The sequence below is a fragment of the Mustela lutreola genome, chromosome 11 (assembly GCF_030435805.1).
Source record: "Mustela lutreola isolate mMusLut2 chromosome 11, mMusLut2.pri, whole genome shotgun sequence".
NCBI classification, from domain to species: domain Eukaryota; kingdom Metazoa; phylum Chordata; class Mammalia; order Carnivora; family Mustelidae; genus Mustela; species Mustela lutreola.
In genome coordinates, this window is record NC_081300.1 from 33,562,324 (window position 1) to 33,706,502 (window position 144,179).

Sequence of the window (144,179 nt, forward strand, 5' to 3'; positions counted from 1 at the left end):
AATTTCAAGGTATACTAGATACTGAAACCCCTGTGCAAATGTTTCTTTGGGGCTCATCCATTCAGATATTTTTCAAGTGTACATGAAAATTAATTGTACATTTGACTGTGTTTTCTCACTGTTTTATGTCAATTTTGACTTCAGTTGCTTCAATTACTTAGTACTTCAATTAATTACTTCCAAAATGCAAAATATTCAGTGCTCATCTATAAGATTGTTACTATAGTGAAAGTCCGGCAAACACATATGCTTTTACTTTAATTGCTCATGCACTTATGAAAGAACAGTTTTTCTACCTAGGATAATTCTGACATGTAACTAATATATGTGTAGCTCACTTCATTTTACTCCCTTTTTTAGTAGACACGATGCCATGTATATTAGATTATGATCTTGCAAAAAGATCCAGAGAGGGCATAAGTTTAAGAGAAACAAACCTGCTCCTTGTTTCGTTTTTACTTCTAACAAACAGCAAAAGAAGTCATCCCTTTCCAGGCTGAAGCTGTTAGAGTTGTGCTCTGAAAATTGCACTTTAGCGTCAGCCTATTGCCACTATTGAAAAGTTCATTATTGTTTTTTTTCATGTGCCAAGAGCAATGTATTTGGCAAACCAATCATGAGTCTGACTGCAAGCGAATGGTAAAGGTACATAGGACTATAGGAGAGGCAGCCAGGAAGCAGTGGTATGGATGGAAAACCAGACAATTTGGCTAGGATTGCATTTTCAACACACTCACATTCACTGTGGTAAACTCAGGATTTTATCAGTTACTTGGAACTACCATGGGCAGGCTGTTGGGCAGGTAACATCTCTGAAGTTATAAGTGTCCAAAAATAGAATGTTTCTCCAAAGACCCAGCAGGATTTTACTCCCAATTAGGCTGCCTATCTGCAGTGATGCCTTCATGGGTCTAAGGGGATGGTGGGAGGTATGGCTGATACTCCTTTAGCTAATTTTATGCAGTTATGGTCTTGAATCACTCTATATCTCTTGTCTGCATATACTGGTATCTTTCTGTCTTGGATCATTGTCACCATAGTGATAGCCATGCAATGGCAACAGTGAAAAGAAATTTAAACTTTGCTAACTTCACAGGGAAGGAAGATGGAGAAAGAAAAGTAAACATGATGATTTGGGCATTTCCTGGTGCATTGAGGACTAATGCCCAAAGCTCGGAAGAAAAGACTGTCAAGCAGACAAAGGGCAATCTAGCTAAAATGAACTGTAAAGCACAAGATAGAAATATCTGAATGCATACTTACATAGCAATATTTTTTTCCTCCCTACACCTATACGCAAAGACTAGATAAAACTGGACCTGAAAGTTGGAGAAAAGTGATACAGTAGAAAAAGGACAAGTTTGGATGAGAATCATGGAAATGGTTGCTCTTTTTTTTTTTTTTTTTTGAGATTTATTTATTTTAGAAAGAGAGAACATGTGCAAGAGGGAAGTGGCAGAGAGAGAGAGAAGAAGAGAGAATCTCTTAAGCAGATTCAACACTGAGTGTAGAGCCCCACAGGGGGCTGATCCCTTGACCCCAGGATCATGAACTGAGCTGAAATCAAGAGTCAGCTGTTTAACCAACTTCATGATCCAGGCAGTCTGAGATGGTTGCTCTTAAAGAAGAATGACATGTTTAAAGTGTAAAAAAATTCACCTGGTTCACCATTTTCCCTCTCAGATACCAGGGAGACTCCAAAGCACCCGCCTTACAAAATGGGGGCCATTTTGTTTATTTTGTGAATGTATGCCTAGGCAACAGAGTTGAGAGCTGTCCCTGCACCGAAATGAGCAGAGGAGACAACTGGAAAGAAATGGCAGAACCAAGAGAGTGAGCAGGCTTCTTTGCAAGAATGAAAAATTTCACCAAGGCAAGGTTATACTTGAAAAGGTATCCAGGATTGAGCCATACCCCCACCTCAGCAACAGAACAGGCTGAGGGCTATCAGAGCGATACCATACATTTGTCTCCTCTACTCTTTGAATCTAGATCCCCAGCTCAAGATTGTACTGGAGGGAGGGGAACATATGGAATGTAAACTGAGTTTAAGATTAAAGTTTTGATGAAGTGGGATCTATTCCTATTTTGCAATGGTGGTACAATATTTGCAAATCAATCAGCATGTCACATTACATTTTTAAAAGAAAGGGTAAGAATCATATGATCATTTCAATAGATGCAGAAAAAGCATTTGACAAAGTACAACATCCACTCATGATAAAAACCCTCAACAGGGTTGTTGGGGGAGGGGGGTTGGGAGAAGAAGGGTGGGGTTATGGACATTGGGGAGGGTATGTGCTATGGTGAGTGCTGTGAAGTGTGTAAACCTGGCGATTCACAGACCAGTACCTGGGGGATAAAAATATATTATATGATTGTAAAAAATAAAAAAATTTTAAAAAAAACCCTCAAAATAGTAGGCTTTGAGGGCACATATATAGGCCATATATGAAAATCCACAGCTAATATAATCCTAAATGAGGAAACATTGAGAGTTTTTCCTCTATGGTCAGTAGCAAGAAGACAGGGATGTCCATTTTCATCACTTTTATTCAACATAGTACTTTAAGTGCCAGCCACAGAAACCAGAAAACAAATAGAAATAAAAGGTATCCAAATTGGTAAGAAAGAAATAAAACTTTCACTATTCACAGACAACATGATGCTATACACAGAGAACCTAAGATTCTACCAAAAAGCTGCTAGAATTGCTAGAATTTAGTAGTCACAGGGTACAAAATTAACATACAGAAATGTTTTGCATTTCTACACAACAATAAGGAACCAGCAGAAAGAGAAATTAAGGAATCTCTTCCATTTGCAATTGCACTAAAAACAATGAGTTACCTAGGAATAAGCCTAATCAAAGAGATGAAAGAGCTGTACTTTGAAAACTGTAAGACACTGATGAAAGAGATGGAAGACAATGCAAAGAAATTGAAAGACATTCCAGGTTCACAGACTGTAGGAATAACTGTTTAAATATCTATACTACTCAAAGCAATTCACACATTTAATGCAATCCCTATCAAAATACAAACAGCATTTTTCACAGAGCTAGAACACAAAATCTTAAAATTTATATGCAACCATTAAAGGCCCCCAATAGCCAAAGCATTCTTGACAAAGAAAAATAAAGCCGGAGGTATCACAATTCCAGACTTCAAAGCTGTAGTGATCAACACGGTATGGTACTGGCACAAAAATAGACACACAGATCAGTAGAACAGAACAGAAAATCCAGAAATGAGGGCGCCCAGGTGGCTCAGTGGGTTAAGCCTCTGTCTTTTGCTCGGGTCATGATCTCAGGGTCCTGATCGAGACCCACATCAAGCTCTCTGCTTGGCAGGGAGCCTGCTTCCTCCTCTCTCTCTCTGTCTGCCTCTCTTCCTACTTGTGATCTCTCTCTGTCAAATAAATAAATAAAATCTAAAAAAAAAAAAGAAAAAAAAGAAAAATCTAGAAATGAGCCCATAATTTTATGGTGAATTAATCTTCGACAAAGCAGGAAAGACTACCCAATGGAAAAAAGCATGTCTCTTCAACAAATGGTTTTGGGAAAACTGGACATCAACAGACAACAGAATGAAACTGAACCACTTTATTACACCACACATAAAAATAAATTCAAAATGGATTAACGATCTAAATGTTAGACATGAAGACATTAAAAACCTAGAAGAGTGACATCTCGGTGGCACAGTCAGTTAAGCGCCAGACTTCTGGTTTCAGCTCAAGTTATGACCTCAAGATGGTGAGATCCAGCCCCACATGAGGCTCTGCACTCAGCACAGTCTGCTTGGGATTCTCTCCCTCTACCCCTCCCACTTGTGCTCTCTCTCTCTGCTTCTCTCTCTCAAATAAATAAATAAATCTTAAAAAAAAAATTCACAAAGAGAACACGGGCAGTTAGTTAACTGCTTTCACATTGGCTGTAGAAATTTTTCCAGACAGGTCTCCTGAGGCAAGTGAAACAGAATTTAAAAAATAATAAACTATTGGGACTACATTAAAAAGAAAGAAAAAAAGAAAAACCTTTTGCACAGCGATGGAAACAATCAACAAAACTAAAAGGCAACCTATGGGATGGGAGAAGATACTTGCAAATGTCATATCTGACCAAGGGTTAGTATCTAAAATACATAAAGAACTTATAAAACTCAACAGCCAAAACCCAAATAATCCAATTAAAAATGGGCAGAAGATATGAAGAGACATTTCTCCAAAGAAGACCTGCAGAGTCAACAGAGATATGAAAAGATGCTTATCACTCATCATCATGGAAATGAAAATCAAACTATAGTAAGATATAACCTCATACCTGTCCGAATGGCTAAAATCAATAACACAAGAAAAACAGGTGTTGGCAAGGATGTGGAGAAAAGGGAACTCTCTTACACTGTTGGTGGGAATGTAAAGTGGTACAGCCATTTTAGAAAACAGTATGGAGGTTCCTCAAAAAGTTAAAAACAGAACTACCCTTTGATCTGGCAGTTACACTACTAGGAATACAAAAATATAAATTCAAAGGGATACATTCACCCTGATGTTTACAGCAGCATTATTTATAATTGCCAAATTATGGAAACTGCCCAAATGTCCATCAATTGATAAATGGATAAAGAAGTTATGGGAGATATCTGTATCTATATCTATATCAAACCTATATCTATATCTAAGTATCTAGCTAATGGAATTCTACCTAGCCATACAAAAGAATGAAATCTTGCCATTTGCAATGAAATGGATGGAGCTACAGTGTATTATACAAAGTAAAATGTCAGAGAAAAATAAATACCATATGATTTCACTCATATGTGGAATTCAAGAAACAAAACAAAAAGCAAAGGGAAAAAGAGAGAGAGAGGAAGGAGAGAGAGAAGCAAACCATGAAACTTAACTACAAAGGACAAACTTCTGGTTACCACAAACTTCTGGTTACCACAGGGGACGTGGGTCAGGGAACAGGTGAAATAGGGGATGGCGATTAAGAAGGGGAGAAGGGGGTGGGATTATGGACATTGGGGAGGGTATGTGATTTGGTGAGTGCTGTGAAGTGTGTAAACCTGGTGATTCACAGACCTGGGGATAAAAATATATGTATATAAAAAATATATGTTTATAAAAAATAAAAAATTAAAAAAAAATAAATAAAAAAAATAAAATAAAATAAAACAAAAAAAAAATTAAAAAAAAAAAAAAAAGAAGGGCACTTGTAGTGAGCACTGGGTGATGTACAGAAGTGCTGAATCACGATACTGTACACCTGAAATTAATATTACACTGTATCTTAACTGAAATTTAAATAAAACTTAAAAACATAGATTAAAGTTTTTAAATCACTTAAGTTTTTATAGCTAGATCAACTAGAAAGTTGTGGTTTCTGCCCCAAATGTCATTATAGGGAAGGAAAGAGAAATTTAGCAGAGCAGCATTGAAACCAGTGGTTGGGGAAAAGATTCATATTTGAGATCTTACTGTATGATTTAGAATCACCAATAAACTGGTAAATCTAACATGTATAATTATGTAACAAAAATAATGATAAATCATCTAGTTTTTTGGGTGTTGTTTATTTTTTCTCTCCTTCCACTTGATTATAAGTTCCATTAAAATTCCAGCAAAAATAAGTGAATTTATAGTATGCCACATTAAATCAGGTTAACAATTGTAAAATATAAAAAGCAAGTTTTCCCAATCCTTCAATGTTTATTATTAAGACATCTTAATTTCCAAGAATCTGAGTCCTCTGCTGTTCTAAGACTCAATAATTCAATTATTCATTTCCCCATTTATTCACTCAATAAATATATATTCAACTTCACACACATTACAGTATGGTGGGACTTCAAACATACTTTAGAAACAGTTTTTCCAAAGAACATAAAATCAGAGCTGGGGAGGTAAAAGAGAATTCAACAAATTAGCTGAGAAGAAGGTGTAAAACAGAGAATGAAGTTGTATTTACACACGGTGGTAGCTTTTCAGAAGACAGTGGGTTGATCATGTACGTGGTTATCAGGAAAGCAGTCACAGAGGCATAGAATGTGAGGAGGCTATAGGGAATTGACTGGTTTGGTTGGAGGAAGTATGTAGAAGAAGAAAACAGGGCCAATAATGAAATCTAAGGGTATATGAAAGAAAATCATTAGAAATGGAGAGCAGTTTTTCTCCCCATGGTATAATCCAGGAAATGTATTAATAAAAGATTATTACATTTGATGTAAACAGTAGGGGCCAGAATTTGTGAAGCTAGCTACTTGTATGGTCTGGTGGCTCAGCCACTGGAACATCCACTATGTGAACAAACTGAATTTAAGTTATCTTTAGGTTGCTTTCACCCTTAAGAAAAGCCCTATAACTACTGATCAATATGCTGTGCAGAGCTTCTCCTTGAAACTGCTGGGTAATTTTTACTGCAGTTATAATTATAACATTTACTCATTTTTTGGTGTAATTACTGATGCTCACAGTAGCTCAACTTGAATATTTCAAAATCATTTGAATATTAATTTAAAATACATTTCTTCTGTTTATTCTTCTTTTATTTTTAGCTGCTACAGTTGCTGACTTTCTAAGAGGAGCCAAAAGGAATGCCACTTCCCTGAAGACTGCCCTGACCTTTGCCACCAAATAATGAAGTTAGAGCCCATGTATTCTGTACTCTTCATTTGTCATTAGTTATGGAGTGACATGTGCAAATAACATTCTCTTTAATTTGTTCATTAGTTTTTAACTCTGTGTATGCTTTTGAATTCAGCTAAGTTTTAAATTCCTTGAGAGAAAGGGCGGTAGATCATAAATTGCTGTAGTCATAAAGCAAGGTTGTTATTTCTTTTTAATAACTATTATGTCTAAATGCAACGAAATATGATCACATTCCATTCAATCATTTTCATTTGCCTTTTAGAGCTAGATATGGGCTGAAAATTTGTTTTGTAACTCAAATGCTCTCACACAGTCTGAGTTGTCAGTGCCCTCTCTATACATTTCCCATAGAATTTCATTCACCTATTGGTATCTTCCTGAATGCCTTCTCAGACCCTTTCACATTCTTGCACCTTTTACTCTGCCTGAAAACAGAGAAACTAATTTCTGTAATACATGAAATAAGTTGACGTCCTTTTTAAGTAATACAGTGCCTTAGCCACTCAATCAGAGAATTAATGGTAGGAATTTTAGATATTTTGTTTCTAACTGGGACATTTTTTGTTACAACAGAAATCCAATTGCACAGGGAGCTGTCTACCCAAGGACCTGGGCAGCCTAAACTTTTGGTGATCCTAGGAAACCTTTATTTAGAGTGTTAATTCAAAGTTCTTTGGGCTAGTGTTGAGCTCTTTTCGAGATAACTTCATTTTCCTTGCACCGATTCACCTTCTGATGAATAAAGAAGAGCACACAGCTGTAAAGAGATCCACAGTTAAAAAAAAAAAAATTCTAGGGAGTTAGGTCTTGAAGAAGCAAGTATGATTGTAGCTTACATTAAAATGTTTCATTCAAAGTAGATCCATCTAGCATGAAACAACAGTCTCTGAATATTATGATAGAAGAAAATGACACTACACAATTTATAAGGAAGCGATTTCCTTTCTTACAGCTCTAATGATCTTATTTATACCAAAGCACAGGCCAGCCATTTACACCATACCTGCTCCTTCTGTGATATATTCTGCTGGAATACGAAACAGGTTTATATGAAGGCTCACCTTACACTGCACTAAACAGTACCTGGTGATTAGTAAAAACTCTGCTGATCTCTTTTTTTTTTTTTTTTAAGATTTTATTTATTTATTTGGCAGACAGAGATCACAAGCAGGCAGAGAGGCAGGCAGAGTGGCGGGATGAGGAAAGCAGGCTCCCCGCTGAGTGGAGAGCCTGATGTGGGGCTCAATCCCAGGATGCTGGGATCATGACCCGAGCTGAAGGCAGAGGCTTTAACCCACTGAGCCACCCAGGCACCCCTCTGCCTGATCTCTTTTAAAGCACATTTTCCATTCTGGAACAACTCGTGTTTATTTTTCAAACAGTGATCCAAACTAGATGCTTCAGGAAGAATTGCTGAATTTCAAAATGCAACACCTTATAACATTAAAAGAGCTTTCTAATTTGAAATGGTATATAATTAATATCTGAAAATTTTCTGAAAAGTTCTTCCAGGTTTCCTGTGATATCCAAGGGTCTTTTTCAACCACAGACCAAATCTATGTAGGCCTAGAATAACTTGGTATTTTGACAATCAATTAAAACCTTGTGTTGTAGCCAAGATAGTTGTTCAACCTTGTCTATGGTTTTAAAAGCAAACTTATCTTCATTCCACATAAATTGCTGAATTTTTTTTTTAAAGATTTTATTTAATTATTTGACAGAGAAAGATCACAAGTAGGCAGAGAGGCAGGCAGAGGGAGAGGAGGAAGCAGGCTCCCCGCAGAGCAGAGAGCCCGATGCGGGACTCGATCCCAGGACCCTGAGATCATGACCCGAGACGAAGGCAGAGCCTTTAACCCACTGAGCCACCCAGGCGCCCCAATTGCTGAAATTTTTAATAAGACAGTTATAAAGAACACTTTCAGGTTCACAGGAAAACCGAACAGAAGATAGACATTTTCTATATATCCCCAGCCTCACACATGTAAAACTTCCTCATTATCAACATTCCCCACCAGAGTGCTATCTTTATTACAAATGACGAACCTGCATTGACACATCGCAGTCACCCAAAGTCCATAGTTTACATTATGGTTCACTCTCAGTGTCGTACATTCTATGGGTATGGACAAATGTATGACAAGCACCAGCATTATACTTCCATACAGAGTATTTTCAAGCTCTAAAAGTCCTCCATGTTCTATGTGTCCATCACTACCCAACTGGCAAACATTGGTAACCAATTACCTTTTTACTGTCTCCAAAGTTTGCATTTTCCAGAATATCAAATAGTTGAATAATATAGTATGTAACATTTTCAGATTGGCTTTTTTCACTTAGTAACAATCACTTAAAGTTCCTCATGTCTTTTCATGGTTCAACAGCTCATTTCTTTTTAGTACTGAATAATATTTCCTTCTCTGGATGTACCATAGCTTATTTTTCCACTAGTCTATTGAAAAACATCTTGGTTGCTTCCAAGTTTGGCAATTATGAATAAAGCTGTGATAAACATCCATGTGCAGGTTTTTCTGTAGATACAAATTTTCAACTCCCTTGTGTAATTACCAAGGAGTGCAGGTACTAGCTTGTATAATAGGTATATGTTTAGTTTTATAACAAAATGTCACATCATCTTTCAAAGTGGCTGTACCTTTCTGCATTCCTACCCGCAAATGCTCACATTTGGTGTTATCAATGTTCCAGATATTGATCATTTTATTAGATGTGCAGTGTTATTGCATTGTTTAATTTTCATTTTCCTGATGACACATGATGTGCGGCATTAGTGCACATGTATCTTTGTCATCTGTAAATCTTCTTCGGTCAGGTGTTTGTTAAGATATTTGGACATTTTTTTTAACTGGCTTATTTGTGTTATTATTGTTGTGTGTTTTTAATCTCCCTGTATTGGGCAGTTTTCCATTTATCTCTCTGTTACTGAATTTTAGCTTAATCCTATTGAAGTCTGAGAACAGATATTGTTTGATTTCTATTCTTTTAAAATTTGTGAAGTTATGCTATGACCCAGCAATCGCACTACTGGGTATTTACCCTAAAGATACAAATGTAGTGATCCGAAGGGGCACATACACCCAAATGTTTAGAGCAGCAATGTCTATAATAGCCAAACTATGGAAAGAACCTAGATGTCCATCAACAGATGAATGGATAAAGAAGATGTGATATATATACACAATGGAATACTATGCAGCCATCAAAAGAAATGAAACCTTACCATTTGTGATGATGTGGATGGAACTAGAGGGTATCATGCTTAGTGAAATAAGTCAATCAGAGAAAGACAACTTTCATTATGTTCTTCCTGATATGAGGAAGTGCAGATGCAACATAGGGAGTTTGGGAGGTAGGAAAAGAATAAATGAAACAAGATGGGATCAGGAGGGAGACAAACCATAAGTGACTCTTAATCTCACAAAACAAACTGAGGGTTGCCAGGCGGAGGGGGGTCGGGAGAGGCAGGTGGGGTTATGGACATTGGGGAGGGTATGTGCTATGGTGAGTGCTGTGAAGTGTGTAAACCTGGCGATTCACAGACCTGTACCCCTGGGGATAAAAATACATTTAATGTTTATAAAAAAATAAAAAAAACAAAAAATTAAAATAAAGAAAAACAAAACAAATTTTAAAAAATTTGTTAAGGTATGTTTTATTTTTGATCCATTCTCACAATCTTAGCCTTTTTATGAGTGTATTTAGATCACTGATGTTCAAATTGATATAGTTGGGTTAGTATCTACAATATTGGTTATTGTTTTCTATTTGTTGTCCTGGCTATTTAGTACTGTTTTTTCCTTCCCTTTCCTGCCTTTTGTGGATTTAGCTGAACATTTTTTATGATTCCTTTTTCTATCCATTCTTAGCGTATCATTTGCCCTTCTTTTTAAACATTTCTTAGTTGTTTCTCTAGAGTTTACCATATACACTTACAGCTAATCCAAATTCACTTTCAAATAATACTATACTATTTCACAGGTAGTATAAATAGCTTATTATAACAAAATTACTAAAAAATTATCCTAATTTCTCCCTCATATCCCCTGTATCATTGCTGTTATGCATTTCACTTACATAACCATAAGATCTAAGATACTGTTGGCCTTATTATTTTGAACTATTATGAGACAGATCAATTAAGAATAAGAAAAATAAGTTTTTCCTTAACTTTCACTTCCTCTTTTTTTCCCATGCTCTTCCTTAGATTCTTGTTTCTAACCTTTATAATTTTCCTTCCTTCTAAAGATTGTTCCACATTTCTTGTGAGGAAGGTACACTGGCAACAAATTCTGTCAATTCTTTTGTCTGAGAAAGTGTATTTCTCTTTTATTTTTGAAGGATAATTTCACAAAGTTCAGGATTCTAGATTGGTGTTTACTTCCTTTCAACACTTCAAATATTCCACTCTAATCTCTTCTTGCTCACATGGTTTCTGAGAAGTCAGATATAATTTTTATCTTTTTCCTCTATAGCTAAGGTGTTTTCCCTTCTGGTTTCTTCCAGGATTTTTTTCTTTTTCCTCAAGTGTCTGTAGTTTGAAGATGATATGCTAGTTACAGAGTTTTTGTTTGTCTGCATTTGTTTGTTTGTTTCTTTGTTTTGCTTTTATCTGCTTAGTGTTCTCTGAGTTCCTGCATCTGTGGTTTGGAGTGTCACATTAATTGAGGGAAACTGTCATTCTTGTTTCAAATATTTTTTGTCCATTCTCTTTTCTTCCCCTCTCATTTCCCATTTACACATATGTCCACCTTTTGCAGTTGTCCCACAGTCCTTGGATATTGTTCTGTAATTTTCAGTCTTTGTTCTCTTTGATTTTCAGTTTTCAAGATTCTACTGATATATGCTCTATTCCAGAGATTACTTCTTCAGCCACGTTCTTGCTAATAAGCCCATTAAAATCATACTTCATTTCTGTTACAGTTTTTGTTTTTTAAATCTCTAGCATTTCTTTTTTGTTTTTTCTTAGGATTTCCATATCTGTGCTTACACTTTATACTGCCCATCTGTTCTTGCATGCTGTCTACTTTATCCATTAGAACCCTTAGCATATTCATCATAGTACTTTAAATTACCTGTCTGATAACTCTAATATCCCTGAATGTCTGGTTCTGGTATTTGTTCTGTCTCTTCTAATTGCATTTTGTGTCTTTTGGCATGACTTGTAATTTTTTCTGTTAGCTGGACATACTGTCCCTGATAAAAATAACTGTTGAAAATAGTCCTTTACTAATGTGGTGGTTATACGGGGGAGGAGAGGAGGCATTCTAGAGTCTGCAGTTGGGTCTCGGTCTTTTAGTGAGCCTATGCCCCTGGACTGTACTGCTTCTCAGGTTATTTTTTTTCCTCCCCCCATGTGGAATGGGATGGCTGGAACAGGCTCTAATTCAGCATTTCTCTCCTTCTCTGTGGGAGGCTAGAGCTGGGTGGAGTTGGGTATTTCCCTTCCCCCTGTGTCAGTTAGGTTCTGATAACACCCAGGCAAGACAGGCTCTCACTAACTAGTATTCTCTGAATGTAGGCCTTATTGTTGTTTTTTTAAAGGTTTTACTTATCTATTTGACAGAGAGAGAGAGAGAGAGAGAGAGAGAGAGAGAGAATGAGCAACCATGGGGCGAGGTGGGGGGTTAGAGCAAAAAGTAAACTCTCCGCTGAGCAGAAAGCCTGATGTGGGACTCAACGTAAGCCTTGATATAGTGCTCGATCCCAGGACCCTGGGATCATGACTTGAATTGAAGGCAGGTGCTTAATCTACTGAGCCACCAAGACGTCCCTGAAAGCAGGCCTTGTTAAGAAGAACACAATGCTCTGGAGTATTTAAAAATGGATCTTTTCCCCCTCCCCCTGCCAAAAGCATCAGGGGACTTTTCTCCAATATTTACTGTGGGGAACTGGTTGAGATTCTGGAGGCAAATCTCACAATATTGCTGGGATCTCCCTATGACTGGGTCTTCCTGCTGTTTTTAAATCTTAGTTGTGTCCACACTGAGCCTCCAGGGATTCATCAGTTATATTTTAGGTTTTCCTACTCTGGCACTGGTTCCTGTGGCAGTTTCAACCCTGAATCTCTGCTCTGGTAAGCTACGAGGTGTTTTCCTGTCTGTATCTCCAAGCTCTGGAGTAGCAGTTTGTCCTATGTCCTCTCTTTATGGATCCAAGAAGAGTGGTTGATTTTTCCATCTGTTCAGCTTTTTATTTGTTTTTAGGTCAGAATGATGACATTCAAGCTCCTTACATGCAGAACCAGAAACTGGAAGTCTCTCAAAATTGTTTTGAATCTTTCAACCACAGAGATGTAAATTATAAAACACATGTTAAGGAGGTATATGAGAGTTCAGTATACCTTATTATATAAAAGTTGGTCACTAAAGACTATATCTGCATTAAATGGTTCATGTAATTTACTTGTGTAAAATTGCCAAGTCTTATTATTTTAGACATTAAAATAAGCAAAGCAGATTGAGTGTTTAAGTACTTGGTGACTAATTTGATCAACACAGTGCTGTTGTCTTTAACGGTACAACTTGTGAAGAATGTGTGTAGGAAGAAAGGTGGGAATGAATGTTGTTGATGATCCCTGATTTATCTGCAATAATCCCAGAAACATAGGAGTTTGCTGTTATTACTTGATAATACATACGAGGGAATTTGATGCTTAGGCAGTTCTGTAGTTAGTTGTACACTATTCAATGATGAACCACTAAATTGCCTATTTGCTGATGAATGTGATACTTATTGATAGATCATAAAGGCCTCAAACTTTGTTAACCATTTATACATGTATCACCTTATTTACTTCTCCAAGTAGACTTTAAGTTTGGTGTCTTATTTTCATGTTATATTTGATGTAACAAAGTTTTAGAAATATTCTGAAAATTAATCAGAAATTTGATCAAAATAGTAAATGGTGGGTTGTATTTGAAGTCAAAACTATCCGAATTCACTGGTACACTATGTCACACTATATGCTACACACAAATGAATGAGAAGGAAATACTATTTCTTAAATTTTTGAGTAGTGGGACTGATGTTTTAGGTTCATAATGTTAGGTGCAGCTCCCTGACCAAGCAAATAAAAAAAAAAAAATGATCTTTAAAAATAAGTTGTGATTTCAGATTTCCAAAAGAGATTATGTGAGAATACAGAAATACTCATATACTCTTTTAGGGTTTATAGATCTTTTGTAGATAAGTTATCTTGTACTGTTTGTCCTATGTTATTATATATGATGAATAAATATTTATTAACTTTCATTTTATTCCTTATAAAATATAAGTCACCAGTGGAGCAGTAAGAATACATAGTTAATTTAGGAATGTGTTTCTGCTCAGTTTTATAGTTCTTCTGGATCAAGGGCTTTTTCTACCAAGAAGGTACCAAAGCAATTAAAGACTTGATAAAAAAACACGACTGTTTCATTGACTTTCATGTCAAAGGGAGAAGTCTGTTTCACTAGCAACTCAAATACAGATACATTCAAATATGTGTACACCTGTATGTTTTAAGTTTTCTATACTATGTATATATCTTTCTCTCTGCCACGTTTTGCATAAGTTTCAAAAGCTGGGAACTAACTTGGTAAAATGGCACCCCATTTATTTATATTGAAAGTTCCTCAATCAAACTTCAAGTCCTCACAGGATAGAAATAGCCTTCTTTCTCTTCACTTATATGTATTTCCTGCAATTCTGTTGCCTATTTTGAAATAAAGTCCTATTTTTGCGTACTAAGTTCTATTACCCTCTATTTTTCCGTTCCTCCATCACAAATAGGGTGCCACTGTGCTTTCTTTGAAACTTCCTTGCATTTGTCATTTCATTGATGTAAACGTACTATTAGTCAATTCAACATTCAAGGTGAGTTCATAACGCTGACTTACAGAAGAGCATTACAGTATTTTCTGTATCATTCTCAATCATATCCTCATTTTTTTCCAGCATTGTACACTGAAATACTCACAATGATGCATAGATCCTTTTCCTGAGAGGTTACAATGCAGAGTGAAATAAGAATACTTTCTGGTAATATATTACTTGTCACACAGTGATTTCAAAGCACTTTGTTAACAAAGAAAGATTATTACCATCAATTTAATGGGAACTGAAACACATAAGTTAAATTACTTTTTCAAAGTTGAACAGAAAGTAAGTTACTACATTATGAACATAATTCATGTTCCTGTCATTACAGTGTTTAATTCTATCTAGTGGAACACACTTCCTTTCAGGCTGTCTTCTACATAACAATTTACTGCCCACTTGGCAGAGCAGAGGCTCAAATTCATGGATATTAGAATCTACTATATCTAGGCAGAATCTGGGTTTACCTAGTCACACAGTGTCATGACTTTGGTTAGGTGGAGCCAGAGTGGAACCGCTTCACTACACATGGAACGGCTCACTCCTTCTCATGTCCATAGTTTTCAGAAAACAAACTCCATACAGGGCCATTAGAGATATCTCAGGAGAAGAGTCAAAAATTAAACAAGAAACAGGTAAAGAGCAAGCACTCATTCCATTGCCTAAAAATCAACACTAAACTAATACTGCTATTACTTTCTTCCATTATGTATATAAGCATATGATGTGTATTTTAAACATTAGGATTATAACCTAGTCACAATATGTGTCTTTATTTTCACTTGATATTGTTTTTGAACATTTAAATATTAATGAGCCCTTTCACAATGCACTTTTAAAAGGTTCTTAATTTTCCTATGTAGGTATTCGTGTGCATATGTATACATGCAAATATATACATAATTTACTTTGGCATTCACCTATTATTGGTCATTATTAAAAACCTTTAAAAATTGTCATATATATGTCAAATTTTCAATCTCTTCCTATTTGGGGGCACCTGGGTGGCTCAGTCAGTTAAGCGTCTGCCGTGGGCTCAGGTCATGATCCCAGAGTCCTGGGATCCACCCCTGTGTCAGGCTTCCCACTTGGCAGGGAGCCTGCTTCTCCCCCTACATCTGCCTACCACTCCTCCTGCTTGTGCCCTCTCTATCTCTCTTCTCTGTCAAATAAATACATAAAATCTTTTTAAAAATTTTTAAAAAGCTATTTTGAGATAACTGAGACATTTTCCCAAATTTTCTCCTAAAAAAAAAAAAAAATAGCGAGTGAGAGAGAAATACAAATTTGTATTTTTAAAGTGAAATAATTTATTTTATTTGGACTTTATTTTTATTGATGTATAGTTACATCAACCCAAACCTCTAGCACAGGAAGCCAGGTATTAACATTTTTTATGTATTTTTTTAAATTTAATTTTATTTTTTCAGTGTTCTAAGATTCATTGTTTATGTACCACACTTAGTGATCCATGCAATACATGCCCTCCTTAACACCTACCATCGGGCTGACCTTTTTTTTTTTTTTTAAATTTATTTTTTATTTATTCTCAGCATAACAGTATTCAGTATTTTTGCACCACACCCAGTGCTCCATGCATTCCGTGCCCTCTCTAATACCCACCACCTGGTTTCCCCAACCTCCCACCCCCCACCACTTCAAACCCCTCAGATTGTTTTTCAGAGTCCATAGTCTCACATGGTTCACCTCCCCTTCCAATTTCCCCCAACTCCCTTCTTCTCTCTAACTCCCCATGTCCTCCATGCTATTTGTTATGCTCCACAAATAAGTGAAACCATATGATAATTGACTCTCTCTGCTTGACTTATTTCACTCAGCATAGTATCTTCCAGTCCCGTCCACATTACTACAAAAGTTGGGTATTCATCCTTTCTGATGGAGGCATAATACTCCATTGTGTATATGGGCCACATCTTCCTTATCCATCCATCTGTTGAAGGGCATCTTGGTTCTTTCCACAGTTTGGCGACTGTGGCCATTGCTGCTATAAACATTGGGGTACAGATGGCCCTTCTTTTCACTATATCTGTATATTTGGGGTAAATACCCAGGTGTGCAATGGCAGGGTCATAGGGAAGTTCTATTTTTAATTTCTTGAGGAAACGCCACAGTTTTCTCCAAAGAGGCTGCACCAACTTGCATTCCCACCAACAGTGGAAGAGGGTTCCCCTTTCTCCACATCCCCTCCAACACATGTTGTTTCCCGTCTTGCTAATTTTGGCCATTCTAACTGGTGTAAGGTGATATCTCAATGTGGTTTTAATTTGAATCTCCCTGATGGCTAGTGATGATGAACATTTTTTCATGTGTCTGATAGCCATTTGTATGTCTTCATTGGAGAAGTGTCTGTTCATGTCTTCTGCCCATTTTTTGATATGATTATCTGTTTTGTGTGTGTTGAGTTTGAGGAGCTCTTTATAGATCCTGGATATCAACCTTTTGTCTGTACTGTCATTTGCAAATATCATCTCCCATTCCGTGGGTTGCCTCTTTGTTTTTTTTTGACTGTTTCCTTTGCTGTGCAGAAGCTTTTGATTTTGATGAAGTCCCAAAAGTTTATTTTCGATTTTGTTTCCTTTGCCTTTGGAGACATCTCTTGAAAGAAGCTGCTGTGGCTGATATCGAAGAGATTACTGCCTACGTTCTCCTCTAGGATTCTGATGGATTCCTGTCTCACGTTGTGGTCTTTTGTCCATTTTGAGTTTATCTTTGTGTACGGCGTAAGAGAACGGTCAAGTTTCATTCTTCTACATATAGCTGCCCAGTTTTCCCAGCACCATTTATTGAAGAGACTTTTTTCCACTATATATTTTTTCCTGTTTTGTCAAAGATTATTTGCCCATAGAGTTGAGGGTCCATATCTGGGCTCTCTACTCTGTTCCACTGGTCTATGTGTCTGTTTTTATGCCAGTACCATGCTGTCTTGGTGATCACAGCTTTTTAGTAAAGCTTGAAATCAGGTAACGTGATGCCCCCAGTTTTATTTTTGTTTTTCAACATTTCCTTAGCGATTCGGGGTCTCTTCTGATTCCATACAAATTTTAGGATTATTTGCTCCAGCTCTTTGAAGAATACCAGTGGAATTCTGATTGGTATGGCATTAAAAGTACAGATTGCTCTAGGCAGTATAGACATTTTAACAATGTTTATTTTTCTGATCCAAGAGCATGGAATGGTCTTCCATCTTTTTGTGTCTTCTTCAATTTCTTTCATGAGTGTTCTGTAGTTCCTCGAGTACAGATCCTTTACTTCTTTGGTTAGGTTTATTCTCAGATATCTTATGGTTCTTGGTGCTATAGTAAATGGAATCGATTCTCTAACCTCCCTTTCTGTATTTTCATTGTTAGTGTATAAGAAAGCCACTGATTTCTGTACATTGACTTCGTATCCTGCCACGTTACTGAATTGCTGTATGAGTTCTAATAGTTTGGGGTGGAGTCTTTTGGGTTTTCCATATAAAGAATCATGTCATCGGCAAAGAGAGAGAGTTTGACTTCTTCATTGCCAATTTGGATACCTTTTATTTCTCTTTGTTGTCTGATTGCTGTTGCTAGGACTTCTAATACTATGTTGAACAAGAGTTGTGAGAGTGGGCATCCTTGTCATGTCTTTTCAGGTATTAACCTTTTTAAAAACTTTCTGAGTTGATTCTAGTATGCAAACAATATTGAGCACAAATACTTTATTTAACCATAAAATATAGTTACATATACACAAAAAAGTAATTGTGTAATTTATTTTCCTTTCTAAAACATTACTGATATTAATATATAAATTTTCCTCTGTTGTCTATTTTTTTGAGCTATACCCTGTAAATTATTATGTGTAGTGATTTCAGTATTGTTGTCATTTAAACAGGTATTCTTTTTTGGTTTTTATATCCCCATTGGCATTAGTGTTGTTTAAGAGAAGGCTCCTTTCTTCCTGGTAGATTTTTGTAACTGATTTCTGATTGTGTAATTGATTTTTTTTAATTGCATTAAAGCTGGAATCAATTGACTTTATCTTTTTAACATTTTAAATTTATTATTTACTTTACAACTTAATATTTGGTCAATATTGCAGAATGTTCCTTTATCACTTGAAGCAATGCCATGTTCTCTGACAATGATCAGTGTTTAAATACACAGTAACCAAATATATCTCATTTATTATATTGTTTAAGTCTTTTATATCTTTAATTATGTTTTGTCTCCTGGATGTGTTTGCATTGAAAAAAAAAAGATCTTGTTTTTTTGTTTTGTTTTGTTTTGTTTTTCTTTCCTTTGAGAAAGTTGATTCTAGGCTATTCTCTACATACTTCTTCAATGTGATAAACTTGAAATTATACCCGTCCTCATCTGATTTTATGTATTTTTGTCTGTATTTTACCCTGTTTCACTTTAAGAACATAATTCCTTCTTTATTTTCTTTACATTTACCTGACAGAAATTTTGTCATGTCTATCCTTTAATATACAATTAAAATTTTTTTATTTCATTTTACTTTATTTTAATTCCAGTTAGTAGACATACAGTGTTAATATTAGTTTCAGCATACAATATAGTGATTCAGCACTTCTGTACATCACCCAGTGCTCATCACTAGTGTGCTCCTTAATCACCATCACCTATTTCACCCATCCCCCACCTACCTCAACCTCCCCTCTGGTAACCATCTGTTTGCTCACTACAGTTAAGAGTCTGTATCTTGGTTTGTCTCTCTCTCTCTTTAACTTTTTAACATATGAATGAAATTATATAGTATTTATCTTTCTCTGACTTATTTCACTTAGTATTATATTCTCTAGCTCTATCTATGCCCTTGCAAATAGGAAGATTTCATTTCTTTTTATAGCTGAATAATATTCCATTGTGTATATATACCGCATTTTCTTTATCCATTCATCTATCAATGGACACTTGGGCTGCTTCCATAATTTGGTTATTGCAAGTAATGCTGCTATAAAATATGGGTGCATGTATCCCTTTGAATTAGTGTTTTTGTATTTTTGGGGTAAATACCTAGTAATGTGATTACTGGATCAAAGAGTAGTACTGTTAAATTGTCTATATTACATAAAGAAATCTATACATTTAATGCAATCCCTATTAAAATCCTAACAGTATTTTTCAAAGGAGTAGAACAACAACAACAAAAAGTCTTAAAATTTATATGAAACCACAAAATACTGTGAATAGCCAAAGCCATTTTTTTCTTTTTTTAAATTAATTATTTTTATTAACATATAATGTATTATTTGTTCCAGGAGTACAGCTCTATGAATCATCAAGCTTATACACTTCACAGCACTCACCATATCACATACCCTCCCCAGTGTCCATAACCCAATCACCCTCTCTATACCTCCCCTCCCCTCAGCAACCCTCCATTTGTTTTGTGAGATTAAGAGTCTCTTATGGTTTGTCTCCCTCCAGATCCCATCTTGTTTCATTTTGAAAAAGAAAGGCAAAGCTGGAGGTATTATTATTCAGACTTCAAGTTAGATAGTCAAAAGAGTATGGTACTGATACAAAAATGGACACATAGATCAATGGAACAGAAGAGAAAACCTAGAAGTAAACCACAATTACACGGTAAATTAATAATTGACAAAGCAGGAAAGAATATTCAATGGGAAAAAGAAAGTCTCTTCAACAAATAGTGTTGGGAAACTGTACAGCTACATGCAAGAGAATGAAACTGGATCACTTTCTTACACCATACAAAAAAATAAATTCAAAATGCATTAAAGACCTAAATATGTGAGACCTGAAACCATAAAATTCCTAGAAGAGAGCACGGCAGTAATTTCTCTGACATTGGCTGTAGCAACATTTTTTTTTCCCCTACATATGTCTGCTGAGGCAAAGAAAATAAAAGCAAAAATAGACTACTAGGACTATATCAAAATAAAGACAGCAGAGGAAACAATCAACAAAGCTAAAAGGCAATCTATTGAATGGGAGAAGATATTTACAAATGACATATCCGATACAAGGTTAGTATCCAAAATACATAAAGAACTTATAAAACTTAAAACCCCAAAACCAAATAATCCAATCAAAAATAGGCAAAAGAAGTGAACAGACATTTCTCCAAAGAAGACATACAAATGGCCAACAGATAAGAAAAGATGTTCAACATTACTCATCATCGGGGGTATGCAAATCAAAACTACAATGAGATATCACCTCATACCTGTTGTAATGGCTAAAATCAACAACACATGAAACCACATGTGTTGGCGAGGATGTGGAGAAAAAGGAACCTTCTTGTACTGCTGGGGGGAATGCAAATTGGTGTGGCCACTGTGGAAAACAGGATAGAGGTTACTCAAAAAGTTAAAAATAGAACTATGCTTTCATATTCTTAATTATTATGTTTATTGTCTTTAAAATTTAATTTAGGAATGCCTCTTATTCCACAATACAAACTGGCAATTTGCTTAGGGATCCAATAGAAAAATCTTTGTAAGAGATGAGGTATAAGAAAAGAAAGAGATAAGGGTATATCTATTTTCATGTTCTGATAAGACAAAAGCGTTGATTTTTCCTCTCACATTTGTTGTTTGTGAATACATTTAACTCTGTCATTGTGAGTCTCCCCACTCCTATCCGTTATTTTGAAATTTAGAGATATTTGTCTAATGGTGACTTTAATATAATCCCTTAGCTTTTTCTTTCTTTAGAGAGTACCCTTTGGTTTCTTAAAATAAATAATGTAAAATGGGCTTTATTCTCTTCTTCACACTCCCATTCTCTCCTTCCCAACTCAATCTTAGTAAATAAAATCATTTTTCTCAGTCTTTAACTCTGTATTTTTAAATATGCTTCAGAATCTACTACTTAATTTATTAGCTTTCAGTGCTATCTTTGACTTTCAGCTATTATTAATGAGGCAATGGAAAATCTTAATTCTGCTTTCCATCTTTCTAACTAACCCCTTCCCCATATTGTTAGCTGTGTCATTTCTAAACATCTGCAGATCATTACATTTACATTCTATTCTGTCACCCCTCTTCCCATCTAAGTTTTTGTTTTGATCTGCCAGTTCTTTCGTTTTCAACTTCTATGAATTTCTAAGACTTCATTTAAGCAATATTCCGCCAGGCCTTTCAGGTTCAAAACTATTTTTAGTTTTTATGTTGAAAAAGGAGTTTATCAGAATACAAAAATTTGGGCCTCCATTTTGCCCCGCAGGAGTACCTGATAGGCACTCTTTGTCACCTTCCGCATTGACTATCACTATAGAGAATTGCAATCCTGACTATTTTCCTGGGAGGTCCTTAATCTTTGTTTTCTGTGTAGTTGCACACAAGACGTGTTCTTTATCTAATATTTTAAAAATAAATAACACAAGATGTGTTCTTTATCTAATATTTTTAAAATATTATTAATATGTTCATATGAACTACTCTGAACAAAATTTCCCTACATTATGATATCAACATTCAACTTTTAAAATCTCCTTTCATTTCAGGAAAGATTTCTTAAATTACACATTTAAGGCTTTCATTTTGTTTTATTATTTTGGATTCACATATTCCTCTTATCCCCACACTGAATGTTGTTTCCTGTTTTAAATACCTCACATTTTTCCTTACTGTCTTTACCTTCTTCCTTTACTTTTGTTTTAGTATGTTTACCTTTCTCATGTGTAGTCTATATAGTTTATAATGTGTTATATATAGTCTATAAATATAACCACATAACGGCTATATTTTCTAATTTCCCCCAATTTTCTATCTTAATATGTATCATCTGATGGTTGTTTTATTTACTCATTTTTTGTAATGCTTACATTTCAATGAAATGAGTTTTTTTTCCCCCCACAACTAAAAGATGTCCCTATGAAAAGGACAAGGAATCAGAGAAGTAGCCAAGATTTCTCCATTCAAGGTTGTTCTCCCATGTAAATACAGGGATGGCCGTTTCTTTGAATTATGGTTCCTATAACTAACATCAACCCCTTTGTCCCAGGATCTAAACTGACTCAGAATACACTCTACCACTAACATTTGGGTCCTTCCTTTCTTTCACTGGCTGCTTGTGCCAAGGGACAATGCCTTCTTTTTTTTTGTCTGTCCTTGGACTGTGCATTTCTTCTAATTCCAAATCCTTCCTGAATTCACCTCCTATTGAATCCCAGTCACCCAGCTGAGGTTAAGAACTTTATTGAGATGTCTGGGTGGCTCAGTTGGTTAGGCTTCTGATTTTTGATTTCAGCTTGGGTTTTGATTTCAGGCTCATGAATTTGAGTCCCACACTGGGTGTGGAGCCTACTTAAAAAAAAAAAAAAAAGCCAACCCCTCCCAATGCCCCTGACCCCCTGCTCAAACAAAACAAAACAAAACAAAACAAAACAAAAAACAAAAAACCTTATCTTTGAGTTGTAAATATTGGCTCTGTTTCTCACATGCACCACCCCAATCAAACACTTCCTTGTTTCTTCCCTCCTTGCTTCCTTATAGATGTAACTTTCTGCCTACATTCAGCTATCTTGAGTTATTTTTTACCCCATATACATACAGTTAATAGATATGTTTGGTTTTCTTGTTTCTACCTTCTGTCATTTAGATTTAAACCTAAGTTAAAAGACCAAATTGGGACATTTAGCACATTGTCTTGTATTAGCACAAATTATTTCTTCACTAATTTAAATATACTGGCAACAGGTACAGAATGAAAGTAATATGCTGAAATTTCTCACACAATGAGTGTCTTTATTGTTGTTTTGTTTTCAAAAGTAGGATGAGATCTATTTGGCGTAAGATATTAAGACCTCAATATATGGGAAGTGGTAGAATTTTTCAAAATGTTTCTCTATTTTGACACAAAAGAGAATAGTTCTAAAGGGAAATTAGTTATCTTCTCTCAAAGATTATTTAGGACAAATTAAACATATAAAACTAAAATAGGACAATAAAATGTACTTAGTAACATCACTAAAATTGATTGGTACATTATATATGAAGGAGAGACTCACTTCTGGAATAACTGTGATATAGTGACCTTAAAATGTTTGTTACATAGTCAGGCCACTTTGATAATACTATGTGTTTTTTTTTTTTAAGATTTTATTTACTTATTTGACAGTCAGAGATCACAAGTAGGCAGAAAGGCAGGCAGAGAGAGATAGAGGAGAAAGTAGGCTCCCTGCTGAGCAGAGAGCCTGATGTGGGGCTCAATCCCAGGACCCTGGGATCATGACCAGAGCCGAAGGCAGAGGCTTTAACCCACTGAGCCACCCAGGCACCCCTGATAATATTATTAATAGGATATTGGACAATATAGTTCAGAACAGAATCAAGTATGTACAGGCAACTATTTGTGAGCTAGCAGAAGGCAGTGATTATGGGAGATCTCTCCATCCTGCTTGGAGAGAGTAACGTTAAGAATGTTTACATCTTGCTTTACTTTTGTTTGGTATATACATTTTGGAAAATCAAGGAAAAGCCATAGTAAGGAAAAAATCTGATACATATGTCAGGAGAAAAAATGTTATGTATTTAGATTTGTTTTCATGTTATCATGAAACACATCAACAAGATGAGTTGATATTGACACATAAAGCTGAAAGCTATAGCAGAAATACACACACACACTCATACAGAAAGGATGGCTCCTGCAGAATTTTTTGCCAGCCTCACATTTCTGATATGGGAAAAATATAATGAGTTGCTAGCTTTCTCTAAAATCAACCTTGAAAGTGCATAGAAGAAAGCTGATTTTGAGATATGAGAAAGAAAATATGAAATCTCTGTGTAGGGTTAAGGTGGTTGCTTGTCACTGAGAGATGGAAGAAAAGGAGGTGACAAATGTGAAATCTATCAACAAGAACTTTTAGTCAGAGATTAAGTAAAGGATGAGCTTTACAGCTATGCTCATGTCTTACCCCCGAATGTCTTGCCCCCGAGTTGCTGTTAGTGTGTCATCACTTGCCCCAATATCCTAGAAAGAGCAGTAGCAACTTAGATCAGGTCAGGGATGTCCTCCCAGATTGGCTGGATTGGGGTACAGATGTCTACAGATTCAGAAAAATATTCTACTTGTTGAGTTATCTTGTCCCTAGAAAATATACCCTGTGATGCAAGGAATTGTTGGTTCTTTTGGTACAGGAATTTTTGCTTATTTTTACTGTTATTATTTTTTGAAAAATGAGTATTCTTAACATCTTAAAGGTGAGCATTATGTGGTATGTGTTGGAGAAGGTGGCTGGAGTGGGTTGCTAGATGTGTAGTGGTAAAATTCACTCCCGAGAACTTGAGGGACATACTTCCAGTGACTGGAGTTGATACTTTCAGGGAAATTGTAAGACAGCAGAAAGGTGCAATTATTGGGTATTAATAACATCAACCTGAGTAACTATACCATATAAAGCACAATTAATGGAATGAATAAACAAAAATTTGAATAGTCATTATCTATAGGAAGACAGAAAAGGATATGAAAATAATAAATTAAGCCAAGAAGCTAGGCAGAAATAAAAATCAACTGGAGATACTGGATACCCATAAAATTAAAAGAAACAAACGAACAACTGAAGTAAACTCACAGAAGCTTTGAATATTGAGCATTTACTCTCAAGAAATGAACTTGTTCGACAAAGCAGAAAAAAATATCCAGTGGAAAAAAGATAATCTCTTCAATAAATGGTGCTGGGAAAATTGGACAACTATGTATAGAAGAATGAAACTCGACCATTCTCTTACGCCATACACAAAGATAAACTCAAAATGGATAAAAGACCTCAATGTGAAGCAGCAATCTATCAAAATCCTAGAGGAGAACATAGGCAGTAACCTCTTTGACATCAGCTACAGCAATCTCTTTCAAGACATGTCTCCAAAGGCAAAGGAAACAAAAGTGAAAATGAACTTTTGGGACTTCATCAAGAGCAAAAACTTCTGCACAGCAAGGAAACAGTCAACAAAACAAAACAAAGAGTCCTTTTTCCCATGGAATGGGAAAAGATATTCGCAAATGACATACAGACAAAGGGCTGATATCCAAGATCTATAAAGAACACTTCAAACTCGACATTCAAAAAACAGAAAATCACATAAAAAAATGGGCAGAAGCCATGAACAGACACATCTCCAAAGACATACAAATGGCTAACAGACACATGAAACAATGTTCATCACCATTAGCTATCAGGAGATTCAAATCAAAACCACATTGAGATACCATCTTACACCAGTTAGAATGGCCAAAATTAACAAGACAGTAAACCATAAGTGTTGGAGAGGATGTGGAGAAAGGGGAACCCTCTTACACTGTTGGTGGGAATACAAGTTGGTGCAGCCACTTTGGTAAACAGTGTGGAAATTCCTTAAGAAATTTAAAATAGCACTAGGTATGGTGAATAAACAATGAATGCTGAAACACTGAAAAGAAATAAATAATATAAAATGGAAAAAAAAAAAGAAATAAAAAACAGAGCTACCCTATGACCCTGCAATTGCACTACTGGGTATTTACCCCAAAGATACAGATGTAGTGCAAAGAAGGGCCATCTGTACCCCAATGTTCATAGTAGCAATCGCCGGTTGCCAAACTGTGGCAAAAGCCAAGATGCCCTTCAACAAATGAATGGATAAAGAAGATACTGTCTGTATATACAATAGAATATTATGCCTCCATCAAGAAGGATGAGTAACCAACTTTTGCATCAACATGGACGGTACTGGAGGAGATTATGCTGAATGAAGTAAGTCAAACAGAGAAAGTCAAGTATCATATGGTTTCACTTACTTGTGGAGGATGGAGGACATTAGCAGAAGGAAAGAAAAAGTGAATTGGGGAAATGGGAGGGGGAGACAAAGCATGAGAGACTGTGGACTCTGAGAAACAAACTGAGGGTTTTGGAAGGGAGGGCAGTGGGGAAAAGAGTGAGCCTGGTGGTGGGTATTAAGGAGGGCACATATTGCATGGAGCACTGGGTGTGGTGGCGCATAAACAGTGGGAAAAAAAAAAATGAACTTGATTTGTTTAGTGGAAGAACGTAGAATAAAGAAAGATAGTTAATACTTATAAAACGAGTCTTGGTATAACAGTAATGCTATTAAATAAAAATACAGTATAGACCCCAAATAAAAGCTAGAGAACTATATTTGCACTAATAGGAAAAATCTGAAATTTTGATAATTACTGGAAAATACTCCAAATAAAAATGTTACAAAATCCAAAAGATTATATATTGGGATAAAATATAAAAAGCAAACAATAAAATGCACTAATTTGTATTTAAAATGCAAAAATTTTGATTAAAAATATAACTTTAAAAGGGTATTTTAGAGTGGTAATATGAAAAATATAATCAAAAAGAAAAAATCATTAAGAATACATAAATATCTGGGCGCCTGGGTGGTTCAGTGGGTTAAGCCGCTGCCTTCAACTCAGGTCATGATCTCAGTGTCCTGGGATCGAGTTCCGCATTGGGCTCTCTGCTTGGTGGGGAGCCTGATTTCCTCTCACTCTCTCTGCCTGCCTCTCTGCCTATTTGTGATCTCTCTCTGTCAAATAAACAAATAAGATCTTAAAAAAAAAAAGAATACATAAATATCTAACAAAATAACTTAAAAACAGAAACCAAAAATCTGACAGTTATAGAGGGAACAGACAAATCAGCAATTCTACTTTGATATTTTGTCATAAAATTTTCAGAACCTGGCAGATTACATAAAACGAAAACATTAAGTACATTGATTATTGGAATAACATGATTAAGAAACACAAACATTGTTATATGTGTTGGCAACAAATTAATATAACTTCATCAAACTATATTTATGTAGGCATATTTATACATACAGAAAATTTTTACTGAAAAGATTGCTCATTATGCCCAAAAATACAGGATCATTTACGAACAATGATCATTTTCAGTAATGAATGATACAGTGAATATGCCCTAAATTAAAGTATATTCTCTAACAAGCATGCAACGGGATTATCAGTTAGTAAGCATAATCTAGCATTTAATATGTACACTATTTAAACTGAAATAATACTGCTAAATAATCTTTGAATGAAAGAGGAATTTAAAACTAAATTGTGAGGGGTGCCTGGGTGGCTCAGTCAACTGAGCATCAAACTCTTGATTTTTGGCTCAGATCATGACCTTTGGATCCCAGGATTCGAATCCCGTCACACCCCCCCCTTCCACCCCAATTCCCCCTAATTGTGCCCCTCAGTCTCCAGGCTCTGTGGGGAGTCGGCTTAAGGATTCTCTCCCTCTGTCCTCCCACTGCTTGCATACACTATCATGAGTTCTCTCTCTGTCAAATAAATAAATATAAATTAAAAAACAAAGCAAAACTAAACTAAATTGTGAAAATCTTACAGCCAAATGACATAAAATTATTAATGGCTAAAATCTATGAAAACACAGCTAAAAAAATCCAGTAAAAAAATGGGCAGAAGACATGAACAGACACTTCTCCAAAGAAGACATACAAATGTGTAACAGACATATGAAAAAATGCTCAACCTCATTAGCCATCAGAGAAATACAAATCAAAACCATAATACCACCAGTTACAGTGGCAAAAATTAACAAGACAGGAAACAAAAAATGTTGTCAAAGATGTGAAGAAAGAGGAACCCTCTTACACTGCTGGTAGGAATGCAAGCTAGTATAGCCAGTCGGGGAAAGTGGATGGAAAACATCTTCAAGGTGTTAAAAATAGAGCTACCCAATGACCCAGCAATTACATTACGAGGCATTTACCCCAAAGATACACATGTAGTGTAAAGAAGGGACATATGCACCCTAATGTTCATAGCAGCAACGTCCACAATAGCCAAACTGTGGAATGAGCCAAGATGTCCTTCAACAGATGAGTGGATAAAGAAGATGTAGTAAATATATACAATGAAATATTATTCAGCCATTTGAAAAAATGAAGTCCCATCATTTGCATTGACATAGATAGAACTAAAGGGGATTATGCTAAATGAAGTAAGTCAAGCAGAGAAAGACAATTATATGGTTTCACTCATATGTGGAACATAAGTAATAGCATGGAGGACTACAGGGAAAGGGAGGGAAATCTGAAGAGGGAGAAATCGGAGAGAGAGATGATCCATGAGAGACTATGGACCCTGGGAAACAAACTGAGGGTCTCAGAAGGGAGGAGGGTGAGGAGAGGGGATAACAGGCTAATAGGTATTAAGGACAGCATGTGTTGTGATGTGTGCTGGGTGTTATATGTAACTAATGAATCATGGAACACTACATCAAAAACTAATGATGTACTTATACAGTTGCTAACTGAACATAATAATTCTAAAAAAACACAGCTAAACCAGTAGTACTTAAAGGACACTTTGAATTTAGTTATAAATAAACAAAAAAAAAAATTAAATAAACTAAAATTAAAAAAGAAATTAAAATACCTAGAAAGAGAGGACCTAAATAAAACCCAATAGGATGAAAGGAGATCATAAGATAAAGCCAGAAATCAATAAAGAAGAAAACAAAAGATTGACGATTTCAAAGCCAAATTAGTCATTAAAAATGACTTAGAAAATCTAGAGGCACCGCTGCTGAGTAAAAGGTGGGGGGGAAGAGATGATGCAAATGAAACAAATTCAAAAGAAAATGAGAAATAACTTCACATGCCATCAGAGTAACAATTAATTGAAAAACTATAATGACACCCAATACATTTTCAGACTGAGAAAAAAATAAATTTGTCATAAAGTATAAAATGTTAATTTTAAAGAAAGAGGAACAATAAAACTTAGATGTATCAAAAATTTAAAAAACTAACATTTTATCAATTATATTTCTCCAGTAAAAGCCATGTCCCAGATGACTGAACTCTGTCAATTTAAGGAGTAATAATTTTTTCCTTGTACAAGTTGTTCCTGAAGAGGCATAGGGTTGCCCATCCTTTTTGTGAGGCTAATATAACTGCTCATAATATTAGAGAAGAATAATTCAGCGGAAGATTAAAAACTTGTTTTATTCCTGATTATATATGCAAAATTCCTTACCAATATGTTCCCTAAAGTAATATAATTTTGTACTAAAAACAATATACCAAGATCAACCACTTTATATCTTAACAACATATATATAACAAAATAATAAAAAGTCAATATATCTATCTTTATCAAGATATATATTTATTTATCTACATGTGTATGTATATATGCATGCATGAACCAGATTTCTATCTGTATAGATCCATATGTATGCTTATATCTTTCTTTCTCTTTTTTTAAAAGACTTTATTTATTTGTCAGAGAGAGAGAAAGAGAGAGCACAAGTAAGGGAAGCACAGGCAGAGGGGGAAGCAGGCTCCCTGCTGAGCAAGCAGCCTGATATAGGACTGGGTCTCAGCACCTTGGGATCATGACCCGAGCCAAAGGCAGATGCTAAACTGACCCAGCCACCTAGATACCCCTCTCTTTCTCTTTAATACATAAATATTGATTCAGATACAGCTATCTACAGATCTATCTCTATGTATGTATGTACTTATCTATATGCTTATAAATTACATATACATAAACATATATGAATGGATAAATTTAAGATCCTTTTAAAATAGTGAGGTATATATACACAATTAGTGTATTAGTGTAAATATATAGTGTATATCTGTGTGTATATATACACACAGATATATATACACATATATACATATATACACACAGATATACACTATTTATATATTTATATATCCATAAATAATTGTAAAAGAAAAAATATATTATTTTTAAATGATATCATTTACATATGAGATACAATGGAATAAAAAGCCCATTAGAACTAAGAAAAAATTGTATTAAGGTAGTTGATTTCAAAATTGATTTGCAAAAGTATAGAGAAAGTATCTACCTAAGGAATAGCTAACTAGATAGATAATATAATAGAAAACAAAGTTGCTGAAAATTAAGTCAACAAATAATGTATAGATTTTTATAGAGAATGTATCAAAGTAGATTAAAGGATATAAAAGACATGACTGAATGCAGATATATAGGTTTATAAATGATAACTTAAGATCATAAAGAGATTAATGTATAAATTTAATACTTCTTGAAAGAAATTACAATTGACTTTTGAAGAATTTGAGAAACTTATAATAGAACTTATGTGAAAGAATAAAGGTCCATGAATAGCTAAGTCAATTTTAAAATATATGAGAAAAAATATAGACCTCATTCTACCTTACCAATATTAAGATAATATACAAAGCCATTGTAAATGCACACATACACACGGTGCAAACACGATTCATAGTTAATAGAATCAAAGGGAGAATGCGGTACATGTATATGTGTACAATGGGATGTTTAATGGATGTTGTTGGAATTACTGTCATGCTGCATTGTGGAAAAAAAAGATATGGATTTCTCTTTTCCTCATTTATGAAGCTCAAATTCAGTTTAATTAAGCCCTAGATGTAAAAGATAAAATTCAAAATATAACAGAAAAATGGTATGGTATCTCCATAATTTGGAGGTAGATAAAGACATAAATCAAATCATAAACCAGGAGTGATAAATTCAATGGACTTAACTATATCAGACATAATGGATTTTGTGGATAAAATATTCAGAGTCAACATACAACTGATAGGCTGAAAGAAGGTATTTCAACGTATAAACTCAATAAAGAGTACACATTTGAAAAATAAAATGAACAACTGCAAATGAAACAGGAAAAGGGAATACAAACAAAAAAGACAAAAAACTATTTTAATGTAATTACCACCAAAGAGTCAAAAGTATTGAAAGATATGAGCATTCTACCAATAATCAGAGAAATACACATTAAAACAATGAGATCAAAATGGACGTCACATTTTGACATCCTTCAGGTTGTTCTAGATTGGGTTCCCAAATGTTACTAATTTGGCTACCTTACGTAGAGAAAGGGAAACTTGTGCTGCTGGAAGGAGGATAACATGATGGTTCCATTTAAGTGAGCCAACCTGCCATACTTAGTGAAATATAGATTGTGCATATTTAGCATTTTGCTTTTCATTTCTTGGAAATATGCCCAAGAGAACCCCTGAAGTGAGACTATGTATGAATTTTTTACAGCATTATTTGTGGTTACAGAGGTGCTTATAACTGAGGTGACAATTATTAGAGCAGGAGATATGAATAATGTTAGATATGTGTTTGGATGCATACATGTGTAGAATCCATACATATAATGAAATACCACATGTATCTGTTTCCCAGAGCTGCTATGACAGAACATCACAGACTGGGTGGCTTAAACAGAACCTTACTGTCTCACAATTTTGGAACCTGGAAGTCCAAGGTGCCAGCTAGGTTGGTTTCTGCAAGGCCTTTCTCCTTGGATTGCAGATAGCCACACTCCTAATGCTTCTTTATGTAGCTCTGTGCCTACATGCCCCTGGTATGTCTCCCTCTTCTTATAATATCACTAGTCATATTACAAGGACCCTATCCTAAGCATCTCATTTTAACTTAATAATCTCTCTAGAGACTTTCTTAATGACTATACTTAATAATTCTGTATTGTATATTTGGAAGTTACTAAGGGAATAGATCTTAAAAGTTATTATCACAAGAGAAAAAAATACTGTAACCATGTATGGTGATAGTTTGTTAATTAGACTTATTGTGGTGATCATTTCACAACACATACCAGTATTAACTTATATTGCACAAGTGAAACTAATATAATAATGTTATTTGTCAGTTATAACACAAATTTTAAAATTCTCTCGAAATATGGTTACATTCTGATATATTAGGGGTGGAGACTTTAAAATGTAAACTTTTGGGGACAGAATTTAGTCTACACAGCATGGAACACTTAACATTTAAACCCTGAAAATATATTTGGTAACCTGGATCGAATTTGAAAGGCTTATATAATAAGAAAGGTAAGAAACATAATTCTAAGGGTGCCTTGGTGGCTCAGTCAGTTAAGCATCTTCCTTCGACTCTGCTCATCCTTCCCAGGATCCTGGGATCAAGCCCTGCTTTGAGCCCTGCATGGGGCTCCCTGCTCAGTGGGGAGCCTGCTTCTCCCTCTTCCTCTGCCATTCCCCCCGCTTGTATTCTTTTGCTCTCTCAAATAAACAAAATCTTTTTTAAAAAACAAACATAATTCTATCAATAGCTCAATAAAATTTCTATTGATTAAATATATACATAAAGAGTTAGTATATATATATTATATATATATATATATATATATATATATATATATATAAAACATTTGACATGAAAGTCAGAGCCAATGAAGGAATATAAAATAAAAATGAAGATTAGGTAAAGACAATAAAAAGTAAAACACAAAAAGAGGCTTTGTGTAGACCCATGATAACTGCATATCATTAGGAAGGAATTTGTCTGTTATCACCACTGCTATTCAACATAGTACTAGAAGTCCTAGCCTCAGCAATCATACAACAAAAAGAAATTAAAGGCATCCAAAGCAGCAAAGAAGAACTCAAACTATCACTCTTTGCAGATGATATGATACTATATGTGGAAAACCCAGAAGGCTCCACTCCAAAATTGCTAGAACTTGTACAGGAATTCAGTAAAGTGTCAGGATATAAAGTCAATGCACAGAAATCAGTTGCATTTCTTTACACCAACAACAAGACAGAAGAAAGAGAAATTAAGGAGTCAATCCCATTTACAATTGCACCCAAAACCATAAGATACCTAGAAATAAACCTAACCAAAGAAGCAAAGAATCTGTACTCAGAAAACTATAAAGTACTCATGAAAGAAATTGAGGAAGACACAAAGAAATGGAAAAATATTCCATGCTCATGGATTAAAAGAACAAATATTGTGAAAATGTCTATTCCACCTAAAGCAATCTACACATTTAATGCAATCCCTATCAAAATCCCATCCATATTTTTCAAAGAAATGGAACAAACAATCCTAAAATTTATATGGAACCAGAAAAGACCTCGCATAGCCAAAGGAATATTGAAAAAGAAAGCCAAAGTTGGTGGCATCACAATTCCGGACTTCAAGCTCTATTACAAAGCTGTCATCATCAAGACAGTATGGTACCGGCACAAAAACAGACACATAGATCAATGGAACAGAATAGAGAGCCCAGAAATAGACGCTCAACTCTGTGGTCAACTAATCTTCGACAAAGCAGGAAGGAATGTCCAATGGAAAAAAGACAGCCTCTTCAATAAATGGTGCTGGGAAAATTGGACAGCCACATGCAGAAAAATGAAATTGGACCATTTCCTTACACCACACACAAATCGACTCAAAATGGATGAAGGACCTCAATGTGAGAAAGGAATCCATCAAAATCCTTGAGGAGAACATAGGCAGCAACCTCTTCAACCTCAGCTGCAGCAACCTCTTTGACCTCAGCCGCAGCAATGTCTTCCTAGGAACATCACCAAAGGCAAGAGAAGCAAGGGCAAAAATGAACTATTGGGATTTCATCAAGATCAAAGCTTTTGCACAGAAAAGGAAACAGTTAACAAAACCAAAAGACAACTGACAGAATGGGAGAATATATTTGCAAGTGACATATCAGATAAAGGACTAGTATCCAAAATCTATAAAGAGCTTAGCAAGCTCAACACCCAAAGAACAAAAAATCCAATCAAGAAATGGGCAGAGGACATGAACAGACATTTCTGCAAAGAAGACAGCCAGATGGCCAACAGACACATGAAAAAATGCGCCACATCTCTTGGCATCAGGGAAATACAAATCAAAACCACAATTAGATACCACCTCACACCAGTCAGAATGGCTAAAATTATCAAGTCAGGAAATGACAGATGCTGGCGAGGGGAAAGGGGAACCCTCCTGCACTGTTGGTGGGAATGCAAGCTGCTGCAACCATTTTGGAAAACAGTGTGGAGGTTCCTCAAAAAACTGAAAATAGAGCTACCCTATGACCTAGCGATTGTACTACTGGGTATATATCCTAAAGATACAAAGGGGCACATGCACCCAAATGTTTATAGCAGCAATGTCTATAATAACCAAACTATGGAAAGAACCTAGATGTCCATCAACAGATGAATGGATAAAGAAGATGTGGTATATATATATAGAATGGAATACTATGCAGCCATCAAAAGAAATGAAATCTTGCCATTTGCGATGACGTGGATGGAACTAGAGGGTATTATGCTTAGCGAAGTGAGTCAGTTGGAAAAAGACAACTATCATATGACCTCCCTGATATGAGGAAGTGGAGATGCAACATGGGGGGCTTGGGGGGTAGGAAAAGAAAAAAATGAAAGAAGATTGGATCGGGAGGGAGACAAACCATAAAAGACTCAATCTCAAAAAACAGACTGAGGGTTTCTGGGGGGAGTGGGGACGGGAGAGGGTGGTGGGGATATGGACATTGGGAAGGGTATGTGCTATGAAGAGTGCTTTGAAATGTGTAAACCTGGCAATTCACAGACCTTTACCCTTGGGGATAAAAATACGTTTTATTAAAACGTATTAAAAATAAATAAATTTTAAAAATTCCTTTAGAACCTAAGATTTTAATTCAAACATATGAATAATGGCTTTGAATATGAATTGCCTAAAAATAGAAGTTAAGAGACAGCTATTGTCATTTTGAATAAACAAACCAAACCCCAAATACATACAGTTTGTGGAAACACACATTAAATATAAAAATATGGGTAGTTAAAAAAATTAAGAAATGGAGAATGCAGATAATGCAATACCAACTAAAATAACACTAGATTAGCAATACTGATATTAAACTAAACTTTAAAACAAGGAACATCATCAGGGATAAAGAGGTATATTATATAATAACTGCATTGATTCTCAAAGACAATGTAAAAATTGTAAATGTGTATGTAACACTAGTACATCAAAATATATGTGACAAATACTGAAAGAAATTATAAAGCAATAGACAAATCCATTTCATATATTACATACTTCAATACTCCTCTCATAATTACAAAATAAGTAGTTACAATCAGTAAGGATATGTTGGTAAGAAGAATTCTAAAATGGCCACCAAGATCCCAATATTTAATATACAAACCCTGCATAGTCCCCAAGAATATGAACATGATAGATTTTAATTATGTGGAACAGTAGACTTTAAGAAATGTAAACTGGCAGTCCTACTTAATAACATGAGTCCTTTAAATTGGAAGAGGCAGACAGAAACAGAAAAGGTCAGACATGTGAATCATGGGAAAGATTTGATGCAGGAGATATTAACCACTGCTAGCTTTAAAAATGGTAGGGAGGGATGCCTGGGTGGCTCAGTTGATTAAGCAGCTGCCTTCAGCTTAGGTCATGATCCCATGTGGGATCGAGTCCCACATCGGGCTCCTTACTCGGCAGGGAGCCTGCTTCTCCCTCTGTCTCTGCCTGCCATTCTGTCTGCCTGTGCTTGCTCTCACTCCCTCTCTCTCTGACAAATAAATAAAATCTTTAAAAAAAAAAATTGTAGGGAGTATATGACAAGGAATGTGGGTGTCCCTGTGAGCTGAAAGTGGCTCTCAGCTGGCAGACAAGAATGAAATAGGGACTTGAGATCAACAAACACAAGTACCTGAATTCTGCTAACAACCTGAAAGAACATGTAAGTAGATTCTTCCCCAAAGAAAGCAGAAAAATTAATCCAAGGAATAATGACCAAAACTTCCTTAACTTGATAAAAAACTTTAGTCTAATATGAAAAAAGTTGAATGAATTCCAAGTGGGGTAAACACAAAGATATTCACACCTAGATGCATTGTTGAAAGACAAACAGAAAATCTTGCAACTGGCCATAGGAAAATGGCTCATTATATACAAGGGAAAAAGCATAATAGATTAATATCTGATTTCTCATCAAAATTAGTGATCAATGCAAAGGCAAAAACCTTTCGTATTGAAAGAAAGAAAAAATAAAGTGTCAACCAAAAATTCTATTACCAGAAAAACTATACTTCAAAAATGAAGGCAAGGCGTGCCTGGTGGTTCAGTTGCTTAAGCATCTTACTCTTGATTTCGGCTCAAGTCATGATCTCAGGATTGTGAGACAGAGTTCATGTCTGTCTCTGGGATGGGTATGGAGTCTGCTTGAGACTTCTTAACTATCCCTCTGCCCCTCTCTAACCTTCCCTCTCTTAAAAAAAAAAAAGGCAAAATAATATTTCCATATAAAAAATACTTAGAGAATTTGTTAGTGGAAGTCAAATACTAGATGTAGATCTCTAAAAGAAAGTTATATGGGAATTAATTCCTGATGACTTGATTCTGTAAAAAATTTTAAAGAATCAGTAAAAATGACTAGACAATTATAAATGCTAATACATATTTTTCTCTATTTTCTTCTATTATTTAAAAGACTGTATAAAACAACGTTTTTAAAAATTTTATTGGGATTTATATTAAGATTTAATGAACATTCAAGAACGAACTTGGATGAGTTTCAAAGCCAAACTTAAAAAAATTATATAGTATAGGATCCACTTATATAACATTCTCATAAAGATAAGTAATAGTATTAGAGGACAGATCAGTCATTGCCAGGGCCTTGAGGAAGAAAGAGAGAAACTATAAAGTGATCTAATGAGGGAGTTTTTTGAGGTGATTGAACTCTTTTGTATCTTAATTGTGATAGTAATACATGAATCTATACATGCGTAAATATTCTTAGAAGTAAACATCTTAAAAAGTAAATGTTATGGTATAGTATAGTACATAAAAATTGAAGTTGACAAAAATATCCTCCAATAAGCTTTATGACAGAGATGAGAGTTATGGGTACCAATCTGAGGGCCATCGTCTGATAGAAGTGTAAGAAAGGATAGCAGTTTAGTTCAAAGGGGTAAACAAAATCATCCAATTGAGTCATCAGGGATGAGGAGGGAAAGGACAGATACTATTGACTTAAATAGCTTCATGCATGTATGAAGGCATGAAATAAAGATTTTAAGATATTCATGGAATTGTAAGTAGTTGGAAAGACATGATAGTGAATAGGAGAGCAGTAAGTGACAGCAAGCAAAGATCAACTTAGGTAGAACATAAAAGGTCATTCAGAAGATCCCCTTTCATCTTGAAAACAATGTAGAAGTAACAAAAGGTTTGGAAGTAAGGGAGGAGCATGAAGAAAATAATGTAACAAAATGACCAATTTGGCAACAAATGAGATTAATGAGGCAGAGAATGGAAGGGGAAGGTGGCAAGTGAGAACTTTTTGTGATGATGAGAGTGTTCTGTATCTTGAGTAGGGTGAGGATCACACAAAAGCATACATATGTCAAAACTCAAAAATGTATGTTTAAAAACCAGGTGCATTTTATTGTTTGTGAATTATACCTCAATAAATTTGATTAAAGAATCCCATAGGGAAATTAAAAAGAACAAGCTACTACTACACATCACAACATGAATGGATTATATAAACATAATATTGAGGGGGGAAAAAAAGAAATGTAAAGCATGTTCAAAAACACCCAAAGCTCTCTGTCACTATCTCTGTTGCTATCTGTCTTTCTCAAATAAATAATAAATAAAAATCTTAAAAGTCCACAAAGCTAGCCCATGGTTACAGAAATGGAAAAAAAAATTACTTTTTGATAAGTAATGACTGGGAGAGTCCTAAGGGGGACTGTGTGTGTGCCAGTGATATTTTATATTTTGAACTGACTGAAATTATATCTATGTATACATTGTAAAAAAGTCATTTAGATATACTCATAATTTATACATTTTACATAAATCTGCTATACATAAATCTTTTAAAAATATAAAGGATAAGACAACAAGGATGGTAGGAGAACCCGAGAGGAAATATACAGATTGTGAAGAAGGAATCTAACTATAATACAGATAATAACATATGCACACTGAAAAGGATGGGGAAGGAATAAACTAACCTTAAAAAATTTGTAAAACAGTGTTTTGACTAAATACTGTTAGGCTAAAAAGAAAAAAAGAAAACTGTACACAAGCAATTTACTCTGATTGGTAGTTTGTGGGATTTTTTTTTTTCCCCACAGAAGTCCAAGTCAGCAATTCTGACTACTTTATATGTATACAAAATTTGGACAAGCAAATATGTTATAGATAATGAGAGCCAGGTTTCTGCTTGTAAAGAAGAAAGTTAAAAATAAGCAAAGTAGAAAAGGCTGGAATGTACCCTGAAGTGGTATGTCAGAGTGAGAGACATCAGAATGAACTCATATTTCTTTTGACTGATAGACTAGATAAATGGTATAGATAGATAGATAGGTAGATGATAGATAGATAGATAGATAGATAGATAGATAGATAGATAGATAAAGTAAATACAGACTTATGCATATACATGGTTAGTATGAATAGATTTCTTAGCATGTTTACCAAGAGGGTCTAAAATCAGCAAAACTTCAAAAGCAGCGAGTATACCTCTTGGTCTCTAAACACCATTTTCCAAGAAGAACTTAGGGCTCCTTTGAGAAATATTTGAATCTTGAACTTCAGCAGAGAAATACCAGAAGGCTCTGGAGAATCTTGTGTGGCTACAAAGTAGAGAAAAAGAAAGGAGGTGCATTTGAAAAGACACCAGGAACCAACAACGTAAGAACACCCAATGGCCAAAGCTAAAACAATTTGAGCAATAAAATGACAGCATTAAATTATTACCCAAAATATATATCTACAAGTATACCCCAATATACATAATTGAAAAATGAATGCTTGTATGTATGAAGAAAGAAAGAAAGAAAGAAGAGAAAAAATTCTTCCTCACAGAATTACAGCCAATTAACAAAAAAAGGATGTGGGAAATAATTTTTAAAAATAACCATTACAACACTACAGTAATAACTGTTTCAGGCAAGATCTACTGTGAATGCTAAAATTGTGGGTAAAACTTAAAAAACAAAGCAAAACAAAACAGGATATCTTCATAGCTTCAAAGTATCTTTCCCCAAATATTTTAAACTGCTATGGTACTTTTAAAATATATTCAAAAATTCTTTCAGAGTTTTCCCTTCAGGAATTGAAGCTTAGTTATCCTCCCCTTAAGTGGTCTTAGGGACTCACCTCTAAATACAGTACATGGAATGAGAAAAAAAGTAAACTTCATAGTGGAAAAACCTGGAAGACACTCCCTTCACCAAGTGATCAAGGTGAACTTCACAAATAATAAGACATAAAATGAGATGAGAAAGGCCCTTCATTTACATGCTGTTTTTTTTAAATATCCATAAAGTCCATCTAACTATGAGAAAACACCAGACAAAAAGCAGGCATTCTATACAGTAATTTATCAAATTTGTGAAGGTCATGATAAATGAAAATTTGAGAAACTGTCTGTTGTGTTGTGTCTTCGATTAGATTCTTACAGAGAAAGGACATTAGTGAAAAACCTACTGAAATACAAATAAAATCTGTAGTTTACTTAATAGTGTTTAATTACCAATGCCAATTTCTCAGTTGTGTCATTGAACTACAGAAAAATACAATGCCAACATCAGGGAAGACTGGGTGAATGGTACCTGGAGGTCTCTCTGTATTATCTTTGAAACTCTTCTGTTAAGTTTAATTTCAAAATAAAAAACAGAGTTTAAAAAAAACCCAAAAGATAAAAATAAGGTTGCCAACATAACTCTGGAAAACAGAAGAAAGATCAGAGCTAGAAATATAAATTTGGGAGTTGTAGTTGAAGAGACAGAAGTTGAAGCATTGAGGAGAAAGTAGATCACCTAGGTAGAGTATGCATGGTTTTAAGAAAGGAGAATTAGAATCTCTACTCTTCTGAACTATCAGGTCCTTTTAGGATTTTAGCAAATTAAAGCTCCAAAAAACTCTGTGTGTTTGAGAACATCACGGTCATGGTGCAGCTTTAAAGACCACAGACACATTATCTAAATTTGATCTCAATTTCAAATCCAGAGAGTAACTTAAACTGTCATACTTAATTCATTTATATTTAAAGTAAGGTGATTATTTTCCTATTTTAAGGGACTCTTGCCAAGGATATTGTAAGGAAAGTGCTTAGCAGAGTGCCTAGCACCTAATAGTCACTGAATAAATAATAGCCATTTTTAATATTCATTTTAAAAGACAGAAGTGTAGAGAAAGTGAGAGATATTAGATTGATTCCCTTGATAACTGCTCCTGATTAATTTTGATGATAAAAACTGAGTAAGTTAATTTGAAGAACTCCATGGGAACCAGAATCAGCATTCAAAGATCATTAAAATATATGTCTGTTGAGATGCCTCCTATCTCCTAAGCCATTTCTACTTGAGTTTTGTAGACTTTGTTCTTAGTGATACAAATCCTACCAGTGTAGTTAGGACGAAGCAAAGAAATGAGGCCCTAAATATGAGACAATGTCTTTTAGGGGATTTTGTTCTAGTTGGACCCATTGCCTGATCACTTCTCTTACTCACCTCTGAAATTATTACTTTGAGCAAGTACAATTATATGCTGGAGTGTCTCCAATTCACCAATGCATCAAGCCACAAATAACATATTTGCCCTTCTTCAATTATAGATTTTAAAATTAAAGGTTTATAATAGCAATAGGGCCTTTGTGCAGTTGTCTTGAACCTGACAGATGTAGTATATGTAATGACAAGATTTATTGCCTAAGTAAACAGTCAAGAAAGCCTATAATGAACTGCAGCAATCCAGCCAAGGTGTAATGGGGACATGAATTAGTGCTTCATTCTCTCCTTGAAGGCAGCATTGGTTTTGTGCTCCAGAGATGAAGGGAGTGAGAATCAACTATTGTTATTTAAAATGGAGTAACAATGACTATTGGAATTAGAACTTGACATTGAAAATTATTTTGAATTTTTAATGAAAATTCTTTTTAAGTTTATTTCAAGTTTAGTGAGTAGCTGAAAATACATTAATCTGTGTATTAAAGTTACTTAGAAGATGGGTAAAGGGGAAAAAAAATCTTCCCTACTTTCAATGTCATTTTCTAATAATTTAACTGTAAGACATTCAGACACTCAAGACTGAGTGTCAATTGACTGGAAAGAGCTTCCTTTTGGTCAGGGAAAATAATTCATATATCAATGTTATCTTAAGTGATTCCTTTGAGTGATGATATGTAACCACCTGGGAACAAAGATGTGAACCCTATCGGACTATGCCGCACATTTATAACTATTAGGAGAGCTGAGCCATGATTGCATATTGTGTGCCCTGCATAAAATAAGTCCCCAAACTTTTCTGAAAGTGGCCTAATGCAGTAACACGAAGTTCCACATACCTTAAAAGTCCTCAAGAATCACAATAATAGAAAATAATACTTTTCTATTCTATTCTAGATTTAGAACAGGTACAAGTGTGAAAACAAAGCAGCATGCAGTTCTCCTATTCCCTTTTCTGAGTTCTCTACCACAGTACGTCCTTTATCAGCAAAACTGTGGAGAAATTTACTCACAGATTGATGAGGTAGAAGCTAGGGCAACAAACTCCAGAATTTTTAAGTTTCAAAGTTTCATATTCAAGTTAGAGGCAAACCATGTTATTGTAGAATTTTTTAATATAATCAGGAGAAAAATTTTCTCTCCTCTTCCCACCATGGATATCTTCAATTCCACATTAGTTTCCATTAACCTAATCTCTGTTTTAAGGTCAATTTCCATTCTTCATTGAGTCTCTCTTTTCCTGGTTTCCACAGATTCTCATGAAGAAGGCATGATGGAGGCAAAGCTGGCATAGTTGAAACTACTCGGAATGCTCACAAATTTCAATTACCCATATAATATTCTTGTTCCTTGATTTAGGTTGTTAAGAATTTTTCCATTAAAAAAAAAAACAGAAACAAAAACAAAAACGGTACCTTATTGCATAAAGGAAAGTATGGTTTCTGTTGGCAGATTGTAACTGAATACTGCCTCCTCCTCTTATTAGTTGTGTGATTTTGAACATTGCATGTGGATTCTTTCATCGTTAATCTGGGAATAAACATATCTATCTCAGCTGTGTAAGAGGGTCACATTTATAAAAGTATAAAAGTCTCATGAGAACACCTAAAAACACACAGAAACACTCAAAGATTAGATTATTCAAAATATAATTCAAAAAATTATATTTAGTTTCTGTATTTGAGTTATGTTGTTTGCAAATGACAGAAAACAATCAAACTGACTTAAATAAAAAGTATATTTTGGGGGTCATATAACTGAAGAGTACAGGGCAAAGAGTCACAGCTTGACATAGGGTTTTAAACAATCTCATCAAAATCTGCTTTCGTCTCCTGTATCTTAGGTCTGTATCTTCTGTGAAGACTTTATTCTCAAACATGTATTGAATATAGTCACAAGATGGCTGCTGGTAGTTCTCAAGGCTCTATCCTTCCCAGTTGAGATCAAGCAGAAAAGAGTAGGAGACTGTGTTCTAGCGTTTCCAACTAAACTTCTACTGAAGGCCAATCCTTGAACCAATATTGGAAGTCAAATAAATGCACAATTATACCTAATTCATGTTATCTGCCCCTAAGGTAGAGTTAAGACATGTGTACTGAGATGGACACAGGGAAAGAAAAGCATGGTCCTAGACAGAAATTGGGGAATGATTACCCAGAGAGGATGAAGAGCTGCTAGGTGGCAGAAATACTTGATGTCCATGACAACCTAGAAGAAAGAACGTAATCACCTAGATATAAGATCATAATCTCAGGGGTGCCTGGGTGGCTCAGTGAGTTAAAGCCTCTGCCTTTGGCTCAGGTCATGATCCTAGGGTCCTGGGATCAAGCCCCACATCAGGCTATCTGCTCAGTGGGAAGCCTGCTTCCTCCTCTCTCTCTGCCTGCTTCTGTGCCTACTTGTGATCTCTGTCTGTAAAATAAATAAATAAAAATCTTAAAAAAATAAAATTAATGTTTAAAAAAGATTATAATCTCAGTATATGTGTGTAGTTCATTAGCACAAGATAACAGAGATTTAAAACACTATAGAAATGATGATGAAAATAATTACACAATAAATTATGATGGGTACTATGTTTTGCTTTTACATTTAAAGTGTTCTTCACTTTTGAAAGAATTCCACATATGTGATCTCATTTTTTCTGTGTAATATCCTATAAAATACCATGGATTCATCTTTTTGTACTATGAAGGAAACTGAGGCTGAGTTTTGTTAAGCAATTTTCCCTAAGGCTATGCAAATAGCTTGAAGTGAAATTAAGGCTGGAATCAGTGTCTACTAACTTTTAATCTTGTACACTTTTATGACATCACTTTACTGTATTAGAGAGATCTAACCCCTGGTTCATATCCTGGGAAAATGTGAGAAGGAAGGGGTACCATCTTAGGTATCAATATTTACAAGATATATGAAGTGGGTAGCAACTAGTAAGCACTGCCTATTTGATGCTTTCGAATTCTATATGATACTGCTATAAAAATCATACCACTCTCTCTAGAGTGGGCAAAAAACTTAGTTAATGGAAAAAAGGATTAGAGGTAGAAGCTGCTCAGCAGCTCTAATGGTCTCAATTTTGTTCACAAAATAACTTATAAACCATTCATAGTATTCTAGCAGTACCTCCTTCTCTTGATTTATAATCTCTTTTTTATGGGTTCAGAATGGAATCAATGGTCTGGAAGAGCACAGGAGGGTAATGTTTCCCAGAAGAGATGATACTAGAAAAAAAAAAAAAAATGTGCTGCCCTTGCAGCTTTTGATGCACTTGCTCATTGGTCTATTGGTTGTTTTCTTTCTCAACTGTGATCTGGAAATGTACAACCAAAGGATCTCAATAAATGCTTCAATGTGTGACCGGCTAATTTTACTAACATCAGTTCTCTCTTAAATGATGGTGCATTTACTTGGTAAAAGAAAGAGGTAGTGTGAGTAAGGGAACCATGGGCACAACTCGATGACTGAGAAAAGAGCTGCCACCCGTAAGAACAGGGCATCTAGACTCCATATTTCTCTATAAATGATAGTTTCAATAGGACTAAATATTAATTAATCTATCTTCCCCTCAAAGTACCACCTTCATGAAGGAAATGCTCTCAATATTTGGGATTTGTTTTTTGTTTGTCAGAGGCCATCATTTTCTCTGCTTTGCTAACAAGAAAATAATTTTCTCTGACATTCATGGCCCCTGTTCCAGTTTTCCTTTGAACTAGTAAAATGCATTTTCAAAAAATTTTGAAATTAAAAGTGGCTCTGTAGTCCTTGAGAAAGTAAACTAACCTTTACTTCATGAACATTTAATAAACTAGTATCCAGCTATCCAAAAGAGCCCATAATGATCAAGCCTTGAGAAACAGAATTACTTGGAATTTGAAAGATTATGACCTCAGTGCTCTTACCAAAGACTAGCACCTCAGATTTCACTTGCAGGTTACTGTCTCCTTTATTCAAGACAGTTATTTGTCATGAAAAAGGAGTGCATCACCACTCAATTCTAGAGAGTCCAACTGTTTGTCAAAATCCATTATATATTTATCACTTCTGCTGTGGGACATGGCAATGTAAAATAGTCATAAATGTTGTTTTAAATATGTGATTTCGATCAGCTTTTGCCTAAGGGTAATTTAAATAATTTATGGTAAAACAGCTAATTTTCTCTTTGACTTTTGCCTGTGGTTATAAAAAAGTTTAAAAATATAAATTAACTATCAGGTAGTAAGCTATTATATTGTGCCATGATTATGTTCTAAGGATTAAGAATTTATATCATTTAGTGAACTCTAAAGGCAAAGATAATGCTTATGATGACATGTGAGATAAGGATATATAAGATGATCAGACTTTTGTTTGTGGTGCTGAATCACAGTTATTAAAGGAAGGTGAAAAGACCTCTGAACAATGTTAAGACAGCAATGCCTTAACTGCCATAGAAGTCTAGATAGCCAAGGAGAAGCATACTCTCTATTGGTTGAAATTAATCTTTTCCATGCTTCAGTAATGACTACCAAATGCAGTCAGAGGTATCTATTGTATTATTGCTGGAAAAAGAACAAAAATTTTCACTCGACTAAGGAAAGGTGCAATAAGATCTATAAATCAATGTGAGTTGGGTCTCTGTTCTTTCAGAATATGAATATGGATTGCTAGAAACTCTTATATGGTTTTTGGAAGCCATCCTTTTGCTCTACCTATTAGTGTAGGAAAATAGATTCTCATTAACTGAATGAAAACATGAACATCTCTTTCCCTGCCTGTATCCCTGCAGTCCTCTCCATGGCATCTGAAGTAATAGACATTAAGGCTGGCTATCTTCCAGTCCAGAAGTTCTGATCCATCTGAGGCTGCAGGCAAAATGATTGCAACTTCATGATTATGCATTTTTTTTTTCCTGTAGAAAGGATCCATAGGTTTCACTGCATTCTTATAATCTTCCCAAAAAAGACTGGTCTAATCCAGCACTACCGTATCAAAAAAAGAGACAGAGATAGAGGGTGAGAGAGGAAACAGATCTCAACTGATAAGTGTCCACTGCTGATTACAGGCAGAGAGAGAACTACAACCCAAGTAATTGTTCCTTCTACAGGAGGGCTTATCTCTCCCGAATAGTGTGCTAGAGGCACCCCCAACAACCCCCCCCCAAAAAAAATTTATTAAAAAGAAGAAAAGGAAAGGAAAGAGCAAGAAAGGGAAAGGAGAGAAATTCTGGAAGTGCAGTGCCTCCAAATGTTCAAAAGTCTGTATCTTCTATTATTAATACAATTGTTATATGCAAATGTCATGTTTAGAATTATTATTTAAATTAAAATTCTCCTTTTTTTTACAGAGGCAAGTATTACAAATTCACTTTTTTGAAGGTAGTTCTAAAGCACCTCCAAAATTAAATTTTATATATATATATATATATATATATATATAAATCCAATTCTATAGAAAACCTATTGATAAAATGTATCAATATATATTGGCTGACTAGAAAGAAATAGAAGATGTAGAAGATGATCTTTTTTTTAAACTTCATCTTCTAAATTTTAGAACTATCACTGTGAAATATGAGATGATCTGCCAAAAATTAACAGACATCCTATTGAAAAAGAGCCTAAATAACACAAATTGCTAAAATTTGGACTGTTTTCTCATCCCTTTTTATTACAGACATAAAGGTTTATGCAATTTTGGGGAAAAGGCAAAAACCATTAATTTCCCAATTTCACAAAGCATTTGTAAGAGTTAAGTTTCTTTTTGTTTACTTTTTTCTCAATTAAAATATGGTTGCTTGGGAAGATTTATAAGGTCATCTCAGTGGTGCTAAACACATGAAATAATTATCTCTTTAAAACCACTTTAATGGATGGGCAGTCTCTGTAAAAATCTGTAAAATTATAACCCTAGTCCTGAATATATGGCACAAGGTAGTATAAGTCAGGTAATTCAATTATCAACGACATAAGGAACTAGCACTTGGTTATTTCATAGCTAGGGTCATGAGCAAGGACCACAGTTTAGAATCATGAATGATTTGCCCTGTGTGTGTAAGAGCAAAAATGTATGTCTTATATAAGCATCTTCTTGACAAGTCCCAAGGTCAGTTTTCATTCTCCTGCTTATTTGACTTTTCAATATCATTTTACACATTTAACTACTCTTTCATGCCTAAAGTATTTTTTTCCAGGCTCTGTGAAAGCATACTCATCTAGTTCTCCTCCTACTTTATTCGTCATTCTGACTTAGTCAACTTAACTCGCTCCGTTTTCTCATTGTGACCTCTACATGCCTTTTACTTACATACATTTCCTAGGTGAACTCACCCAATCCAGTATTATTCAGCCACCAAAACATGTACTGAATATAAATTTCCATTGCTGATATTTAGCTCTCCGCTGAAGTCTAATCATTTCTACTTGTCCATCCAAGAATCTCAAATTTCATATGTAAGTAAATAATAAACAAACAAAAAGGTATTTTCTCCAAATACACTTTCTATTCTTCAGACTTCCATTTCAAGTAGTTGCTCAGGCCAAAAACTAAGTGCTATCCTTAATTATTCTCTCTCCTCATACCACTTCCCTCATTATCTTAGCCATCAGCAAATCTGGTTGATACTGGCTTCAGAATTTTCATTATATTCACAAATTTTCTCCATTTTCACCATTATCACCTCTGAATAAGACACTAGCACTGTTCCGAGACTACTAAAATTGCCTTCTCTTTAATTTATCATGTCTACATTTGAACCTGTGTGGCCCATTCTCCACCCAGAAGCCAATATGACTTCTTTTTTACTTAAGATACTATTTTCATGCTTAAAATCCTTTTCTGTCTTCTGTTCATGCTTAGAATAAATCTAAACTTCCTGCCCTGGCCTTAACGGCCATATATGGATTTATCCTTGCCCACTCCTCCAACATAATTTCCTATGACTATGCTCCTTATTGGCAATGTTCTAGTTCAGAGACATTCCCCCTTACCTTTGTAAATGTGTAACGTTATCATTTAAGCATCCTGCTCTCTCTGTCTGGAATCATCCTCTCTAGATCTCCCCCCGTCATTAGATTTTAATACAGATTGCACCTTCACTAACTATAGGAGCAAATCATCCACTATACCACTTACTATTATAATTTACTTTATTGTCCTCTGACATCATTGCTCTCTAAACCCACAGTATTTATTATTAGTCAACCCCCATAACCCAACTATAATCATGCCCACCATGAAAGCAGAGACTTTTCTTTTATTCAACATTGAATCCCCATCATCCAGATTAGTACCTCTATACAAGAGGTGCTCAATAAATAATTACTGAATGTATACATGTTTTTGCATGTAGAGATACTACATTTACATAAATATATATTTACATGTTCATCATTCAGTCACTCACTACACAAGGAATTTCTTTGGTAAACCAAATATAACAAAACCTGGTTTAATCAAAAATTAAGTAAAAATGTAGATATAATAATCTCCTGATTTAAATAAAACATTTGAATTTTAGAGAAAAAAGTGGCAAATAGTACCATACACGCATATAGAAATTTAATAAAGTATTAAGAAAATTAATTCTATGTGTTTGGTTTAGCTCAAACTGAGTTGGTTCATCTATACATTCACCTCCTCTTCCTGTGAAAATCTAGAAATGTTCACAATGATGATCCTGATCCTTTGGGAAATTTAGGGTAAGGAAACACATTTGTTCTGATCCTTTGGTCTGTCTGAGGGAGGCAAAAATATTTGGGGACTTAGATATGATTTTTGATGGTCAGAAGTAAAGCAAATACACTTGTAGTAATTTCATGATTTTACTATAGTAAGCTTACAAATTATTAACTGTTCTTTAAACAATTTTAGCAGTTGTATAAAGTACTATAAATACCATATAAGGTCATCTTTTTACCTTCTAAATTGAAAAAGATCCAGGGACCCCAGCAGCAATAAAAATGGACTTGAAGGAGGTTTCTCTGGCAAATCAGCACCCCACACTGATTTGGAATCAATATCGGGTTTATCAATATTAGGTTTATCTAACAGGTAGGTAGTTAGAGACTTGGAAAAATCAGGATTCAGCCAGCTATAGGACAGCTATGATGGACTGGAACCACTTTGAGATCCAAATCTTTTTTTTTTTTTTTTTTTTTTTAAGATTTTATTTATTGGGGCACCTGGGTGGCTCAGTGGGTTAAAGCCTCTGCCTTCGGCTTGGGTCATGATCTCGGGGTCCTGGGATTGAGCCCCACGTAGGGCTCTCTGCTTGGCAGGGAGCCTGCTTTCCCCTCTCTCTCTGCCTGCCTACTTGTGATCTGTCTGTCAAATAAATAAATAAAATCTTAAAAAAAAAAGATTCTATTTATTTATTTGACAGAGAGAGAGAGAGACAGCGAGAGCAGGAACACAAGCAGGGGGGGAATGGGAGAGGGAAAGCAGGCTTCCTGCAGAGCAGGGATCCCAATGCAGGACTTGATCCCAGGACCCGGGGATCAGGACCTGAGCCCAAGGCAGACGCTTAATGACTGAGCCACCCAGAGACCCCTCTAGATCCAATTCTTAACCAATATATAAGGTACCTTTATTTTTATGAGGAGAGAACTAATTCAAATAAATAAAAATAGTCTATTCCACTTACTTTGCTAACCTTAGTCAAAGATGATTTCCAAAATAGTAAAAGAATATGTCTTTGCCTTCTAAACAAACATTTCCAAAAAAAATGGTATAAAAAGTTAAGGTTACAGGGTTACTCCAGGTCTCCTTCTGAAAGGATATAAAAAGGGCGGGGGAGGAGAACTTTGTAAATCATGTTGGTTATAGAAGTGAAAAGAAAATCCTTTGAAGAATAGGTCATTGGTTTTGATATTAGGGAATAAGGTATGAGATGCACTTTGAGGAACTGTAACCTAACCAAGCAGCTCACACATAGTGGTTTTCATTTAAAAAGTTGCCATTTATCTTATCATGGCAAGTTTATCTTACCATGAGCTGTCATTGAAAGGATAGGGAAATACTGTGACTTACTGCGCACAGCAGATATCAAAAAAAGACAGATGGCAACTTTTTAATGATAGACACTGTTCTCCAGGGCTTATGCATGTCTCCAGATTTAGGAGCAGCCACCATCAATACCAACCTCTGGGGCTGAGTTGAAAGGAGACATTAATAGAGTAAATTCTATGTTAGTATGAAAATCTTGAAATCTTGGGGGAAATCTGATTTCTTGTAGACTCTCCTGTTCCTACTAGGAAAAAAAAACCTGCATGATGATAAGAAACAAATTTTTATTTTAATATTTCAATCTTAGCTTTTAAAGCAGTGTATATTATTTGCAAGATTTGTGAAATTTCTTAATTGAATCTAACAGTTAAGAGTCTGTGGTTTTAAGCCACATGTTCTTGGAATTGATCTGCTTTTCTCTGTTTCTCTCATCCATAGCGTGGGGAAAAAAAGAGTGTTCTCAACTCACAGGGCTGTATTATATATTCAAGAAAATAAAGAATAGAATAATGGTGTTGTTATGGCTACTGTTATTAGTATTAACTAATAATGTCCACTGTATTTGATGTTCTATTCACTAAATCAAAATCAAACTCTCTAAATAAGGAAAGAAGCTCTATTGATTGCCCCCCAAATGGAGAAAATTTTAAAAAATATTCTGCATTTAAATTGGTCAGTTAAATACACCCATACATCCCAATTCTGTAACCAAAGGCAGGCATCCTGTGTCCTTTTGTTCCATCAAGTGCTGACTGACCATGCAGAGAGAACTGTCCTTATTTCCTACTGAATCATCTCTGTTAGACTATCTCCTAGCCACCTCTCTCTCTTTGGACCATTGAGAGCACTTCTTACCCATACCAAACATTTTGATACTTCTTCATACAATGCATCCTACCATTTTGTATATTAACCTTTCTCTCCCAAATTCCTTTAGTGAGAGTATATGCTACATATTTTTTCATAGGCTTTTGAAGCAACCTAGTCCAGTGTAAAGCAAGAAATTAAAACTCATTTCTAATATTTTACCTTAAAACAATATAAAATTAATGTACATAGACTAAATTTACAAACCATCATTCTATTTGTCTTCCCTACACACTTAAATTGAATAGTGTGATGGAGAGGCAATATACAAAGCTCAAAAAATCTTCAAACTTGAAGTTTAGAATTAATTTCTAGAAAAAACATTTATCCTCTTTGGGCCTCAGTTTCACTATCTGTTAAATAATGAAATTTAACAGGTGACCTTAATATCCATCAGATTGAGTGTTATTATTATTTTATTAAAGTTCACAGTGTTTTGGGTGCCTGGGTGGCTCAGTGGTTGAGTGACTGCCTTCAGTTCAGGTCTTGATCCTGGAGTCCCGGGATGGAGTATAGCATTGTAGGGCTCCCTACCCAGCAGGGAATCTACTTTTCCCTCTGATCTTACACTTCTCATGCTCACTCTCTCTCATTCTCTCTCTCAAATAAATAAAATCTTAAAAAAAGTAAAGTTCGCAATGTTTGTAATGCAGTCACCAATTTCAATATACACTTCAAAATACTGGCCTAGCATATGTTCTAACCACAAATAATGAAACTGGTCATAATTCTCAAAATTCTAAACAAAGAAACCAAAATAGCAAATGAAATCTGATCACTAGGTATTTTATGATCAAAAACCTGAAAGTCATTTCTTTTTAGACTGCTTTTAATTCCCTTTAGTGTTTCACTTGAAGCATTTTGCTTTATTTCATCATTTATCAGATGCTTAAAAACTCTGAAGAATGAAGTTAACTAATTGTCCATTAGGTGCCATGGATCTTTCATCTATTTAAGAATGTCTCCTTGATGCAGTTCCTCTCATTAGACAAAGCTGTGAGCTTTGCTGTGCACTCACAGATGGTATCCTGGCTTCTGCAGCAATGGGCACTTAAGCTCCAGGAAGCCCTGTTTAGACAGGGATGCTTTAATAGAGCAGTCCACATACAACCTCTCACTCTTGTCTAAGTACCTGCTGGTGATGATCACTTTGCTTCCTGCTGCTTTAAGTGGAGTCATTAAAAGAAATGCAACTTCCAGCACTATTGGGAAAGGGTGAAAACTTCTTCATCTGAAGGTCAGCTCCACCAAACATTTTCCCCACTTCCATCAATTTAATCATTATGAAGAAATCCAATAATTCTTATTGTTAAAGAGTCCTAAGAGACCATTATGTCTTTTTTTTTTTTTCCTTCCCACACTTGGAGAGGGAAGAATAAAGTAAATTTTAGAAAATTAGTGGTTGTTCCTACTTTTTTAGATATAGATAAGATTACGGTATTTCCAAGAACATATTTTGGCATTTACTATAATTAAATATTGGGGATCAGTTTCTTTAGTATCTCTTTAATCATTGGTCTTGTGGTAACAGAGTGGATAGTGATAAATTATTAGTTTGGGCTTATCTTTATTAGGACAAAAATACAAGAAAAAAACTTGGACAAAACATGGCAAAGAGGTTGAAGTGAGAATAGAAGACTGACCATTATCTACACTACTGCACAGGTTACTGAAGAATAAGAAACATAACTTTAATGGAGAATGATTGACTTGGCTTTTTCTTTTTAAATATTAGGTTTATTCACTAGTTTCCTGCTAATCCCACAGGTGCTTATCAAGAAGTTACAGGAATTGAGCTCTACCACTTCCTGGGGAATGTATCAAAGAAGCATCAGATATGACATCTCAAGAAATCTATTCTGAAATATATTTGGATAAGAGGAGACAAGTACATATAAAGAATAAAATTTATAACTGAATGTGAAACAAACAGGAACTATAAACCAGCATAAAGGTAGGCACTACATTTAATACAATAAGGCACAAAAATAAAGTATAAAGCTTATATTTGCAATATACAGTCAAGATATCCAAGAGGTTACTACTATTCATATTAATGCCCCATATGTAATTTTAGACTTGACAAAATGATTGTGAAGAAGCACAAGAAAGAAATTTTAGGTGAGAAAATACAATGAACAAAAGTGGAGCCAACTTCTTTAACTCAGGGAATCCTAGTACAAACACTCATCTGGAAAGAACCCTACCTCTTTACTTAGCTCCTGAAGAACTTTACCACTTTATTACCCACGTGGTCTCCATGCCCATCTGTTTTATTTTGCCTTATTTCAATTGTATATTTATAAAATTGCACCCTCCACTTTCAATAGCCTTAGGGTACAAGTACCAATAAAATTCCCATTGATTAAAGTATTAAAATACATGAAAAGGAACAATAGCCAGCAGCAATAATGATTAAACACATAAGTATCAAACAAAACAAAACTGTATTAAAAACAACAGCCTCCTCAAATCTATCTCTTAAAATGTAGCAGGCCAGCTCAGAATGTAGGAAAAAAAAAATTGGGTGAGTTGTAAGCATGCATAACAACCTTGCCTATGAAATACATTAAAACTTTCATATTACTATTTGGCTCAGTTTCTGTATTGTCTCAGTATAATTTTCTTTCCCTTCTGTGTGCCTCTGTTTCTCTAGCTGTCACAGGGGAAGGATTCTGCTCATCATAGAAAAAGGAGTGTTGTCTCCTAGGGATATTGTAAGGAAGAATGAAGTAAGAAAATTCAAATGACTTAAAAGTGGATCAGTATAAATATTGGTTGTTCCTAACATTACTTAGCATTCTAACATTTTAAAAATATTTAATCCCTGATTGTGTCTTTACTCTGATAATAGAATCTGATAATAGATAATAGAGATAAACTCTGTGGTTGGAGATGATAAATATCATAAATATTGAAATACCACATATAGTACTTATAGCTTTATTATTTTGTTAATACTTCTAGCTGATGACAGTGTCAGAGGTAAAGTGACCCTGTCTTTCATGATACATTTCCAACATTACTAGGCACACTTCTAAAGACCTTTATTGAAATAAAAGACTGAAGGATACTGATTTTTGTGTTAAGATTTCAGAAGCCATGAGCATGGCCCTTTTCCACATAAACCAGTAAACACAACATTACAAGATGAACCTATCCCCCAAGAAGAACAACAGTCTTCTTTTCTTTTAAGCCTAATTTCCAAGTTAAACTTTAGAAAACTATTCTTTACTATGTTATTCACAAAGTCTGTTTCAACTACATTTAGCACACACTCAGTGTGCATAAATATACACACAGCATCTGCCACTCTGATTGCTCTGGATGCCATGTCACCCTCATTCACATTCTCTTGAAAAGAGGGGACACCATGGGTCCTTATCCTCATTTCAAATATATGTTGGGGAATAATTCAATAAAAATGAGACCAACTCTGCATGCTACCCAATAACAACAATAATGACAACAAGAAAAACTGATAGAGCTGTATCATTCTCATGCTTCATTGTGTTCTTTGGATATTACTTATATATCTAACTTATGGTAAAATATTTACCCTGCCTTGTTATGCCATTCAATTCAGCAATGGAGAGAGTAATCACAGTATCTCCTTCTTTCCTAAATTTGAACAAACAGTTGATTTCTCTATTTTTTCCCACATTGCAAATTATCAAGAAGAAAGTTAATGAAATTCTTTAAGAAGTGAAAGTATAAACAGTGCTGTTTTTATACCAATGTTTCCAGTTCTACAGACACTATAATGCTAAACCAGACAAAGAAAGTTTAGTGATAAAACACAGAGATTAATGATACATGTTTCATTTTCACCATAAGAGCAGTGGGTTGAGTTCTCTTTCTCATCTGGGCACTGGGGAGATGGTATTGCAAACACAGAACAACATGAGACTATGACTCCATAAGAATGGCTTATATACTGAAAGCACTATAAACTCAGACACATCTCTACTGATGCTTATGACTCATCTACTGGTTGAAACTAATAAATATCTTATATAATTTGAAGATTTGTGTGAATCTGTTGGAAGCTACACAATATACCATAAATTTTCCTTAGACATTTGAAAGATTTTTCTCAAACCAAGAGTTCTAGAAGGAACATAGGTATGCATTGCTACTAAAGAAAAGACATCAGGACGCCTGGGTAGCTCAGTTGGCTGAGCATCTGCCTGTGGCTCAGGTTCTGATCCCAAGACCTGCATCAGGGTTCCCTGCTCTGCTGAGAGACTGCTTTTCTCTCTGCCTCTGCCTGTCGTTCCCCATGAGCAAGCAATCTCTCCCTCTCTCTCTCTGACGAATGAATCAACTCTTTGAAAATTAATAAATAAGGAAAGAAATCAAACATCTATGGATTTAAGGCAACCCTACATGTTGCTGGAGCAAGCACTTTGATGGAGTGTTTGTAGGCTCCACTGGGCATAAAACTAGATTTTTATCCACAGTAATAAAACTGAAGTTTTAATTTTTTGTGCTACAGTGACCCTTTTGGATTATGATTACTTTCACAATATTATGAATATATTATATTGTATCTAACAGACATATTTATTAAATGTCCATTAATGAAATTCATTACTGTAGACTAGGAGTTATAGTAATAAGCAAAGGAAACTCAAGTTCAGGGAGACGAAATACATGTAGGAACACAAATATATAATATATCAGGTGATGGTAAATAGGAAAGAAGGAAATAAATAGGATAGGATGGGATAAATAGGATAGAAATGAAAATAAAGCATGACAAGGGAATGGAGTTTAGTGAAGATAGGAAAAAGGACATAATCTTAGGTAAGTTGAGACAACTTTCTACAGAAACCTGGAGCAAGTGAGCAGATATCTGAGAAGAGTATTTTGCAATAAACAAACAAACAAACAAACAAATAATAACAACAAATGAACCAATAAACAACACTCTTCAAGACTCTAAAAGTGTTCTTGGGACTTTTGTAAAATAGCAAGATGGCAAATGAAGTGAGCTCAGTGAGCAAAATTCGTTATTCCAATGCAAATTTTTATAATCCATTACATGTTATGAAAAATTATCATCTGATTTATGTTTACAATAATCTAGTGCAGTAGATATCATAGATATTGTCCTCCATTTTCAGGTGTAAAAAGTTGGATTCACGTATATAGTTCTGTTGTCGAAGCCGTTGGTGGGAAAATGGTAAAGCTCAAAGCTAAGTTTATTGATTTAGTACTATTTCCCATACTCTACACAGTATCTGTTCAGAAGATCATATTAATACTCGGTAGATTCCTTCCAACTTTCAAAGTCTTTATCTTTAAGAATTTATTTTTAAATAGTATATATAAAATACACATATTTTCATGAAGATAGTCACTAGTCACACATTCATATACAGATATAAAAAAATTCTGAAACATTTTAAAGGGCCTTCAAAAGCAAGACACTCATCGAGTAATATATGGATTGGGAAGAACTCAAAGAAATATAAGTCCTGATGAAAACAACACATAATTTTTAAGAAAAAGAGAACTGCAGATTATCTTTCACTTCAAATACAAGAAAACAAAGAGTCCCACAAAGGAATTTGATGGCATAGAGGGCCAAGGACCACTGGACACCTTAGAGGAACTGCATTACACAATGTCTAGGGTTTCTAGTGAAAAAGTTTACTCCAAAGATACCATCTGTAGTGACCTAACAACTCTTACATAGTGAGACGTTCCACATCAAAAAGATGTCCTGAAAGAGACACAAGGACAATGCAAAAAAAAAAAAAAAAAAAAAAAAAAGGACACCAAGTTACTGCATTCTATTTGTGTTGTTAGGAAGACAGACCATTAGCCACCCAATTAATCACTTCACAAGTGCATCAACAGTGACAATAAATACTCCTGCACTTGTCATCATGGTTTGCCATGTCCAGTCCTTGGTAAACTGAGCCAACTCCACAAAATGTAAAACTGCTTATATTTGTGTACATCAACTTCGGCTGTATATTCAAATTTTTCTGAACACATATGTGGGCACACACATACTTGCACACATTTATCTCTGTATTGCACTTTAGATCAAGTATTATTTACTATCTGTTCACTGGTCTTTCTCAATGTAATCTCGGAATAAAAGTGAGAGTGGATAATGGGTTAAAAATACATACTTTTACATATAAATGTATGTTCTGCAAACATTTTCATAAATATGAAGCTGCTTTGTCCCCAAGTAACTTAAACTGGGATCTATCAGTGAGTAGGTGATGTGTCTGTGTCTGAGTAGTTTTTTGTTTTTAAAGCCTTTAATAAATACATTGTCTACAAAGCAACGACCTGTTGCTTTTCTTGAAAGATGTAAGTTTGTTCCTTTAGGCGATCCTGTAAAAGGTGGGGTGAGGGGAACTTTGCTTCTTGATGAAATATGCTGCACTGAACAAATCCAAGAAACTTTGAAGAAGATTATATACTCCTGACAGCCCAAATGTGATAAGTATATCAAGATTTAGTGTCCCTTTATTAGTTTCTCTTACAAGAGAACACCACAGCTGCCAAATCTGAATCATTACCCTCATTTTTCCTGATATAATCAGTATGAAAATGGTGACTACCTGCATATTGCCTCAATGTGAGCTTTTCTAACTAAATAAGGTGAGATCAACCTTATTGTATCACTCACTGATTAGAGTTCTGATTAATGCTTCTTCTTTTATTTCTATTCCCCTGGTTGAGATAATGCATATGCTCCTGAATTACTGGGCCTGGCACCTGTTTCTGAATCAGATCTTTTCTAATATGTTTGCTCAGAGTTTGGGGAACCCAGACGCTTCTGGGAAAGTTTAATTACTGCCAGAGTTTGCTCTTTTCTCTCTTTTTTATTTTCCATAACTTCAGACTAAAAATAATGCCCTGAAGCTTTGTAGTGTTCATTTCATTATATTGAATACTATCCTGGTCCAAAACAGCATTGGGCCAGCAGCTCTGACTACAGATAGTTTATGCTGTCTGCTAAAACACTTTTAAAGTAAGAAAAGCATTAAAAACTCACCCCCCCCCCAATTCAACTATTATCTGAGAAGATCTGACATTAAACATAAAGGCAACTGAGTTGGGTTGAGAAAATAATAGGTGGCTCTCCTTTTGTTCACTTTCTTAAGGGAGCAGACTATTCCCCTGGAAATAATATGAGGGAGAAAGTATTTCTCCCCAAAAAACAGGAAATGTAACAGTAAGAGAACAAAGCAGCTTCCATTCACTGCCAGGCTATTGCTTTTTTTAAATGGACAAATTTAAATGTCCCCTCCCTAAACCATAATATCATTTTTATCTCATGCCCATTTTTAATACTGCATTTTTTTTGGAGAAGAGTAGCAGATAGGGCAGAAAAGGTTGGGTGAATGACTGGGAAGAGTATGTCATGGAAGGGATATTTTCCACGAAGAAGACACTGAAAGTTTTTCTTTAAGTCAAACATCTTATGACAGCAAATGGCATATATCCAATTCTCACTAAAGAAAAAAAAGAGACAAAGTTTATTATTTTATAGCAAGGGTCAGCAAACTATGGCCTATAGCCACTGTCTATTTTTATAAATAAAGTTTTCCTGAAACAAAGTCACAATCATTCCTTTATGTACTGACTATTAGTGTGTTCACACTATAACAGCTGAACTCAGTAATTGAGACAGAGACTATCTGGCCCTTAACACCTAAAATATTTATTATCTGGTCATTTATAGAAAAAAATATTTGCCACCCAGCCCCACCCCATCCCACCTTATATAATTAAATTATCTGGAATGGTTCCAGATTCAGGGATGTTCAGTGTTTAGGGTCTTTCTCTTTCTGTAACTGGCACACTTTCCTCTCTCAGAACTATATTCCAATATATTCATTTCATTCCCATGCAGGCTTTCTCTAAATGGTTACAAAGAATGTCACTGGTGGTTTCAAATTCATACTACCATGTTGGCAACATTTGAGAAAGCAAAATATTTTTCAAATTGGTAGAACACAAGACTGTGGAGACTTCTGTTCTGAATGGCTAATGTTCTCATCTTTGAAACTATTCAGTGAGATTGGGTAGGCCTGTGTCACAGATTCTCTGGTAGGGGCATGGGCAAAATGAGGTTAACTCAAACCCCATGTAGTGAACATGGCTGCTATTCATTTATGGAAGCTTGGCAGATTAAGATGTGGGTAAATATAAAACGTGTCCACTTCAATAGCAATGGAGAGGGAAGGAAGAGTTCTGGTAGCCCAACATTATTAGGTTTGTAGTTTTTGTTTGCTATACAAAGGGTTAAAACCCCAGGGCATGTGTTTAAATCCCTCAAACCATCAAATACACTAGTTGAAAGAAGATTTCACACAAACAATTGGACCTGCTATAACTCTAACAGAAAGTTTAAGCCAGAATCAAAATGGACAATGTGAAATTAAAAAGAAAAAAAAAAGTGTTCACACATTCTATATACTGACAGACACAAAATCTGTATTTTTCTCTAATTTCATGTACTTATTAAAAAAATATTGAGTCCTAATCAGGATTGTGGCATGCTGTTTTTAGCTATTGGGTATAAGGTGAGAAGACACTAAAAAACAAATTCCTAGACCATAGATAAATTCCTAGAGAACTTATCATGACTTATACTTCTTTAAAGTTCCCTATAGACTCTGTTAAGAAAGAAATTATCCATCTGAAATCTCAAAATAAAAGCTTATCTCTTATTTATTAAAATTATCAAAGAAATTTTGGTCTCTGTATGTCTTCATAATAGCACATAATGTATTTTATAAAGGTATTAAATATAGGAAAAAACCTCATGGACAGAATGGATTAAGGCATGGTAACCTGATATGGAAAGTAAATGGGATGAATGCAAAGATGATAAATAGAAATGAAACAGGAGACCACTGACAGAAAAGTTTAATATATTGCTTAAGAGAATGGGCTTTGGGGTTTAATAAACCTCATGTCATTTCCAGGCTTTTGTGTTATTTAAATTCATAAAGCTTCAGTAAATTAAATGTAAATAGTACCTACTTTATCATTTTTAATGGCTATGAATTTAATTTTAAAAATACGTATATAGAGAAAATGTAAAAACTGACCAAATACTACAAAAGAGTAATAGATCATAAATAAACAGAATATTTAGGAATACAGTCACAAATAAGATCAAACAGACTAATTATCTAAATAAATACATATTACTAAAATCTACTTACAAAAATACCAAATCTTAAATTGGAGGAAAAATTAAGGCTACGAAGAAACATTTTTAAAGAGATGAAAGAATGAATAAAAATAAATTAAATGAATAATATTCATTGGGCAGTATTGAAGAAGATTGTAAGATTAAAGTGGGAATATTCTTTTTTTAGACAAAGTAAAATTAATGTAAGTTTCTTCAAAGAGCAATAAAGTTTACTTCCAACATATATATATATATATATATATATATAGCCTTCATACAGAAGAGTCACACAATTTTCCATACCAATTCATTTATTAACTATGTATGTATAATTAACCATCTAAAATAGAAGCTACTGAGAAACTCATATTGTTTATAAAGCCTCCAAAATATATCTATCAGCATTAGATACATAAAGTAAATGCAACAAATATTCAGTGTGGAAATAATTTAATATAGTAATTTAAAAAAATTAAAAAGATTTTTAGACATGACACAGTAAAAAGTACTGGCCTTGATTACCCAACTATAAAACAGCTGACAAACTGGACAAAATGTATGGAATTACTTTTAAGTATTAGATGACAGGCAACCATGGTACTGAGATCACAGGTGAAGGAAAACAAATGAGGTGAGCTCAGTGGTCACCTCAGCTTTCTCTGTGGAGGAAATTTCCAAACCACGGAGGAACCCACAACACTTGCAATAGGAGAAAGGACTCACACTGAACCTAGTGACTGCTGAGTTAAGGAGATGGAGATTGGAGTTCAGGGAGACTAAGGCAGTTGCAAATTGTGGAGAAGAAATACAGAAAGGATGGTCTACTCAAAGAAAGACCAGAAATCACCAGGAGATACCCTTGAGTTTTTGCTAAGAAGAAAGACATGAGTATATAGAGTAAAATTCCACAAAACTGGTCAAAGAATATCAAGCAGTAAAATACTTGGTAAAAGAATGAATGTTTTCTATTTAAGACTGAAGGAGATGAGGATGTCTGACAGAATTTCTACAAAGCATTGAATTTGAGTCCTATTCAGGGCAATAAGGCAAAAATAATATGTATATTATATATATACACATTATGCAAAATAAGGGGAGATTATTTTATAACAGAAAATGTTGACAGAACTAAAGGCATAAGGAGGCATATTAGAATTTTGGTTTTTAATACTTAATACACCTTTGTCAGTAATTGATAACACAAACATCCAATAAGACTATAGAATATACGAGGAGAAATATGTAAAAAAATTCTACCCACTTGATATTTATGCAACACTAACAATGCAAACACACAACCTCTTAAGTGCAGGAAAAAAAGATTTAACTGACGTATAACATATACTGGGCCATAAAAGAAATCTCAACAATTTCAAAATAATGAAGTCATATGCAGTATGGCTTATGTTAACAAATATTTTAAAATATAGCAATAATAACTATGGGTCAGAGAATAAATTACTATGAAAAAATTTAAAATATGAATATGAATAATTATGAATATGAGTAATATGAACATATGAGTATGGATAATATGAGTAATAATAAAACAGCATAGTATCATTTGAGGGATGCAGTTAAAGCAGTTATTAGAGATTTATATTTTAAAATGCTTTTACTAGAATAGAAGGAGGTTTTACAATTAATAATCTAAACTTCCAACCTGAAAATCGAGAAAATTTTGCAAAAATAAACCCGAAGTAAGTAGAAGATCACAAATAATAAAAATAAGAAGAAAAAAGTCAGTATAACAGAATATGGAAAAGCATGAAGGAAAAGCAACTAAAGCCAAATAATTTTCATATATATTAAGAAAATTGATAAAACCAGGAAGAATGAAAAAGAATAGAACAGAGAAAATAAAGACCTCCAAGATGAGAAATGAAAATGCAAAAATTACTAAAAATCTGTAAAGTGTATTATAAGAAAATTATTTTTAACAGCCATAAATCTCATGAATACAATTAATCTCAACAAAAGATTTTCAAACTAATCCATGTCTTTATTTGTCCAGACTTTGTTAATTTTTGAGAAGGGTATCAAGGCAAGTACCTGGAAAGAAAAAGAGTTTCAACACAGGATGCTGGAAAAATTGAGTATCTGAATGAAAGAAAGAAAAAACAAAAACAAAACAAAAAACGTTCAACCTTCTACCTGACATCATACACAAAAGCTAAAGGATAAAAAATAAAGTATAAGAAAATATTATGTAGGGGCACCTGGGTGGCTCAGTGGGTTAAAGCCTCTGTCTTCGGCTCAGGTCATGATCCCAGGGTCCTGAGATGGAGCCCCGCATCGGGCTCTCTGCTCAGCAGGGAGCCTGCTTCCCCCCCCCCCCCGCCTCTCTCTGCCTGCCTCTCTGCCTGCTTGTGATCTCTGTCTGTCAAATAAATAAAATATTTTTTAAAAAAAGAAAATATTATGTAACCCTGTGATAAAAAGATTTTTTCCAATAAGACAAAAAATGACTAAGAATAAAAGGAAAAAACAGACTAGACTATATTATAACTAAATGCATCTGCTTTTCCAAATAAATCATTGAAAAAAGAACAAAACTATGAACCAGATTGAGAAAAAATATTTCCCTAAGTATATCTGATGGACTCTATCAGAATACCATTGATCACTTCTATAGATCAATAAAAAGATAACAATCCAAAAATGCAAAACACTTAGGACTTCACAAAGTAAGACAAAATAATAATCAACAAGCACATTTAAACAGATTGCCATTGCTAGATATTGGAAAATAGCAAATTCAAACTATAAAATACCACTTCATAGCCACTAGTACTGATAAATACTGAAATCTCATTATCAAATATTTCTTGAAGAAACAGAACAATAATTTTTCGGTATAAGTTACAAATGCAGCAACCACTCTGAAAATCAGGTATTTTGATAAAGTTCAAAATAGACCTGCAATGCAACAATCTTAGACAGTTACCCAAGAAAAATGAAAACTTATGTCCTGAAAGAGAATGCTTTTGCTGAAGTTCAGAAGTTAAATAAATAAATAAATAAATAACTGCAGCTAAATGCAAACAAATGTAGGAATGTCAATTTTTTAGTTCAGCTAAGGAAGCCAAACACAAAAAAATATAGTTATGTAAAGTCTTAGAAAAGATAAAATTCTATGCTGATATAGATCAGCATAGTGTTTGAAGGATGTGAATTGTCTGAAAAGTGTTCAAGTCTTCTATCTGGATTGATAGAAATTTCCATTTTTCCATTATGGTTGATTGAGTTGGTGGTTACACTTGTTTATGTATTTGTCAAAATTCATCAAGCAGCATGCTTAAAATGCATTCATTTTAAATTCTGCATAATTTGCAATAAATAAATAATGGACAAACAAAAAAATAAACAAAGTAACAATTACTCCTGGGTGAATGGTTTTTTTCTGAAAGAGAGGATTCTGGGTAAGTACATGTAAACTGCTTAGCTTAAAATTCCAAGCATATCACTTCTAGTTATAACCTCGGAGAGTTATGTAACTTTTCTTCATCTAAAGTCTCTTATCTCTAAAATGGGATTATTGACTGATTAAAGTACATTGAGCACACACAACAAAACCCAGAACATAGTCCAAATAAAGTACATAACAAATATTACTAATTTTTAAATGTAAAAAAAAAAACCTGAAAATAAACATATATCAAAATGCATAGGGTTTTGTCAAAGTATATTTATAGCTTCACATATTTTCATATTCAAAACTGAAAAAGTACTGAAATATATTTTTATACCAGGCAGTTTGTAAAATAATAGCTACATAAGGACAATGCAATATACAGGAAAAATGAAATAAAATAATGAATGAATATGTAAAGTTAAAACAGAGATTATGTAAATTAAATTCAAAAAAGATGGATGGTACTTTGATAGGAATTGCATTAAATGTGTAGATTGCTTTAGGTAGCATAGACATTTTCACAATATTTATTCTTCCAATCCAGGAGCATAGAACATTTTTCCATTTCTTTGTGTCTTCCTCAATTTCTTTCATGAGTACTTTATGGTTTTCTGAGTATAGATTCTGTGTCTCTTTGGTTAGGTTTATTCCTAGGTATCTTATGGTTTGGGGTGCAATTGTAAATGGGATTGACTCCTTAATTTCCCTTTCTTCTGTCTTGCTGTTGGTGTAGAGAAATGCAACTGATTTCTGTGCATTGATTTTATATCCTGACACTTTACTGAATTCCTGTATAAGTTCTAGCAGTTTTGGAGTGGAGTCTTTTGGGTTTTCCACATATAGTATCATATCATCTGCGAAGAGTGATAATTTGACTTCTTCTTTGCCTATTTGGATGCCTTTAATTTCCTTTTGTTGTCTGTCTAGTACTATGTTGAATAGCAGTGGTGATAATGGACATCCCTGCCGTGTTCCTGACCTTAGCGGAAAAGCTTTCAGTTTTTCTCCATTGAGAATGATATTTGCGGTGGGTTTTTCATAGATGGCTTTGATGATATTGAGGTATGTGCCCTCTATCCCTACACTTTGAAGAGTTTTGATCAGGAAGGGATGCTGTACTTTGTCAAATGCTTTTTCAGCATCTATTGAGAGTATCATATGGTTCTTGTTCTTTCTTTTATTGATGTGTTGTATCACATTGACTGATTTGCGGATGTTGAACCAACCTTGCAGCCCTGGAATAAATCCCACTTGGTCGTGGTGAATAATCTTTTTAATGTACTGTTGAATCCTATTGGCTAGTATTTTGTTGAGTATTTTCGCATCTGTGTTCATCAAGGATATTGGTCTATAGCTCTTTTTTTTGGTGGGATCCTTGTCTGGTTTTGGGATCAAGGTGATGCTGGCCTCATAAAATGAGTTTGGAAGTTTTCCTTCCATTTCTATTTTTTGGAACAGTTTTAGGAGAATAGGAATTAGTTCTGGGTTGCTGCGGGGAGGGGGTTTGGGAGAAGGGGGTGGGATTATGGACATTGGGGAGGGTATGTGCTTTGGTGAGTGCTGTGTAGTGTGTAAACCTGGTGATTCACAGACCTGTACCCCTGGGGATAAAAATATATGTTTATAAAAAATAAAAAATTATATTAAAAAAAATTAAATTCAAAAACCTCTTATTTAAAATAAAAAAATACACAAAATTATACTTTAATGTAAGATAAAAAGAAAAATATCTAAGACATGGAATTTATTTTTTTTTAATATTTTATTTTTCATTTGAGAAAGAGAGAAAGAAACCATGAGCAGGGGGCAGGGGAATAAGGAAAAGGGCAGGGGGAGAAAGGGAAGTAGACTCCCTGCTGAGTAGGGAGCTCTACACAGACCTCCATCCCAGCACCCTGGGATCATGACCTCAGCCAAAGGCAGATGCTTATCTGACTGAGCCACCCAGGAACCCCATAAGACATGGAGTTTAAAACGGTTCTGTAAAACTACATGTATGTATACTTCATAATGCACTTGCTAAAAATTTGATTTTTTTTAAATACATGATTTTCTGGGAAAATATAAAAATAAATTACCACAGGAATAGAAAAGGTGAATAGCAGATAGTTTCCACAAGCTATAATTTGAGAAGACAAGAAAATCCCAAACTTTCCAAATAATTTTGAAATGTATATTTCAAATGATAATTTGTCTTTAAAATAGAAAAATCTTAAATAAATAGTTTAATTTTAACATTATATCAGTTGAGTCATTCTAAAGAAAGGATCCTTATCACAGAATTGTGATTTAGTATTGGGAATTATATACCTTAATCATGAGAAAGTCTATAAGCATATTGTACAAAAAGGGTAACTAGGAGAAATATGATACAACCAGATTTCAAAAACACACTATTATTCTGAATAGTATATAAATACTTGTAAATAAAAATATGTGTGTTCACAATGCAATATAATATATATAAATTTGTTACAGACTTAAAAGCAATCATGCAATACTAAAATTCTCAATAAATTTGTGATCACTACCATAAAATCTCTTTCAAGAAATTTTGATCAGTTCAATAAAACATAAAATATTTGTTAAAGGTAATATTTAGTGAAAAACAGGAGACAGATTATCATTGCATATATTTCTATATATTTATATATATTTGTATATAAAAAATAAAGTAGCATATACAGAAATAAGTATAAAATTAATAATATAATTTAGTGTCTCACTAAAGAGAGACATGTCTCTGTATGTATGTCTATGTATCATAAACAAACAGCTAAAACATTTAACAATGCTGTGAAACAAATGTTTTGCAAAACACTTAGTATAATTTACATTGTAATTAAGGCCGTCTTCTGAAATAAATGTATAACTCATCCTAATAGTTATAGGATTAATATGTTTATTTACTTAGTTATTTAAGGTGATAGAACAAGAGTAGCAATAGTAAATTTGGGGTTGATTTTGATAGATTGATTTTGAAATTTTCTAAAAATAAGTATAAAATAATTATCTTTAAGAACTAATAATGTGAATATTTGGGACACCAAATGGGTCATAATTATTGAAATAAAATAAAATGAAAATCAGGTTTAAAGATCCCCTGAGCAGACAAAACCAGTGAAGCCAAGTAAGCAAAACTTCTTTGAGTTTATTTCATTAACATGAGCAAAACTGAACTTGTAAATGGTTCTGATAATCAAAAATGAAATTTAAATCATTTTCCTATGGCATAAGAAAATCACTTTTAGGCAACCCCCTGCCATCTGGAAACACCACTGTATTAAGCAATCATTATAAGGGTTAAACATGTCCTTATTTTCACTTTATAAGCCATAATGTGACCTCATGCCTCTTAGCTTCTTACCCGTTTCAAGTGTGAAGTATCCCTGTTTATGAACAGTTTCTTTCCCACTCACTAATATTCATATCAAGTAAAGCCCTCTGAATTTTCTATTGACATAATAAATGAAATAAAAATAATAAAAAAATAATGTAGAATGTAAGTGTTTTATCTGAAACAGACATGTTTGTATTTATGTGTGTATACCATAATATACAATAAAGGTTAACATTCCCTATAACTGAGAAACAGAATTTAAAAATCAAGGAAGTGTTCAATTAAAAAGTCAAGTTAGTCTTAGCTCATACTATATTAGAAAGCAAATTTGTGGTAGATTAGTGAGCTAAAAACATCACAAAATTATATGAAAAATAAACACTTTAATTTCAGGTGAAAACTGATTTTAAGATTGACAAGTGTTAAGAACAAAAAGATACTTAGAGGAAAATATTGTGTTTTACCACTTCAAATTTTTTTTGTACTTTAAAATTTGACAAAAGATTTAAGGGATAAAGGAAAAAAATTAGAAATATTTTAATATAATTGAGAAAAAGTTAATATCTTTCATAAGTTGAGATTTTTAAGAATTAGTGAGAAAACTCTTAAGTTTACAAAAGAAAAAAATAGTAAATGGTGTAGATATCTCAGGAACAAATGGAAATGCCTAATACAATATGGAAATGCCTCCCAAGACTACTTCATCCCCTTCCAATGGAAGAGTAAATTAAGACACTATTTTAAGATGTCCTTATCAGGATGAATCAAGAAATTTATAGAAGATGATATCCTTCAAACTAGTGATTCCTTGTCAGGATTATAAAAAATAACAGAAACACATATACACAAGGATTAATGTAAAAAATCACAAATTTTGTATTTATTAACAATAAAAGGGAAAAAATGAGCAATATTGAAGTACTGCATAAACTGATATTTAAATAAGGGATTGCTGAACAGTCAATTAAAATCATACATGAGAACCATTTATAAACATAAAACATGCTCACAATATGTTATGGGCAATCAATACATGAAAATTTAAATAAACTAGATTAAGCTATTTGAAATTGTCAATATATGGCTGATTTTGATCCTAAAAATGGTTATATAAGATTCAATTTAATAATAGCATGATTTATAGATCCATGCAGAAATTTCAAAATATTTAGAGCTATTTAAAATATTACCCCTGGGGATAAAAACATATGTTTATAAAAAATAAAAATAAATAAAAATAAAAATAAATTAAAAAAATAAAAATATAATATAATTATTATGATATTTCTATGGTTTCAAATTGTTCAAATATACATTTATTATTAAATCACATACCCTGTTTCAAAAATGAACTCATTAATATTTTGACATCTGCCCTCTCTCTCCTACCCTCATATATGCACAACACATACACACATTCATGCACAAAAAACATATGCAGAAAACAATTGATTTAACAACTCCTATGTTCTCTAAGCTGGGCTAAATTTTTTAAGGAAATTCAAAGAAGAACCTAAAATAGAAGTTACAGTTTTAATAATTTACTAGAAAAGGTGAAGCATATATATGCAAAACTTTAAATTAATAATTTAAACTTTACATATTTTCAAACCAAAATGGGATATAAAGATATCATCATGGAGAGGTTTCACTGAACTTTAGACTTGAGTTTGTCTCTGAAAAATGGGATTTGGATTAAGTAAAGATTTTAAAGATTTCCTAACATAAGTACTTGGTTAGTTCCTTAATTAAACTAAGCAAGATAATTTGGGGGTGCTGCATGCTTAGTTGGTTAAGTGTCCCCAACTCTTGATTTTGGCTTAGGTTGTGATCTCAGGGTTATGAGAGCAAGCCTCAACTGGGGCTCCACACTCATCATGGAGTGTGCTTATCCCTCTTCCTCTGCTCCTCCCCCCACTTGCATTTGGTTGTTTGTTCTCTCTAAAAATAAATAAAATATTAAACTTTAAAAAGAAGAAGAAGAAGAAACTAAGGAAGATAATTTGGATACCTACATAAAACCAGTTTTCTGGTTCATATGCTTTTGCCAATAAAGAGTCAACAGAATCATGGTTTGCTGTGAAAGATGGCATAGCAATTGTGGGACCTTCAATAAGTAACATAAAATGCAATCATGAAGCAGCCTCCAAAACCACTCAGCCAGGAAATGTTGAGATGCATTCTGCACCAGAAAATAGCAGCTGTCTTAAAAACAGTTTTGTATTGATTAGAGAGTAAGGCAGGCCATTTTTAAGGCTCACTCCCTTGGAAACTTTACCATGTTGTTTGTCACCATGAAAATGTATATAGTTTGTTCCAGAGAAACACATGTTAACAATGGAAGAAAAGTTAAGATTAAGAATCCAGATGCTTTCTTTCTAGCTCACATCAACAATAAACCTATTACATAACACCCATTGGGTCTCCTTAGGTAAATTCCTGCTGATGGCTGAAAAATCCTATCTATATGTTGAAGACTCCAAGATCTATATGTCCATTCTCAGTGACTTCCTGAATCACCAGGAAGAGCATCTATTTGATATATCCTTAATGACTTCTAAAATATCTATCATACATACTCAAAAGACGGCTTTAGATTTATACTATAAACCTGTACCCTACATGTATCTTTCCCTTATTTCAGTAGATAGGCATTGTGGCATAGCTCAAGACAAAAATCTAAATATTATCCTTTTCTCTGTAACCAAACCATTAGGAGATTCTGTAAACTCTACCTCCAAAATATTTTACGTGAAGCCACTTCTCTCAATCTTTACTATTAACTTTGAAATCAACCCATTTTCTAAAAGATTTCAGTTGCTTCCTACTGGCTTCCTCCTTTCTTGTCCTAATACTCATTTTCCATATGCCATCCATACAGACCTTTTAAAGATGAAAATTAGATCATGTGACCATTTTAAAGCATGCAACAGCTTTCAATTGCACTTTGTATAAAGTCCTAACAAGTTATTATTGACTTAGAAAATCCTTTAATATCCAGATCTCTATCTCTAATCTTACCTCACAGGTCTTTCTCCTTATTTCTACATTCTAGCACTGTCCCTTTTATTGTGTTCTGTAAAATTTGCCAGCTATTTCCTACCTAGAAAGATAGAGCAGTCTCTCCATATCCACGAGGGATATGTTCCAAGATCCCCAGGGGATGCCTGAAACCACAGATAGTAACAAACTCTATATGTACTGCATTTTTTCTATACATATTTTACCTATGATGGAGTTTAATTTACAAATTAGGCACATAAGAGATTAACAACAACAATAATAAAATGGAGTGATTAAAACAATATACTGTAATAAAAGTTAGGTAAATGTGGCCTCTCTCTCTTTCTCAAAATACTTTATTATACTATATGCACCCTTTTTCTTGTGGTGATAAAATATCCCAGTGATGAAATGAAGTGAGGTGAATGATGTAAGCTCTGGAGGTAGCATTAGGTTACTACGGACCTTCTGACAATTCATCAGAAGGAGGATCATCTGCTCCCAGACAGCAAATGACCTTGGGTAAACTGAAACCACACAGAGTGAAGCTGTGGATAAGGGGAAATCAGGTTCATTTATTTATCTGCTTACTGCAGTAGCAGGTTCACCAATATCTAGTTCTTCTCTGACTCTAGTCATGTGAAGTTTCACTTCTATGGCTACCCCTTTCAATTGAGCAGGATGTTTGATAAGATCTGGCCAATAAAATGAAATGCATATCATTTCCAGGCTAAGTTAGTGAAAAACCTATATATGAATCTCAAGTCTAGTCTTTGTTTCCTTGCCTTATCAACCATAAAAGTCTTGTGTTGCACATGGCACAGCCAAAATATAGTGGGACCTTACTCAGGTGAAGTCTAAGCTTGAGATCCTAACAGGCTTGATGAAGTAGAAAACTTGCCATCCCTTGATGAATAAGCACCTTGAGAAGTAATCTTCTATATGTTTAATAATGGCAAAAGTAGTCTTTTGTAACTAATAAATCACCTTAAGGTTTTTGAATGAACTATTATCTTCACATAAAAAACGTCTTCTTTTATCATTCCATATTTCACTTCTGGCCATTAAGTTTTTGGTTTAAATAACATCTCATCAGAAATACATATGATAATAACACAATTGAAATTAGACCCATCTACATGGCATTCAATATAATGCCACTCTTTCAAAAATTCTCTCAATATCTTTGTCTGATATTTTCCAGGTTCATTTACTTATTTATCTGCTTACTCTATGTCTCCCATGAGTTCTAATAAAATGATCTCAAGTTTTGTTGGCTGCTTTATCCCTTGGATTTTTATTACAGCCTGGGTCGTAGCAAGAGATCAAAAATATTTCCTAGAATATCTCTCAAATTAGCAACTGTTATTTCTTCTATATTGTACTGAAGATTCTAACTTTAGGACTTTATATTTTTTTAAGATTATTTATTTATTTATTTGACAGAGATTACAAGTAGGCAGAGAGGCAATCAGAGAGAGGAGGAAGCAGGCTCCCTGCTGAGCAGAGAGCCCAATGTGGGGCTCGATCCCAGGACCCTGGGATCATGACCTGAACTGAAGGCAGAGGCTTTAACCTACTGAGCCACCGAGGCGCCCCTAGGACTTTATTTTTATGGTACCAAAATAACAAAGTCAAAAGGTGAACAAGTACTTGCAGGGTCAGGTCAACTAGTTTCTGAAAATCCTAAAGAAGTATATAAAGGCAATTGGAGGAGTTACTATAGTATTTTCCATGTGGATGACTTGAACTTTATTTTTCGTAGAAGAAATGTGTATTCCCCCAGAGGTGCTTACATAAGTAACACAGTATAATCATTTTGATATTTGAATAATAATATGAAAAACAGCTTCTTACAAGCCCCAGCAAGTGTCCCCATAAATAAAGCCATATTATGCATGTAGCTTATATGCATGATGCCTGAAGGTACCTTAAAGGGGTACTACAAAAGCATGAAATTGTTGAAAGCTTTCTATTCCTGAAAGCATCCAAGGCAAACATCAGAGATAAAGATCACTTGAGCTATGTTTGTCTGCCTTATGGTGTTAATTAAATGCCAATATTTTTTTCTCTTGAGAAACTCAGAATTAGATTCATATTCTCCTCTAAGAAAGACAAGATCATAAAGTATGCCTGTCATGTGGTATAAGGCCTCCCATCCTTATGTGAAATCCCCAGGAGACATTTTTCATTTACATATTCCTGAACTATTATTTAAGGTTGTAATTTTTTAAGTACTGTATATATTTTATCAGAGTAGAAGTCTTGCAATTTCATAGAATTTTAAATTAAGGCAGTATAAGCCAGATATCATTTAATGTCATTTGGTCTAATGATAAATCTTAATCTATATTTTTCAGTGGAAGTCAAACTACCTGTTTATTTACAGAGCATATACTACACATCTAACATGAGCTAAATGCTATGAATGGTAGAAAAGAAATATAACTCATAATGTTAATACTAAAGAAACTTTAAGACCATAAAATCAAATGTATTGTATAAAGTCATAGGGTCCCCAAATAAACCAGAATATATTCAAGGATCCGGGGACAGTTTCAGGGATGTCTTTTAAAATTATCAGGATTTAAAGAATAAGAATGGAGATATATATAAGGAACTCTAAGTAGGAAGACAAAAGCATCCTAAGTACATAAAAAACAAAAGCCACTTTCCTAAAAGATGACTTTAGAAATGCCCCCAAAATAAACGAAATATTGTATTGGTGTTCCAACAGAATTATATCAGTTAGAAACTATTAAAATACCCCAGTTATCTGCACTTTTGCTTCTGGCCAACATGGAGAAACAATAGCTATATTACCCTGCCACCCAAGCTCTCCTTTTCCTCCCCCAACCAACAAAACAAAACCCCAAAATTTAGGAAAAAAACGGGTTTTAAGACAGTAGACATCAAGAAATTGAGAATAGTGATTCCTCAGAGACAAGAAGAAAAACAAAGTGAGACCTGTGATTACCCCAGATTACTGCCTTAAAAGAATGTCTAGGCTGCTGTACAGCAAGGTGGAATCCAGACAAAGCCAGATAGACACTCTGAGTGAAAGTCCAGTAAGATCAAAGCAGCTACATTTTACAGAATAGAGTACCTGAGAACTGAATCTCATCAGTGAAAAAATTCCAACATCTTCAGATATGAGTATTCAGCATGATATAGAACAATGTATGCATGTAAGTCCCAATTATCTGAGTCCCAGGAAAGACAAAAAGAACTAGAAGACCATAAATAACATTAACACAGAGCTTGGCATAGTGCCTATTCTCCCTAGCCTGACTAGAAAACTTCCTAATTCATATGACACTGGAATAATTCATGTTATGTAGCGTAATCAAAATGGTCTGGCCTCAGTAAGAGTAAGTGATTAACTATGAATCAAACACAACTCTGGTCCACTTAACACTTTAAACGTAAGGCCTGAAATAACTAAACTGTGTACAAGTAACTTAACTGTGTGCTAAAAGAGAGCTTCAAAATATAAGGAATCAAAAATATCCAGCATCCAAAAAGGTAAAATTAATAGTAGCTAGCATCCAATAAAAAATTACTGGGCATATAAGAAAATAGGAAATTATGATCCATGGTGAGAAGAAATACCAATCAAAATTCACCTAAATTAAAATTGGCAGAAACATTGAAACAATTAATATAATTGTACCGTGTATGTTTAAAAGTTAAGTATAGATAGGTAAGATATCTTCTTGAAAAAGATGAAAATCAGGCTCCTAGAGATAAAGGCTGAGAAAAAAAAATATTGAAAGAGATTAACAGAAAACTAAATATTGTAGATAAAAGGATAAGTGAACCTGAAGACATTACAATAGAAACTATCAAAAATGAAAAAAAAAGAATAAAAATAAACAAAGTATTACTGAGATGGGAAAGAACTTCAAATGTACTGTATGCATAATTGAGTCCACAAATGAGAGGAGAAGAGGAAGGGAGAAAAAAATACTTTATATTGTCAAAATGTATCCAGATATAATTAAAATTATAAATCTGCATATTTAACAAACTCAATGAAACCAAGCACACACATACTCTCACACACAAAAAGTTATACTGATTATCAAATTTCTCAAAATCAGTAACAAAGAGAAAATCTGAAAAGAATTAAGTAAAAAGAAATATTACATACAAAAAAGTACAGGATGTTAGTGGATATCTCAGATACAATGCAAGTCACAAGATCATAGTGTAACATCTTTAAAGTGCTAAAGGGACTAAAACAAAAAACCTATCAATCTGGAGTTCCACATTCAGTAAAATTTTTGCTTAAAAGTGAAAGCTTAAAAAAAAGTGAAAGCTAATGAATAGTCATTCAAGTAAACAAAAACTGAAACTATTTATAAATAGCAGAACCTCACAATCAGAAATGTTAAAAGGAAGACCTTTAGGAAGGAGGGAAATTTTACCAGAAGCACAATTAAGTCTATACAAAGAACACATTCCACTGTGTGGATCTACTATGTGGATTATCATACAGAAATTATTTCAAATGCAGAAGTTAATTGTAGTTATTATAGATTTTATAGATATATAAAATAAAATGTCTGATAATACAAAGGATGGAGAGTAAGATGTAGGCATTTATAATTGTAAAGTTCTTAGACTTTATGGGAAATGACATAAGATCACCACAAGGGAGACTGTAATAAGTTAAAAATGCACACCGTAAATATTAAAGGAACTGTCAAATAAAAGTGGCAAACTAAGAAGCCAAAGAATAAGATACTATGTAAAATCAAAAAATAAAAATTCAAAGAAGGGAAGAAAATGGGAACAAATAATAAATGTAGTAAACAACCAATAACAAGATGAGACATTTAAACCTAACCATATAATCACACTAGTTGTAAATAATTTAAAGGTATTACCAGTTTAAGACCCAACTATACACTGCCTGCTAGAAATACACTCTAAATGTAAAACACTGCTAAATTAAAATAAAAGTAAAGAATGTTAAAAACATGACATTAATTAAAATAAAGTTGGAGTACTTATGTTAATACCAAATAAAACAAAAGTTATCAGGTATAAAGAAGGTCATTTCATAATGACAACAAGGTCTCAAATCAGAGGATACAACAGTCCTACATGTTTATGTATCTAATAATAAAATTTCTAATAATAAAATTTCAAAACAAAGCTAAAAGAACATTAAGAAGAAATAGATACATATACAATTATACTTGGATATTTTAATATCCCTCTCAATAACTGATAGAATAGATAGAGTATCTGTAAAGATAAGGATATGTGAATATTAGTCAAGTTATTTTAGTTGACATTTATAGAACATGCTGACCAACAACATCAGAACACACGTGTTCTTTTTAAGCACATGCAGAGCATTTTCCAAGATAGACCACATTCTGGGGCAGTAAAAATAAATAAACCTCTCAACGGATTTTAAAAGTATGAAGTCATTCTCTAATCACAATGGACTTAAATTAGGAATTAATAGAAATATTTCTGGAAAATTCATAAATATTTGGAAACTAAATAATATACTTTAAGATAACTTGTGGGTAAAAGAAAAAAATTAAAGAAGAAAAATTGAGTACTTACATCTGATTTAAAAGGAAAATACAACATGTAAATATTTGTGACATGCTACCAAAGCAATTATCGAGGGAAAAATTCATAATGGTTAGAGTGAGTCCAGTAGTAAGATATCACAACGTTAAATTTCCATGTCCTAGTAACAGTGTAAAAATACATAAAGCAAATTAAAATGTACAAAAAAAGATGAAATAAATCCATGATTATAAAAGGATATTTTAACATACTTCTTTCAATACTCAATAGAGAAACCAAAGAGTTAAAAATCAGTGAATTATATAGGAGATTTGAACAATACCAAGTAACAAGCATGTCTGAACTGACATATATAGATATTGCACCAAACAATGACAGAATGTGCCTTTGCTTCAAATGTGCCTGGAGTATACAGAAAACTTTATCATACATTGTTTTGTAAAGCAAACCCTCAATAAATATATTTTTAAAATTGAACAGAGTTATCATTTGATATCTTACTGCAATGGATTTAGGCTAGAAATCAATAAAAAAAAGATAACTGCCATTGATCTATTGCTTAGAAAGTAAGCAACACACTCCTAGAATACCTATGCCTCAAAGAATAAAAGAAAAAAATATTTTATATTATTTATATTTAAATGTATAATAAATATATAAATACTATGTATATTATAAATAGAAATATTTATAAATGTATGAATAGTATGAACACATTTTGCTTTCTTTAACTTATTTAATTTTAAAAAATTAAAACAAATTGTTTCCCAAAATTTATTAGATCAGCTCCTTTCTTATGTACTCCCCAGGACAATTATTTTACTAATTTGTAGTACTGTCAGAGTTGTCACAATCTGCATTCCATCTTGAGTTCTCCCAAAATCTTGGTCGACCTCTTCTTTTGACTTTCATACTATAAAATTTATCATTTTCGGGGGTACCTGGGCGGCACAGCTGGTTAAGCATCTAACTCTTGATTTTGGCTCAAGTCATGATCTCAGGGTCATGGGATAGAGCCCTGCACTTGGAACTCACTGCAGAGTCTGCTTTGGTTTCTCTCTTACTCTCTCTCTGCCCTCCCCCCCACAACAAAAGAAATAAATCTTAAAAAAATATATAAAATTTATTATTTGTGTTCACAGTTCTATAGACTTGGGTAAATGCATATAGACATTCATATATCATCATAGTGCTATAGAGCTCAACTCCTACTCCCAAATGGTCCTCATGCTATTCCTTATAGACAATATATTCTCCTACTGCAAACACTGGCAACCACTGATAAATTTCTTATAGTTTCACTCTTTACAGAATGCTACTTAAGTTAAAAACAAAGAACAAATAATCCAATCAAGAAATGGGCAGAAGACATGAACAGACATTTCTGCAAAGAAGACATCCAGATGGCGAACAGACACATGAAAAAGTGCTCCATATCACTTGGCATCAGGGAAATACAAATCAAAACCACAATGAGATATCACCTCACACCAGTCAGAATGGCTAAAATCAACAAGTCAGGAAATGACAGATGCTGGCGAGGATGCGGAGAAAGGGGAACCCTCCTACACTGTTGGTGGGAATGCAAGCTGGTGCATCCACTCTGGAAAACAGCATGGAGGTTCCTCAAAATGTTGAAAATAGAACTGCCCTATGACCCAGCAATTGCACTATTGGGTATTTACCCTAAAGATACAAATGTAGTGATCCAAAGGGACACATGCACCCGAATGTTTATAGCAGCAATGTCCACAATAGCCAAACTATGGAAAGAACCTAGATGTCCATCAACAGATGAATGGATCAAGAAGATGTGGTATATGTACACAATGGAATACTATGCAGCCATCAAAAGAAATGAAATCTTGCCATTTGCAACAACATGGATGGAACTAGAGCGTATCATGCTTAGCGAAATAAGTCAAGCAGAGAAAGACAACTCTCATATGATCTCCCTGATATGAAGAAGTGGTGATGCAACATGGGGGCTTAAGTGTGTAGGAGAAGAATCAATGAAACAAGATGGGATTGGGAGGGAGACAAACCATAAGTGACTCTTAATCTCACAAAACAAACTGAGGGTTGCCGGGGGGAGGGGGTTTGGGAGAAGGGGGTGGGATTATGGACATTGGGGAGGGTATGTGATTTGGTGAGTGCTGTGAAGTGTGTAAACCTGGTGATTCACAGACCTGTACCCCTGGGGATAAAAATATATGTTTATAAAAAATAAAAAAATTAAAAAAAAAAAAAAAAAAAAAAAAAAACAAAAACAAAAACACATGATACTCAGCTTTTTTTAAAAAATTGACTTCTTTCAATTAGCAAAATGTGCTTAAGATTCATGGATGCCATGTGAGTCATTAGTGCATTTTTTTTTTTTAATAACTGAGTGGTATTCCACTGCAATGATGTATACCAAACTTTACGGATTTACCTGTATAAGGATCAAGTTACTTCCGGTTTTTGGTGATGATAAATAAAGTTTCTATAAACTTCAAAGTACATGCTTTTTAATTCACTTAGATAAATATCTAAGAGTGGATTGCTGAGTTATGTGATAAATGCATATTTAACTTTAAACAGATTTTTAATGTGTCTGTAAAATTTTGTTCCAAAAGGAGTATATGACAGTTAGATTTGCTCTACATGCTTATTCCCATTCAAAATTGACAATTATTGTTTAAGACATTATTTTTTAGACTAGTTAGTAGGTTCATGGCAAAACCGAGATGAAGGTACTGAGATTTCCCATATAACTTATGCTGCCAAACATGGACTGACTTCCTCACTATCAACATTCCCCAGCACAGTGGTACATCTACTACGGCAAATCTACACTGGCACATCATAATCACCCAAAGTCCATAGTTTACTTTAGGGTTCACTGTTAGCATTGCACATAGTTTACTTTAGGGTTCACTCTTGGTATTGTCACAGACACAAATATAAATATTGCTTATATATAAGGAATAGCATATATCTATAATATAGATATAATATCTATATAATGTAGATATTATAATATCTACAAAGTAGAGTATTCTAAAAGACAGATATTTTTGTTCGAATTTTACAGATGAGTAAACTGAGAAGTGATGGAAGGAAATAGGCAAAGCAAGTATTTATCAAAGTTGTATGTGTGTGGGTAGTGTCATTAATTGTATGTGATATAATGTTAGGGACAGCACTGAAGACATCCAGACTTATAAAGGTCTTTCAATCACCATGTGGGCCCTGAAATTTCACTTTCAGAGTGGGATATACTTCCACTAAAAACCTGATCATAACGAAAATTAAAACTTTCCCGAAATGAGTGATGTTCCCGCTAAGATGAATATGTGTAAGATACTTCTTATAATACAATTTGAAAACAACAACAACAACAAAAACCACGATGGATCAAGATATCAGAATTAGTTATATAGGGGTGAAGTAATGAAAACAACAAACTTCTAGACTTCATTTTTGCCTGTGGCCAAAAATAATCATAGTGTTATTATTGATTTTCTTGTATGCAAAGAATAAATATGATTCATTCCAGAAGTCAGGGACATGAATTAATTGTTGATGTAGTTTATGTAATTACTGGCTAAACACAAAAATAGAGAACAAAAGGCTCACTCTATGTGAACATGAGCTACAAATAAGGAGAAGACTTTGGTTCAATATTCTGCCTCACATTTTAAATTATTCATCAGACATAAAAATAGTAGAAACCTTATCAAGTAGATTGGGAAATAAATTTTAATTATATACAAAATAAGATAAAATGTAAATTTAATGAGGGAAGGGATTATAATCGACTTGATCACCTCTGCTTATTCCAGTATTTCCTGTGTTTAGAACAGTATCAAGTATCAAGTATATATAACCATGAAATGAACTATGTAGTAATATGGCCCTAGATACTGATTATACTTCAAACTGCTGCCACTTGCAAGCTATGTGGTCTTTGTTGAGTCTGATGATAACACCAATCTCATTGGATTATGATAAAGACTGAGGGATATATATTAAATAATCATTACAGGATCTGACACATTATAAGCACAATTATTTTTAAGAGTTTTTTTAATTAAAATTTTATTATTAGGAGCATGTATTTAGTCCCCAAGTGCTTTTATTTTTTGCATTACTGCTTCAGGTTGTTGATAAGAGTTATCAATATTATTAGTTTGCTTTTACATAGAAGATTAAGTAAATATTTATTAAATCTCTATGTGCAAGGAGCAATCCTTAGCCAATAAGGTCTTGATAAACTCTTTCCTAGTCAAAACCAAGTATACAAATTCTCAATCAAACTAGTTTAAAAATTTTTAATACAGGGGATTGAGGACTCTCCCTAGCCCATGAGAATTTTGTCATTGTTGGCCTAATACAATGAAATCATATGAGCGAAAAAAACTTGTTTAAGAAAGCAACAACAGGGGCACTTGGGTGGCTCAGTGGGTTAAGCCTCTGCGTTGGGCTAAGGTCATGATCTCAGGGTCTCGGAATGCAGCCCCAGCATCGGGCTCTCTGCTCAGCAGATAGCCTGCTTCCCCCGCCCTCTCTCTGCCTGCCTCTCTGCCTACCTGTGATCTCTGTCAAATAAATAAGTAAAATCTTAAAAAAAGAAAGAAAGAAAGAAAGAAACCAACAACATGCTACAACATACTATAACCATTAAGGAAAACCTCAAGAAATCAGACAAAATAATTCAGTCTAACTTTCAGTTGTTAGAGATCTCAAATGTCTGATGCTGTGCTAGGAGAAATTTTCCATACTCCTTGCTGCATTTGACATCCTGTAGCCCAAGCCTTTTGGCCTTCTCCTTATGGTCCTATAAGGAAGTAAGGCTTTATAGTATGCCCTAGTGAAGTTCCACTTGAAATCCAGGCAGCAGACAGGATGGAGTTGCTACATGACTCTCTTCTCCTTAAAAACATATTATCCCCTAATGGGTATATCCTCACCTTCCAACCCTTCCCTATGAGAGAACAGTCCATGGCATTTTAGAAATATGTGCTGCAAATTGGCAGGCACAAGCACCCTAAAAGACTATAAAATAAACATGAATCCCCTTTGAAAAAAACTTTATATTTTCATCACATCCCCTGTAAGCTAACACAGTGCACTGTTTACAGTCTTCCACTACAATATATTTTGAAACGATTACCTTCTTCTGAGTCATTTGTGTCATAATGCTCTCCATAGGTACCCATAAAATGAAAATGTAAGCCGTTTTTATTGGCCACACTACATCTTAATTGAAAATATTAAAGGGGATTGCTCTCCTACTGATTTTTTTCCTCCATTTAATTGGCTAATCATATGATATTTTTAATGGAATAATCGTGAAGGAAAATATGAATCTAATTTAAATTCAAACTGGATTTGGGATATTTAAGAGATTATCCCAGAGTAGCAGAGGGTGCATGAGGCAATAAACATCTGTTCATTCCTGACCACTAGCCTTGGTGTTTATGAGCTTGGGGGATATTTATTTTCAGGAGACATGATTCTCTCTACATTTGAGCTTCAGCTGTTTTACTGCTGTGTTTTTAGTGAAAATTTTTAAATTTATCAGCAGATTTTTGCCCATTTTTTTTTTTTTACCTCCCTCTTTGTGCTTTTATCAAAATGCAATTCTGACAAATGAGAAATTGTCCCAGGGAATCACTACACCCTACTGAGAGGAAGAATTCAACCATTTATTTATTATTGGCTACAATATAGAATAAATAGATGAACCAAACCATGTAAGAGCAACTGGGCATGTCCTTCTATAAGACTATCATAGCCTTAGTGATGGAAAATTAAACATTTCATTCATGCATTCATTCAAGTGCTTTTTAGTATCTACCATGCTACAACACAGCAGAAACTACTCTAAGCTAAATAAAGACCAGTCCCAACAATCTCAGTGTTTGCAGTCCTGAAAGAGATAGAGTGCACTCCTGTGAAAAATAAAAGAACATCTCTGCAGTTTTAGGCATTCAAGATAATATAGGAATGACACAAATGAATCCATAGTGGTGTTCGCAAATATCAACTATACTTCAATTTAAAAAGATTAATTGATTTTTAAAAATCACCAGTAAATGAATGGTATGGGCAACAGCTAATATGCAAATTCAGAGAATCAGATCATAGTGAACTCAGGTGGCTGAGAAAATGTTCACTTTAGAATATTGACTTTGACTTTCAGGGATATAAAATCTTCTGGAAGTTTGATAAAAAGTAACTCAAACAGAAGCTACAGGATGTATGAATACCCATGGCTGGCTAGTGAATAGTAAGAGACAAAGCTTATAAGCATGTCACCTGAAGTTTTTCTGGTCCTATCAACCTCTGAGTATAAAAGAGCTCTCATCAATAGCAATAATGCCTATACAATATGTTTCTTTCTTCTGTCTAATTCAAGTTGAAGTCCTCTGCAAATTTTCCTAGAGTACATCTAAGAATCTATAGTGGCATTTCATCAATGTTTATAATCATCACAGTGCCAGGCATTAAAGAACATCCCTTTAGCAAAATTGTTGGTTCTCGAAGTCTTGCTACTCTCTCTCCAGGCTCCAACGTCTGATTATTGGTGTTCTCATTGCAACGCCGGGTGATGTGGTTTTAGCCACACCTCTGGGGAACAATACCATCTCCTGGAATGTTTCAACGTACACTGCTAGTGAGAATCTAAACTCATAGAAGCCTAAGATGTTCAGCCTCTACTTATTTCCAAGGTAAAGTGGGGTCCACCTCTCTCAACTTTGCATTGCATTTATTTAAAGGAATCCCAAGAATGTAACACTTAGACTTCAAAACTCACAAGTTTTTTGTGAAACCACTCTTCCTTGTTTCTTAGGGCTCCTGCCATAAGGCTCCTGAGGTTTCAGACTTCAAGCCTTAGGGTCCTAGCCCATCGGCTTATTTGAAGCCAAACTTTTGTTCCTGGGTCAGGTAATCAGGTTGGACTTCTTCCCTTCAGATGATCTCCAACTAGGTAAATTTTTCAACTCTCCTATAAAAAATATGTTTCTGTGGAATCTTCCAACAACAGGTTGCCAATCCTATGTACTCAGGCCTTAGGACTTGCAACAGTAATTAGTATCTGGGTTTGAGGTAATGTATAAAATTTAGTATCTCTCAGGGGATTTAAGACATTAACAAATACAAGCCATTATCATTGTGCTTATACTATGCTAACTGAAATATTCTCACAAAATGTTGTTAATATAGGAATTCAGTTAAAACCTAAGGAATCCACTTGGGGCCCCTTTGGGCACTTCCAAGTGACTTGTGAGATTGCAAAACAGCTTCAGAAACTGGCCTACAGATTAACATTTAGTTTAAGAATAGTTACAAGTAAATACATGGGATTTTAAATGGTTTTAGAGAGCTGCAAGGAGTAATAGAAAAGGCAATTTTTGAAATTGTACACTACTCTGTTAAATAACATATACTCCATCTTTGAGTTAGATCTTTTACTGCAAAAATAAAAATACATGGGACAGGGATTTAGGCAACCAAACTGTTATTGATTGTCAGTGGTATAAGTGATGGTCTTGATTCACTGTAGTTCAGAGCAAAAATTATTCCCAAGGTGAATGCCTCATCAAATGACCATTTGTCTTAATTTGGAGCCGAAATTTCAGTGTTATCCTTGCTCAGAAAACAGAGAGAACCTTTAGAAATAAATAATATATTGGGTGAGAGATCAAAGTTAGGTTAATGGATCATGAGGCAGAAATGAGTAAGCAAATGTGGTCTATGACCTCATAATATTGCTCCTGTTCTTACATATCTAAGGTCTATAATTTAATGTCCTCTGTACAATCAAGGTCTTGAGAAGGGTAAATGGTACAAACCTCCTAAAATGGTTTCATACATATATGCACATGTAATATTAGCTCTTTGGATTTTATCACCACTAAACTCAGATGATAGACAACTAGGGCTAGAAATTAGATGGTGTAGTTTTGTTCCACCTATGACTTTAACATTTTACGTTTTTCTAGGCATATGTTTTTCCTTATCTGGGACTCAGGTTCACCCTGTATAAAATGAAGACTGTTGACCCTGGTGTTCTCAGAAGTCTTCTATTCTAGTATTCTGTGGCATTTGATTCTCTTTGTCTGTTCCCACGTGATGGGGGAGAACCAGTTCTGTCTAGGAGGTTTAGTTTCTGCTCCATAAAAAAACTATGTAAAAGATTAGGGGAGGAACTTTCTGGAACAATCAAATACCCTTGATCCTATTCCTTTATGTTGCATATTTATTTTTTTCTTGCCTGCAATTACTTATATAAGTGTTTGGGTTGACCATAATTAAACCACCTCAAATAAGTATCTTCTTGTTTTCTTTTCAATATTCTGACTCTTCTTACAAACCTAGGCCTCTCCTGACTTCCTGGTAAACATGCTGGTCCTTCAGATTTTTATGTACTCCATTCCTGATATTTGATACATATTGGAGACTAGGTATTTTGGTACTCAAGTCTCAATGATGATGTGTATTTTCCTGCTTTGTACCTGGCTTATCTAAAGATTATCTAAATATAAGATCCATATTGCAAAAACTTGTGGCATCAAAATCATAATGAAAGGGGGTAGATTATTTACTTATTCCTGTAAATTTTAAGATTTTTATCTTCAGATAATTGGGAAGATAATATGAAATGTTACTTATAAAGTTTTCTGGTGACCCTTAAGCCTCAAAAACTTGAGATCCTGGGACTGTCATTTTTTGTCAGCCCATGAATTAAAGCTGTCCATCATTTTCACTATGGCATACATTTATGCACTGAGAAGTATGAATATCCTTGCTTCTTTGAAGCACACTGAACTTGGAAAGAGAAGACATAAACAGCCTTCTAGACCACAGGCAGGGTAAAAATTCAGAGAAATAAGTTACTATACCAATAAGTAGGCATTCTAGTGCAGAAACTGAAAGTATGCATTTCCAAATAGCTTCATGTTCTGCTAATTCATAACTTCACATGTGGCTGGGCATGGTGCAGGATATAAAAGAGTACAATTATTTATTTTTATTACTTTTATTTTGTTGCTACCTTATTAAACACGAGTGTAGAGACAGTTGTTACCTTACATTAAACACTGTTGTTACCTTATTAAACGCAAGAGCAGAGGTAGTTTTGCTCAACTATAACATGGGGTCGGGATGGATTATTACACATCCTGTGTATTTTAGCCACACATTTCATTCTTTGTCCCTCCAATATCCTTTTTAAAAATCTGTTCTGCTTGCAGTGGTAGTTGAAGTTGTACAAATACATGAGATAACCAAAGAAACAATAAAGAACAGGCAGAGAAGAAAGTTAAAATCATAACCCAGGAGGTTCCTTACACTGAAGTGTCATATTAATGAGGAACAAAGGATAAGAGTTTCAACTCTTATCTTGTCAGGGTTATAGATGGAGGACTAAAACATTTTAATAACATTACAGACTAGCAAGAAGAAAAATTTGAGAAGAGACAGTCAACAGTATGAAATGTTACAGATGGTATGTAGGACATAAAGGCAGGAAAAGGACAGTAAATCTAGGAACATGGAGGAGATTGTTTCTGTATGTAATTGTAGGAAGATAGGGTATACGTCCTTTGCTTATCCCAACCCCGCAACTCTACCACACCCAGAATGTTTAAGGCAATATCTTATACATAGAGGTTATAACCACCTGTTTAAAGAAAAAAATTGATAGCCAACGGTATAACAAGTTAACACATTGTTTTTCTTCTCAATAGAGACATGGTACAAATAAATAAGTCAATTCTCAGCATTTAGCTATGAGATGCATATCCATCAATACTAAAACTTAGTATACATCATATGTCTTTCTCAGCCAATATCTTTGCATAACCTCTTTTTAATGATAGACACTGCCTCTAAGCTTCTCACTTAAACCCTCACATGCAAATGACTCATCTACTATTGAAGCTCATTACTTTATTGAAACTTTATAGGACATGAAGTGACATGGAAAATTTAGAGTCCACCGCTGTCATTATGATCACATTAATTAAGCGATAAGACCCAGCAGTGCAGGAACTACATTGTACTAATTCATATCTTGGGATGAATGTTCAAAGTGGTGCTTGGGAATGAAGCCACAGGACTCCCATTAATGTCATGAGGCTATGTGGATTAATGCTGGACACCTGCTCTCCAACTCTGCCATTGCTATGAGTCCTGACTTAATCCTTGTGGAAATGTGATTATGCCTCACTTCTCTCTTCCGTATCTCTGTTCAAAACCATTTTTTTTTGCCAATATTTTTCTTCATATCAAATTAATGATTCAAAATTTTTAGGTTAAATCAGATGAATAATTAGAAAATCAGGGATGTTTGGAAGGAAATGTTACTGACTTCAAGATAATTTAATAATGTCATATTAACATGTGGGTGGAAACAAAATAGCAGAGTAAAGCCCATTGAGGACCTGTCTGGAAGATATTATAGTTTCACCACTGAAACTGGGAGGTGCAGCAGGTATCCTAGTTAGGGATAAGAAAGTTTCAGAATCTGAGAATTCATGAATCTAGTAATAAAGTTTTAGACTTCTCAAATCCCATGAAGGAATCTCATATATTAATGTCTGGTTTTTGGTTTGTTTTGTTTTCATCAGTTCTTATTAGTGACAGTTCAGGAAAGTTTTACTGATTCAGGGGTTCTCAAATTGTGATCTTTGACCTACATCATCAGTGTCACATGGAAACTTGTTAGAAATGCAAATTACCAGGCCTCACCATAGATATACCGAATTGGAAACTCTGGAGGTGGGGCCAGAAACCTGTGCTTTAACAAGCTCTTTAGGTAACTTTGAGAAATGTCAAAGTTTGAAAAACAAAGCTATAATCAAAATACTAATAGAAATGCTGTCATTATTTCTGTATTGTCTGTCTTTTTCTCTCTGTCAAGATAGAATCTTGGTTATGGGCTTATTAGAAAACTACTTTAGATATTTACATTGAATTTTAATATAGCTTTAATTTCAAAAGGATTCAATAAATCAATCTGGCTCTCGCTACAAAATATACCCATCAGGATCTATTCAGTTATTTTTCCTCAAAAGTCTACAGTGGTATATACATACTGAACATAATTTCAGCTCTAGCAAAAGCTTGGGTTTACAAAGCTTGGGTTTACAGTTCAATTAATTCAGCTTCATGTCAACATTGGTTCTAGTTTGTCTCTGACCTCGTACCTCTTTCTGGCACACAAGATGTCTGTCTTCATCCTGAGATGAAATCAGCAACTTCTTTCCTTTTGTGATTACTAGATCTCTGCCTTATATTCTCAACCTCTGTCCCTGTCTTGATATATAGTTCCTCCAGGACCAGAAATGTACCTTCCTCTAAGAAGTTCCTCTGAGAGAAAAAGCCATAGATCAGCCATAGAACTGAACTTCAAATACTATTCAATCAGGTTCCTGCATATGGTTCTATTTCTGAGACATGTTCATGCTTCATCTGCCAGTTAAGATACTCCCCTTTCTCCCTGGAGGATTTTTCTGATAGTGGCTGCTTGTCTGGACACAGTATCTGAAACTCTTCTTTCTGGACTGTGATCAATCTTCCTTCCTGCCTATCTCCTATAGTAAAGCCTGTCTCCACCAAGGCCTCCACAGCATTTATGTCTGGACCTAGTCTTTCCCAGCGGACACTGCTCTGTTTTAGCTAGATCTTTTGTTAGTAACCCCCCAATGTGAAAATGCTATGCTAACTTCCAGCTAGAACTCTCTCCATCTCCCAGTTAAGATAAACAGGTTTATTATGACAGAAATAGTAAAATGAATCCCCACTGCCAAAGGCTAGATTCAGGTCAAGACCACTACATTTAAAAACAAAGATGAGTTCTGGAATTAGATAGTCTTGTTTCAAAACCTAGCTCAAGTTCTCAGCTAGCTATGTGATTTCAGCCAGTTGCTGAACCTGCTGAAACTAAGGGCTTCCTGTTTTTATTTTCCTACACACTGGTAGTAATACTACTACCTTTGACATAGGATCACTGAGAAGAGTAAAAGAGCCAAAGAGAGAGTACTTGACACATACCAGTCCTCAATAACTGTGCATTATTGTTATTACCCTATTCATTTCCTGAGGATACACAGATGAATTGCACTGTGGTCCCTGTTCTCAAGAAGTTGACAATGAAGCAGAGGAAATTAAATCCATGTTTAGATAGTGATAAATATTAACAGAGTGGTACAAATAACTATGCATTATATTTAGGAAGCAAAACTTTCAACTAGGGCAATCAGGAAAAGGATCTTGGAGGTGTTAGCATTTAACTGTATCTTAGCATTTGGGAGTGATTATCTTTCCTAGTGAAGCCAGTAACAATGGGTGACATGTGGGGTGGGGATTACAATGGATTTCAGATGCTGAACTAAGTACTGTAAAGATAGCATGTAATTTAATCCTCATGGCAAAAGAATGAGATAGGTTTGATTATATCAATCTTAAGATGAGGAAACTGAAAGTCAGTGGGAGTAGTGAAATGCTAGGGCAGTATGGCTGAGAACAGGAATCTTAAAGTGTCCAAACCATGGTCTAAATCACAAATTTCTCTTCCAGCAGTCTGAAAAGAACAAACAGGTCACCCCATCTCTCTTTGAATGTCTTCACTAACAGGGCACTCATGAGGTAATTTATTCTATTACTGAAGAGTTCTGTTTTTTTTTTTAATATTAGTTTTAGAAATAATATTTCTCCAATTATTTTAGGTTCTTTCTCTGATCTTTTCAATATTATGTTAGGAAAAAGCCCTGACAGTTCAGGGGTGAAGTCTCATTACCGGACTGGTAGAGGCTATCACATGACTCATATGGAGCAGGACATGTTGATGGTTTTTAATGTGAAATAAATTTATTTGGATAAGATGGATAGCACTTATTTTTGAGTGAACACAAATACTGACCGTGGTATTATGGGATGGAATAAATATAGCCAAAATATTTTCAAAAAGAATGATCATAAAAGCACTGCTTATATGAAGTAAAAGAGAGAAAAGCAGAATGGCAACTCTTGGATTTACATGAAGATATACGCTTAGACATTTTATGTACTAGACTACCCGATGAACTATTTATGCTAAGAAAGATGTTCAGACAAAGGAGATTAAAGAGCTAGAATACAGTTAAACTGTGTGTGTGTGTGTGTTTTTTTTAAGATTTTATTTATTTGACAGAGAGAGAGAGATCACAAGTAGGCAGAGAGGCAGAGAGAGAGAGGGGAGGAAGCAGGCTCCCTGCAGAGCAGAGAGTCTGGTGCGGGCTCGATCCCAGGACCTTAGGACCATGACCTGAGCCGAAGGCAGAGGCTTTAACCCACTGGGCCACCCAGGCACCCCTAAACTGTGTTTTTTATCCAAGACATAAGTTTCTTCTGACAGAATCTTAAAATAGCATTAATATAAATTATGCCCATTTTCATTATCCAGTCTAAATGTGTGTTTTATCCATGTCAAGGATGTTTTCCTGACTTCTTACCTCTTCCAGGTATCCCTCAAGGTTCATTTCATACCCTAATCTCTCCTTTGTTAAATATTCCACATCCTATCTGACTCTCCTCTTTATGACACTTATTCTTTCTTCCACAAATTTTAGCAGTGGATTAAACAGAGTTGAATTTCTCTCCACTATTTGTGTTTGATTTTCTTCCCTAGATGATTATGAAATAATCTCAAGCAAAAGTTACATCTTATGCTTTTTCACTTGTTTCAGTAAATATTTGATTGAATGATGGAACTGATGGACTGAAATTATGCATATGTGTGTGTTTAATTTCTCAGTATGTACGCTAAAAAATATAGGAATCCACTAAAACCCATTACAGTAAAGAGAAAGGGTAGGTATAGTTAGTATACACTATGTAAAAATGTGCATATTATTGGATTTAATTTTTAAAATAATTTTATCTTGAAGTAGTTAAAAATCTCTCCTATAATGTTGTTTTATTAATATTTCTGGTTTTTGTTTAAATTTTTTCTCTTAAGAATGCTATTAGCATTTATTTCAACCCATGTATACATGACAATAATTGAGGGAGTGCTGAGAGCATGGAGTTCCAGCTCTGTGGTAATATCATTTTTCCTTCTGCAGAGGAAAGCTGTGTGGTGGTTAATTTTATATGTCAACTTGACTAGGCCGTGGGTATCCCTAGAGGATAGTGGTGAAGAGAAATCTTCCCAGTGCGCAGAACTTTGAGCAGCGGACCTGGTTGTTTACTTGAAAGGAGAAATGACCAGCTATTTAACTGTAAACTGATTTATGAGCTGTGACCAGTGGGTCTTGGAAGGAATAGGATTAGAAAATCAGTGACAAGGAAATTTGGAGAAGAGGTATATGGAGAGACATCTCTGAATAGGCAACAACAACAAAAAAATAAAGATATTTGAAAATGTGGATGCTCCCCAAAGAAGAGGATTTTAATAATGAAGTGGCTAGGATGACCCATTCTGTGGACATCAGTCAGCCTCTCCCCAGCCACTTTTGTCATTACCCAATAGGCTCAAAAAAGAGGCCATGGTGACAGGGATGGATATTATGTGTGGACTCAACAACACAGACTTCCATTCACCAAAATCAACCTGGGTATAACCACTTCTGAGTGCCCAATTTGCTTGTACCAGAAACTAACATTGTGTCTCCAATATAGCATCATTACTTGAGGTAATCAGCCAGCTCTCTGATAGCAAATGGATGACACTGGACACTTCCATCATAGAAGAGGCAGGAGTCTGTTCTTACTATAAGGTTTTGGGATGAAATTAACACTTAAATCAGCAGACTGAATAAAGCAGATTTCCCTCTCCCAAGATGGGGCTCATTCAATCTGTGGAAGGCCTGAATAGGAAAAAAAAGGCTGAGTAAGAAAGAATTCTCTCTCTGTGTGATTTGTCTTTAAGCTGAGATACTGGTCTTCTCCTGCCTTTGAATTTGGACTGGAACTTATATCATTGGCTCTCCTGATTTTCAGGCCTTTGGATTTGGACTGAAATTACACTATCAGCTCTCCTGGGTCTATATCATGCCAAAAGCAGATCTTGGAACTTCCTAACCTCCACAATTGTGTCAGCCAATTTCTTATAATAAAACTCTATCTCTCCATCTTTTTCTCTCTCTCACTAGACGTAGATACAGATATAGATAGATATCTCTCATGATTTTTATTGGCTCTGTTTCTTGGAGAACACAGACTAATACCTAATACATACTGACTCTAACTAAATCTAAATAAGTCCAACATAACTTCCCTGGGGCTAGAGGCTAACTGCCCTAGGGGTTGGTACTTACCAGCATGAATGTCTGTCTGTGGATCAAGAGAGAAAGCCTTGAGATCTTCTGCCTCCTTAGTAGTACTTCTATCCGAAAAAGTCATTTGCTAATCCTAAATCCTGAATAAATTTCCTTTATTTCCTTCTTGGTGTCTTAACTTTTCACTCATCTTTAATTTCCATTGTTTCCTTAGCTGATGATTAATGTTTTCCTCAATAAAATACATTGTATTACATTTTTAAATTAGGATAGACTATTATAGAGATATCTTGATCAAGTAGCTTAAAAGTATAGAAAGTTTTCATGTGGAGAAAGAGAGAGAGAGAGAGAGAGTGTGTGTGTGTGTGTGTGTGTGTGTTAAACCATACATGGAAGCTCCAGCTGATGATGGGCATCCAAAAACATGATATACATACATGTATTAATATATAAATCCATACATACACACATTGACATTAAAATATCATTGCATTTCACTTTATAAATTTTTGTATTTCACCATTTAGTTTTAAACAAGTCTTATAAGTGCTTTTAAGTATACTTTTTTGTGTATATATTAGATTTGTTAGACCCAGAAAAATAAATTTCTTTTCCAAGAGTGCACTGTTAGATCTGGTATTAAACTAAGAGCTTTTGACATCTAATCAGCTTTCTATCTAAAATATATTGTATCGGGACGCCTGGGTGGCTCAGTTGGTTAAGCAGCTGCCTTCGGCCCAGGTCATGATCCCAGCGTCCTGGGATCGGGTCCCACATCGGGCTCCTTGCTTGGCAGGGAGCCTGCTTCTCCCATGCCTCTACCTGCCACTCTGTCTGCCTGCGCTCACTCTCGCTCCTCTCTCTCTGACAAATAAATAAATAAAATCTTTAAAAAAAAATAAAATAAAATAAAAAAAATAAAATATGTTGTATCAAGCAAGAAATAACTGAACACCTAATATGTATTAGCTGTTAATTCTATGCAAAGACAAGAGTGTGACCATTGTTTTTCGGGTCTTACAATCTGGTTGAGTGGATATTATAACTGATATTTTGTCATCCTTATTACCTGTCCACTAACATACCTGTATTTTGCAATTGAATCCTTCAATTAAACTACAAAGTAGATCCTATATAACAGGAAGATACTGAAGTTCAGTCAGTCAGGTAGACCATAGATTCAAGGCAAAGCATTTAAGACTGAACCCAGGTCCTTTTCTTCTCACTGCATCAAGGTCTCTCAACAACTAAGAGTTAATTCCAAATAAGGGAGCTATCTTCAGCATTCAGAGAAAACAGTCACCAAGTTTTTGTTCTTGAACTGAGATTTTTGAAATAAGTGAAGAAAAAAAAATGCAGACTCCTTTATACAAAGGAAAGAGCCCTGTTGCCTGTCCATCTAAATCAAAGCCACACTGATTCTCAAAGCTAGACGTCATCCCAAGCATCTTGCAAGAAGTACATTATTGTTTAGCATCTTGTTCATCCCAAAGGCCAAGTAACTCACAAACTCTCAATGGGATATAGTCACTTTGCTGTTAATTCGGAACAAATCATACTGTCCCAACACTGGGTAATTCCAATTGACCTATTACAAAGCAGAAACACTTGATTGCAAATATGCTGTTTCCCATTTATAAATGCATACAATACTTTTCATTTTGGCAAATGTAATGCAACCAAACCTGCCAGGAATTTTCTCAAGACAAAAATCATCCCGAGGTTGGAGATAATCAATTTATAATTTGAAGAGCAATTATCTGGGCCTCTAGACTTCCAAAAGAGTGAAGTGGAACAAACATTCACAGCAAGAAAAATCAAGCATTTCACCTCTGCTCACATCTAAGCTTGAACCTCAGCTCTGGGGCATAACTCAAGATATGATATTAAAGTGTTTCATTTGCAGCCAATTAGGCCTAGGATTAGATTTTGCAGCCTCCTTGCATATGAGGACAATAGTGCGGTTTCCAGCAACCTTATTTCCACTCCCTTACCCCCTCACACATCCCTTCAAAACCATCACTGCCTTCATCAAAACAATTTCATTTGTACTTATGAAAGCGTTACAGCCGGTAAGCGGAAGGTACGGAACAAGCTTAACCACTGTAGCTTTTTTCCCATCTGAATATCACGAATCTTGTATCTCACTGTGGTGTAAGGTCTCTGATTACATCAACCTCTCCAAATTATGCTGAAATGAAGGCCATTCAATTTGCTACAATCAGTAACTTTCGAAAGAGCTCACATAATTGATTTCACAGTAATATAGGCATAGGTGACTGAGAGCCTCAGCTTCATTTAGACAATGTTTTCTTTCATTCCAAAGTGCAGTATTCAATAGAAATCAAATTTTTTTCCCAACAGTTGGCAGCTAAGCTTTGGCACATATGAAGTTTTTTTTCTTCCTTTTTTTTATGGTGCAGAAACATGAAAATTGAAATTAATGCCCAGGGTGATCTAATAGAAGTCGACAGGCGTTAGGTGAAATAACTTCTTCTTGGAGCCTGCCCTGATGAGGATTTCAGCCAGCAGGCAAGGAGCCATTCTGAATGCCATTCAGACTTCCAGCGACATTTGTTACTGAGGTAGTTTCTCAGCACCCAGCTGATGGAGAGCTGTGATGTGAATGTGGCTATTATTTCAAATCTTGCTCTCCCATTGTTTGCTTATTTATAGCGTGATCTGATTTTTATTCCATTTTTGCCCTATAACTACTGATGATCTCCACTATTTCAAGACACACGGGACTCTGAAACAGCTGAGCTTCCTCCTTTGACCTTCAGATGGATTAAATGCACATGGAATGCTTACTTTTACTGCCCAAATTGAAAACTATCTGAAAGTTGTGAAGAAGCAGGATCTGAACCTAGAAAGTATATTGTCCAATACTTTTGAAGTTTTCATTGAGGAATTAGGCAGATAATGAACTGTTATATTCATGAATTTATTAGGCAAACATTTGGTTGGGGGTGGGAGAAAGCATGACTTAATTCAATTCTCAGCTGTAACTTTGGCATCTACGTGATTATCTTTGCTGAATTTAGTTTATTCATTAATGTGATAGTTCTTTCATAAAACTATCATGAAAATTATGCCTTTAACAATGGACATTATGACTATAGAATATATACTGGGTACTAGCTAGGTGATCTTGGGTAACTTTCAGGATCCTATGAACCTCATTTTCCTTAGCTGTAAAATTAGAATACTAATGCCCCTTAGAATTTTTTAAAGAATCAAATTAAGTAATGTCCACTAATTGTTAATCATAGTATTGGCAATAATTATGAAAGATTTAGTGATTATTATTATTATTATAAAATTGTATTTTATCACTCCAAATCTCCTTGCTTGATAGCTATCAGTTGAGCATGAGTAAGCACTAAGTAAAGTTTCACGTTTATCTACATTTCCAAATCAAAGCATATACTATGTTTTAAGGTAACCATAACAGAAAGGAAACCACATTCATTTAACTTATTTACAGAGTAATAATGTACAATTTTCAAAGGTAATTTCCACTGGAAAAGAATGTATTGAACTAACAGTTTCAATATTGGGGGCACACTCAGAACTCATGATTGACTCTGATCTATTGGGACTGGGAGGGTGATAGCACCAGAATGAGCAAGGTGCTAAAAGTACAATAAGATTTAGAGTACAAGCAGTGCTGCTGTCTAGTTGTGGTGGCTTTCATGTCACATCATATGTGATAGCATAGATGCCACCCTTTTCTGTCTCTGGTTTGACCTGGTTTTGTCTGTGTAGACTTTCACCATACATACTACCTAAAAATAAATTATGGTTTCTCATTTCATTTGTTATCTTTAGTTCCTCATCTCTAGTGGCCCTTGATATCTACTGCATTAAGAAGACATTGGTTTCTGTAAGTGACAAAAGTAATTTTCATCATTAAAAATCTTTATATGATTATGTGGTACCAATAAAATCAGAACTATATGCCAAAAGAGAGAGATTTAGAGAATATATTAGATAAATAGTATTAGGAAACAAATGCAGAAGGAGTAATTTTTACAAAAACAAAACTTAATATGATCTACAAATAAGTTTCTGCTATTACATATTTAATATCAATCTGTTAGACTGAAAAAAAAGGAGTATCAATTTTCTCTGCAATAAATGACCATGGCACATATATTTAATGAGTTGCCAAGGCACATTGTAATTCTAAATAAAAATCAGCTACACCACATCATCAGAAAATATTTTTTCTACCCAATAGCCTTAACATGAGCTTCAACACACATTTTTTTGAGGGGAAAACAAGACTGGTCTCCTTAGATGTTGAAAGTGGTGGAGGTGGAGAAAGTAAGATCATGAACAACAACAACAAAAAAAAAAACCCAGGAAAATCTAGTCAAAGATGTCACCAATGATTGAGAATTTTCCTAGGGAATTCCACCATTCATTCTCTCATTCATATATCCTTATAACAAAACTGTTCAAATGCTTTATTAGTGAGGCAACTCCGATCTCAAAAAACTGGTCAAAATATATTTGACTAAACTAAATTATTCATATGGTTCAAAAATGCATTTAACTTCAAAGTGAAATCAAAGAGATGGTTCACAGTAAAGATTGATACTGTATTTTCAACATAATTTTTAAATTAAATGACAAAATTTGTCATTTGGAAATATATAATTTCCTAGAGTGAAAAATTTGTTAATCTTTCTAAAGTTGTTTCATGGCCTCAGTTACTCAGAGTTGTGTTGGTTATTTCGTACTTGTCTCTCTGGACCTACCCCTCACCCTTTTCCATCATGCTTTATGCCCCAAGAGACCAATCTTCATAAACTAAAGGATATCTTCTTCTGGCTTCCTATTGGGTTTGGCCAATGGAGAGCACCTGTAGAAGACTAAAGGACAGGAATGTTGAATTGGGGTATTCTTTCTTCTTGCTCTTATCTAGCCAAGATGGTTAATTGTGAACAGGTTAGTTGTGTGCTTCCACCAAAGGCCACAATTTCTGATTGATATTCCTCCCCTATGGTTCCCCTTTCTACTTACTCCTCTTGACCCTTCAGGGGTGGTGAAGACTCTTTGCTGTCACTAGCCTTGGAAGACAGCATCATTCTTTATTGGTTTCTCTTAATCCTGCCTATATTTTTCTAAACAGTCTCCTTACTAATTTCTCCTTGATTACTCCACTTGAGTGCACCATCTATTTCTTAATGAGACTCTGAGTAGTATCTTGAAATAGAAGATGCTGGTTCTTCTTTTAGGTATAGGCTCCCTCACTCAGGTTGTTGTATTGACTGGCCTACATTAACATTCTTGGATACAAAGTGATGGACAGACTAGAAGAAACTTCCAATAGTAATGTGAATTAATCTAGGCTGTAGAAGGTCCCAGGCTAAAAAGGATGGACAGGAGGAAAAGCAGTGACAGATTGTTATTCCATATGCTCATATCAGGAACGTTAGAATAGCAATTTTATAACTTACTTTTTAATTTAATGTATGATTTAATAATTGTGTCATATTCTTATGGGTTCATTGTAAATAAACATCATTTTGGCTACATATTATTCCAAATTAAAGGCTGGGTTTCTAGGATTCATAAATTATGGAAGTTTAAGAAACATCTTTCAATTTTATTTGCTATTCTCCCATTCCTATTGTGCAGCATCCAGTTGCACATGTAGAACTCCCCAAAAGAACTCAATGGGCTGAATGAATGTATAAACTCGGGTTTTTTCCAAAGATGTATATATTCATCCCCGCTCTTCTACCTAGGATACAAGTATCTTCTTCACTTTGTTTCATACAGTTGAATCAACAGCTTTATGAGGGATCCAATCTAGATTAAGCCATCTATTTTAAAAGCCATCTCTGGTGTTTACCTTATAGGAGTGAGCAGTATAAGCAGTTACACATATACGGCAGTTAGAAGTGAATAGATACTTTGAGAGCTTTCATAGCATACTGGATGTTTGTCAGGTCCAATGAAAAATGGTTTCTGGGTAAAATGTGACTGACTTCATTAAACCTGTACCCAGTACACCCGTAGAACTCTATAGTCCACTGTATCAGAGTATGGTGAGAGACAGGGTTTGTAGGCAGTACAACATTGATATTAAACCATAAAAAAAGATAAGAGCAATCAACAGAATAAAAAATTCTAAGGGATAATTTGGTTCTGTTAGTTAGAAAACCTAGAATTCCCCTACTTCCTTTGAAAATTTTTTAAAAAGGACGTGAATAATAGAAAATAGTACTCCACAATCTTATAAGGGACCAAGATTGCATCTGAATATCCATAATGGCTCATATAGCACTGGGTGCAAAGTGTGGTTCCTCTCTACTTGTTCTCTCTTCCTAGAACTGGGCCAGGCATATACTGGTGTGAAATTCTGGTAATCACCAGTCTTTGGGTGCCTGGGTCAGAGATGCAGAGATATCACCACATTGCCATCCCGCCACAGTGCCATTCTGCCAACAGGGGATCTTAAGGAGTTTGCAAAGCTAGTTAAACCAATCAACCTTTTCTCACATCAACCACACTTTCAGATACATTTGAGAACTGTTTAAATAAAGAGTTTACCCTCTGTTCTGGAAGCTTTGACTTTAGGAGAGTCAATTTAAAAAACATATCCTTCTGTGGAAAGTACTTCCTCATCCCACTTGGGTACAGAAAATCTGGCCTTTGTGTAAATCAGTCCGTATAATATATACACACAAAATCACACACACACACGTATATGTATATGTATACACATATATTTTTATGCACGTGTGTGTGTAATTTTGTGTGTATATGTATGTTGCACATATTTGTTTGAACATGGGAGTTCAATTATAAACTAGCCAGGAAATATATTTCTACACAGCAAATTTAAGCAGCATTAAAGTTTATGCTGCTTAAATCACTTCAGATTGTGGGATATTCAGATCTCTGAATTTTATGATAATGTCAAGAGAGCTTCTGGTGAGTTCCATTAATTTTTTTGGTATTGTTTAATTTTACATGAGTAAATATAATTACTCCTTTTGTCATGAAGAGCAAGTTCTAATACCAATTTATAATTCATGGAGCTAATTATGTTAACGAGAAGGCAATCTTTCCTCAGCTATCTCCCCTGTAATTTTAAAGGATTTTGATTTTTTCCCCTTTCTTCTACAATTTCTCTTCCAGCTATGAAAAGGAAGTGTACACAATTCATCTGTGATATAATTATTTACCATGGCAACAGTTTGTGAATGGGATTGGGAAGTTGCACAGAAGGAGAAAGCAGCTTAAGGGAAACAGCCGAAAAAATCCTTTCAAGACAAGTGAAGAGGCCTTTCAGGTGGGGATGGTTTTTGTTTCCTGACATTTTAAGGAGGGGCTCAGGTTTGCCTAACATTGTAAAAACTGTTGCTGATCCTAAAATAAAAGAGTCTATTTTCTATAGTTGCATTTCAGAAAATCACTTTGATTAAGAGAGTAGCACAAAAGGCAAACCCACATTTCCCTCTGCATTTGAATTAACAGCCCTCAGGAAGGTGAAGGGAAAGTATTTGCTGCTAAATTATCAGATGGCATTGCCAGGGAACATTTGGGGGAAAAAAAGAGACTTAGTTCCTTGCATTCCTAAAATGAGTAATAAGCTCCAACCCTGCTGGGAAACAAAAATCTTCCTTCTTGGGTGACATACAGATTTTGAGGAAAGTAAAGAAAATCTATCTGAATCCACTGGTCCAATCTCTAGGCTTTCACCTGAGGCTCCACAAATTCTCTCTTCAACTCCCTGTTCAATGGGATATTGATGATTTTATCCCCAATTGTGTATGCCAATGAATGTAATCAATATTCTAAAGAACACTGGCATGCATGTTAAAATAATAATAATAATAATAATATCAAAATATAAGCCACCTTTTCCTGGGTATTTGCAGGTTTAAGTTCTTTTTACTTGCAAGCGATGTTACTTTTCATATTCTTCCTTTCTTTCAGTATTCAGCAATAACTAACATCTAGCTTTAGCTGAAGTATTCTTGATTACATGATAAAATTACTTCTGTTCAATATTCCAGGATGCTAATTGCATCAAGAGCTGTGGGAAAAGCTCACAACTGGGAGCTGTACGAGTAGTAGAAAGCTCCAGAGAGCTTCATCTTCTTAGAAACATACATAAACAGGATGAGGCTGGAAAAGTCTGGCCATACAACATTTTAAAATGAAAACATTAAAAAAAATACAATTTGATTCACAAAATGTAGAGTTCTTATGTTTTAGCTGCAAAACCTGCAGAGCCGCTTCATGAGATGACTGTACCAGTCTTGAGTGCTTGCTGGCAGTGCTGCATTTGGAGGGCCGATATTTGTACACGCCTGTGGTTTACCTGGAGTCTAGTACTCAGCATTGCTCTTCTGATGGTCTGTTTAAACTGGACTAAACAGAGGGTTGTGCAAACTAAACAAAGAACCATGTATTTCCCTTCAGGGGGAAGGACAAGAGAAGCACAACATAGTTTCACAGGATAATAGAACTGGAACTGACCTTTGAGATCCATAGTCCCATTTTTTTCATCTTAATAGATAAGAAAATTGAGTTTCTAGGAGGTTAAAAGACTAAGTTTAGGTCTCTGAAACGTCTTACCTCCAGGCTATAATTGCTCATTCAAGCAAGATGTATAAATAGAAAACACAGAAAAAACTTTAAAATCAAGCACAGGTGATACACTTAAACAAGGACAAACTCCACAGAAATTTAGAGAAGGAAAGATGAACTCTGCTGGTTAATCAGGGCAGACTTCATGGAAGAGGGGCCCTGACATGAACCACACATGATATGTGGGATTTCATTTGGGAGAAAAAAGGAGGAGGTCCCTTCCCAACCACCAGAACATGAAGCCTGCCCTTGAGTTTGCCATGAGCAATACTGTTGATGAAAACCCTTAATAACTACAGCTTACTTTTTTGCCTTGTGGCCTAGACAAAGAATAATAGAGGTTATCTTTCTGAGGTAAAGTCGATTGAGGCCCATAGGGAAAGGGAAACTATCCTTAATTTAGTCTACAATTAGGATTAGTTGAAGTACGATATTACTAAAAAGTTAGTTGAATCCTTTAACCACACCCCATCTAACGATCCGGGATACCTCCATTTCATTACTGATAAGATCATTTCAGCAACCACAGGTTTCAAGTGACCCATCACTCTCTCCACTATGAGGTTGTATGCGTAACTTCAGCCCTCTCACTATATCTGGATTGTTTTTTTCTTTTTCTTCTTCTTCCCTTTTTTTTTTTTGTTTTTTGTTTTTTGGTTCCTTTAGTTGCTCATGTCCTTCCTCCATGTATTCTCATTCTGTTACTTTACTGCCAAGTTTCTCAAAACTCACTCACTTTCCTAGACTTTTCCCTGTTTAGAAATTCCCACTTTGGATAAAACTCCCTTTCATTAAGGTGCCCCGTTCTATCAGTATATTTTCTAGCGGGATGAAAGCAAATAATGAATTTACTCACATGAAGTTGTTTATGTCTAAACGTGATTTGAAACCGAAAAACAGGAAACTGTCTTCAGAAAGCCAAGGTCTGGGAGCAACAGGATCTGTCTGTTATGAAGGGAAGGGAGACAGAGAGGGTAGTGTTTACCATTGAAGACTGAACAAAGGGAAAGAAAAGAAGCAATAGTTGGCTGTGCCCATCCCAGCACCATTCAAGAAAAAAAGAGCTTTACTCTAAGGATGCTGGCTATCTCAGCTCCTTAAGGCAGTCCTGGATTTGGTGAAGACAGTCTTGGCTATACTCACTCTTGTCAGTAAGAGGGTGAAGAGTTGAATTCAACTTTACTTCCCTGGTGATTACTTGAGCACAAACACAAGATTTGGTTTAGAATTTTGCTGGTTTACCTATAATGTGTGCACTAGCCATGTGATCTCTGCCTGTTTTAAATCCAATTGTATTATTATTTCTCACTGCGAATTACATAAATCTGCAGTCGGGTCCAGTAAAACAATCCCACAAACTTAGTGTATATACAAGTGACAGTATGTCTCTGTAGGTGATGCGACTACAATCAACTAACAGAAACTAGGTTTCAGCACCAACAAGGCTGAGAGTCCACCCCAGGTCCAGCGTGAATGCTGCAGAACAATAAGGCCAATCCTTGAGGCCTCTTGGACCAGACCTCATTGGCCTTTCCCAACAAAATTTCCATGTTTTATATCTTTGGTTGGGTTTGAGAACATATATTCTTTTCTCCAAGAAATAATGGTGACTTATTATTTGGAACCCTTGGAAATAAAATGTTTTCATTTATATTGATGATTTCCTAATAATGGACTTTTAGACATTGAGGGAGATTAGTGTGGTAAGATAAACTGATTGGGCCACTGCACCTGCTTTCCTGGGGCCTAGCTAAATCCTAGCACAGTCTTATGGGCAATACTTAAACAGGCAATACTTATTCTGTGTATAAAGTTATCCCTGGTGATCATTGCACCCTTCTATGTACATTTGGTTTGTGACTCCTCAAAATGTTACATTGAGTGTGTTAAGCCAGACATAGGGGATCCTTCTGCACTTAATGGGGTAAATATACAATCTGTGCTCCTGCAACAACTAGATGCTTCTGTGCCTTGGGGTAGGAGTGAGGGGAAAGAATATTCTGATTGGAATCACAGCATGTGTATGTGCAAATCAACAGTTAAAGGCTACTCTGTAATTATGCTAAAATGACCCATGGTTAAACATTTCTCTTGTCCTTTTCCTGACCCCCAGGTAAAGAAGAAGTGGTTATTAAGTGGCATTGACCATCTATGTCTTCATCCATGAGGAAGCTCAGGCTATCACTGTTGCAAAATGGTATGCCCCTGCCCTGTCTGTGTCCAGATGGCTGGTTTAAAGCATCATGAAGTGAAATGGAAAAAAAAAAAGGAAAACATTAGCAGACAGAATTGTAGCTTGTTAGAGGAAAATTAGAAGATGCACCCTCTGATTCCTTTTGTGGCTCCCCACCCCCACCCCCAAGTGGTTTAGAATTAAAATGGGGACAAAAAACATCTCTAGATTTATTTGGCTCTGCCATATTAACCATAAAAAAGATCTAGCCTGTTCCAATCTTAACCCAGCAGTAAACTATAAATCCAACTTCCCCTCTCTGCTGGGGAAATAAAATCCAAATACAGTAGCATCCAAATAATTATCAAGAGTTGAGCTGTGCTGGCAGGATGCAATGTACAAGATTCAATTTTAACTAGTGATTACAGACCGGCAACCTTCTAGCCCTGAATGTCAAACGGCCATGTCACTTTCTCCTGTCACAGAGTATGTCAGGACTCACCGCAGCCTGGTGACTTTTCATCAGAGGTAATGAATCTTGTACTCCTGAAATGGGAAATGTCACTGTGCCTCCCCGCACCCCCTCCCCCACCTCACCCCTCATTCCCTTCCTGCCACCTATCCAGGTCCCAATAATTAGGAAAAGAATGTTGTGTGTGACATTGCTTCTCACATCCCCACTAGAGCCCTTGCTACTGTCGATTTAAATTGTGTGGTCAGTACTCAACCCGCAACCATACATGATGAAATGGCTACCTCAGTAGACAGTTTACAGGGCTGGAGTCTCGTGTATCAAATTCTCTTGTCCTTGAGCAATAAAATGGAAAAACAGTTAAGCTCTGACCTTACAGCCTGTATGGTTTGGGGCTCCAGTCCAACTCCTGATGACTTGCCTTTAAATCTTTCAAATTTGGGAGTTTTTTTGTTTCTGGCCTTTCTGCAGCTCACTGCCATGTGGGACATCCATGAGGGTGAAGTCTAGTAGGTCTGTCTGGGTGGTGACAAAGAAGGAGAGGACATGGTTTGTGATGTCATCTTTTAACTCCAGAGTTCAGTGTCCAACATAAAAAAAAAGTACTTTGTGCTTTTTTTGACCCAATGGAAACACAGATGACATACTTACACATGTAACCACTGGTTTTTCCTATTTCTTGAATTTCTTAAATCCCAGGATCTTAGAAGTTTGGAAGAAGTGCATATGAATTGAATTAGAAAGAAATATTTCTATTAGTTATAAGAAAATTCCCCTTATCTATTATACATTTCATCATTTAAAAAAATGTTGAATACTTATTATATTTCACATAATATTGCTAGTTATTAAGAGATATAATAAAGCAATATATGGCATGATCCCTGCCTCAGTTAATATGAGCAATAAAACACATGAATGATAGGTATAAAATTGGGAAATATGTAGTAAGTGCAAGGAGAGAGTATTCCTAGTATGGAGAGCAATGCCCACAAGACATAAGTGAGTTAAAGTCATCTCATGATAGAAAAGACATAAAACCAAATATGGTCTGGAATCAACCAAGAAAAAGGCAGCAAGGTAAGAGTACATACAAACACAGGATCACATTGTTTTAAGTGCTAGGAACACTTCCATATCTGGTTGTAGTGACTAGGTATCCCATGGAACACAGCAGTAAATTGTAGCAGGAGGTCAGTTAATCCACTGTCAACCAATGTGAGTCAGACAGATGGGAAGGTAAAAATCAAGGCTAATCATAGTGTCAAAGATGGTTCCAAAGGAGCTGTGGGCCACCTAGTTTCCCTTGCTAAGTAGGGATTTTGTCTTTCTTGAAAAGTTTGGGGCTCTTTTATGAGTCAAGATTCTAGGAGAAACACTTAAACCTTAAGGTACCAGCACTTGTTAGATAAAGTTTATTTCTAGATACAAGCCTTGCCTTCCTTTTTTTTTTTTTTTTTTCCCTCACTTTCTCCATCCCTCCGTCCCTTCCTTCCTCTCTTCCATATTATGTTCTAGACGTTGAGCCAGGCAAAAGCAATGAAAAACTAAGCAAGGCTAACAGGCTTCTTTTCATAATGTAGCCTAAAGCCTGGTGGAGAAAATGGGCAAGTATCCAGGCAATTACAATCCAATATGAGAGGAAAATGAGAGAGGCTGCAACATGCTAATGGGGCCCTAATAGGGGCACCTGGTCCAGACATAGGAAGGTAACAGGAAGAGCTTTCCAGAGAAGGCCCAAAGGTAAACAGGAAGTCTTTATCATTGATGCTCTAGGGAGCCATGAACCTCTGGGTAGATTTCAAGCCCTTTGAGTGGAGTCTGAAATCTCCTTTATCAGCCACTAGAATGGATCTTCTCAATGGGGGTGGGGGCGGGGGGTGGAATGGAAAATTATGCTTACTGTTATCAGTGTCTTTATCCTGTTATTTAACATTTAGAGGATTTAGCATTTAGAGGAGTTCTTTAAGGACAGAAAGGGGCTGAAATTGAGGCATATATAATAGTCTGATCAAGGTTTTGTGTCGTGATATTACAAGGCATAAGCATACCTTTTGCTTCATCTTCTCTGTGCCATTACAGATTCATTACAATTAAAGATTGGGTAGTAAAGTCAGAAATTTTTCCAAACCATTTCCCCCAAGCATTACAGAATGTTGATTTTCTAGTATTTATTCTCCCCATATCTTGTTTTATATTTGTTTTTATTTTTGTTTTAAATACATTAAAAAATTGAGACTCTATCATAATGCAGCAGGCCATGATCAAATTACTGAGGGACCCAAGGATAAATAGAGACAAGAGTTTCTTTCCATTATGTAACTTGTGGTCTAGGAGGGGGGAAAGATGTAGACAAATAATCACAAAGCAATGTGATACCTATGATGATATGGGAAGACTGACCCTGTATACTAAGTGGAGAATTGTGGTTCAGCAAAAATTCACGGACCTTTAAAAAAATAGGCACAGGTCAGTATACCCGTTTTTGCTAAATAAGCTGTAAGCCTTCCAAAATAGAATTCTCCACTGATATTTAACAGACCATTTGTAGTTTCACACATAGGGTAGGTACTACTATGAATCCTGTGATGATCCTGAACTGTGCAGAAGTGAGGGAGGTGATAGGTGTGGCAAATGAAAAGAAGGTACAAGAGGGGCGCCTGGGTGTCTCAGTGGGTTAAGCCTCTGCCTTCGGCTCAGGTCATGATCTCAGGGTCCTGGGATAGAGCCTGGCATCGGGCTCTCTGCTCAGCGGAGAGCCTGCTTCCTCCTCTCTCTCTGCCTGCCTCTCTGCCTGCTTGTGATCTCTCTCTGTCAAATAAATAAATAAAATCTTTTAATAAATAAATAAATAAGAAAAGAAAAAAAAAAAGAAGGTATAAGAATACTTCTTAACTAGACAAGAAGCATGGCAGGCTGATATTTCAGGAGGCTTCTTATAAGTCAAACAGAATTAAATTGCAAATGTCCTCCTTTCATCACCAACCCTTAGGCCCTGGTCTTTCTTATCTCAAGTCAGGATGAATGAAATGCACTTCTTTGGGGGCAAACAGACTTCCTGCTCAGTGGAGCTAAGAAAACTGATGTCTCAGTGTTTGTACAAGCGGTCACCAAAGGGGTGTGTCAGGGACAAAAATGAGTGGTCATAGGGAAGTCAAACTTATTAAATGGCACATAAGAACATATAACAAGAGAAACTATTTTGTATGATACTGTCATGGTGGATACATGTCATTATACATTTGTCAAAACCCACAGAATATACAGTGTAAAGAGTGAAACCTAATGGAAACTATGGACTTTAGTTAATAATAATCTATCAATACTGGCTCATCAATCCTAACAAATGTACCGCATTAATGCAAGATATTAATAATAGAGGAAATGGGGTGGGTTTTCAGGAAGTATCTGTGACCTCTCATACATTTCCCTCAATTTGTTGTAAACATTAAATTCCTCAAAAAGGGTATTTTTTAAAAATACTTGTTATACTGTATAGTAGTTAGTCATATAATCTTGGTCTTCTTATTAGTCTATAAGCTATGAGATGTTTGTATTTTTTAAATTTTCTATTTGGTAACTTAATTAAAAAAGTTGCATGAGGGGCGGCTGGTAGTTCAGTGGGTTAAGCCCCTGCCTTCAGCTCAGGTCATGATCTTGGGGTCCTGGGGTTGAGCCCCACATCAGGCTCTCTGTTCAGCCAGGGATCTGCTTACCTCCCACCGCCTGCCTCTCTGCCTACTTGTGATCTCTCTCTCTGGCAAATAAATAAATAAAATCTTTTTAAAAATGTTGCATGATATAAAGAAATCTAGGGTTTAGGAAATGCTTCTTTGTTATGAAATATAAAACTGAGATGTTTAGGAATCTTTAGCAGGCAAAAGAAAAATGGCAGCAGTCTGAGTGGCAGTTCCAGGCAGAGATGACACACGGAACAGAGGTCTGGGTGCAAAAGCAGATTCCTTTGACAATCTGAAAGTACCTCTACTCGTGGAAAGCCTTTGGGGAGCCTGAACCATGACCTTGGTCCATTTCTGTGGGAATATGTCCTGAGATAATGTCTTGAGATAATCTTTCAATACTCAATGTCCTGAGATAATCTTTCCTGGAATGTCTATTTAGCTACATTCACCCTGCTATCTTTGATTCCAGAAAAAATTAAAATTCCAATAATTGAAAAAAAAAAGCTCTTTTACTTGAAGCCAAAAAACAGCATCATGAATACCTTATTTAAATGCAAACTTCAGAAATTATATTTCAAATAGTCCTAAGAGGACTAATTAATAATTGTAAAGTGCTTTGAAGAAGGAAAGTGCTAAATTAACGTCAATATTTATTTATTAATAATCAGAGGAGGTGATGCTGCCATCTTGAAGTTGCCTCTTTTGCAATCAAGTACCGACTACTACCATGATTTCACCCTCTTAATTGCCTTCTCCAGCCACTATTGCCATGTGGGAATTCCAGACTTTATGCTTGTGTTTAGTATCTTATTATTTAAAAATACTGCCAGTGCTATATACATGACTGGAAAGAATTTCTACACTTTGTGTGCAGTGAAGCTATTCATTAAAATCAAAATTCAGGCATCAGATAAAAAGAACCTATACTTAATAGTTAACACTAAGCACAGTATCCATAGAGTAGGAGCTCAGTAACAAAGTTCTGAATGAATAAATGAATGAAAAACAAATTAAACCAGCTTCTTTTTATATAAAGTGTAAATGTTGCCTTTAGCCTCCACATCATATCTATTTGTATCACTTGGGAACCTACTTCACATATTAACTGGAACTCAAAAATATGCTTCTTTATTTCTTGAATGCTTGGTTGCAATCTTCACTACCATATATATATTTTAGCAGTCCATATGCACGGTGTGTTACTTCCAAGTATGTTTGAAGGTATGCCAGTGGAAAGAGAAGTTTAAAAAAAAAAACTCAACAAATAATTAAAATACTTAAAATGCCCAAATAGCTGGCTGGCATCACTGAAATCAAACCTCAAGAGGGCTTCCTGGTTTTCTAATTTTAAAGTTAGCTATTTTGCATGGTCCACAGTGAATAGTGTTGTAAGAACTGTTGACACAGCCTGGAGTTCATGGCTCAGTTTCTACCTTACAATTTCCCACTAGCTATAAACCAGAAACAGGACTCTGGTGTGAGAGGTACCCATCTGGAGCAATGCTGGTTACTAGAAAGAAATCACAACCCTTTCTTAGGAGTAGCAAGTATCTTTAGTCAACTAGACACAGGGACAAGAAGAAGGGAGCTGGCAAAAGAACAGTAGATAGTAAAAATTCACTTACAGTTTCAAGTAGTGGTCTTCAAAGCAAAGGCTCAGATGCATAGAGAAGGGAAAAGATTATGAGGGGACTATGTGGACCAGGAGAGAAATACTAGTGTGAATACGGCATATCAAGTCCTCTCTGATTTGGAAGGCTGAGTCTCTTGGCCAATTTTTCAACTAAATAATCATACTTTATTTATTTTACCTTTAAAAAAAAAAGCTTTATTTATTTATTTAAGGGGGTTGCAGAGGGAGAGAATCTTAAGCAGACTCCCCACTGAGCATGGAGCTTTCATAGGGCTCCATATCCATGACCCTGAGATCATGACCCTAACTGAAATCAAGCATCAGACACAACCGATTGAGCCACTCAAGTTCCCCCTAAATAAATGTATTTTAAACACCCTGCACCCAAAGCCTAAATTAGGCTTTATGGCAGATACATTTATATGGCACTTTGAAGATTCAAAATTCTGGTTATTCTTTTCTTTCCTTTTTTTTTTTTTTTTAATTTTATTTATTTATTTGAGAGAGAGAGAGCATGAGAGAGCAGAAGGTCCGGAGGGAGAAGCAGACTCCCCATGGAGCTGGGAGCCTGATGTGGGACTCAATACTGGTACTCTAGGATCACGACTAGAGCTAAAGGCAACTGCCCTACCAACTGAGCCACCCAGGCACCCCCAAATTCTGGTTATTCTTAAGCAAACTCCACAAAGAATACTTAGGCTGAAACACTCAGCAAATGAGTGGCAACTCAACCACTTGTTGAGCCTTGCCACCTCCATGGGGCTTTGCTCCGATTTCTACCACATACTCAATTATTTCCAGACAATTAAAAATATATATATTAAATATTTATATATAATATATAATATTTACATATAATACATTATATATAAAATAAGTATATATTTATATATTAAATAAATACATAAATATATGTATTACATGTTTAGCTATAAAACTTTCACACATAAGAGGGAAAAAAGTAGCTAAAAGCTTTAAAGGTAGTTATATAGACAGAGCACATGCCCCTTGATAGAAAACAGATTCTGAAGGATGCAAGAAACCTGTATAGTTATTTTCACTTGGGCAATTTAGAGAGTTTGCCAAGAGCTAAGTATGGCTCCTTTGTGACCAACAGTATTTTGTGGCCAGAGATACCATTCGTTTATTACTATGTGACAGGTAAATGCAAATTCCATGTGTTGAGAACACAACTGAAATGAGATAAACATTTATTTTTTTTTATATTTGTAAATTTTATCTCATATACCAGATAACTAGTTGCTTAAATAAGGGGGCAGTTCTTGAATAATACTTGTGCACATTGCCAGATATACACTCAGAATTGACTATGCTTGACTGATCAATATAAAGCCAACAGAAAACAATACAAGGCAGTCTACAGCTGAATTCTGACATACGTGCAACAGATGCATGGGAAGCCAGAAGGAGAATTTCAAATTTTACTATTTTGAAGGATCTAAATGCCCCAATATTTAGTACAGAATTATGGAATGAATTTTATTTATATAAAACAAGTTAAGCCCTAAGGCCAACTCAAATAATTGTACACAATGAAAACAATACTATTAAGCTTATCTTCCTGTCTTTACCTACTCTGTTATGTTTGGTGCAACTTCCCTAACCAGCTGGGTGGTTTCAATGGCTACCTTCCCACTCCTTCAAATATTCATTGCAAATATCCTTTGGGAAATGCTTGGCATCTCTTCACTGTCTACCACTTCTACTTCAATTTCCTTGCTTTTCTTTGGTTTCCCACACATTCATCCTGTTGATTAAAAAGTGAATTCCTCTAAAATAAGCATTTAAATAATTCATTTCTTTTTGGTTTGGTGTCTCCCTTTGAGGGCGTTTCAGATACACTCTTCCTCCACATAGTCACAAGCTATATGCTATGGTCACCCAGCAGGGCCATACCACAGTGCAGCCGCCTCGGGGAACACATCTCTGGGGTAACAAGGGGCAGCTGAAGAGGATGGGAGAAGCTACCTCAAAATGTCATCTAAGAAATTACCTGTAAATGATAAACTTTATTTTAAATTTTAAAATTTAAAATAAATTTAAATTTTCTCAACTACTACTGAGAAATTATTTTGAAATAAAATTATAAGAGAGTCTCTGGAATCTTATTTTTGAGGAAAACACTATTCTAGTTTGAGGTGAATTTTTTACCTTAATAGCCACCTCCTTTTGCTCTACATTTTTTGCTCTTCTTCTTCAACTCATTATTACCACACTTGTGTTTCCTACTAAATAAGATCTTTCACCTATATTCTGATATCCATTTTGCAATTTTGTAGCGAGAATGTTTCCTTCCAGAGGGAAATCAGCTATACTGAACTGCTGGATATTTTACTTCTCACATCTTTTATGTAGTCTCACTCATATCCCCTTTTTTTAAATTCCTAAAGCACTCCTGGTCATTCTTACATTGTCTTTTTAAAGATATGTGTCCTAGTAAATACTGTGGATTTTCCAAGAAAGTAAACGCCAATCTTGGAAAACTTTCTTGAGGACAGGAACTATGTTGTATGCTTTCATATCTTCTGCCATTACTGGCACAGAACTAGGTATATTAGAGATCATCAGATTTTATTTGATATTTGATTGACAGATTTATTGACTGGCTGAATCTTTATGGTGGAGACTGTAGCAGAGACAAATGTTCTTTCAATTTGTTATTGTTGTGTGCTTGGTAGATAGACAGTCTAAACATACTTATAATAGAATTCTGAGAGAAATACTTCTAAGGAAAAAAGTTCTGAGGGAATGACTTCTAAGGAATAATACTGGATACTATGTAACTTATAATTACAATGAAAACAGTTTCTATCATATTATATAACTTCATATAGGTTAATATAAATTTGTGTTTTTCTCTTACCTTAATAATAAAAGAATTTTAAAAAACCCTTTCATTGCAAAGACACAGGAAGATTGTACAGTCTCCTATACACACACCTTTGGACACAGACATACACACACATCTCTCTATATCAAATAGATACCACAAGAAACACTAAGCATCTTTGTTGGGTCTCTGACAGCTAAATTAGATTAATTTAAGTTAAGTTAAATCAAATACCTTGCTTTGTATATTTAAGTTGCCATTCAAATAGTACAGATTTTTCTGCCTGTCATTTAGAATGAATTCAGTACCACAAGTTTTCCATTGAATGAACAGAGCTAACTGAGGGCATCCAAGAAGAAACCTTCATAGATAATTGGCTCGCTCGGGGAGCTAGTGTAGCGGAACATGATTCCAGATTGAATCAAATTCTGGAGCTCTCCTGAAGAGAAAGACTAAAGAATGGGGGGAAAACAAGGCTATATGCCAATTAAAAAATGATTTGTACTTTCATTTTTATCAATATGTATTTCTTCACCTGTAATATAAATGTTTTTATGAAAATATTTAAGAAAACTTGGTTTCTATTTTTTATATATTATGGAGTAAAAGCAAATTTCTGTTAACTGAACAAATGATGAGCACACAAATTAATCAGGATTCTATTTTCCCATTTTTTTTTAATTTTGGGAAAAAAGTTAGTTTAATGGAGATTTGGTAGAATTGTCGCCATTACATTCATTAGGCACATGGATGTTCTACAAGGAAATTTACCTCTAAAATGAAATTTAACACATCACTGACAACATCAGAGACTAAAATGGGCTTTTGGTCCAAACAAATATTACCTTAATGTGAAAATCTGAAATAAAATTAAATTTACTAAATAAATTTTATTTCATATTTGTGAACATAACCCTAAGATTAAAATTAGTCCTGTATAATTTACCGCAGCTAACTCTCTATTGTCTGTCCATCTATCTACCTACCGACCTACCCAACCATCCTTTATTTTTCATCATAATTATAATAATAATTATATAATAATTATAATAATCATCATAATTTATTCACATTTATAACAACTTACTGTTTTACCATTCATATTTATGTATTCTTAAAATATATTTTGGTGTCTATTGTCTGTCTAAAGTTATATAATGTCATGTCTAAAGAGAGAAAGACATATCAATACAAAGATACCTGAATACTCTGTGAATACAAAGATATTTGTCATCATTTGTGTTCCTGGTCTGTATCATATATGGTCTACATCGAACTCATAAAAACTGTATTTCTGTTTTATAATCCTGAGGCTAGATACCTGTGTGGTCAACTCACAAGGGCCCTTTTCTTTTTCATCACTCCATCAAATGTGTGATGTCAGATCCTTGTTCTTCTGAGGGCACTGCTTTATTTATCACTGAATTTTCTATAACATTAGCAGAATGAATTATATGTAACATGTGCCTATTGTATCTTTGACAAGAAGGAGGAGGAGACAGAAGTTTCAACCTGAAACATTCTTTTCTATTTTTCCTATAGGCATACTAATGCTACTAATATAGTATAGCCTGAATATCAGATGTTACTCTCTGTTTTATCTAAGAATGGGATGTTACCTTTCTCTGAACTGAACATTTAGTTTTACTGTTTTAGACCAAACAATAGATACAGTAAGGCCTCCACCAGATTGCAAAGGCCTATTCACTGCTGACTTTGCAAGTGCCACCCCTAAAAGTTGTGCAGTGCTCAGGCTGACAGCCCTGGCTGCAGTGTCTTCCCTTTCCTCACAATTCAAAGACCAAGCAGATTCCAGTTGACCTAATCACTGTTATGGGCATTGCAAACTATGTTGCATGCTGTTACAGGAAGATATTTCTTTCTCTCACTCTGTGCAGTTGGAAGCCAGAATTTAACAGACTCTTAGAACACTGTAGATGATGACAATGAAAAAACAACAACAACAACAAAACAAACAACAAAAAACCCACAGCTCTGTTGAGTAGAATAACTAAGCCATTCTCAGTAATAACATGAGTGACTTTAACCACCGAATGACCTCTCCTTTGGCAAAATGGCTAAATGGGAGACTTTACTGTAAATGAAATACAGTGTAGGTGTATAAACAAACAAAATGTTTTAAAAGGTATAGTTATCTAAAGAGACACCCAGTGCTGAACTAAAAGATCAGTGGTGATTCATGTTTTTTGTTACTTTTGAAAGAGGACGGGAAGGATAAAAAAAAAAAAAAAAAAAAAAAAAAACTTCAAGTTCTTCTGTAAGAAATTCAATGGAAATATTTGGAATTGTAATTAGGCAAGACAACTTGCCAGATGGCATAATTTAATATGTTTATTAAGGAAGTATTCACATTTTATAGGCAAAAAACAGTGATTAACAGAAACTTTTGGCCACACTGAACTCACTTTAAATAAATGGAAACTATGCCCTGCCATGGCCAGGATAGAACCGGCTGGCAAGATGTCTTTATTTCTCATCCTAACATGGGCTCCCCAGTTGCCTTGATTTTGTGGGTCCAAAGGCTAAGATGGAAAAAACAAACAAACAATTAAACCACAACAATAAATACACTGTACCCTTTCAGTTCTAAGCAACTGATACTGCCACTTACAAAATATTGTCATTTCTTTCTTCTTTCCCATCACTCTATGAAATGTGTACATATCTCTCTCCTGCCATACAACAAGTTTCCTTGAGGGTAATCCCTTAGTCACTATCAAATTTTCCATAATTTTTACTATAATGCATTGCATAGTTTATGTCTATTGGATCTTTGATAAGCACATAAATCATTCATGTTTGGTTTTTAATGGAAAAAATACAGGCTGAGACTCAGATTTTAATTTCATATATTTTATAAAGTATCATTGTACACAAAAGTATAGCTGAAAACTCTAGGCTTTAACTCTGATAAACACGTAGGCCACTTTCAGTTGATTTTTTCCAATCTATTTCTCCCTGCTCCAGTATTCTCCAGCACTTCACACACCTTGCACTGCAAGTATTTTAGCTCCGACCAACAGTTTTTCTAGGCAGATGCAATCTAGTATTTGACTCCAGCTTGATGCCCAGCATAGACTTCAATTGGAGAAACCTGTTTTGCTTTTTCTTCTCCCCATCTACTCTGGACCATAACCATCAGTCCACTCTTTCAAACAAACAAACAAACAAACAAGAAACACACTAAGAAATATGGAGTCAGAAGAGGTTTGGACACGTGATTGAGAATAAGACAGACAGAGTTAGGATAAATGAGAATAAGATTCAAATTAGTTATCAGGCAGGAGCATGCTGAGGCATATACAGACACCAGACTACAGCTTGGAAGTTTAGGGAGGATAAAAGCAGGGTGAGTTAATAAAAGCAGGTGGACAGAAGGGAGGTTTGAATGGATTATGAAAACCATGCTGCTCTTGACACTGGACATTTGGAATAGGCACGATTTTATAAACCCAACATCGGATGGATGTAAGTACCAATAAACCACCCAAGAGCACTTGTGAAAATATTTTTCAGAAGTACCAGATGTATTCTTACAAAAACTGAAGAAAATGACTTGGGGGATAATTATAGATGCAGGAAACTACAAGAATAAAACCAAATTCATGATTCCTTGAGATACAACATTTTCTAAAATGCAGAGAACCTACTAAAATGTTTTTAGCTTTTCTGATAATTACTACTTTTATTATTTTTTAGTCTCTTTCTAATAAAGTCACTGTAACTGGGTACACTCAAAAAACAGAACTGCTAGTTTAATAATGGAATTTTATATTGGTCATATCCAACTTTTTCCTAGACTCAGTTAAAAAAAATAAATGAATACAAAGATATGGCAAGATAAAGGGATATTAACTCAAATCCTGAGTTTTATCTACCTTCTATTTTCCTATAATTTTTTTTCAAGCAGCTTAAGAACCATGAAAAGATGTCAATGTGCCTTGTATCCAGGAAACAATAAAAATATCCACCTGTGTTCGAGCTATCCAAACTAATCACATATGGCCCTCAATGAGTACATACTGGATGGCACTGCAGAAGCACAAAGTGCAATGCAGTCCTTGGTTTTCTGCAAGTGCACAGGGTGATCTCTGATTTGATATGGTGATCAAGTGCCTGCATTTGCCTCTACTTCTTATTAAAATAAGTGAGAAAAAAACAGAATTAAACCTATAAAGCCTAATAGGAAAGAGAATGGAAGAAGAGCCATCATTCAACATAAGATGTCAAAGCATTTCTGGGAGATGAAAAATAGATGAGAACAAGGAAGACTGAGGAATCAGCAGCCCAAAATTAACATAGGAAAGAACGAAAAGGAAAGAGGGAGCTAATTTTCCAGGCAGCATCCCCAAAACTTTTGAAATAAAATTAAAAGAATAGAGGGTAGGATTATGAAAGTGAGCCAAAACTCATAGAGAGATATAGAAAGTCTGACCAAAATTCTGTTTCTAGAACAAGAAGCCAATCACTTCCCTACTCTTCTCTCCCACATTTCCATCTGAATATAACAACAGTACAAGAAAACTCCCAGGGTTTCACGGAAAAAGAAAACAAAGGAAATAATAATTACCATAACAAAGACAATGACCCCCTACTTTAAGAAGTATAATGAATTTAGTGGGGAGAATTGGGACTACTAGCTGGGTGCTAGTACCATGGAATAAATTTCTTCCCATTTAAGTAATCCCTTATCAAAAGCCAGGCTTCTCCGTGATTTATGTGCAGACTTGGCCAGGTCAGCCTCCTGACTAAGGAAAAATCTTGTAAGGAAAACAACCCTGCAAATATAGCAGCAGAGAATATCCAGTCTACTCCCTGGAAAAGCCAACTCAGTATTTCCTGTTTTAAAAATGCACAAATAACTTATAATCACTCACGCATATAAAGAAAATTAGCAGCATTAAAAGGGCAAAATAAACAAAACAATCCCAGTGGAAACAGAAATAACTCATTGAAGAGAAGAAACTTGAAAAAACCTAATTAGTATTCTCAGAGAGATTTGAAAGATTATACCAAAAAACAAAAATAAAACACAATAACACAATAAAATAAAGTCAAAGAACTCTATGTAAGTATAGAGCAAAAAGGACAAAGAGACAGATAATATGTGATAAAATATAAAAGGTATAAGAAGATAACCAGTGATACCAGACACATCCAACAAATATGAGCTCTAGAAGGAGAAAAGAGAAGAGGAAAGCGAAGAAATAAGCAAAAAAAACCACAGGAAAATTTGCACAACATAAATCTATTTAATGGGTACCCTGCTTATGTACAAGAATGGGTGAAAGAAAAATATCCTACTCTAAACATAACATTAGGAGATATGAGAACATAAAAAGAAAAAAAAAGACAAAATAAAATATACATCTCAAATTTTGCTAGTTGCTGTGGCAGAGGACTGATAGCTGTACAGTTAGATGTCCAGATCTGAGAACGACTCCCTTCCCTGCTGCTCAGTTAACTGGCCAAAGCTAGTCCCTTGGCTTCACCAGCCATAAGGGGTACAAAGTTCAATAATTCCTTGTGCAAAGAAGGCAGAGAGGTGGAAAAATTATTTGTGAACAGCATCAATGTCTGCAATAATTGCTTCTATAAACCTTTATGAATATTTTGCATATGAAATTATTTTAGTATAATGAGGGTGAAAATTGAGATGTGCAGAAACATAATAATTTATAGAGGTCAAAAGATAAGAAAGGTTGAATAGGAGATATTTTATATTTCTTATTGTGGTAAAATATACATGAGAAAATTTATCATTTTGAGAATGAATTTTTAAATATATACTGTTCAGTGGTATTAAGTATATTTACACTGTTGCATAGACATCATCATCATTCATCTCCAGAACTTTTTCATCTTCTCAAACTAAAATGCCATACCCATTAAACAACAATTCCTATTGTCCCCACTTCCCAGCCCCTGGGAACCACCATTCTACTTTCTGTCTCTATGATTTTGTTAGTACAGTTATCTCATATAAGCAGAATCATAGAATATTTGTCCTTTTGTCTCTGGCTTATTTCACTTAGCCTAATGTTTTCAAGGGTCTTCCTTTGAAGTACAATATTTTTTAAGGCTAAACAATATTCCATAAAAATGGGCAATGCTTCATTAATTTGCATGTCATCCTTGAGCAGGGGCCATGCTAATTTCTATCATTCCAATTTTAGCATATGTGCTGCTGAAGCAAGTACTAAAGATTTAACCAACTGGAAAACTAAAATATGAACTAAGAGTTGAGTAAAGGAAGGGAAGTTGAGGTCATATAAATGAACTAAATCTTCATCTTCAATAGACAGGAAATGATAATGCCTATGTTTCAAAAATCAAGAAAAAGTCATACCAACACGTTGCTTATAGCTATAGATGTAACCTCCACAAGAAGAAAATTTGTTAAAACTACTGAGAATAAGGATTAGGTAATGGGAGAGGTAGAACGAGGGGGAGGTGTTATTTTAAGCATCACTGCATTACTATTGTTTGTTGACTTTAATACTTTATCTATAATAATCTAATGATAAAAAGTACCTCCTAAGACAGGACTGCTTAATGACCAGAACTGTAACCCAGAACTCCTGACATTAACAGTATCTACTTTTCAATGCAGTATGTTACCTCTCCCAACACACTTTCTTGAAGACCCTATTGCCAGGGACATCATTAAGTCACACGGGAAGGTATAGCAATGGCCTAACTCCAAAGGCCTTCTTTTCTCCTTATTTCCATGTTTTAATTCTCATATTACTGATATTATTCTATTTTACATAATATCTTATTACTGTAACTACCACTTTTACTATGACTTTTTTTAACAAGGTCTATCTGCTTCTTTTGGCAGTGGCTTTGCTACTTGGCTGGAATGTTTATGAGTTCCTTGAAAGCGTACTAGCTTACTTCTACACCCCAGGAATTTTCTCAAAGACCCATTCCTGTTTAGCATAATTTGTACATCAACATCTGAACTTTTCTGAAAGTTCCAGGCAAAGGCATCAGCAGCTGGGAACTTCTGTAGTGGCCCCAACCTCCACTATACCTATGGAGTAATGCCTCCTCTCTTCTACATTCTGATTTTCCTTAACCACACAAAGCCAATCCAACCTACTTCTCATTTCTCATCCTGACTAATCTGAAAGCCTGAGCTCTTTTAGCAACATTAGCTTGGCCAGAAATTTACAGTGGAGCTCTTAAATCCGTAAGAATGATGCATCTCCTGTGTGGCTGCACCTAAGGTGGCTGAAATGAAAGGATATTCACTCCAGATTTCAGCTGATGGAGGAAGATCTAGTTCCAGATCCTCAAATCAAGTAAGAAATAATTTAGCTTAAGTTGGGCTTTTTTTTTTTTCATATTTTATCTACTTATTTGAGAGAGATATGAGAGAGAGAGATCAAGTGCACAAGCCGGCAGGGGCCGGGGGGGGGGGGGTGGACAAGCATCCTCCCTGCTGAGAGGGGAGCCCAATGCAGGCTCAATCCCAGGACCATGAGATTATGACCTGAGTGGAGGACAGATGCTTAACTGACTGAGCCACCCCGGAGCCCCTAAACTAAGTTTGGAATTAAGTTTTATATAGAACATGGTGATGTTTCAAATAAATAAAAAGAATCCTTCTGAAATGAAAATAGGGTTTTCTCAATTATAAATATTTTCTATCTTCTTTAAGCTTTGTACTTTGGTATTCTTCTGATGTCAGTTATCATCTTTAATAACTTTCGCAGATGCAGAAACTTGATTTGAAAAAGTGATGAAAGGTGGCCATAGAATCTTCTATATGCTGCATTTGTCAAACATTTCAGTATTATTTCCAGCTCACAGTTCCACACATCAAGGAGGAAAGCTAGTGCGACGTCTGGGTGGCTCGGTCAGTTAAGCCGCTGCCTTCAGCTCAGGCCATGATCCTAGGGTCCTGGGATCGAGTCCCACATTGGGCTCCTTGCTCCACAGGGAGCCTGTTTCTCTCTCTGCCTCTGCCTGCTGCTCTGCCTGCTTGTGTGTGTGCGCGCTCTCTCTCTCTCTCTCCCCCTCTCTCTGGCAAATAAATAAATACAATCTGAAAAAAAAGAAAGAAAGTTAGAAACCTATAAAATAAAAGCAGCTATGATTATGTGGTGCCTGAAACTCATATTAATTAAGGAATTCTAAAGGACACAGACATGTGCAACCCAGAAAAAGGGAAGATAATGTGTAAAATAAAGGGCTAGAAGTTTTTGTGTGTCCAGTATGCAGAGTGCCTAAGAGTTTGAGCTCTGCAACCTAATAGATTGGAGTGCAAATTCTAACCCTCCATTTATGAGTAGTGTCACTCTCAGAAAGATCACTTTAGCACTCTAGATCTTGATTCGGTTTTCTGTAAAATGGGAGCAAATATTAATGCCTCTAATATGTTTGTGATAATAAATGAATATAAATATATGCAATTTTATTACACACCTAATATACAGGAAAAAATTCTGTGAACCATCATCATAATTATCATTATTATTGTTTTAGCACATATTATTCATATTATTCCAAATAAGAGAAAGCAGATACTAATGGGAAAATGTCCTAGATCAATAAAAGGGTGACTTTCTTAACAAATGGAACAACTAACCATGAGATGGAAAGTTCAATGAAATAATGAGCTTCCAATGGCCATCTCACAGGGATTCTGTAATTAAAAGGAGCTCTGGCATTAAGAAGGCAGTTATACCTGATGATCATTAAGGTCCCTCTTACTTTTCAGATATAATGTAATGATTAAGTTCATGCAGCTCATTAGTGCCAGTAAGTTTGGGGTGTCGTGTGGTCCCAAACTGTCCTTCCTTCTAGTTAATAAGAAAAGAGGCTGACTAGGGAGTTTCCAGTTACTATTTCCACACAGTACTGCCAAGTAAAGTTGTTTCTTATAACCCACAAGCTGGCAGGCCTCACTCTCCTCTTCTGTTTTCATCATGAAAGCCTTAGGAAGCAGAGACTGCCTGTTCCTCCCATCTACTTCCCCAAGAAAATGACAAAATGACATTCTTTCCCACACTCTGTGAAATGATTTCTGTTAACAGCTCTGGAAAGAGGCTGCAAAGATGTGAGTGAAAAGATGGCAGGATTTGTTGACAAGAAGGCAAAATGAGGGAATTCAGAAAAAATCACCCACATTAGAGACCGAGGGGCCTGTGGGTTCCATCTGCTCCTCTCTCCCCTGGCCTGGGGTAGTCTCAGAATCATCTCAGGGATCGTCAGTCTTCTTTTAAATGACTCAATCAATGGGGCTTCTAATAAAGTCTAATAGATCTCACTATTAGCAGATTTTTTTTTTTATATTCAGTCTAAAATTTTACTTTGATTAATTTAACCTATTTCTCTTCATTAGATGATGGCAGTAATTTCTAAACAAAGGAAAGCATGCAAATTTGAGAAGAGTCATTATGGAAATTTCTGCTTAAAATATCTTATTTTTGCAAAAACACAGAGCATAATAATTGTCCAAACAACCTCTAGAGAAGTGAGGTTTCCCAAACAGGACACTTGGAGTGCACCTTGCCCTGATGTGCATATTTCTACTCTTGAGACTGTGATTAGAGGGATACAAAGAAAGGTTACCTGCCCACCCAAATCAGGCCAATGTGTCTGACATTAATGGTAGAAATTCAATCTAGACCTTTCTAGATCTTTTTTTTTTAATTATTAGAATATCTTTGGAAAGTTGTTATATAAACTAATAAGAGGATGAATGAAAAAGAAAATACTACTCTGAGGGCAACAATCATTGTAATGGGAGATAAACATGGGTTTTGCAGACAGTGACTTATGGGTCCTAGCTGTACCACTAGCGTTGCCTTAGACAATTTACTCATCTTTTGAAGCCTCAATTTTTGTCCTATAAAATGGTCACAATAACCCATACTTCACAGAACAGCTGCAAGGCGATTTTTGAGAAGACCTTAGCATAACATAAAGGCAAAAGTCTACCACTCAATAAGGATTATAAATAATCATTCCCTTTTTGGTGCAAATAAGATTATTATAAGTATGAGATTTGGGAAGATTTATGGATAATGTTTCAAGCAGGTGATAGCAGATAAATGTAATTAGTTGTGCATTTGCATGAAACTAAGGGAAGTTAGCTCCTTTAGGAGCATAGTGATTGAGGAGCATCCCCAGAAAATCTCAATCTTGGTATTCAATGGTGGGAGAATAAAGGAGGTGGCATTTCAGGCAAGCAAACGCATGATATGTTAAGCTGAGCATGGAGTATTCAAGGAGCAATAAGGAAACAATCTGATTTAAACAATGATGAATACTGGAGAATGACTGGACAGAAAGATGGAAGAAATACGTGGGGAAAGACCAAAATAGGGATATGAGAAGCCAGACAGCTATCACTGCAAGCTGAGTGACCCCTTTTGAAAATGCTCTCATCCTCTGTAAAGAAGACACTGGTATGCTTCCCAAATATCACAAGTATTATCCTGTGCCACAGGCTTAAATAGCAGTATGTATACTGTAAAAGCTGTGTAACTTGCATCTGGAAATCAGGAGTTAAGATTTCTGCTCAGCCAAAAAAACCTGGGCAAATGACTTAAACAAATCACCTAATCTCTCTTTGCCCCAATGTTTTCATACGTGAAATCGGCACAATGCTGGTGCACAGCCCAAAAGAAGATTGTGATGATTAGATGAGATTGTTTTGTGTATGTAAAGTGTTCTTGCTTAGTTCTGGGCACAAAGGAAGCACTCAGTTTTGGTTTAAAAATAATACAAATAAACAACACCAACAACAAAAAATCTAATTCAATGGATTGAACCATTTAAACTACATCAACTCTCATAGAACTCCATGAGTATCCCTTAAAAGAAAGCTTTTGAAATCCTCTAACACAGTAATCGTGTTGCTTGTAGCAGGGATGTGAAGACAAAATGACGGTGGGGCCAATATTGTAGCTTTGCCCTGTGAGATTTGGGATCCTCCATCTTAGTACACCAAGCACGTGCTTAGCATGTTTCAGTAGACTCTGGAGTTCAAAAAAAATAATTAAGAACAAAGTACCAGAAACACAGCATTCTGTACATGTTATGTAGTACTACTATGGTCACTGAGTTTTTATTAGATGCTAATTAAACAAAAAGAGTTTTAACTGCCTTTTTTCCCACTACCTTTCTGGTGCTTGTACTTTCTGATAATAATTGAGCCACTTTGTTGCAGACCTAGACAGAGTTCACCTTTCCCATCACATTTTCCTTTCTCTCCAGGCACCAAACTTTTCCATGAAGATGATTGGCTGGGTTTGTTAATTCACCACACAAACGTTTTGCTGAAGATAAGACCCCAAGATCTGTTGTAAAACAAAGAGTATCCTTATGTTTTATGTAATAAAATCATTGATCACCAATAGAGAGCAAACCATGTTTATCTGAAGACCCTCACTCTCAAAGGATTTATTCATAGCAATAATTCTTACCTACAGGAAACTAGCCGTTTCTCTGCTTTGCCAACTCTGGCCAGTAATGCCCCGTGCAAATGAATTTAGAGATTTTCTCAGCTTGTGTTCATATGCTACAAAAGGGAAATGGTCCAAATTGCACCTACTTGGGCCTGAATTATCGACTTCAGCTTTGAAGTGCAAATGAGCTGAATGAAAACATACTTAGGCTGCAACACAGAAACTATTTCTACTAGCTGATTGATGGTGCATTAACTCTCTTGTAAGGAAAGCCTTGTATTGCTATGGATTTGTAGTCCCCGGGTCCAATTATCCCACAGATGAAGGCAAATGCCACCCACCATATGAACCAGTCAATAGCGGTCATTTCTTAAAATTCTTTACTTTCTCTTTTTTCTAGTAATTTGAATTACTGGATCACCCATAAAATAGTTCTTTTGTGGTTTATCGGCCCTGCTGTTTCTAAAGCTAGACTTATGGACTCGAGCTAAGAAAACAAACTGCTATAAACAACTTCTCGGTAGGGTAAAATCATCAGTATTTATTGTGAATGCAAACTCCTAGGAAACTTCTAATCACCATAATCTGTCCATATAAAAATAATCCTTGACTAAATGAGTATGTCTGGAAGGAAAAAATGAACAGGGCATTTATATGACCACACAAAATGCCACATGCAAATTATTAAAGGGTTTTCAATATTTTGCAGCTTCAAAAAATCCGCAAATGAACCTTTTATAGAGCCTGACCATACTGCCCTGTGAATGAATGAATGTTGACTTTAGAAAATAGTATTAGGTGTTTTGTTAACTCCTGCATTAAATCATAGATAGTTAAATGAATAAATATAGTCTTTGATCATCACTTCCCATCTGTAGCAATTTAAATGTATCAGGCATAGTTAAGAGGCTCTGCACCAAGATGTCTCCAGGGAAGAATCTCTGGGTTACATTGGCATTTTAGAATTTGCTTCTAAGGAGGGTCCCATTCTTTGTTGAAAAGAGTAACACCAGGTTGAAAGGGAACAAATAAGGTTAAATCCATTTTTGTTTCTATAGACTCCTGTGTTAGTAAAGTATTTTAAGATTCACGTGAAAATTATACTACTCAGGTAGTAATAATTTTTTTTTTAACATAGAGACTCTTTTTCCAGAAATGACAGTGGCCCCAGGGAGTGTTTGGGTATAGGTTCTAACATTGTGTTATCCACTAATAAGACAAGGAGAAGGTATGGAAGTAAAGAAATGTGGAGACAAGCTTCCAAATTCATTGTACTTCACCCAATACTGTTTACCAGTTCTCTCACAGCATTTTCAAGCACACACATGTGAGAAGAACGGGATTCATTGAATTGAAATTCCTATTGCTCATTAAAAAAAAAAGGACAGAACAAAGGGGTCTTGCTAGCCAACAAATGAACTAATCAGACTCCAAATAATTAGCAGGTATCAGTTCAGTGGTGCTGAAGTTTGAATTCCTTAATAAAGGGGTAAAATTATCATGCGATGGGAACCAAATGAGAAAGAAGCAAAGAAGATGAACCCATTTGACTATAAAATTGTACCTGAGCCATTTCCCCAGATTAGATAGACCTAAAGTCCCACTTTTTGCAGCTTCAAAATGGTTTCAGAAAAGTTTTTATTATTATCATTGTTCAATTTCATGCGTCTCTGCACTTGAACTTCCAGCCAGGAGCAGGAGTCGAACTGCCAGAAATGCTGTGAGGAAACTGTGTTTTTCATGGCTTTTCCAGCCAACATTTTCAGGCCCAGGAGATTTGAAGACACATCCAAACTTTTGAGTGCTAATATGATTTGAACCTCTGAATCTTCTGAGATTTTTTTTTTTCTCTTTCTCAATCAGAACCCAATTATGAGCTAAGGAAGCAGAAGAACTGAATACAATTTCAGGAGTTATTTTCTGTACTGGATGCAATATCTGCAGGCCTCCAGATTTCTGGTATGTCCTTCTCTACTCTGAACATTAAATGTAATATCTATAAAACTAATTATGATGCATATTATCAAGAGTGACCAATGTTTCTTGTGAATAGCCTCTTTGTGAAATTTCAATCTCTAATTGAATGAGTATTCAGTTTAACAAGAAAATGTATATGCTTAATGATCACCATATAACATCTGTGTTCTATACAGAATATACTAAATTATCATTTAATTTATCTGGCATTATAAAGGGACTGATGTTTTCCAGATAATCAGACCCTAGTTTCACAAGTCAAAACTAAACTTATTTCAGTATAGTGATAGAGATCTTTCTAAGCTGTCTGATCATAGAAAATGCTAAACATCATTTAACTATTTCTTGATAAACTACCACTATGATTATTCCTGTGTTATCTGGGAATATATACCTTATCTTCCGTATGACCTTTTTGCACAACACTTTATTGTTCTTAACTCTAATTTCTTGCAAATGCCAGTCTGCCTGATTCAAACAAAACCTCTGTCCCTTCCTTAATTTGAAACTCAAAATATGCTCTGCTATGAATAAGCAGATAAGTGCAGTATGTTAAATTGAAGTTGTTAGGTGTTGAAAGAAGAGCCAGAGTACTTGCCTTTTATGGTGTGGTTTTAATGACAATTAATTTGTGTTGTCAGAGAATTTTTTTTCTTAATTTCTAGATATGGGTTTATACACACATGAGACAGGATTACTGAAAGAGTAATCTCTGCACATGATTCATTGGGCACCTTAGTTAAGAAGTTGGTGATACAAATTACATATGCCTACACTTTAGAAAAAGGAATTGAACTTATGTTCACAAAGACAAAGAAGACAACTCTCTGCATAATATAAATTGAGGGATGCTGGCATGATTACACATGTCTCTGAATATCTTATATATCTTTTGGTTATGAGGCTACTTTCAAAATAACCTCAATTTGTTAGGTATTATATTAGGCCTTCTCCATATAGAAGGAAGCACTGTCTTCAAACAATTAAAATCAACATAAAAAGACTGCAGTTTCTAAAGACAGCCTGAGTTCAAATGCTGACTCAAATATCTTCTAGTTTTTGATCACATACAAGCAATTTAATAGCCATCAACAGGACTATTTGGGAAGAAAATATTTAATTTGTATACTAATATAAGTAAGTCCAGGGTGGAGTCAAGATGGCGGAGAAGTAGCAGGTTGAGACTACATCAGGTAGCAGGAGATCAGCTAATAGCATATCAAACCATTGCAAACACCTACAAATCCAACGGGAGATCAAAGAGAAGAAAAGCAATTCTAGAAACAGAAAATCAACCACTTTCTGAAAGGTAGGACCGGCAAAGAAGTGAATCCAAAGTAACGGGAAGATAGACCATGGGGGGAGGGGCCAGCTCCCGGCAAGCAGCTGGGCAATGGAGCACTAAATCAGGACTTTTAAAAGTCTGTTCCGCTGAGGGACATAGCTCCAGAGGCTAAACCGGGGTGAAGCCCACGGCGGAGCCAGCATGGCCCTAGGTCTCGCAGGGCCAAAGAAGGATCAGGGGTATCTGAGTGTCGTAGAGCTCGCAGGTATTAGACAGGGGAAGCCCGCTATAGAGATAGAGCCAAGGAGTGAGCTCTCAGCTCGGGGTTACATTGAACAGGTCACAGCCTGGGTGAGCTCGGAGCATGGCCAGAGGCTAGGGAGATGGCAGTGACTGGGCTCTTTTCTCTGAGGGCACACTGAGGAGTGGGGCCCCGAGCTCTCGGGTCCTCTGGGCAGGAGCCTGGGAGGCCACCATTTTCATTCCCGTCCTCTGGAACTCTACGGAAAGCATTCAGGAGACAAAAGCTCCCGAAAGCGAATCTGAGCAGATTACTTAGCCCGGCCCCTGGTAAGGGCAGTGCAATTCCGCCTGGAGCAAAGACACTTGAGAATCACTATAACAGGGCCCTCCGCCAGAAGATCAACAAGAAATCCAGCCAAGACAAAGTTCACCTACAAAGGAGAGCAGTAGAATTCCAGTGCAGGAGAAAGCAAAGCATGGAACTCATGACTTTCTCCCCATGATTCTTTAGTCTTGTGGTTAATTTAATTTTTTTTAATTTTATATTTTTTCTGCTAATTTTTGTTTTACTTTACCCTTTTCTTTTTTTAATGTTTTTTTAACTAGTTTAACATATATATATATATATATATATATATATATATTTCTTTTTTATTTTTTTTCTTTCTTTTTTTTTTTTTTTCTGAACTTCTTTTTATCCCTTTCTCCCTCCCACGGTTTGGGGACTCTTCTGATTTGGTTTAAGCACATTTTCCTGGGGTCTTTGCCACCCTTGCAGTATTTTATTTGCTCCTTCATATACTCTTATCTGGACAAAATGACAAGGCAGGAAAAACTCACCGAAAAAAAAAAAAAAGAAAAAAAAGAACAAGAGGCAGTACCAGGGGCTAGGGACCTAATCAATACAGACGTTGGTAATATGTCAAATATAGAGTTCAGAATGACGATTCTCAAGGTTCTAGCTGGGCTTGAAAAAGGCATGGAAGATATTAGAGAAACTCTCTCTGTGAGATAAAAGCCCTTTCTGGAGAAATAAAAGAACTAAAATCTAACCAAGTTGAAATAAAAAAGCTATTAGTAAGGTGCAATAAAAAATGGAGGCTCTCACTGCTAGGATAAATGAAGCAGAAGAAAGAATTAGTGATATAGAAGACCAAATGACAGAGAATAAAGAAGCTGAGCAAAAGAGGGACAAACAGCTACTGGACCACAAAGGGAGAATTCGAGAGATAAGTGAAACCATAAGATGAAACAACATTAGAATAATTGGGATTCCAGAAGAAGAAGAAAGAGAGAGGGAGCAGAAGGTATATTGGAGAGAATTATTGGAGAGAATTTCCCTAATATGGCAAAGGGAACAAGCACCAAAATACAGGAGGTGCAGAGAACCCCCCTCAAAACCAACAAGAATAGGTCCACACCCCATCACCTGATAGTAAAATTTACAAGTCTTAGTGGCTAAGAGAAAACCCTGAAAGCAGCCCGGGAAAAGAAGTTGGTAACATACAATTGGTAAAAATATTAGATTGGCAGCAGACTTATCCACAGAGACCTGGCAGGCCAGAAGAGCTGGCATGATATATTCAGAGCACTAAAAGAGACAAACATGCAGGCAAGAATACTATATACAGCTAGGATATCATTGAAAATAGAGGGAGAGATAAAAAGCTTTCAGGACAAACAAAAACTGAAAGAATTTGCAAACACCAAACCAGCTCTTTAGGAAATCTTGAAAGGGGTCCTCTAAGCAAAGAGAGAGCCTAAAAGTAGTAGATCAGAAAGGAACAGAGATAATATACAGTAACAGTCACCTTACAGGCAATACAGTGGCACTAAATTCATATCCCTCAATAGTTACCCTGAATGTTAATGAGCTAAATGCCACAATCAAAACACAGGGTATCAGAATGGATTAAAAAAACAAACCCATCTATATGTTGCCTACAAGAAACTAATTTCAGACCCAAAGACACCTCCAGATTTAAAGTGAGGGGGTGGAAAAGAATTTACCATGCTAATGGACATCAGAAGAAAGCAGGAGTGGCAATACTTATATCAGATCAATTAGATTTTAAGCCAAAGACTATAATAAGAGATGAGGAAGGACACTATATCATACTCCAAGGGTCTGTCCAACAAGAAGATCTAACAATTTTAAATATCTATGCCCCTAATGCGGGAGCAGCCAACTATATAAACCAATTAATAACAAAATCAAAGAAACACATCAACAATAATACAATAATAGTAGGGGACTTTAACATTCCCCTCACTGAAATGGACAGATAATCCAAGCAATAGATCAACAAAGAAATAAAGCCTTAAACGACACACTGGACCAGATGGACATCACAGAAATATTCAGAACATTCCATCCCAAAGTAACAGAATACACATTTTCTCTAGTGCACATGGAACATTCTCCAGAATAGATCACATCCTGGGTCACAAATCAGGTCTCAACTGGTATCAAAAGATTCGGATCACTCCCTGCATATTTTCATTGCTCTGAAGCTAGAACTCAATCACAAGAGGAAATTTGGAAAGAACCCAAATACATGGAGACTAAACAGCATCCTTCTAAAGAATGAATGGGTCAACCAGGAAATTAAAGAAGAATTGAAAATATTCATGGAAACAAATGATAATGAAAGCACAATGGTACAAAATCTTTGGGACACAGCAAAGACAGTCCTGAGAGGAAAATATATAGTGGTACAAGCCTTTCTCAAGAATCAAGAAAGGTCTTAAATACACAACCTAACCCTACTCATAAAGGAGCTGGAGAAAGAACAAGAAAGAAAGCCTAAACCCAGCAGGAGAAGAGAAATCATAAAGATCAGAGCAGAAATCAATGAAATAGAAACCAAATTAACATTAGAACAAATCAACGAAACTAGGAGCTGATTCTTTGAAAGAATTAATAAGATTGACAAAACCCTGGCCAGACTTATCAAAAAGAAAAGAGAAAGGACCCAAATAAATAAAATCATGAATGAAAGAGGAGAGATCACAACTGACACCAAAGAAATATAATTATAAGAACATACTATGAGCAACTCTATGCCAACAAATTTGACAATCTGGAAGAAATGGATGCATTCCTAGACATGTATAAACTATCAAAACTGAAGCAGGAAGAAATAGAAAACCTGAACAGACCCATAACCACTAAGGAGATTGAAACAGTCATCAAAAATCTCCAAACAAAAGTCCAATGCCAGATGGCTTTCCAGGGGAATGCTACCAAACATTTAAAGAAGAACTAATTCCTATTCTCCTAAAACTGTTCCAAAAAATAGAAATGGAAGGAAAACTGCCAAACTCATTTTATGAGGCCAACATCACCTTGATCCCAAAACCAGACAAGGATCCCATCAAAAAAGAGAATTACAGACCAATATCCTTGATGAACACAGATGCGAAAATTCTCAACAAAATACTAGCCAATAGGATTCAACAATACATTAAAAGGATTATTCACCATGACCAAGTGGGATTTATTCCAGGGCTGCAAGGTTGGTTCAATATCCACAAATCAATCAATATGATACAACACATTAATAAAAAAAAGAACAAGAACCATATGATACTCTCAATAGATGCTGAAAAGCATTTGACAAAGTACAGCATCCCTTCCTGATCAAAACTCCTCAAAGTGTAGGGATAGAGGGCACATACCTCAATATTATCAAAGCCATCTATGAAAAACCCACCGCAAATATCATTCTCAATGGAGAAAAACTGAAAGCTTTTCTGCTAAGATCAGGAACACAGCAGGGATGTCCATTATCACCACTGCTATTCAACATAGTACTAGAGGTCCTAGCCTCAGCAATCAGACAACAAAAGGAAATTAAAGGCATCCAAATCGGCAAAGAAGAAGTCAAATTATCACTCTTCACAGATGATATGATACTATATGTGGAAAACCCAAAAGGCTCCACTCCAAAACTGCTAGAACTTGTATAGGAATTCAGTAAAGTGTCAGGATATAAAATCAATGCACAGAAATCAGTTGCATTTCTCTACACCAACAATAAGACAGAAGAAAGAGAAATTAAGGAGTCAATCCCATTTACAATTACACCCAAAACCATAAGATACCTAGGAATAAACCTAACCAAAGAGGCTAAGAATCTATACTCAGAAAACTATAAAGAACTCATGAAAGAAATTGAGGAAGACACAAAGAAATGGAAAAATGTTCCGTGCTCATGGATTAAAAGAACAAATATTGTGAAAATGTCTATTCCACCTAAAGCAATCTACACATTTAATGCAATCCCTATCAAAATCCCATCCATTTTTTTCAAAGAAATGGAACAAACAATCCTAAAATTTATATGGAACTAGAAAAGACCTCACATAGCCAAAGGAATATTGAAAAAGAAAGCCAAAGTCGGTGGCATCACTATTCCAGACTTCAAGCTCTATTACAAAGCTGTCATCATCAAGACAGCATGGTACTGGCACAAAAACAGATACATAGATCAATGGAACAGAATAGAGAGCCCAGAAATAGACCCTCAACTCTATGGTCAACTAATCTTCGACAAAGCAGGAAAGAATGTCCAATGGAGAAAAGACAGTCTCTTCAATAAATGGTGTTGGGAAAATTGGATGGCCATGTACAGAAAAGTGAAATTGGACCATTTTCTTACACCACGAAAATAGACTCAAAATGGATGAAGGACCTCAATGTGAGAAAGGAATCCATCAAAATCCTTGAGGAGATCACAGGCAGCAACCTCTTCTACCTCAGCCTCAGCAACATCTTCCTAGGAACATAGCCAAAGGCAAGGGAAGCAAGGGCAAAAATGAGCTATTGGGATTTCGTCAAGATCAAAAGCTTTTGCACAGCAAAGGAAACAGTTAACAATATCAAAAGACAACTGATTGAATGGGAGAAGATATTTGCAAACGACATATCAGATAAAGGACTAGTGTCCAAAATCTATAAAGAAGTTAGCAAACTCAACACCCAAAGTACAAAAAATCCAGTCAAGAAATGGGCAGAGGACATGAACAGACATTTCTGCAAAGAAGATAGCCAGATGGCCAACGGACACATGAAAAAGTGCTCCACATTACTCGGCATAAGGGAAATACAAATCAAAACCACAATGAGATATCACCTCATACCAGTCAGAGTGGCTAAAATTAACAAGTCAGGAAATGACAGATGCTGGCAAGGATGCGGAGAATGGGGAACCCTCCTATACTGTTGGTGGGAATGCAAGCTGGTGCAACCACTCTGGAAAACAGCATGGAGGTTCCTCAAAAAGTTGAAAATAGAGCTACCCTATGACCCAGCAATCGCACTACTGGGTATTTACCCTAAATATACAAGCATAGTGATCTGAAGGGGCATGTGCACCCGAATGTTTATAGCAGCAATGTCTATAATAGCCAAACTATGGAAAGAACCTAAATGTCCAACAGATGAATGGATAAAGAAGATGTGGTATATATATAAAATGGAATACTATGCAGCCATCAAAAGATATAAAATCTTGCCATTTGCGATGATATGGATGGAACTAGAGGGTATCATGCTTAGTGAAATAAGTCAATTGGAGAAGGACAACTATCATATGATCTCCCTGATATTAGGAAGTGGAGATGCAACGTGGGGGCTTAGGGGGTTAGAAGAATAAATGAAACAAGATGGGACTGGGAGGGAGAAAAACCATAAGTGACTCTTAATATCAGAAAACAAACTGAGGGTTGCTGGGGGGAAGAGGGGTGGTGTTTCGGACATTGGGGAGGGTATGTGCTATGGTGAGTGCTGTGAAGTGTGTAAACCTGGCAATTCACAGACCTGTACCCCTGGGGATAAAAATACATTATATGTTTATAAAAAAATAAAAAATAAAGATTAAAAAAATTAAGTTTAGTCCAATAAGCACTTTGTACTTATACCAGGCATTGTTCTAGTCCTGTATATATTGAGAAATTGAATCCTATAATGTCCCTATAAAGTGGGTACTACTGACACTTGTATTTTACACCTAGGGGAAGTGAGGCACAGAAATTAACTAACTTATCTGAAACCATATGGCTAGGAATTAGAGATCTGAATCCAAATTTCAAGATTTATTCTAGATTTGAACTCAGGTTGTGTGATTCCAGAAGCTATACTTAACCATCCATCTACACCATAATTAGAAGGATGCTGAGTAATTTTTTTTAATTTATTAATGTTATATTACCTGGGGAAGAAAAGAAGGGCTATTCTATCATGTTACCTTCACCTCTCTTGTGACTTGCCAGAAGTTTTTTGTCATGCTGCTCAGCTGTTTCCTTGAAGAGCCTAATACTCTAGCCAATGGGGATTGAACACCATCTGATAAAGATTCCAGGCCTGTTTGATAACATGTTGTAAGGAAGAAGAGAAAGATTCCAGGCCTGTTGGATAACATGTTGTGAGGAAGAGGAGACAGACAAGTTGTAAGTGGAAAGAAGAATGGCTAAGAGAAAAAGAAATAGTAGATTTACAGTTGGAAGATGGTATGTGAAGGGGAGGCAGGAGTACTCTGGAGCAGTCCTCAGACAGAAAGGTGAAGTAAACAGATTAGATGGGCTTGGGGTAAGGAGAGGGCCTGAAGGATTTCCTGGGAATTTAACGTTCCCTGTTAGTCATTGTTGTCTTATTATTATTATCTTGAGTCCTTTTAGGTTGACCTTTACAACCTTCTCTCTTCCCCACCTATGTTACAGTACAAAAAATGATAAATAAATTTGATGTGTCGTAGACACCTAATTCTTCCTTTCAGTATCTTCACATAATGATGTCTGGTTTCTGTTTTGAAAATGGGGTGGGGGGCTAATTTAATTAATGATTACACTATCTATTTACATTGAATTAAATTTTGCTTTTGAGGAAAAAGGTAGGATATAGTGAAGAACTTAAACATCTTATTTTAAGCTTCGGTATACATACACACACATACCCTACTTACAATATGCAATTATTATAAATCAAAATAAAATAATTTAAAGACTATGTTTTTCAAAATATAAATAATACTGCAAAATTGGTTTTAACACAGCAGGATTCTTTCATGCTCTAGACAATACACTCTGTATGTGAAGAGTGATTCCATGTGAGCTTTTAAGGAAGCATATCACTATCTGAAACTAACATCCAGAACTTCACCTAACTCCATGGACATAAATCATGCTGTCGTCACTCTAGGGAATAAAAATTGCATTTTGTAAATGCAGTGAAACATGCTCCTTCCTTCTTCATCACCATCTTGATCAAATAACTGTGAAGAACATGACAGTATAATCATGGTCACATGATTGAGCGATCAGGAAACAAGACTCACATATATTTTCAGTTCTTCACCTTACTTTTGTCCTCAAATCTTATTTATTTGATAATAGGTTTTCAATTTACAGTGGGACTTCAAGTAGCTAAAAATGGATGAACATAAAAATAAGAGGTCCGCAGCAAAAGAATCTGTATGTCTAATTTCTGGAAGAGCTTGTATCTTAAAGAAATTCAAGAGTTGGATCCTCTCATTCAAAATACATTTTTAAGTATTTTCTAAATATCAGAATCACAGGAGAAGGGTCAGGGAAGTAGCTCTTAAAAAAGAATTGGTCTCAAATTTTATTTGTGGAAAACTTCAATTTTTGGCATGTGATGTAAATCTTTTTTATCTGATACATTTTAAATGATTCATTGTATGTAGGGTATCCATTTTGATTTTGTGGTCCTTAAAACAAATGTAAAAAGTGAAAAATACAGCAGTTCTTTTCAAAAGTACCTGGGCAGAAAGTAGAGGCACTAGGTTCTAGACTTCAGTTTACTCAAATGAGGATGATAAGCCTGTTCTCTGATGATGATAGCCATTGTGAGCAGGGGCTCAACATCCATGGGTCCATTTTATAATACACTAGGCATGACAAAAATAGTAATCTCTAATTGTTGTTGTCCTTAATTCCTAGAAGCCAGCAGAGTTACTGGCATACAGAAATTGCCAATAAGTATGTGTTTAACTGCATGGAATGAAACTACGTAATAAAAATTCAAATAATTTAGAAAGCAGCACATTTACTTAAACTACCTACATGAAATGACAGTTTAAATTGTGAAGTGTAATTATCAGGATGTTTTTAAAGAAATGCAAAATTTCTGACACATTCAATAGTAGATTTAACATTGTATTATCATGTATTGATTCCAGAGAAACCATCTTAAGAATAAATAATATTTCACAATTAATAAATCAAAGCAATACAATGAAAATTGGTGTGTCTAAAATATTTGGAAATGATTCTCTCAAGTTTTTCAGGCATTCTTCTCAGAACTTAATTAGACTATGAATATACTGAACAAAGTCCTTTATGTATCACATGCTTTAGGTGAATCTCTGATTCAGACTATCACTACATTAAATATTGAAGGTATCAATGAGGGAGATATTTAGCAGGCTTCACAGAATTCTTCTTGATTGGTATTTTCATCAGAATTGTGGTGCCTTACAGAAAGGAGAAGATCCTAGAGATCAGTGGATGAAATTAGTCACTTTGTGGATGATATGGGACAGAGTAAAAGTCAACACTGTTTCTGACCTCCTCTTCTTTTCCTATTTTCTCACCAAGGTTTTCCTCCATCCTATGTAGGAATATTCTGTCTCTCATTTGACTCTCTTGAGACTCAAATCTACAGTCCAGCTGTGGACCAAGCCAGATCAGCAGACAGCTGTGAAATGGCTATTTACCACATTGACCCCATGCAGAATGGTTTAAATGAAATCAACTGTGGGACTAACAGACCCACGGATGATGGTTGATTCTGTGTCTACAATAGCTACAGAAGTATGAGTTTGTCAGTGAAAACTGAGGGTTAATAAAAAACTACCTCCCTATGAAATATATTACTGCACTTGGTAGAAGACTTATGCGTCTTGATTATTTACTGTATTTTAAAGTGTTCAAACTTTTTTTTTTTTTAATGTAAAATACTAGACTTCATTTGATCTGGCAGCCTGAGCAATCTCAGGCTGTATATTGGCTCGAACTGTACATGTATAGGAGACTTGGGAACAGAGTCTGTGAAGCAAGTGAAAGAGCACTCCAGAGCTGTACTTCTGGTATATAAGTATATAAACAGCTGTGAGGGTGAAATATTACAGGAAATACATGCGATGAAGTTGACTTTGGTTATTCTAAGGGCTCTCAAACCAAGAGAAGCACATTACAATAAGCACATTACAGAAGGCCTGCTGCCTTCTGTCAAAATTAAACTATTCATTCCAGAAAGGACTGATTTTTGAAGAACCAAACATCATGAACAGTCTATCAGAAATATTACTTACTTGGTCAAAAATACACAACATAATTGAATATCTTTCTGACCCTGAAATCTGATAATCCTTATATCCCTCTGAAATAGAGGTAGGTAAAAAGAATTGCAAACCACTGCTTAGAAAACTAAAAAGCTAACGATATTGAAATGATTCTGCTCCTAAATAAGCTTGCCTAATGTTATATTTATGGCTGAATTCATAACTGAACCTTATACAATGCAATTGCCTAACTTCAAAGTTCAGATGTTACTTTGTAATGGCAGAATTAATTTCCTTGATTGCTAATCCATCACGCCTAAGTGTGATGCATGTGGTATCAAACATGGGTATTTCTGCTATCATTAATTGTGGCATATTGTCACAACCGATAAGGAAATGCAGTAAGAGAAAAAGAAGAGAGGCCCTGGTATTGGCAGTTTAGTCTTGTTTTCCCATAAACCATGGCAGGTACAGCCAGACCCCTCAAAATAAAGGGAGGGGGTCCTTGTGATTCTCACAAGGAGAAAAGACAGGCATCCAGAAGCATCAATCACTGGGCGAGCCTTGCTCTCCATTTGCAAAGCTGTTGTTTATTGTGAGATAATGATTGATAGGGTCTAAACAAATGCTGGGAGAAATCACCAAAGGTGCAGGCGCTTAGGTGTGACATTTTGCCACAGGAAATCTGCAGGGAACAGGCCAGCTGGCAATGAGGACGTTCTGAGGAAATTAACACAGATGCATTTAAAAGAAGAGCAAATAATGAACTCTGGGTTAAATGACAGCAAGGTAAAATGGCAATTATGGATACCAGCTAGACTATGTGACAGTAAGGAAAGAAAATGGGAAGACACAGGGCAATAAAAAACAAGTTGGGAGGATTTCATTAAGAAAAGGGCATTTTTTAAAGCAGCCGCTCTTAATAAAAACAGAACATTCAGTTAGGACGGTAGAAGATCCAAGAGATAAAGCACAGATAAAAGAAGTAGTCTTGGAATATTGTGTAATGAACTATGCACAATGGGGCCAGAAAAGAGTGTGAATTATTGATATACATGTTTTTCTCCATTAAAATACAATGACAGGAGGATGAAAAAAGACAGCAAGGCTTGTTTGCCAGCATCAGAAACGGGCTCTTCATGCAATCCTAGTATCCAGGTACTGAAATGTCTGTATACTGAGGAAGCAGACATAAGCATCCATACAATTGACTTCATTTTCTCCTTTAGCATGACATGAGCACTGTGTAGACCAAACCTCGGGTAGTGACCTTAATAGGAGGTCTGCCCTAACACTGATTAAAGAGCTTTCTCCATTGCAAATCCTGTTTTGTTGTCACTGTTGTTTCAAATACCAACTCTTCAGTTTAGCCATCAATGACTTTCATTAATAGCTACAATTAGCTCAGCTCTTCTCGCCAGTCTCATTTTTCCCTTAAACTTTCCAACTTTCTTAAGGATCTATTCTCCCTGCTGTTTTTTGAACCTGGTTTCTCTTTGTCACTTATTTCTGGTCTCCTTCTTTATTGTGCTATAGTCCATGCCTCTCTCAAAAAGTGATGCCAGGTTTCTTTAAACTCCATTACTGGCTTTATTATGTTTTTTAATGAGAAAGTACACGAGTTATGAACACTGAATGAGTTAAGCTGTATAAAGCTTGATGCACAGTTTTTGGCTCAAAAAGGATACTTGTTTTTGTTATACATTTCTTAAGATGTTGTGATTAAGGCATAGTAATGAGGCTATCAGAGAGTCCATTATACTGGCATACAATTAATGTTTCTTATTTAATAAGAGGGATAGAACACTCTTTTCTAGCACTATTGTTGTTAGTCATTTTTTCTTGGCCCTGGTATGTCTATAATAGCACATGGATCTCATACATATTCATGTTTATATGTTCCTTCAGCGTGTAAGGTCTCAATTTGTGTTGTATGGTGGGTATTTGATGTGCTATCTTGAGAACTTTCTTCCTCCCCCCTTTTCTTTTTTTTTTTGAAATTTCTTAATTTTTCTTACTTTATGGAAGAGAAGAGCTTTCTTTACTTAGCAAAAGCCATGGGACAGAAGCCAGCTTTTTCTCTGACTCTGATACCGAAGCTCACCCATCATGTGGTAGTGAGAACAATCAAATGGGCTTTGGGAGGTATGGTGCCTAGTCAAGCCTAACAGAAATTTCCTGAAAGTATTTCTGCTCAATAAACTGTACTTCTAATACAGTCCCTCTTGCTTTTTCTCTGGTCTTTGTTTAGGGAAAAAAAAATGCATATAAATTCTTATCCTACTGGAAAAGAGTAGGAGGGAAATCACAATCGGGTAGGCAAGAACCAGATTTTTTTATTTTTTATTTATTTATTTATTTATTGGGGGGGCATGAATTTCCTTTCTGTGTTAACTGGGGAAAAATTAGTTAACCATTTTGAATTACAGTATACATGGGAAATAACCATAGGAATGAAATCAGTATCTTTCTACTGACAGAACATGTTATTAAGAAATAAAATAAAACTTTTCTTCCTAGAAGACCTTTGAAAACTAAAAATAAAAGAGAGAAGGAAAGAAGGAAGGAAGGAGGAAGGAAAGCCTTTCGGTATATTTCTTCTTTTTTCCAAATCCAGCTAAACAACTAAAACAAGTAAAGAAAAGCAAGTAGGAAGAGCAAATGACAACTATTAAAAGTTTCAACAGATCCCTTTTTCTCAAACTTCCTATATATCCTCATAGATTCTACCTTCCAGCCTTCCAGTTAGATATGGCTGTGTTCTTGTATTCTGGTTTATGGAATGCAGGTGAGAGACGTGCATCAACTCTGGGCTAAAAGCTGAAAAATCTTCCCTATTAGTGTTGAAGTTACCAAAGAACTGATAACTATCTCCTGCAGTGACAAAATACTGAATAGGAAAGAAAATGTGCTCAGAATGCATTCATGACTCAGTCATTAACAATCCTTACAGAATAGAGCGCATAGTGAGGAAAAATCTGGCCTCATGCTATGACCACGTTGGGTGGCAGGAGAAAGGGAAACTACAAGGATAAAGCATGCGATAGTGCTGAATTGCCACCCCCAGTCAAAGAGGGCCAACCATCACAGCAAAAAATGTCATCAAAATTCATCAGTATAAGCAGATGATTTGGAAATATGTGAGTTAAGGAAAGTACAGCTAAAAGGGCAGGAATCTGCTGCCCTGGGTGTGAGAAGTGGAAAAAAGCAATGTACCATTTCACATTATGAATTTTGTGCTATATTTTGACTTTAAAAAGTTCTCTAAATATGGGCGCCTGGGTGGCTCCGTCAGTTAAGCGTCCGCTTTTAGCTCAGATTATGGTCCCGGGACTGAGTCCCATGTCAGGCTCCCTACTCAGAGGGGAGCCTTCTTCTCCCTCTCTTCCCTGCTTGTGGTCTTTGTCACTCTCTCTCAAATAAATAAAATCTTTTTAAAAAGTTAACTAAATACATTATTTGTTTAAAAATATTCTGTTAAAAAGAAGAAAAAATAAAATGTAGAAAAATATTATAGCATAACAATTCTAAGGCATTACAGTTGAGGAAAGGTGCAGTGATCACCACTTGGGGGTTACAAGATACAGTCTAGCCTTGCCAAAAGTAGCAAGGTAAAATGTAAATATACGATGGTCTTATCAATGCCAAACCTCACCTACCAGATCCTGAGTATTAACCCTGGCTCTGTGATGGGTTTGAATCTAACTCAAGTCTCATTCCTTTCTTGGCTTCCTATAAAAATAATAATAATATATTAACAATAATAATAATTACAACAACAGCAACAACACAGAGCAGGGCATGATGATGAGCTATGAATTTTGAAAACTGAAAAATGGTTTTGCCCATCCAAACTCAATGACAGCATTCCTGCTGATCGCCTATACCCAGTGCCAAAATATTTGCAGATTTACTCTCAAGAAGGCTTGCCTGGGAGTTTTATTTTACAGTGACTAAGAAGTCTTATGAATTCCAGAAAACCCTTAACCACATGCAATCTTCTCAGACCCCTTTCATTCAGTTCATGGATGTTGGCATCAATTGAACAATATTCTGACCTTTTTTAAAGGGCAAATATAATACTACATCAGCTTGGTTAGCTGAACTTTAGACTCCTCTGAATTGGAGAGTATTGGGGAGCTCCTGGGTAGATTTCATATATAATGTCATGGCAGAATTAATGATTCATTTCTTGTAGGAATTACAAAGCTTTCCTTTAAAAACAAGTTAAATATATACCATTTAAACTTGAGTATTTAAACCTATTGTTGAATCAGCAGCCCTGAGGATAAGTGGAAGTATACTGAAAAGAAAACAATGATTGGATCAAGAAAAATATGCAAAATCAAAGGCATATTGTTCACAATTTTAGAGAAAGAACAAGAGTGGCTTTAGGCAGAAATGGAAAGTGGTTAGCACTTACCAGAAATCTAACATACATTTTTTGGGACCCTTCACTGGCTTTATTCTTCCCTCTCTGGCCAAAATCTGTGTCCTATCCCTGGATTCCTGAATTTTTCCTAAAGCATATTTTCCCTTTCCTAAAGCATATTTTTCCCTCACTTATTTTTCTAAAGAATTTTTCCTAAAGCATATTCTTTAAAGTATCTTATCCTATAGATCTTTCAGCATTCCAAAGTGAAATCCAACCATTCTGATAAACTCACAGGATATTAGGTTATTTACTCCTCACAATAAACCAGTGAAACAACAATAAATCTGTTCCTCTTAAAGTTGATGTTGGTAATGTATATACAATTCTAAGTATACTATCTGACATACTATAAGTATTTAATACATAATAGCTAATTTAATCTCATTTTCTCATCTTCCGTGATACAGCAGGGAGAAAGGAACTGGGTATTTAAGAGAGAAAAGTTATTCCCACTTTGTATGCAAAGAAAATAATGTGTAGTGTAAGATATGTTAAAAGAGGTACTGCCTGTTTAAATCAGATGCAAAATAGTTTCAATGATCATTAGTTAATGTGTGTTTATTGACACTCTTATATAGGGTACCTTAAGACGAATAGAACAAAGAAATAAATAATGCCATCTCTAGCACCCGTAAGCTTATAGTCTAGTCAGGGAGTGAAAAAAAGTAAAACACAGAAGATAAAAGAACACATCCCTTAGTGACTACTTGCTTGATAAATGAGTGGAAGAGAAAATAATAGTGAGTTCAAGAGAAGTTAGCATAAACTCTAGTGGCATGGGAGGTGTGCATGAAGATAGAGGCTTAGCAGGAATTTGCAGCTGTTCTATGTTCGACCAGCTCCCAGGAGCATTTGAACTGGAATGGGGCAAGGAGCTTATCTATGTGGTTCTGCTTCTGCTGCTGGGGAGCCCCTCCTCTGAACTGTGTCATCACAGTTTCTTATATAGTTTCTTTCTTTATACAAGCTCTCCAGCATTTGAATGAGCAACAGTTGTTCCAGAAGCTGGGATGTTTCTGCTCATACTGCCAACTGAAGAGGGGCCAGGCAAAGAAGTTGTGGTAGCCTCTTCAGTCAAGAGATGGTAGCTGCTGACCTGTAGGTGTGAAAAGGTGGTGGAGAAAAAGGATTCCTCAGATCATCTACTGAATTGCCACAAAGCTAATTTTGCACTAAGGTTACTCTCTGAAGGAGAAGAGATGGCCTCTGACTACAGAAAGCTTCCAAGTTAGACTAATGAGACTAAGACTCAAGGGTACAATAAAAATACTGCTACAAAGTAGGGATAAAAATCAGACCTTGTTCTGTGGCCAAGCAGGGTTTGACATTGTCCCTTCTGGTCTGTTTACTCATTTATAAAGGGAGGGGTCGAGTGAGTTTATCTTGAGCATCTTTGACTAATTAAAGTCTTTTAATAAGCCAAATTGTGAGATAGAATATTACAAGGAATATTTGACAACAAGAGTTAAAGAAGATAGAAATGTATATATTATAATAAGAATATTTAAGTTCTTAGGGCTTTCTGCTATAAAAAAGTATTCAGTCCCATTTCTGAAGGTAGCTAGTAAGTGGGGGTACAGAGAACTGGAAAGACATGACTAGACTATATTTATTAATTACCTGCTTTGGGAATTTATTACCACGACTTTGGCTATTGCCTAAATTCATCCCAATCAACTGGTGTAAGTTGTACCCACACTCACCCTCTAGGAGTTCTTTCCATCTTCTACCCTAGTCACATGTGTGTACAAAAGCAGTCTCAGAGGCTGGATGCATGGGCTGAAGGGAACAGTGACACACTGGAGGTCACTGAGAAAAGCTTCCTAGTCTTACCATTTGGTCCACAATTTATCCAGCTTCCCAAACTCAAGCCTTAAACTCCTTTAAAGTCTGAAACTGATTGAGGACGGAATGAAATCAAAATTCAGGGAAGTTCCACAGAAGGGGGTGGGGAGGAACTGCCATTTTCTGCATAGAGCAACCAACCACCCCTTTCTCCTAGTTATGAAACTGAAGAGAAAGACAAGGTAATGAAATATGGGCCTACAGGTCTCAATAAAAACAAGAGTGAAACTATATTTTATTGACATTTTTAACTTACACTAACCCACCTGCTCTCCCAGGATCATATTTTGCTCCTTCATCTTTGATGACTTTGTAGGATGCAGTCAATGCTCTTCCGATGTTTCTCACTCCCATTCTCATCCTGGCCTCAATCAGAAGCCCCCAGTAGCCTTGGTGGTTGGACCAAGGGTAACATAAAGTGTCAAGAACAAGCTAGCATGCCAGGTGGTTTTGAATTATTCACCTTGGCACAGTCCTGCCTGATAGTGGTCTTTTAAGACTCATGGTATAGAGGATGCATGAGAGAAAGAACCAATGCATCCGAGCATCTACAGAGTACCAAGTACTATCCAGGTACTTTATAAAGATAAAAATCAAATAAAGTTTCTAATTACTCTGTTTTTTTTTTAATTATTGCTGCATTTTCCTCCTTCTACAAAGAGATGTTCAGAAAATTTCAGTAATACTGACAGAACCCGAGTACTACCACCTAAGTGCATTATGCTATTTCTATTTCACAGCTTATTTCCTTTATGATCACCAGATGTTTGTGTAATGGAGACATTTTGAGCTACTGCCCTGCCTGAGGGTATCAGTTCCCAAACCCTGGTATTATATTGTAGGGGTTTCCCTTTCTTCTATCTACCTTTTCTCATGTGTTCAGGGTTATGTTTTCTTTGGCCTGGGTTAATAGAGAAGTCTGACAAAAAATTAGCAAGGTCTGCGGTTGTCTTCATAAGGGGAGGGGGAAAGGATGGGCACCAACAAGGATCTTGAGGCACAAATGGCACTCCTAAAGGTGACCAAATGGCACAATCCTGGATACCCTTGAAAGGAATTCCAAAAGAAACCATAGGAAGAAAATCACTGGTAACCACTTAAGTAAAAGAAGGTGATGTGTGGATAAAGAGATCCACCCCACTTGGCTTCTGAGTACTTCAGTAATGTTCTTCATCCATAGAGGTTTTTGTCTAGCTGTTTCCTTCTGGATTTTATAAAACTCCTCCATCTCTCTTCTATCTACATTTCTTTCCACAGAAACATCTCCTTAAAGTCTACTCAAACTATAAGTAAATACATACTCTGTGCCAAACATATTCTAGGTGAGCCAAGAAAAGCCAAAGAAATTACTTCATTTTCAAAGTATTTCAGTGTCACTTAGTTAAGAAAGGCATAAACTCATGAAGTTAGAAGAGGCTAAAGATAATGTGAACTCAAGAGCAGGTCATGAATGATTTTCTCAAGATTCTAAGTAACCTAAATTACTGATTATGCCAGTGCTATCCCAGTTTATGCCTTGTAGAAGGCAGGGGCCCAGAGTTCAAAGTTTGTTTGTAATATTTGTATTTATATCTGTCTTGGAGTTTTATGAGAGCTGACCAGCATCTACTGGATATAAACTTATATATATATATATATATATATTATATATTATTTATATAAATATATATAATATATATATAATAATTATATATATAATGTCTTGCTCTTAGCAGAGATATGGTAGTGATCTGAATTATTTTTTTTAAGGATTTTATTTATTTACTTGACAGGGAGAGAGAGAGATCACAAGTAGGCAGAGAGAGGGGGAAGCAGGCTCCCTGCCGAGCAGAGAGCCCAATGGGGGCTCGATCCCAGGACCCTAGGATCATGACCCAAGCCAAAGGCAGAGGCTTTACCCCACTGAGCCACCCAGGCACCCCGGTAGTGATCTGAATTATTAATGCTTCTATTTCTTTCATGGAACTTCATAACAGATGATCATTTATACATTTATAAAAATATTATCTAAAACAGACAGCCAGGAAGGTCAGAGAAAGGAAAGGCTTAGGATCAGGCTATTTTGCCAAGGTATAAAACATTGTGTTTCTGGCCTTGACTTTTTTGAGGGTAGTTTTTACTACATACCTTTCCCAACTGTTGATATCAGCGTACAGAGCACAGAGAATAGGAATTGGCACATAGTGTGCAATAAATCCAAGTTTATGGAATGACTGAATAAATGAATACCAATCATGAAAACTGTCCATTTACCTATAACCAGGTCATTCCATTATATCACCACAAATATAGTCTTACATCTCTTTATATCAAGTACCTCTAGATACTTCTAGACAATGACCAATCCCTTTTTACCTTCTCTCAAAAGGACACATTTGTCATGATACTTGTTTATGCATTAATGTATTGACTGGCTGATTCTTTTATGTTTATATTGATATTCAGTGTATATTAACCTGTGATATGAAAGGTCTATATTTTCATTGCATATTTAAAGCTAAAGAATTAAGTCATACCTTCTGCACCAAACTTGTTCATACACTTATTCCACTGGAGCTTCTTTTCATTCCCTCACACTTCCTTTTTTCAGTCTCTCAACATATTATTTTTCTTCATTACCTCCATTGTTCTAGACTGTAAGACAAATAGAAATATGCTTCTTGCTTATTCAATTCAGATTACTTCATCATATTTTTGAGCATCTAGTATTGCTTTGTACTGTGGTAGGCACTGGGGATGTAAGAGTACCTATGACACAGGACATAAGCATTTAAGTTTGGTAATCAGGTTATTTCAATACAGCCACTCTGGAAAACAGAATGGAGGTTCCTCAAAAAGTTAAAAATAGGTACACTTGGGTGGCTCAGTTGGTTAAGCATCTGCCTTTGGCCCAGGTCATGATCCCAGGGTTCTGGGATCAAGTCCCGCATTGGGCTCCTTGCTCGGTGAGGAGCCTGCTTCTTCCTCTGCCTGCCACTCTCCCTGCCTGGGCTCTCTCCCTCTCTCTCTGACAAATAAATAAAATGTTTAAAGAAAAAAAGTTAAAAATAGAGTTACCCTGCAACTCAGCAATTGCATTACTAATAGGTATTTCTCTAAAGGATACTAAAATATTAATTCAAAGAGGCACATGCACCCCAATGTTTAGAGCAGCAATGTCCACAATAACTAAACTGGAAGATCCCAGATAACCAACGACAGTGAATGGAAAAAGAAAAATGGCATATATACAGAATGGAATATTACTCAGCCATCAAAAAGAATGAAATCTTGCCACTTGCAATAAGGTGGATAGAACTGGAGTGTATCATGCTAAGCAAATTAAGTTAGTCAGAAAAAGACAAATACCATATGATTTCATTCATATTCAGAATTTAGGAAGCAAAACAGATGAACATAGGAGAAGGAAAGAAAATAGAATAAGATGAAAATAGAGAGGGAGGCAAACCATAAGAGATGTGGAGCTGTAAGAAAAAAACTGAGGGTTTGTGGAGGGGAGTGGGTGGGGGATGGGTAATTGGGTGAAATCAGGTAGAGGCTCCTAGAAGGGTTGCGCTCAAACTATATTTTGGAAACTGAGGAATAGTTAATTAGGTAAAGAGGCAAGAGAGGAGGAGAAACAGCTATTTCAGATAAAGAGAATAATAAGGAAAATAGCATGTTACTGTGAAGCCACATGTGAAGAGAGAAGCATGTTGGGAAAGAAGTGCAAGGAAATTAAGTTGGTTCTA

General features: G+C 35.4%; 1 non-coding gene across 1 annotated transcript; it reads right to left on the reverse strand.

The window, feature by feature from the left end:
* Positions 1-116,030: 116,030 nt before the first annotated feature.
* LOC131811952 (U6 spliceosomal RNA) lies at positions 116,031-116,132 on the reverse strand. The gene has a single exon (XR_009346192.1). It is a non-coding gene; the product is annotated as a U6 spliceosomal RNA (small nuclear RNA).
* Between the last annotated feature and the right edge of the window lie 28,047 nt (positions 116,133-144,179).